This window comes from Lytechinus variegatus, chromosome 5 (assembly GCF_018143015.1).
Source record: "Lytechinus variegatus isolate NC3 chromosome 5, Lvar_3.0, whole genome shotgun sequence".
Lineage (NCBI taxonomy): Eukaryota > Metazoa > Echinodermata > Echinoidea > Temnopleuroida > Toxopneustidae > Lytechinus > Lytechinus variegatus.
In genome coordinates, this window is record NC_054744.1 from 6429230 (window position 1) to 6573408 (window position 144179).

A 144179-nucleotide genomic window follows, 5' to 3' on the forward strand; every position below is an offset into this window, starting at 1 on the left:
TTGTAACATATTACCATCATACATACATAATGCCAACTCCCTCGATAAAAAAATATCAAAGATTTGAAGGAATCAGTCTCGACTAGCACTTGTGCTACCTTCTGGTTCCTTCTTAACAACAACATTCAACCATATACGTATCTTTTTGTTCAATCATCAATATTGGAAACTGTGACTAGGATCTTAAATATTGTTAAACATTTGTTTTAGGTTTATAAATGCATGTCACATTTTATGTATTCAGATTTATCGTTTGTATTCTCATTTTATCCTTTATAATGTTAGCAATTACATCTGTATACTAGAATAGTTACGTTTGTGCTGTGATGTTAACACATTGTTATCGTTATTGATATTGTTGTTAAGTAAATAAATAAACCAAACTCAAATCAATAGGCCTTGTTAAAAACCCATATTAATGTCTAGATATATCCACTCTATCAGATGTGGGTTGGTCTGTATAAAGGAGCACATATTTGTTTGGTTTTTGTTTTGTTTGTCCCTTTTAAATTTTTTTTGTTCATTTAACACCTGTATGAAGCACCTTACAAATGTTATAATTATTAATATTATCATATAATAATAATAGCCAATTATTATACAGCGCTTTTCCCAGAATGGCTCAAAGCGCTTTGCAGCATATTATTACCCTGGTCATTGGATTCATTTCAATCCTGCACGAAAAGCGCACAATTTCCACTCCCTGGGGAGCATTCCTTGCATTCATCGCAGCCCGTTCATTATGGCACTGGCAAATTCAAACATACAATATCTTTCGCATCCTACCAGGTACCCATTTAGCACCTGGGTCGAGAGTGGCAAAGTGTGGATTAATGCCTTGCCAAAGAACGCTAGACCGCGGTGGGATTCGAACAAACCACTCCCTGTTTACAAGGTGAGAGTCAGAACCACTACACCACGGCTCTTCCATCATATGGAGACAATGTTATTCAGATGACAATGATAGTTTCCTGCAAGGGCAAAGGCTGGTTTGAGCATGGGTAGGTGCACATCTTGGGGAGGTGGAACTAAAGTGGTATAGGGGTGCACATCTTGGGGAGGTGAAACTGAAGTTTGGAAAATCAGCTGTTGAAAGCAGGAGAAGGGATGCAAATTTTGTTTTGCATGCCAATGTCAGACTCCTCTTCCTCGGCTGGAGGGTGCACATGCACCCAATGCACCCCCCTCCTGTCTGCACCCTTGTATTAGTGAATTCATTCACTGATTGAATGCCCGTCTTTTTGTAAGTCCATGATAGAAAAAAGAAGGAAATAAAGTAGCAAGACCCATTGGAAGAAGAAATAACTAAAAGTTGGTAGTGACAGAACTATGACACAAAAAAGAAATGCAAATTGTTATCCTTGACCCGTAAATAAGCATCTTGATGAAAATAAATTAGTACATGGGCCCATTTTGCTTTGAAATATATCTCAAATGCCACAAAATACCAAATTCATCAAACAAATCGTCAAGTGAGAATATTTCTCCTGAGAAATACCTTATCAGACAACTTTAAAGCTGACTTTGAATTTTGGTAAATCTGAAGATTATATATTTTTCAATGTTTGGATTCATTAACAGATTTAAAAATGAGGGCCTTTATATCCCGAAAGCATGCTGGCTTCAATTCTCTTTCGCAAAACCACCTCAGCCCCCCCCCCCCCACCCTTCTTTGGAATAACCCCCCCCCCCCAACTCTCTGAAAAAATCCTCTCCTGACCTCTTCAAAGTGCATCTATAACCATCCAAACTATAAACTTTAACTGGTTTAATCCTGCTAACAGTGCTCTGTATCCTCTGGAAGATAGGCTATTTCATTACTATTATTTCGTGAAAAAAAGAAAATATTACAGTGAAAGCACCTAACATCCTAAACTGCAATTTAGAATTTTCACAAGAAATCAACGGTTTGGAAGAAATAAAACAATTATGCTTTCATGATAATGGAATGTTTGATGAAGTTCAACCTGATTAACATTATTAAATCTTCACAAAAGATAAAGTCAGGATTTAATGGATAAATACCTACTTTTCACTCAGATATGTAAATCTCGACTAATAAACTTTAAGGCATCTGCCAACAAAGGTATTATGCTGCCTTGAACCAACCCGCCCTGGGGTAGCAGTCCATGGCACTGTTATAGCTACCTGTAGCCGCTTCCACAAAAAATCTCCATGTTTATTTAAATGAAACTCCCACCTCAAAAATGCCACTTAACATCCCATATAGATTGATTCAGTAAATTACAAGTGACTTGTTCTTTACATATTTTAAGCCAATAAGAGGCCCTCTAAACATAAAATTAAATAAGACAGAGGAAACGTTTAGAAGGCACTAATAACAATAATACTAATAATAATAAGACATTTATAATGCGCAAACATATCCACCCTATTAGGGGTGCTCAAGGCACTTACAATAAACTTAACTCACTACTGGTACAACGTACAATTTGGCCATTAGATAAGTTTTCAAACTGGCCTTGAAATGTTCTACTGATCTACAGTCTTCTAGTTTAGTTGGAAGATTGTTCCATAGACGGGGAGCTGCTGATGCTAATGCACGATCTCCCCATGACCGTCTGGTTTTTGGAATAGAGAGATCGAGAGAAAAGTCTTAGAAGCGCGAAGACCAGAGCGACCAGGTTTGCGAAAATCAAGAAGAGATGAGATGTATTATGGTGAAGAGAAATACTAATTACATCATTAGTATATTGGTGTAATTGAACAACATCATTTACAGCAATAAATATTTAATATATAGTAATATAGTCTAATTTTGTATCAAAGCAAGGCCATGACCAGTTTCTTCCTGAAACTGCATTATATGCTTGAATACACTCCATCAAACAGGAATCACAACACTTTAAATATTCACAATATAGATGAACAGTTAATTTTATAGTTTGTTCATGGGTGTGATCAGTCAAAATCTTCTTGTTCTTCTAATTTGCATAATGAGCAATTGACTTGTAAATCAACCACAAACCTGTGTTTCAGTGTTATCTACCTACAGCCTAAAAATTATCAGAATCTGTCTGAAATATTACTAGCTTTCATGCAGAAATCATATGACATTTATACTACTTTTAAACTATAGGCTCCGCAATGTGACATTCCTACCAATCTGAAGAATGAGGGGGGGGGGGGGCAATAGACAGGTGCAATACAACCCCTCCCCCCATTTTCTTTTGCGTGTATAGAAAATTTATTAATAAAACCTTGTAAATTAAGTAAAGTGATCATGCTTCTGGAAGGATTTGAATCCCATACCTCGCAGTTCTGTGTGAATATAAGAGCATATACTTTCTTTCCAATGCCGGACACCCCCCACCCCCAGAACTACAAATTTCATATACTGTGAAATTTAAGTACATTTTATATCAAGATGGATTGTCGACTGCATGCAGATAAAATCTATGCCCAATACAGTATATATAATGATTTCTGAGATGTTAGACGTTTAATATCGATACAAAGAAAAACTAATGTGATCATAATCAGTCCTATATGCATATGCTCAGACCAAGTTTAAAGTTGATCTGTCAAATGTTTCTTCAGAGAACAAACGCAAGAAAGTCGGACTAATGACCTCAAAACATAATGTCACTGGCAAAGGTCTACAATGGGCGGAGAAATAAAATACTAAAAGACTACATGAAAAAGCCAAAGTGAAACAAACAAAAATGCCCTTTTTACTAATGGAGCAATTAATAGTAACAAAAACATATATCATACATACAGTGTACATATCTAAGTAGACAAATGTATTTCAACTTTTCTCTATTCAGCATATTTTAGAGTTGTTCTTCATACTTCAGTAGTCCTAAATAAAAAGATATATTGTGACACTTCTGTAAATTTAAAGAACGACAGCATTATTTTTTTTTTACTAAACTTTAGTACTTTTCAATAGAGAAAATGAGAAAATTCAAGGTTCATAATGAACTAAACAGGAAAAAATATACAAATCCAGATAATACACTAAGGCATCTAATTTATTTTCATTGGATTGTTTTACATGTAAACTACTCGATAATTCCATGTGTATTTGGTAATTTGGGTACTGATAAAGATCATATCACAGTTTTTTACATTTCTACCATAATATCCAATGACTTCATGTTAAACATATACAGTGAATACTAAACCATGACATCAAATAAAGATTACAAAAAGAGATAACGTATGCATAGATAATGCAAAGTAACCTTTACAATAGTTTTTCAAAATAAAGTGAATAATAGTGACCTAATGACGAAAAGTCAATACTGAACATGCATTGTTACACATCAAATAAAATTCATATTCCATTATTCAATATATAATATTTATTCCTTGTGAAGACAAATTATATAAATCAGTTATTTTCATCATATAATCTTGTGACATAACCAAAGGAGAAGTTTAAGTACATTATATTATGCTTGTGTAGGAAATTACTTCCAGAAGAATTTAGGAACCTTTTAAGAATCAGAGTATTGTCTTTAGCACGGGAATCCCACATATGTTTTTTTTTTTCATTTCCAGCTAACACACTTCATCTTAGATAAAATAACACACTGCAAGAACGCCGGTGTTAATTTAACACCAGCCCGATATCCATATCGGAAAACCCCAGAGAAAGTGTTTTAACAACACCAGTTTAGAATAAACCCGATATTGTTTTGACACTAAAATGCCTGGTGTTACCAAACACCAAACTGGTGTTTCCTTACTTCGCTGGTGTTTAGTGATATAGATACCAGGCTGCTATTGAATTAACACCTGCATATTTGCAGTGTAGTAAATGCAGGAAAGCCACTATTAAAAAGCTTATAATGCCTTTATAGCAGAATTCTAGCTTTTAAGACGGGCACAGACTTTTGACAAAGTAACTCATTGTGCATGTATACACTCGTCAAACCATGTTTGATAGATACAATAAACATTGTGACCTAATCAATGACATCATACCTAAAATCATTGTCACATTGTACAGGTCTAATGTCCAAACATGGGCAGGGACAGTTCTGCTGAGCATGCTTCATGTGCAGGCATGAAATAAATTCAAAGTATATGCATGGGCCACATGATATGTGATCTTGCTGTAGTTTGGTCACTATTACCTATAAGGACCGAGGGATTTGTTTTATTTATTAGTGTGTCGTGTGATAAAATGTATGCACTCACAGTAAGCATTGCAAAGTTTAATGAAGTTGATTCATAACTGCAAACGGGGTCGCCTAAAAATACCGATGCATTCTGGGTAATCTATGTTCACGATGGCAGCATATTGGTTTGTGCATTTAAACTATGCCATTTGGTAGGCATGAGCCTTAAGCCCAGCGCACATATTTTCTAAGAAATCACAATCAGCATTAAATTTGAAAGTTCAAAGAAGTGAAATTATTTTATTTGAAGTTCAGCAAAATGTTAGGTATAATAAAATCATCATTTTTTATTTGCGGCAAGCCCTGTGGTCGGAGTGAAGTCCAAATCAGCTTTAAGTCGCAGGCGATGATGACGTCATTACGATTTGGAATTAAATTTTCTTTTATCCCTTCAGCGAGGCTTGAACTAGACTGAATTTCAATTTCATTATAGTCCTTCCACTATTTTGAACTCTGATCGCTAAGATTTTATTGGTTGGAATGTTCATATCAAATGTTATTACAATTTCTTCGAAATTCAGCTTGCAACAAATCGTATAGTGTGCGCTGGGCTTATCAACTATAAAAACATTGCACAATATCACAGTACTTTGTTTTGTGCTCAACTACAAGTAGGCCTAATAGGTATTTTGGAACATTGTATCCTGCTATACATGCCCCTCAATGACAAACTGCATGTATTTGACACCTTATGAAAATGTGCAATTTTGTCAATTGTTTTTTTTAGGGCTGTACCGTGGCTTCCCATAAAATATGAAATCATTCTTTGTGTGTTTTATTAAATGATGAAAATACCATATTGTGAAAGACTGATAATTGCGCAACACTGCATATGACATCTATAATGTGCACATGTAATGCTACACCATACTATTTTGTAGGGCTGTGCCCTGGCTTCCTCAAAAGTGTGAACATATTCTATATGTGTGTTATTAATGTTAACAGTGCTATTATTGTGCTCCTATTGTCACATATAAAGTAGGGTGACTTGTCAGTGTGCGCGTGCTATAAAAACATTTACACCTATACTTCAGGTGAACACAAGATGGCGCTGTGCAAAGAGGCCACAGTGTGGTGCATGGAATGCAGTTCTCAAGTGCACAAACCTGTCTGAATTCAAATGTGTATTTCAGGGTACAAGTCATAAATATTAGAATTCCTTATGAACCACATGGCATTGTGCATTCAACTATTGCTAATATTGCACCACGATATCAAACGTTGGCATTGGAGCCAACGGACAATAAAATGAGCAGAAACAATACTCCTGTCAGTAAAATCCTCTTTTTTAACAGTGTTTACCAAGTCTTTTTAGTCGAAGGACCTGCAGAAAGAAATGAGACATTCTGTAAAAAAAATTGGGAACGCTGTGAAAATATTTTGTGTTTTCTGGGCACCATGTGAATTTGAAAACAACTTGATCCATCTTGAAAGGCATGCTGGTTTAAAGTTCAACCATGCTACATGGTCAATACACATAAAAATAAATTCAAACAAATTCCCATGCAGGTAGATGTACATAAAACGAAAAAAAAAATGTTGATTTGAATACTGGACTCAATGAATCTTTGACTTATTTTCATTTAAAAAACTTTAAATGAAGAATGCAAGGTTGCTCCAAAATGTGAAAAGGAACATAAATTTCTTCTTCTGTAATCATGAGCATCCAGCCTGACAGATGTATGCCTGCTAGAGGAATCCACCATTATTATTTTTATAATTATGATAACACTATGGAATGTATCCAGCTCTTAACTGCCAGCTCAAACCATGTTGGGTGAAAACAGCGAATTATACAACATTGCTCAATTTAGATTTGAATGAAAAAAAAAGAAAATGTATTTCATTTCAAATCAGCAATTAACAGATTACATATGAGCAACATCAAGGTTTATTTTTATTTTTTTCGTCAAATCAAAAGGCCAAGTCCACTCAACATGATGTTGATTTGAATAAAAAGATGAAAATAAATTGAGCATAACACTGATAATTTCAACAAATTTGGATGTAAAAAAGAGTTGTGATATTGGAAATTCTGATCAATAATAATAATTGTACTTGCTTATATAGCGCTTAATACTTGCTTTGTCAGAAGTCTCTAAGCGCTCTACAGTATATGCAGCATAAATACCCTGGCTTTAGCAGTGCAGCTGTTACGCGCGCTGCGTTTCAACGAATAAATTCCTGCAAGGTACCCATTTATCTCACCTGGGTTGAGTGCAGCACATTGTGGATCAATTTCTTGCTGAAGGAAATTAAGCCATGGTTGGGATTCGAACCCACGACCCTCTATTTCAAAGTCCGGAGACTAATCCACTGGGCCACAACGCTCCACGATTAAACACACCAAAGAGTGTGAAATTGGACAGTATTTAAATACAGAATCTAATGAGGTCACACATACTCAACTTCTTTGTTATTATTATCATTATTTGGCGTCACCTGTGCCTGGGAGGCGATAAGCAAACTGAATCACAATGACCCGCAGGTCTCTCCTCCCGATATAACTGATTGGGGGAGTGCAGGTGGACCACTACACCTGGTTTCCCCCTGCTCTTATACTAATAGTGGAGCGGGTTCTTAATATGAGAAGGTGGTGTCTCTCCTCTACACCGGGCCGGGCCTCCATTTAACGTCCTATCCAAGGGACAGAGTTTTTTCCACTGTAATGCAGACTGCATCTATGAAACAGGGGAGAGACGTTTACACACAATGCAGGTTTCAGTCATCATCTGCCTGGTTGGACTCAAACCCACGACCTTTGCTTCGACAGGCAGACGCTCTACCTCCAACTTTCAGAAAAACTTGACTCAAACTATAAGGTGTCTGCCAACAAAGTTATCATGCTGCCTTGAACCAATCCACCCTAGGGTAGCAGTCCATGACACTGTTATAGCTACCTGTAGCCAACTTTGCTCTCTTTGTGCTTCTACTGCATGTTTATGAAAAACAAAAAAACGGTTTTACTCCTACGTGAACATGTGAAATTATTTGTAACTTATAATAAGTCAATCAAAAGCTTCTCTACTGTCAAATCTATTTTGTTTTACATACAGCAAAAAGGTGAGGAGTTACTTCACCAACTCTAAGTAAATATCTAAATTCTACGACTCTCCCATTTTGCTTTCGACAGTGATGAAGTTTTGAATACTGTGCTTGTTTGTGTTTTTTCTCAATTTACTCAAATCATTCAGCTTTAGAAAAAGCCTGATTCTGTACATGAGACATACATGTCTATACTATACATGTATATTTGACAACAATTCATCAAGCATTTGATATATACATCAAACATGGCATACAAAGAATTTCTTTACAGATGACAGCACTCTTGTATTAAAAAAAACAACAAAAAAACACAAAATTACTGGAAGACTTCAGCACTGGGGAGGCAAGACCTCATTTGTAAAATTATTGGAAAATCACTCTGTACCATGACGAGTATCCAGAGATAGTCACAGCTCTTTAGAATAAACAAAGGAGACACAATGCCACATCCATGGACGACTAAGCAACTGGATGCATTGATATGTCTGCCATGTTTTTTTTCTTTTTATTCATTCCCCTGAACATTTGAACTCAATGACATATGAGGTTTGATTTTCCACCAAACATTTGCCAAATACAAATGCATGGTATGAATAATATACCTGTACTATGAAATACATTTTCATCGATCTACCTCATACAAATATAAATTACTTCAATCATTTTTAAAAATCTGTTACATCTTAATATTTCAAGTCCTGACTTCATGGTCACCATAATTTTCTCCCTGATTCAAATCCGTATCATCAGCGTTCTTCTCACCATGCCCTTCATGTAAACTTCCCTGAGATTCTGCTTCAATACTACCATTTAACTTCCCATTAAGTATATCATGGTGTTCCACAAGGTTGTCTCCGTGGTCCTCTATTTTTCCACAGGATCTGGGATCGTGTATATCTGCACAGGCACTTGTTACCCTGCCTGGGGAATGCTGTTCTGCTTGGGGCAAATAGCCATTTGTCCCAGCAGGCTCCTCGTCACGGCTCCTTGTTGAATTAGTGATGAACTCGGACGAAAGTGGCCTGGACGGTTTTGACTGGACACTGGACTGGTCCTCCTTTACACAGGAATGTGTTATTTCTTCAACAAAGGTAAATGAAATGTAGAATACAATTAATCAATGAAACAGGTAGTTCATTCAATAAACATGCATGTCGCTTGAATAATCTGTTGAGGGGCAGAAAGAAGCGAGCTCCTGTATTATGGATTCAATACACTCTGGCTGTCAAAGGACTGCCTTCCACCCCCCCCCAAGTATTAAAAAGTGAAATGCCTCTAGTAGTCTTGCATGCATTACATGATTTGATATAGTAGCAATACTTACTTTAAAGACAAAGTGATCAATGATACTTGATTAATCTCATGTAAAAGTTTAATGAACTAGATCCATTTACTTTCAAAGTTATCAATAAAGATAACATTTCAAAAATTTAACCTTGGTTAAAATTTCGATATTGATACTACTACTTCTACTAACAATAATAACATTAACAGTCGTAACAAACCATTACAATTACAGTAGTAATAACTTTTAAAACACTTTGATAACCAAAGTCATGTGAGTATCTGGCTTACTTTTTCTTCTCTTTCCTATAGTGACAGGTATAAGAGTGGCAAGAACAATAATAGCAAATATGGCTGCCCCACCGGTGACGTAGGTCATGACCTCTTTGTAGTATGCCTTACAGCCTGGGCAACAGTGCCTGAAATGAGAGAAAATATGGAAAAAGGTTACAAGTAATCATTTCAGGGGCCATTGAAACTGGGGGGGGGGGGGGGCTTCAGCCACCAGCTTTTTTCTGAAACCATGTACAGAAACATAAAAATGACCATCTGATTGTGATATTTTGCATGGTCCCCCCCCCTCCACATTCAAAGCCGTAATCAAAGTAAGTTTAATACTACATGTAACAAAATGTAAAATATCCCTTTTTTCAGCAACAGCTCTTTAGCACAGGTGTAAAAAAGGGAGAGTAGGTAGAATATTTGCCCAAACCATGTTATATTCTAAATCTAATATTCTATACAGGACAAAGAAAAATTAACAGTGTGGTGAAAGTATCATGTCATCATCTTTTTTGTGTATGCATTTCAGCACTTTCATGGCCATGTATATCAATGGAGCAGTAAGAAGAACCTTTGCCTATTAATTTCAAATGCAGGCAAGACAAAAAATAATTCAGTCCTCCAAATTTGGAAAAAACAAAACAAAAAAACAGGGACTCTTGACCCATAGGCCTGTATTCTGAAATAGGGCTTAGAGGACAAGTCCACTCCAACAAAAACTTGATTTGAATAAAAAGAGAAAAAATCAACAAGCATAACAATGAAAATTTCATTAAAATCGGATGTAAAATAAGAAAGTTATAGCATTTTAAAGAGAAATTCCAGTAGTTGCAGTAAACACTGATTTCATGAGAAAGTCTGTAAAACAAGGCTTAATTGTCAATATATCATTGAGGATCTAGATCTGGTACAGTTACATTAACTGAACTTTGTGAAATCTTGAAATCTACGCTGAAAAATGTTCACACCGAAGATCCCCAACACAGATAAGCGCACGTGGGACAATGTATAATTATTGCTTAGGGCGTCGGGCCCGACGCCCTACCCGATTCCTGTGCTTATTTGCTGATTTCTCAGCAATTACACAATTTCTTCCAGAATTCTTTGGCACATGTGTTTTATTTATACAAACAGACACTTTGGTGGTCATTTCATTGGATTCTGTACGAACTCATTTTGATATCGTTACCAAAACTAGCATTTACCTTTAAAGTTTCGCTTATTTTCAACTAAATAGTTATATGAATGAGCCAGTTACATCCAAATGAGAGAGTTGATGACATCACTCACTCACTATTTCTTTTGTATTTTATTATATGAAATATGAAATATTTTTATTTTCTCGTCATTGTCATGTGAAATGAAGTTTCATTCCTCCCTGAACAGGTGGAATTCCATTATTTTTACATTTTGTGCTTCAGGCAAGGAGGTCCTAATCGTCAAATTCGTAAAAATTGAAATATTGTATAATTCAAACAATAAGAAACAAAAGAAATAGGGGGGTGAGTGACATCATCAACTCTCTCATTTTGATGTAACTGGCTCGTTCGTATAACTATTTTGTTGAAAATAAGCGAAACTTTGAAATGTCATAACTTTCTTATTTTACATCTGATTTTGATGAAATTTTCAGCATTGTGCTTGTCTGATTTTTCTCTATTGCTTCAAATCAAAATTTTTCTGAGGTGGACTTGACCTTTAACTTAGTCCATGGTCTAACTCTGTGCTAAAATTATGGGAAGCCAAACATGTTAACATTTGTTCACATGGTATGTTTCTTATGTTTACTGCACTCTTTCCGAAGAAAATGATCTTATTTTTCCTTCCCAGACAGTTAAGAATGTTTTCAGAGTCAAATGAGCTGATATTAATGAACCTTTACTGTTCGAGATTGGCTATCCGTAGGAAAACCACTACATTAGTCCAGAGTACATATGTAAACATTATAGTACATGCACATTTTTACTTTCAATGCCTGGCTTTCTTTCATGCAAACTTGGGATATCATCAGTTTTGACTATTGAACCTAGGGCCTTTTCAACCCTCTAAGAACTGATGTTAATGGTAATTAAGGATTGCCTGACCATGCAACTGAAATGTTTGCAAGAGAAAATGCAAGTAAAAATAGTTGTATCTCAGGGCATTTACATGCAATGCTTGCAAAGAAATACTCTCAATGAAGGAGGAAAAATTTTCAAATTTAAACTTTACATAAGAATTACAAAATGGGATTTTCTTTTCTTACTTTTGTCCTCATTGATAAAAAATTGATCTTCTGTCAAAATATAGAACATATGTTGACACCAAGCATGAACTGAATTAATAAAACCTGTATATTATCTCCCATGAATACAAATTAATACTAAAATACATAGAGTTAATATACCAAACCAAGGCCTTAAAGCTCATTTAGAGCTCATTTAGTTTTAGTACCAAATTTGAATCAGACATGTCAGATTTTACAAGTTGAATATGAAGAAACAGATGCACATCACATACATCTTCTGTATTCAAATGTATGTTAGATGTCATTTAATATTCCACTTGTGACTTTTCATTGAGAACTTCAGTGTATTTCAGAAATTATGCTAACCGAACTATCACATTTGACCTACATGTACATGTTTATTAAGATTGCTAGGGTACTAGTAATTGATGCCTGCACTGCAAAAACTCCGGTGTTGATTTAACACCAGCCCGGAATCTATACAAGTCCACACCAGAGAAGTATCGAAACAACACCAGTTTGGAATCAAACCGATGCTGTTTTAATACTAATTGGTGTTGTATAAACACCTTTCTGGCGTTAGACCAAAACGAAACTGGTGTTGTTTAACACTTCTCTGGTGTGGACATATATAGATTCCGGGCTGGTGTTAAATCAACACCAGAGTTTTTGCAGTGTGTATCCTCATACACATAGTGATTTAGAACTCACAATGTAGCTCACAGAAATGACATCTCATTCATTTTACACCTGAATGTGAATAATATGCAGGGGGATGTTTCACAATAGTGACTTGAACTTAAAGGACAAGTCCACCACAACAAAAGTTGATTCGAATAAAAAGAGAAAAATCCAAAAAGCATAACACTGAAAATTTCATCAAAATTGGATGTAAAATAAGAAAGTTATGACATTTTAAAATTTTGCTTAATTTCACAAAACGGTTATATTCACATCCTTGTCGGTATGCAGATGAGGAGACTGATGACATCACTCACTATTTCTATTGTGTTTTATTATGTGAAATATGATATATTCAAATTTTCTCCCTGTTGTCGTGTGAAACAACGATTAATTCCTCCCTGAACATGTGCAATTAGCATTTTTTATGCTATATGGTTCAATCAAATTGGTCCTTATTGTCAAATCTGTAAAAAATGAAATATTGTATGATTCAAACAATAAAAAAATAATTTTTTTAGTGAGTGATGGACATCATCGACTGACTCACCTAGTTTTGCATATCAATGTTTAGTGAAAAATAAGCGAAACTTTAAAATGTCATAAATTTCTTGTTTTACATCCGATTGACTCACCTAGTTTTGCATATCAATGTTTTGTGAAAAATAAGGGAAGCTTTAAAATGTCATAAATTTCTTGTTTTACATCCAACTTTGATGAAATTTTCAGCATAATGCTTGTTTGATTTTTCTCTATTTATTCAAATCAACATTTTACTGGGGTTGACTTGACCTTTAAAGCATCACCGCTATGGTCAAATATGCACTAGGCCTAATGCGTATTAATCAATCAAACTGAACTTTACATATCATGTGCAAGTCAGTATTTAAGCATGACTCTAAATCAGACTTATATCTTTGACATACACCCTCTGGTCTTTTTACCGTGGAGACTTCATTGAATGGGCCACTCCATTTTTTAATTTCCCTTTTTAAAGAAATTATTCATCATAATAGGAAAAACATCTTATTTCAATTTTGCCCTTTTCTAGCTATCCTCTAGCTAAACATCATAAACTGAGTTTATTTTGCAATCAAAATTGCAATCAGGATTATTTATATGTTTATCAAAAATTTCAATTCATGCCATAAGTACTAGACATGATCCTTGAGAAATAGGCCGGGAGCATTTAACCCATTGGCTCCTGGACTCTATAATTCCCATAGGCTTTTGTAAAGGAACTACCTGCTTCCAGTAAACAATGGGTTAATTCCCATAACACACATGCACACAAGCCCTGTCAATCCACGAGTGAGCTTATTACTACACAAAACACTGAGCTGATCAGATTTTGTATGATCAATTCAGTTTCCTGAAGACAGATCTATTGAAAGACATGGTGGAAAACAAATAGATTAGCATGAAACTGAATCCCGTACATCCCTTGCAGATTAGTAACCAAATGCAAAGAGAAGCCATACATTGTCTCTCATTCACTTTGCTGTTTTCACAAAAACCCAAAGAAGCTTGAAGAACTTTTTCTTGTATGTATGAGATTGACAATCAAAACGATGAAATAAATATTTTCAAAAAATAATAAAATGTATATTTCATTTAAAAATTACCAGATGTATACACTGGTGATGCGACATTTGCTCCTGCGACAATTGCTCGGGTCTTTAATATCTCAGGAGGCATAGGGTTAGAGTTAGGATTGTAATAGAGTTTTTGGTTCAGAGTAATGTAAAAAGAAGGATTAGGGTTATTTGTCGCAAGAGCAAATGTCATGCATGCATCTAGGAAGCACAGTCACTCTGCTTTTGAATCGAGGATTATCCCAATTAAAAAAAAAATAAAATTAAAACAGCATTATCATGGGAGCCATTATTACACTGCGCTGACTTTATTATATTATATTGTTATATTTTTTTTGAGAAACAAGAGTTTGTCACACCCCCCCCCCCCCCCCGTAGCGATAAACCTTATTTTTACCTTACAACTGGATAGACTGTTGACCTAGGGTAATCATGTAAGGTATATGGGAAGGGACAAAATGAATACGACAATCAATAGGAATGTAAACATAAACAAAAGGGAAAGTGAAAAAAAAATGGTCTGCAATGGGACATGTAACATTGAGAACATATATGTTATATGTAATACAATAGGAAAAGATCTTGTGCTAGGTCATATTCAAGATGGTCATCAGTCCTTGTCAGGAAAAGAAACTTGGAATTTGCAAAAAAGGAAGAATGCCAAGAATTTGGCTTGACCAATTACATTGGTCAAAGTGCATAAACTCAAAAGTTTTGCAGTTTCCTTTTTTTCCTACAATAGCCATAATAGCTGTGTAAATCCATTGCTTTCACAATCTTTACCCAATATTCAACATAGACAATTTGGAAAACTTTTTTATTGTGAAAGTCTTACAAGTAACACATTCTTTTTCTTCTAAATTTGCAAAAGCACATCGATATATACCAAAGGAATAATATTGAATGGAATTTTCCTATACAGAGCAGATTAGCGCAGAAGTTTGCAAGGTATGGCAGAAAGTTGCTAATTTTCAAAATACTGCTATGAAATATATAGTGCACAAAAACTGATTTCAAAAGCATGGATATAATAGCACCAAATCATAATCACTAATTACCAGATTGTTGATGTATAGAAGAAATTTTAAATGGATTTTAACAATTTTTTCATAGAATACAGGTATATGTAACATCCAATGTGATATTGGAAGCTGGTATGATACTCACACACACGGCTGCATAAGTTGTATGATTTCGACAGCGATCCCGTTTGACAACTTGTCTGTGAAGCTCATTGCACCGTACACAAATGCTCCACTTTCCTATTAAAGGTTAAAGCAGAACAGAAATACAGCAATATGGCAATGATGAATTCAATTCAATTCAAGGTTTATTAAAAGCATGAGTCGCAGCCAAATGGCTGAATTGTTCATGTATACAAAGCAAAAACAATCAAAAGACTCATCACATATCTCAAACACTAAAAAACAGCAACCCTTGCAAAAACTGACACGAGAAACATGTGTATAGGCAAGAACACCTAGGCAATGAAAACCCATATACATGTATATAAGATAATGAGGAAAGGGCAAATTAAAACAAGTGGAATGCCTCTGGCCGTCTCACCTGCATCACGCGGTTCAATATAGCAGCAGTGCTGACTTTGAATACTACTCTAACTCGCACAAGATGTTCAGTGATACATGGTTACTCTTATGTCCACTTTTTATGAACTAGACCAATAAACTTACAGAGATATGATGGTTATTCAACAAAAAACCCCAACATGGCCAAAGTTCATTGACCTTACATGACCTTTGACCTTGATCATGTGACCTGAAACTCAAACAGGATGTTCAGTGATACTTGATTACTCTTATGTACAAGTTTCATGAATAAGATCCATAAATTTTCAAAGTTATGATGGTAATTCAACAGATAACCCAATTCGGCCAAAGTTCTTTGACCTTTGACCTTGGTCATGTGACCTGAAACGTGCACAGGATGTTCAGTGATACTTGATTACTCTAATGTCCAAGTTTAATGAACTAGACCAATAAACTTTCAAAGTTATGATGGTAATTCAACAGATACTCCCGATTCGGCCAAAGTTCATTGACCCTAAATGACCTTTGACCTTAATCATGAGACCTGAAACTTGCACAAAATTTTCAGTGATGCTTGATTACTATTATGTCCAAGTTTCATGAATCAGATCCATAAACTTTCAAAGTTATGATGGGAATTCAACAGATATCCCCAATTCGGCCAAAGTTCATTGACCCTAAATGACCTTTGACCTTGGTCATGTGACGTGAAACTCATGCAGGATGTTCAGTGATACTTGATTGACCTTATGTCCAAGTTTCATGAACTAGGTCCATATACTTTCTAAGTTATGACGTCATATCAAAAACTTAACCTCAGGTTAAGATTTGATGTTGACGCCGCCGCCGCCGTCGGAAAAGCGGCGCCTATAGTCTCACTTTGCTTCGCAGGTGAGACAAAAAAACCAAAACGAAACACGTAAACCGTAAAAGATCGATAAAAATATATGGATACTAAAATAAAAGAGTTGATTTTCTCAATCATTAGAAACCTTGATATTGCAAGTAGGCTGGTATTGCTTTCAAATGAGCAATGGGTTAATTGATTGGGCATGTCTTTATTCAGGAGATCTATAAAATATGGTATGGGGTTATTGCGAAATCGATGAATATGAAAGTGTCAAGACAAAACCTGTTTGAAGTATGTTTTACATCAGGATGCAGCCAAACCTGTCTCTAGTGAACACCAAATTTACCTTCCTTTTAAAAGTACTAGAGTACAGAAGAGTGACATCATCAATTTTCACTTTTGCATTTCACCGTTTTTTATACCATATTTTGGTAGAGCATGATGAAAAAAAAACCCACAACCCAAATATGGTGAGAATCGGCCATGGGGCCCACAGATATGACCTCATGAATACACAATTAGCCCCACAGAAGTCAATGTATTATTGGCCTGGTTTGAAGAGTGAGGAACCAGACCATTGACTTCAACGGGGCTAATTATGTATTCATGAGGTCATACCTTTGGCCCCCATGGACAGATTCTCACCAACTTTTGGAAGGGGGGGGGGGTTCACCATGCTCTACCAGAATATGGTATCAAAAACGCTGAAATGCAAAAATAGAAAAAAAATATGACGTCATCACTTCGGTACAGTTCAGTACCTGTCCATATAAAGGCCACCTGTCTACAGTGGCTATTTCTGCTTCACATGAGTGGCCTTAATACACAGGTTTTAATTTACATGTATATAATTGTGAATCATAGACTCATTTTCAAAAGCCAACATTGTGCTGTGACAAATATTTGTTCTCCAAGGCTACAGTGTATACACCAAACAAATATTCATTTTTATATGAACAGACCAGTAAAAGATTTTATAATGAAAGCATAGTCCAAAGGCTGAAGACGGTAGTGTCACAATATTGTAAAAGAAGACATACCAGACTTTGATTCCCTACCCCCCCCCCAAAAAAAAATTGTTTTTGGTTCTGAATTACGTAAAGATTAGGTTTAGGATTTATTTAGTTTTGAAGGTTAGGTTTTATGCTTGGTTTTAACATGCAGATCTTTTAATGGAGCAAATGTAATTGAACCGAATCTGGGCCCTGTTGTACAAAGAGTTACGATTGTTCCGATCAATCGTAGCTCTATGGAAATCCATTAGTGTCATAATTTTGCACAATGTCCTTTTTATGCAAAGAGAAGCCAAGTGAATTTTCAAGAAAACAAATGAATGCATGAATATACATCACAGCTAGAAAATATTTTGAACAAACATGCATAATAGATGTTGACGTTGCTGGCCGTCCATAGTTGCGATTGATTAGATCAATCTAGTGCTGCAGCCAAACCGCCGAACCGAACGGAAGTTCGCCGAACTTGGCACTTCCGAACCGGACCGAACCGAACCAAACTCAAAGGCCTGGTTCGGAAGTTCGGTAAAAAAAAAGGTATGTTTGAATGCAATGCGTGAATGCGATGACTACATAGATTTAAGTATAAAATTAATAAAATATATATTGGTTAGTGATTGTGCACATAGAGAATTCCATTCAATATATTTTTAAAATCCACTATGATAGCTCCCATCTTGTCTTTGATTGAACTGTTATCAACTTAAGAATATTTTATTAACATAAATATATTTTTTCTTGATAAAATGAGGGGGCATTTTGAAGCTAAACTCGGTATAAAAATGTGGTGTAATTACGTATTGCCGTAATTGATCGTGATCGTAATCGGACCTAATAATTTTGTATTTAATAAAGAAAAAGAACCAGACATAAATTCATTCCTCGTAAATGACAAAGTATGACAGTTTCGGTCTCGTGTTTGATTAAATTTTTATCATTTTCATTTTTTTATAAACATGAATAGGCCTGGGAGTAAACATCGATTGATCGAATGGTTCGATTGGCATGCCGCCAATCACCAATCGATTAGCAAAATTTACACTAATCGAATGTTCGGCAGATCCCGATTATGACGTTGGGATAACTCTAATACCCAAGTAATAAAAATAAAATGACAAGAAAACAATGATGACAGCTGTTTTTTACAGGTTTAAAAATTATGTTACCGAGGCTATGTTTCAAAAATTATCAATGATTGTATCACATTCACAGTTACATACCAACATGATAGCACTCCGAAAATGTTAATCCCACCCGACCTTGCCCTCATACACAAAATAAGTCATTGTGTGCGTGCACAATAAACACATAACCAGCTCACTTGAGCTGATTGGACCTTCGGATAGCCAATGAAACTTTGGGAAACAAAGAAGCGGAAGGCATGTGGTTCCCTTATCAGGAAAGGTCATGACTTCAGAAATAAATTGACCCCTCCCCCATCTGTGTGTGTGTGTGCGTGTGAGGGAAAGAGAGAGGGAAGGATAGGGGGTGGGAGCCGGAGAATTTCTTTCATGTTTCAGAACAATGCAACCTTTTTTTATATCCCCCTCAACCAATGAAAACTACATTCCAACACGCGCCCGCCTTCACCAGTACTTTCTCGACTAGTCTCCAAAAATAGACCCAGTTATACATGTAGGTTCAAATGATAAAAAAATCGTTATTTTGAAAGGTATTTCAAATGAAATATTTTTTTTTAATACATGTGTAGCATCGTGGGCAGTGCCACAAGTGGAGGCGGGGACATGGTGTGGGCAAGGGATGAAAATTTTCAAGTGAAATGCTCCACCTGGGCTCAGTCTCAAAGAATATACTTCATGAATGAGTTGTTTACGTCTTTGGACTCGGCGGGGCTGATTCATTTATATGCAGGGGTGTGGCACTTGGAGGGATGAATGCATAATACCAGGGTACCAGTATTAATTTAGGAAAGATTTTCATTGGAACAATAAACTGAAAGATTTAATCTCATTTCATGAAGTTTCTTTTGATATAAAAAAATCATGGAGAAGGGGGAAAAGGGCCTCATTTATGCTAAACATGTGACTTTGATGGAGATTTCTTCATGGGGGGTCACCATAAAGTAGGTCAACTATTGTGACTTAAAAGACGTTATTCCCGACGAACAATCGAATCATTCAATTATTTTTTCAGGAAATAATCGAATGGTAATAATGACAATCGTCCCAGGCCTAAACATGAATATATTTTTTCCTTATAAAATGTGGGGACATTTTAAGCTTAACTGTAGTAGAATTACGTATTGCTGTAATCAGATGTACATTTAATTGAAAAGACATAAATTAATTCCTTGTGACTGACAAAGTAATGGTAAAGTGTATATATTCCACCTTCTGAAATTTCTATATTAATATAAAAGATAAATAAATAAGAGATGAAGGAATGAGGGTGAAAAAAAAGATAAAAATTCAAACCAAATCAACGCATGTTCCCTGATCGATGTTCCGGAAATGGTTGGTAAGGAAAGTTGAAACAGGAAGTCCAAACAACCTGCTCTCGGTCGCTATTATACAGGTGAAATTCGTATTCCAAACTTGAAACGTTTTTCCATTGTCAATATTTTCTTAAAAGTGGTTTATTCTGGCCAATTACTGAGAATGAAATGATAAATTATCAGTTCCGTCTTAGTTCTGACGATCAACGCCGAGTGATTTCACAACACCAAAATACGCAGTACAGTCCCATGTACTCATTTTCGTGTTAGAAATATGTTTGAAGTCACGTAGCGTCGATCTTTCTGGACCAAGAATGGACTGATATTTTATCTTTTTAAAGTAATTCATTGACCAGATTTTACCACTTTTCAGAAAATAGGGACTTTCTAAAACACTCATATTCTTTGGAATGTGAATTTTACCGGTATAATAACAGTTGAGTGGAGGTTGTTTGTCTACTATTTCGACATTCCCGATCAACACTTTCCAATTTGAGAAGCTGCGTTGGCAATGACATTGTAATCGATCATGATCATAGCTACATGAAATAATCATGAAAAAAATATTCTGATCTTTGTAATTCTGTTTCTGTCCTGATTCTCTCGTTATCAATATTTTTTTCTTTTGATTTTTTTTATTTTCATTTTAAAAATGAAAGTAGAAATGACTTATTATTTGTTAATTAAAACAAAAGAAAGTTCAATAATTATCTTAACTATTCTTTTTAGAAGCAAAATTTATTATTAATACATGACGGATCATGCAAGAGATTACATGTTTGTAGGTCGGCGATCTTTATTTTTTATATGTCAAATTTAATTTGGCATTTATTGCCGAACCCCGAACCGAACCAAAGTTCGGAAAAAAATTGCCAAACTGAACCGAACCCGAACATGCCGCCTGACTTGCAGCACTAGACTAGATCAATCGTAACTCTTTGTACAACAGGGTACTGATCACACGACTGATATGAAGGCAGATGATGGTTTCTTACTGTATTGCATCCAATCAGATCAGCTGTGAAGGCAAGGGACGTTACTAATACCGTCGATCCACCAGCACCAAGCAAGATGGCCGCCCCGTAAACCTGAAGACCGATATTAGGGATAGCCATCCAGACGCAAGCACCGATGTAAAGGACGGCTCCTATGAAATAGGTCAGCTGTGGACAATAAAAAATATTCAAGACATAAGAAATCATTTCGTCTCCAACTACACCACAAGGGTATGTACAACTGATGTGTGAACTAGAGCTTAGCTGATGTGAAAAAAATCACTTGCAGACCATGCAGGATTCGAACCCACGACTTCTGGATTACTAGACCAGTGTCATAACCTGCAGGGGGGTGGGGGGCAGTCAAATGTATTGCTGTACACACGCGTAGCCAAATTATTTCCAAACACCCCCTAAACAAATTTTCTCTGTGTGCAAAATAACCCCCTAAACAAGTTTTTTGCAGGCTTTATTTTACACATTTTGGCCACGAAACAAGTTCTCGGGAAAAAGCTTGGGAAAAAAAACACCTACCCTAAATATGTCTTTAAAAAAAAGCTTTGGAAAAAAAAAACATACCCTGAATACATCTGACCATGCGATTGACCATTGACCAGTCTTTCAAAACTACCCCTTTTTTTAAATCAGTGTTTTTGATACCCTTAACGAGTGCAAGTGCGGCCCTCGTCCAAAACTGAAAAAAAAAAAAAACACCCCAATAAACAGGTTTTTTGGTCACGCATGTGTACAGCAATATGTTTGACTGTGCAACTAGCTACAGAGGCATGTGTTGTTTTTTCCCCGGGAAATAAAAAGAGAACGTGATGAAATGTTTGCGCTGCACCCTGATTTTCTGAAATTATCCTGTCTAAGTTCTTTCAGTGATCTGGATGAGATTTTTTCATGAAAAATTATGTGGTTGTAGGTAAACTATATTGGAAAATATATGTAATCAAAAAGTGAGTTTGCGTAGGATTGATCGAGTTTAGATTGAAACCTCATTTTCCAACTTACATGTACTAGATTAAATTGGAATAAAAAATCTTGGTAAATGTGCGTTCGGATAATAGAGAGATCCCGATAAGGGGAGGCCGGATCAGAGAGGTCGGACTGTATGCATGTTATACACCGCAAGCATTGACTGGCGTATGCATGCTACTAGTAAATGGTTCCATTGTTCTCAGACAATGTGGGAACACTACCTCACTCCATTTTCTTTGTTTTCATTACATTTCTTTATACAAGTTTAAACATTGGAACATCGCCATTCAACCAAAGCAAATGGAATAGTTCCAAAGCAAGTGCATCTTTACTATGCATGGGAAGTATTATCTTGGGCATGTACATGTATGCTCAATCTCTTACCAATGCCAGTGAAGACAAAACATTAACACTACCTCACTACAGGCTCTTGATTTTCATGACATTATCATACCTGCGAATGAAAAATTGTATTCTGTGATTAAATATAAAAATGTATTTTCCCAAAAAAAGTGTATTTCATAATAAAATGCGTGGTGTACTTGCTCAGCGTGACGCTCAAGCTGCATGCAAGCTAAAATGAAACACGTGCAATATCTCACCCTGGCTTAAAAAAAATGATTGAAAAAAAAAACAAATACCTGAAATTACATTGATCTAATAACCATATTTGCAAAAATATGAAATAGAGGCATATAGATTTTTCTCAATAAATTACGATTTTGTTAAATGTTTTTTTTTTTACAAAAAACATATTTTTTAAAGAAAAAACGTACTGCCGTATTTTGGTTACAAAAACGTACTAAATACGCCTAAAACGTACTTGGCAGGTCTGCATTATTAACTCACTGGAACATGGCTCTGGTGCAACCGATTTTTTTATATCACCTGAGGTGTGTATATGGAACAGGAAGTAATTACTTTTTTTATTTTCAGGGGCTCCTTTTCAAGAATTACTCCCGAAATCTGCGAGAACGGATAAGCTTTAAAATTGCAAGAAATGGGGATTTTTTAGGGCTCCTTTATTCTTATTTTTGGGGGCGAAATCACTCTGAGCCCACGTTTTTATCTTTTCGCTGATATTCAATTTGTTTCCACGATCCATGTCCGACCAGTGAGGAAGATTTCTAATCCCCACCGAGTCAACTGATTTAGCACTCACCTTTTTTCCTGCTATCCTGTTAAACGGCTTGGCTACTAGCGTTGATAAAAACCCACTGATGTACACTACAAGTGGGGCTAAGGCTACCGTTTCCTGCAAAACAAAATAAAATCAATATAGAGATAATTAAATGAAATATTAATATCATGAAACAAGAAAAATATGAAATTACATGTAAATAATATTTGAAATACGGATATGAAGGAAATACCAAAAGAAAATTGAAATTGAAAATGACTCTAATTCAATCAAATTCCTTTCATTGTTATAAAAAAAAAACTTACTGGTGATACACATTTTCTGTTAAGACATATAAAAGTGCATCCCTGTATTAAATGAAAATAAACTATGTTGTTCAATGGTTTTAAATGGTAATGATGTTCATTTAAAGCTTTCTTAATGAGCCAGTAACTGCATGGTTTTCAAAATATAAATAAATGTTAATCAATCTTCTCCTTTAAAATTTCAATGAAGCCATAAAGGGCAATATAATGTGTTCAACATACCTACTTGTATGTACATGCAGTGTCTACAGGAATAATTTGCACGATATACACAATTGAAGGGGGAGTTAGATGTAACTGTGTATGGTCTTTCATTGACTGTGTGCTATAAATATTTAGTCTTAAAATATACGTTGTCAGATATCTACTGATACTACAGAGAATAAATTGACTTATAATTATATCTGTATAGAGAAACTAAAATATTTTGAGAGGGAAAGTAATTGTTTGCTACTTGGTAACATAATTATTGTGGTATAAATGTAATAAGTAATAGCATGTTATCATTCAAGTGGGTCTATATTGCTAGAATACTCTGGCATTATGGGTCAGGAAACTGGCCAGGTTTGAGTAGTTAAGGACTCGAGATGGCACTATTGGTTCGTATCTGCTTTAAAACTGTAAAAGGAGAAGATGAACTATGCTTGAAATTGATCATCATTAATATCATTATCACTAATATCATCAGGATTTTTCATCATTTCAATCCAATTGTAGCCCATGAAGATCTTACCTTATCTAAGCCGAGTGTATCCGTCACATACATTGGTATGTATATTTGGGCTATATTCACCATCAACCTCGTAAACATATAAAGAGCTGTCACCTGATAGGAAAAGATGAATAAAAAAGAAAGTGTTTAGTCCAAGAATGGAGAGTGATGTACTCAAGATGAAAATCTTGTGGATAAAACAAAGGTACGTAGGTACGTACACATACATATTCAAGATGAAAATTTTGTGGATAAAACACAATGTATGTAAGGATAATAGTTGCATGAACAACTATACAACTTCATCATATTGTTGATGGACTAGTCTTAAAGTTGTGGTAATGATCTAAAAATGGGTTAGAACAGAATCCAATAAAATGACCACCAAAGAGTTTGTTGTATGAATAAAAGTATGTGGCAAATGGTTCTGGAAGAAAACTTGTAATTTCTATGAAATGTGCACAATAAGCACAGAATTCCATAAAAAGTTCTAGTATTTTTCCAAGCAATATTAATAAACTTATGGTCATTTATTTTGAGGGCGCTTTGAAGATAATGTAGAAGGATTTCTTCGCTCCGACAAAATCTCTCCAAATCCACAACAACGGACCTTCTTCGAACTACTTCTCAGCATCATAAGGTAATATCATATCTGATTGACTGGATTTGCATCATTTATTGATTTTTGTTGCTTCTTAAGTGTCGACAATGTCGAATACAAGATCTAAATCTGCTGCGTACACCGGCAAACTCAGTGACACGCCCATTTCTAATATGTACGCTACGGAGGAAGCGGTATCGGAATTTAGAGACCAATTTGATAAATTCTCTTCAAAAGTTCTAGAAAAACTTGATAATGTAACGTCAACATTATTATCAGTTCGGGATGAAATGAAAAATATCAAATCTTCCGTTCATGAAGTTGAGGAATTATCGGCTAATTCGGCGGCGAGAATCGATACATTAGAACGCGAGACCCTCCCCGGAATGTCAAGAATGCAGAAAGAATCCAACCAAATGATGCGTGACTCATTAATTGCGATGGAGATCCATGACCGTAAACAAAATCTTCTGTTTTATGGAGTTCCCCAGAGCCCACGAGAAAATACTACTGACACCCTTCGGAAGGTTATGGTAGAGCTTGGCTTATCCGAAGACCAAGTTCGGAATATTCAATTTGTTAACACTCATCGTTTGCCGAGGAAATCTTCGACGTCGTCATCGGCGACCCCTTCCAACCCAGACCCCATTATCGCACGATTCGTGACGATTTTTGATCGCGATGCTGTTCTTAGTGCATACCACGATTCGCTGAAACGAACGAGATCCAAGTCAGCTATCACGATTCGCATAGACTTACCACAAAAACTTAAGCAAGTGCGGTACGAGCTGAAAAAGGCAGCATACGATTTGAGGAAGACTAAGGAAATGTCTACACGAATTCGTCTCATCGGCACGAAGCTTATTCTTGAATACAGACCAAAAGCACAGCGTCAAGCGTCCTGGTTGCTATATCAGGTGTAATCAGGATCGATGTTTCAATAAATCATGTATATATATATATATAGCGATCAAAATTGAAATCATTCAGTTGAAGTTTCTGTCTTCTTGTTTTATCGCTTCAGGAGGCCTTTTGGCTAAGATCATGTATCATGTGTAAATTCGTCAACCACGTGCATAATGTTTGTAAACAAGCGACCACTTTCCCACGGGTGATTATGTTAATCTCTATTTAGGAGTGGCAAGACCCCCTCGACCGCGTTACTGCTTAAGTGCATTCCACGATTCGCTTAAACCATAGAGATATTAGCTCCATGCTTAAACGATCAAGATTTAACACAGCTACTCTTACCTTCAGCATGTGCACCGAGCTAAACGATGTAAAGCAATAGATCTGTGTTTGTATTCCATATATTCAAGGGTGACCGTGGAAAAATGTATATAAGAATTTGTCTTAATTGCGCGGATCTATTCAGTGCTTTTACAATATAAACTACTATAAATGCACCAGAGCAGCAAGTGTCTTTGTTGGTACATCGAATGTAATCACGATAGTTGTATACAGCGACCTACTGGGAAATAACCACATGTTCCTATGAAATGTTTCTTCCCTGATCCTTTTCATCCCCCTCAAGCATGTGTCAATATTGATTACTTTCCCATGGGGATCATTCGTGCATCTATGTACATATCCTCTGGTTCCCGATTTTGTTTTTTTTAGGACCAGAATTAGCTTGGCTTTGTGATTATTATTGACTGTTCAATCGAGTTCACATATTTTATATTTGTATACTCCTTTTTTTTTAAACCTATGAATAAAACATAAATGAGCTGTAAAACGAAACGATTGCTAAATTTTTATTATGATTGATTCATCATGCCTAAGTAATTTTCACAAGTATGTGATGACTGCGGATTGATAGTTTCTTTTTTTTTCGTTTGTTCTATGTACAGATTTATTGGATTAATAGTGATTTTTAGATACTTAAAGGTCTGCTCTTTTTTCCGACTGATTCACAATATGGAGACTGTTAAAATATTACAATACTATATGAAAAATATTCTATCAAAACGAAAGAAATTAGTATTGTGTGACAAACATATTACATACGAATTCTTTTTATAGATTTATTCCCCTTTTAGGAATCTGAATTATATTTATCTTATGTATGCATTTACTTTTGCTGAATGTGGTTTTGGAGGGATACCTTCATGACAGTTGTAATAGAATCTGAACAAATTTTCTTATTCGATATTGATTTCTGCTTTTTAAACCTTAGTGTAAGTTTGTATAAGATTTGCATTTTTTTTACACACTCAATGCAGCTTTAGTTTTCATACATTGATATCATATCTCTGTATCGGTATACTGTGTGTTTTTTTTTTTTTTTTTTTTAATTCTCTACTCTGCTCCTCTGATGAGAAGTAATAGTAATCTTTGTCATAACTGTTGTAAAATACAATCAAATGGAGTCAATACATTCTGTGTTCCCTGCAGTTCAGAAATATTTCCTTTCAATCACTATCTAGATGATGATGAATTTATATTGTCTGTATTTACTTTTTTTCATTTAGAAAAAAATATTAATGAAGAAAAATATAACTCTTTATCTGTTAACCCTCTAAGTTTAAATGACATTGGGAATGACTTAAATTCATTACAATTCTCACTTGATGATGATGATGATGTAATAAATGATCCTTGTACGTATATGTTTTCTGATGATTTCGTCAAAAAATATAAATCTACTCCTCAAACCTTTTCAATACTGCATGTCAATTCAAGGAGCTTGGTTCGTAACTATGATGAATTACAACTTCTACTCAATTCACTAGATTACAGGTTTACAATTATTGGAATTTCTGAAACTTGGTTTCGTAGCAATATTCTAGTTCATATGTTTGACATCGATGGATACTCAATTGTCCATATAGATAGACTTAATAAACACGGAGGTGGAGTAGCTTTATATATTAGAGACGATATTGATTATAATTTATGTTCTGATATATCTTTTAGCCGTGATCATTGTGACACTCTCTTTATTGAAATTCAACAACCCCAAAAGAAAGCAATTATTATTGGATGTGTTTACAGAGTACCTAATACTGATATTGCCATGTTTGAAGAAACACTCTCAAGTATTTTTGTCAATATTAATCTACATAATAAAGAAATATATCTGTTAGGTGATTTTAACATCAATTTACTCAATTCTGATATCAATTACAAAACTAGTCATTTTTTAGATACTCTGTTTTCAAATGGTTTATTTCCATCTATTACTAAACCAACACGAGTAACTAGACATTCTGCAACTTTAATTGATAACATTTTTACCAATTGTATTCATATGCATAAAAACTGTGGTATAATATATTCCGATATCTCAGATCATTTCCCGATATTTTGTTTGAAAGATGAATTATCAATTTCTATTAATCCACCTTTTTGTACTAAATCACGCGTTTTTACAAATGAGAAAATTAACTTGTTTAAAGGTAAACTACACTTGATTGACTGGTCAGTCATTTACTGTCAAACAGATGTTAATATATCTTACGATCTTTTCATTCATAAACTTAGTAATTTATATTTTGAATGTTTTCCACTTGTAAAGAGGAAAGTCCGTAAAAAATACGACAAACCTTGGATCACTAACGGTATTAGCAAATCTATTAAGAAAAAACACAAACTTTACTGTCGTTATCTAAAGAAGGCTGATATCTCATATCGTGATAAATATGTTAGGTACAAGAATATTTTAACTGGTATCATTCGTCAACGTAAAAAATTATATTATGAAAACTTATTTAAAAACGTGAAAGGTAACATGAAAAAAACTTGGTCCGTAATAAACAAGCTCCTGGGTAAGAGAAAAAAGTCGATACCTTCTCATATGTACCACAATCAAACCAAAATATTGGGTAAAGCTTCTATTGCTGAAGCATTCAATAATTATTTTGTTGATATTGGTAAGACTACACAAGAAAAGATACCCATTTCCTCTTCTCATTTTCATGACTATTTATTCAATCGTGTACCGGTTTCACTATTGTTTAACCCAACTTCACATACCGAAATACTTAATGTTCTCTCTTGCATGAAATCATCTGCCTCACCAGGTTCAGACTGCATTGCAGCACATGTTATCAAGGCATGTATCCATTCTATTATTAACCCACTTTGCTTTATATTCAATGAATCAATGTCGCAAGGCACCGTTCCTGATAAACTTAAGACAGCTGTGATAGTACCTATTTATAAAAAGGGTGATAAGCATGACATCATTAATTATAGACCTATTGCCCTTTTATCTTTCTTTTCAAAAATGCTAGAAAAAATTATTTATACGCGGCTTTTTAAATTTCTCTCGTCCAATGACATATTAATATCACAACAATTTGGATTTAGAAAAGATTTTTCTACAGAACTTGGTGTATTAAATTTAATAAACATTATATCACAAGCAATCGATGATAGCAACTATTGTCTTAGTGTATTTATGGACCTCTCAAAGGCATTCGACACCATCGATCACCACATTTTGATAAGTAAATTAGAAAACTATGGTGTTAGAGGGGTTCCACTACAGTGGTTCACCAGTTATTTGATACGTAGAAGGCAACAAGTGGTGGTCGATGGCGTCAAATCTAATCTAAGTTATATATCTTGTGGAATTCCTCAGGGGTCTGTGTTAGGCCCCCTCCTCTTTCTTTTATATATTAATGATATAATTAATTGCTCCTCAGTTTTACGATTTTCATTATTTGCTGATGATACCACTGTTACACTTACTCACAAAAAAATTAATGATCTTATATCATCAGCAAATGATGAATTGGATAAACTACATAAATGGTTCGTTTGTAATAAACTACTCTTGAATTCTGAGAAGACCAAGTATATAATTTTTCGAGGAAGAGGCAGGACGGTTCCTCTGAATATTCCTAATCTTATTATTGGTGGTAATATAATCTCTAAAGTTGACAGTATCCAATTTTTAGGTGTCTTTTTAAATGAATATCTTTCTTGGAAACCCCATCTCAACTCAGTTTGTACTAAAATATCAAGATCTATAGGGGTTCTCTGCAGACTTAGACTTTTTATGCCTCAGACTATTTTGACTTCTTTATATAACAGTATTATTCTTCCACACTTAAACTACTGCAATATTGTCTGGGGTCACACATTCAAAACCCACTTAGATAAGTTATGCATTCTACAAAAGAAAGCAATCCGAATTATATCTAATGCTGCATTTAATAGTCATTCCAAACCGCTATTTACCCAATTAAACATTTTACCATTGAATGGATTAATATCATTGAATTCTCTTGTTTTCATGTATAAGTTCCACACTAAAATTTTACCTCCTACCTTGAGAGAAATTTTTGTTCCAAATTCATCAATTCATGCTTACAATACTCGTCAATGTAATCTCATTCGTCTCCCTCAAGTTCGAACTTCTGTTGTTTCTAATTCATTTAAAATGACTTTCCCTAAATTATGGAACAAACTTCCCAATGACATTAAAAACAGCTCCACTATTACCAGATTTAAAAAGTTGTGCAGGGCAATGTTAACCTCTTAACCTTCTGAAATAATTACCAATGTATTTTTTTTTTTTTTGCTGCATGAGTGTGTTATTACGATTGTTTTTTTTTTTTTTTTTTTTTTTTTTATTTATTTTTTTTTTTATTGATATATGTTATCCGGTGGCCCCTTCTATAAGCTTTGCTTCTCCGGGGTCACCTTACCATCATTGTAATTTCTGATTCATGGTTGTTGATTTGTTTGTATTGTTTTTGTATTTGATGGTTTAACAATAAATTGAAAATTGAAAAATTGAATTGAAACTGTTCCACAAATACCTTTTTGTGTTGATTATCATCATCAAAGATTTCAAGATTTCACAAAGATGAGTTGATTTCAATGAACCAGATCTAGATCTATGATAATATAGTGGCAATCAACCTTGACTTTAAAGGCCTTCCCATAAAATAGGAGTGCCTTGAGCACCTACGCGTACATATAACAAGGTGGATACGTACGCTATACAAATCCTATATTATTATTATCATTATTTTATGCATCTCACCTGATAAAACTGAGATTCTTTGAGCCAATCGCTCCATTTCATTGTGAGTTTTGGTTGATCGGGGGCCTGAACGCTCCCATAGGAGTGAGCGCCCTCATCGTCCTCCGTAGGACATCTCCTACCTCCCTTGGGCTCTTTGGTCCCAAGATGGAAGAAGAAGGAGAAGACTGTTCCCACACATACTACAATGACGACCAGGTACTGTTGATTTCAAGAAGAAGAAGAAAAGACAGTCAGTCCTGATAGTCCAGGATAGGCCCCATAGAAAATTGACCATACCTTGTTTTTTTATATATACACAGGGCTCGACACTAGCGGCGATCCGACGGTCCCGGACCGGTAAAAATCGCTGTCGGGCCGGTAGATTTTCAGAAATAGGAAGATTTACTGGTCATGTCGGAAAAATATCATTGTCGGGCCAGTAATTTTTCCAAAAATAGCAAGATTTTAAGGGTCCGACATGACCAGTAATAGAAACCATTGTTGGGCCAATAACTTTTCCAGAATGGTCAAATTCACTGCAAACCATTCCCCCGATAAATTCTGTCATTCACACACAGAATACACACAGAATGAATCGCACGTAATTGCTACTAGAGCAGATACAGTACAGTGTACAAATGTAGCTAGCCAGCTACACAACTCACGTGGTAAATTCTTTACTGGCAGCGCGAACGAAGCTTGGCTAAACTCTGGCAGAAAACTCTCACAGAACTGTCAAAATTCGTGGTTCATACTCATGAAAGGCTCTTATAATGTCCATATTTCCTAAAAATTGGAGTAACTCTGTCATTTGTAAGCAGTAAAAGGATAAATTTTCACTTCTGTTTGGTTCATACAGATCGGGTTTCGGGTGATATCGTCTGAATACAAGTTAGCCCCACATATGCATTTATGTGTGTTTTGATACACTTGGTTTCTGACTTTCTTTCGTAGCTATTTTAAGTGAGCCAAAAAGAAATTGATTATTTATGATGATAGTTTTAGCTTTCTTCCTCTGTTTTCTTCCTTTCTTTCTTTCCTTCTTTCTTTTCAATCTTTCTTTGTTTCTTCCCTAATTTTTTGGTTACTGTCTTTCTTTTTTATTTTCCTTTTTTTTTTTAATTTGTTCTTTCATTCTTTCTATCCTTTTAAAAAATATTTTTCTCTATTTTTTCCTTCCTTCCTTCCTTTCCTTCCTTCCTTCCTTTCTTTCTTTCCTTCCTTCCTTCCTTCTTTCCTTCTTCCTTTCTTTCTTTTTGATATTTTTCTTTCTGTAATTCGTGAGTCCATCCATCCTATATTCATCTATCCTTCTTTTTACCCTTTTCTTTCCTTCATTCTTCATTACTTTCTTTTTTTCTTTCTTCCTTCCACCAATCATTTATTTACCTTTTTTATTTCTTCTTTTCTTTGTCTCTCAGTCTTTCTTTTTTTCTTCCTTTCTTCTATTCTTTTACCTTTTCTTTTTTTATATTGCTTGCATCTTTCCTTCTTTCCCTTCCTTCCTTGATTTATTTCTTTCCTTCTATCTATCATTTTACCTTTCCTTTATTTCTTCCTTAATTCCTTCTTTCAATCCTTCCTTCCTCTTTCTTTCTTTTGTCCTTCTTTCCATCTCTCCTTTAACCCTTTCTTTTTTTATTGCTTCTTCTTTCTTTTCTTTGCTACTTTCTGGATTTGTTCTTTCTGTATTGCTTGTTTCATTTCTTTCCTTCATTTCTTTTTTCCTTTCTTTCTTTCTTATTTTTGTTCCTTATTCCTTCCTTCCTTTCCTTCTTTAGTTCTTTCTTTTTTCATTCCTTCACATCTATCCTTTCTTTACCTTTTCTTTTTTTACTTCCTTCCTTTTTTATTCTTTCTTTTCCTCCCTTCCTTCATTCCTTTCTCTTATTCTTTCTTTCTTTTCTCTTCCTTCCTTCCTTCCTTCCTTATCCTTCCTTTCTTTCTTTCTTTCTTTCTTTCCTTCTTCGTTTCTGTCTTGCTTTCTTTTTGTCCTTCATTCCTTCATTTCATTGCGGGGGGGGGGGGTAGACAAATGAACTTGCGCCTTTTTTTAAGTTTTCTTTATTTTGGGGGACCAGTAGATTTTAGGTTCGGACCAGTAAAAATTTGAAAAACTGGGTATCTACTGGTCCGACATGAATAGGTTGGACCAGTAGAAAAAATGGGTTAGTGTGGAGCCCTGTTATACAATATTTTTTCATGGTTTCTTGTCAATTCGAGGGTGCTGATTACAAATCTGGATAATGCCACTCGTGTAACCTTGAGCATTTTCCGCAAATTGGCAAAATCCAATATGGCCGCCAAAATATGCAAATTACCCATGAAACTTATAAAATTGTCCGCACATTGGTTGTGAAATGCATGAAATTATGTGGCAAGAGTGAAATACAATCTTAAAAAAATAATTTTTGACAAAATATTTATTTTCCTGACATTCAAAATGGCCGCCATAGGCCATTGTATAAACTATCATGTACAATATGAATAGGGAGAACTAATTTTCACAAAAATGAGCACTAAACTGCAAAAATCGCATTGTATGAACGAAGTAATACATGCAAATTATTATTACTAATGAGATATATTATTTATTATGTCAAATATGGGAACATTTCTGTATTTCGATATCTAAAATAGCCGTCACTGGCCCAAAGACTATTATGTACAATGGCAATGGCCGGGGCCCAAAAAATGACAAGATTGAGCATTAAAATGCATATTATTAAGATAAACGAGTGGAATACTGACTAAAAACAGAATTGTTAATATGCAATTTATGTGATAAATGCTGTATTTTGAAATTCAAAATGGCCACCATAGCCCCTATATTCATCATGTACAATGCGAATGGATAAACTAATTTTCACACGAGTAAGAAACATAAAATGCATGTAGTTGTGATCTATGAGTAAAATATTGTCTGACAACATTTTTATAGCAAGACATATCATTTCTTTTGTCATGCATGAGATAAAGACTGTATTATGAAATTCAAAATAGCCCCTCTAGGCCCTAACAGTATTATCTACAATGTGAATTGGGACATATAATTTTGTAAGAATTTGGATTTGCTTGACTATGGCATCCATATAATCCGTTATTTGAAAACATTTTTTTTTAATTATCACATTTCTTCTTCCATATAGGTGATAAATACTGTATTTTGACATTCAAAATAACCTCTACAAGCCCTAACCAAATTATGTAACATGCGAACAGGGAAACTACTTTTTACAAGAGTGAGAATCATAAAATGCATAACTGTGATGTACGAGTAAAGATATTGTCTTAAAAATTATTTCTAACTAAATACATCACATATGGGTCGTGGATATGGTGGAGGTAATAAATGCTGTACTGTGAAATTCAAAATGGCTGCCATAGGTCCTAAAAGTATTATGTACATCGTAATATGGCACATATAATTTTGACAGAATTTGGCTTTGCTTGACTCTAAATATTGCATATAATTGTAAATTGTGATGTAAAGGTGAATTATTGTCTAAAACCATGGTTTCTAACGAGATATATCAAAATGTTGTTTAATTAAGGTGATACATGTAAATGCTGCATTCTTAAATTGAAAATGGCCACCATAGCCACTTATCGTATAATATAAAATTTGGGTGGAGACAAATAATGTTTACAAAAAGGTCATATGACAGCCATTTTGAATGTTGAAATACAGTATTTATCACCTAAATTACATAAGATATGATATATTTTGTTATAAATCATGTTTTCAGAAAACATTCCACTCATACATCACCAATTGACCAAGCAAAGCCAAATTCTGTTGAAATAATTTGTTCCCATTCACATTGTGCATAATACTGTAAGGGCCTATAGCAGCCATTTTGACTTTCCAATTCCAATAACAGTATTTATCACCTATCTGGCAGAATAAATGATACATCGTAATAGAAATTATGCTTTCAGACAATATTTACTCATAGATCACTATTAAGTGGTGCTCATTTTTGGTGCTCATTTCTGTGAATATTGGTTTCCCTCTTTGCATTGTACATAATACGGTTAATGTCGATGGCGGCCATTTTGAAAGTCGAAATACAGTATTTAACACAAACTTAAAACCTGAATGATATATTTCGTTAGAAAATACGTTTTTACACAGTATCCAATTAATTTATCACATATATAATGCATTTTAGCGCTCACTCTTGTGATTTCTTTTCCTTCATTTCTCATTGTGCATAATACTTTTAGGGCCTTTGGCAGCCATTTTGAATATCAAAATACAACATTCACCACAAACGTGGCATATTGATAATATATTTCGTTAATAATTATGTTTATAGTCAGTATTCCACCTGATTAATCTTCATAATAAGCATTTTAGTGATCACTCTTGTGAATTTTTTGGCCCCCATTGCCATTGTACGCAATACTGTTTGGGCCAGTGGCGGCTATTTTGGATATCAAAATACAGCAATTTTCCCATATGACATTACAAATGATATATCCCATTAGTAATGATGATTTGCATATATTAATTCGTTCATACATCGCGACTTTTTGCAGTTTAGTGCTCATTTTTGTGAAAATTACTTTTCCCTATTCATATTGTACATAGTAAGGTATACAATGACCTATGGCGGCCATTTTGAATATCAGGAAAATAAATATTTTGTTAAAAATTATTTTTTCAGAGAGTATTTCACTCCTGCCACACAATTTCATGCATTTCACAGCCAATGAGCGGACAATTTTATGATTTTCATGGGTAATTTGCATATTTTGGCGGCCATATTGGATTTTGCCAATTTGCGGAAAATGCTCAAGGTTACACGAGTGGCATCATTCAGATTCGTAATCAGCACCCTCGAATTGACAAGAAACCATCAAAAAATATTGTATATATAAAAAAACAAGGTTATGCCTCTTCTATCCTGGACTATGATACAAATTTCTCAGGGAAGAACATACAAAAATATGCCCTAAATTATCCGCTTTGCGGATTTTTGGCGGAAATCGCGGAAAATGGGGGTTAGAAAGCGGAAAACACAGTTTTGAACAAAAGAGGTAAAAAAAACAAACAAACCCCCATAAACAGTGAATTTGGTGAGAAATCTTAGTTTTAAAGTATAAATAAATTGGTTCCAAAAGCATCCTAATTGATGAATGATTCGGAAATGTGAACCATATTCGAGTTTGGAGTAATATAATATTAATATAATAATAATATTCCGCATTTATATAGCGCTTAATACATCGGAACGACGTCACAAGTGCTTTACAATATGTTGGATTTACCAAAACCATAAGACACACATACATGTACATGTAGTCGCTTGGATAGGATGTTAAATGGAGGCCCCATGTAGAAGAGAGTTAAAGGCATATGCTAACGTTGTAGACATGTAGTTTAAAAAATATCAAAGGAGAGATGAAATATGTACATGAATGCCTTTCTGTCAACCTAAAAACTCTAAGACAACAAAAAAAATCGAAAGAAATCATTTTGATATACGTTATAATTGATGGTTTTGTGTAATTTCTATCGTGCCGATACTAATAGAACACATAAGTGTATGGATGAAATTAAGATGGTATTTCCGGTCACTTCATATTTCACTTTTTTGAAGCACTTAATAATGATTTTCGGACTTGATTTTTTTCTGGGCTTCATTTTTGTAACATATCACAGGTGACAAGTGGGACCTTGCAGCTCAGATTTTTTAAAAGTCAAATCAATGTTATGTTAGCAAATACCTTTAACACTTGCATGTTATGAACCCACAGCACTGTATAAGAGTAGGGGGGGGGGGAACCCTAGTGTAGTGGTCTACCTGCACTCCCCCAAATATATCGCAAAGAGAGACCTGTGGGTCATAGTGATTCAGTTCGCTTTTCGCCTCCCAGGCACAGGTGATGCCAAACAAATAATAATAATTAATGACAAATAGGCCTACAGTAATACAGGATATCATATTTCATGATATACATTTCAGTCAAAAGGTACTGAGCAAATCGTGAAATGCACATGAAGTATCTGAAAAGATATATGTTGCAGTGGATATTTTTACTGTAATATTATTCCTAACTTTTGCTAACAGATTGACAGCTTTAATACAATCATTGATTTGATTTCTCCATTACAACAATTTAATGTGGGAACCTATAAGATAATGTGAAATTTCAACCTTGGGAATTCCAATGAAAACATGATTTTTTTCCCCAATGTAAAACCTAAATTGAATGAGACAAAAATTGGCAATTGTGAAATGTAAAATATAGGCTGAAATTATACACCTGTATGATAAAACAATTTCAACAATAACAAACATATTCAAAATTTTCAAATTGATCATCATCATCAATCATACAACATTCAACTATTAAGCTCTGTTATTACATGTACAGTAAGTAAATCTACTGTATTAGGCAAGTCTATAGAAAATACAGATGCCCAATGTACTGTACATCGTGATAACACAGGTTACAGCCTTTTGTATAAAGATTTTTCCTTTGTTGTTTATGTAAACATATAAAACAAAAACCCACATGTGACCCTAACCAAGCAAAGAGTAAAGTCTGAAGTTCCAGTCATAAAATTGGTAGGAGACAATTTTTTTCCAAATTACCTGTAAAAACTAGATCATCTTGTGCTTTACATTTTAGCGTATAAGACCTTTTAATGAATATCAATTGTATGTGATTTTGATGTTCTTTTATGTGGATTTATCTTCCTTAACTAGATTACAGTTTAAAAATAGCTTATTAGATATCTTTTAATCAAACAAATACATTACCTTGAACTACAGGCCTATATTAACAATGAAAATTGAAAGAACTTGTATGGCGAAATACTTTTATGGACTCTCATAACATTTAATCGCATGCATGTGATCTGCTAATAGCTACTTAAAAGAAAATAAAGTATAGGACATTGTTGCGATATAATTGGTGTGAACAAATTTATGCTCCTTAAGTATTTATAGATTTGGTGCAGTTTTTACTTCACATTTTATTGTACAAGTAATGACACATGATACAAACCATAATGGTTATTGCTCTGATGTGCCATAAATATTAGTTATAGATTTCAAGTAAAAATAAAATTCCATAGGGGGGGCAAGGTGGGGTGAGCTCCTCTACGGCTGCATCTTGGAACCATGGGGCAGCCCAATCAATTCAGTGGATTCACTATACTGTGTATAGAATTACTATATTATTATTATTATTTTTAGTATTAATTACCATCTATTGAAGCACCTGGTAGGATGTGAAAGATATTGTATGTTTGAATTTGCCAGCGCCATAATGAGGCTGCGATGAATGCAAGGAATGCTCCCCAAGGAGTGGAAATTGTGCACTTTTTGTGCGGGATTGAAATTAATCCAATTACCGGGGTAATGGCTGTAACGCGCTTTGAGCCATTCTGGGAAAAGCGCTATATAAAAATTGGCTATTTTTATCTACTGGTTGGCAGCGGACAGGCCAATTTCTAACTTTTGGGTCGACATCACACTCAGGCTAGTCGCAGCAAGTGCATACTGTGATGGTGTAAAGATGCTTCAAAAGTGAAAATCATGTGATACATGTAAGCGGCGGAAGAATTCACCAAAAACAGTCTAAATTTTCCAAAGAAATGTGCAGCAAATTTCTCTCCCACCTCCTAGACCCTGGTAAACAGAAAAATTTTATGCAAACCGATCGAGCAGCGTCTTAAAGAGTCTTAATATGAAGAAACCCCCCCCAGCTGTTGATAATGAATTAAATACGATTAGATTGACGATCTAGGAAAATATCAAATCAAATATCTTACCCTGAACTGGGGAATATCATCTGGATCGAGAGAAGATTGTGTGTTGCTAACATCATCTTTGTCATTTAACTGCAGAAGCAGGTATGTGACGAGGTATACGAATATACTAGACATCACTGTAAAAGCGTATCTGTAAAAAAAAATGATATGATGTAATGGCGTCGTAAGAAGATGAACTTCTGATACTTGTTCCTTTGATCTGATTCTACTTTGCTTTATAATCTAAAACATGTTACCCACTCTACTGTAAGCGCTTTACGCCTCTTTACATTCAGAGATGCAAGAATTTCACTCGGTCTTGTTGATTTTACTGCACTATAAAACATATTGGTATCATCTGCTGAACTTTTCGCAAAACAAAAGCAAAAGGAAAACGTACATTACCGGTATTGGAAATGGTCTCCTATTAAGAATATATTTTTATTTGTCTCTATATTATTCATTCAAAACTACAATTGGTTGTCTTCACATTTTGTCTTTCAGGACCCAATTTCATAAAAAGTTGCTGATAGCATCTCTTGCTGGAATGTCAACCTTCATTGGTAAAGCCAATCAGGAGGCAGGATTTCTTCTGTTGTCATGGAAATTGACATTCCAGCAAGAGTTGCTACCATAGTAACTTTTTATGAAATGATGCCCTGGTCTGTTCGGTTTTATTTGTGATCATTACATCTAGTATCATTTGATTATTATAATGATAATAACAATAATAATAAATAATAATAATAATAATACTACTACTAACTAATAATAACGATAATAATAATAATAATTATAATAATAATAATAATAATAATAATAATAACAGTATATTTACCAAGGGTAGCCACTTCAGTTCTGAAAACTGTTCTCCCAGCGGGACCTGCTATTATTACTACCCGGCTAAGCTAGGCTACCTATTCAGGTGCACACAGCTTTTTGATGAATTACTTCTTGCCAGTACCCATTAACCTCACCTGGGTCGAGTGCAGCACACTTTGGATGAATTCCTTGCTGAAGGATATTATTATTGGCTGGGATTTGAACCCACGACCCTATGTTTCAAAGTCCGGAGACTAATCACTGGGCCGCGACGCTCTATTATTATTTTAATATCAAACAACCATCGAATAATGTACAGTTATTGTACATTCTCTGTGAAAAAATCTATGAAATTGATAAAATTGTCATAAGATATGACATAATAGAGATTAATTTCTGTAATTAGTTACCTGATAGCATTGAGCTCCACCCTCTCGCCGTCCTCTGCAGTGATCTCAGGGATTAGGGAGAGGTGAGAGATTTGGGTCGCAGCCCAACCAAACTGGAAGATGACAACGAATGGGGCGTAGTAGATGAACCTTGCCCAGTCCTCCGCATCCTCTCCGCCAAAGACAGGCTGGTATATAAAGGTGAAGCTACCGATCACGCAAAGAGTGCCTGTTGTTTAAAAATATATCCACTGATAAAATGAATGTGTTTGGAATTTGACACAAATACAGTACATTGTATTGCATAGCTTGCACATGTACGTTGTCTTTAATTTTCTTCAGCAGGCATTAGCTACATTGTTCTGATCTATACCCAGGTGGGGTAAATAGGAACCAGGGGGATGTTTCACAAAGATTTAAGTATGACTTAGGGTCGCACTTAAATTTCTAGTTGCGCAGTGCGCACAGTATAAAAGGCATAACAGCATTGGTCAGATCATTCCAAGAGGACGCGCACTACTGTGTATTGATCAATAAGATTGCGCGTTGCATATCATGTACGCGTCGACATTTAAGTGCAACCTAAGTCATACTTAAATCTTTGTGAAACACCCCCCAGGTGGGTGTTTCATAAATTTGTTCGTAAGTTAAGAGCGACTGGTGATCATTTCTTGTGGTAAATGGGATATTCTTTGGCGATGGTTTAGCGCGTATGAAAGGTTCACTGGTCGTTCTTAAAGTCGCTCTTATCTTACGAACAGCTGTATGAAACGGCCCCCAGGTTTGATTTATTCCTTGAATGCTTTAGCGCCAATGGCAGTTCAGCTGTACAACTATGGTATATACCATTCAGTGGAGTAGAGTAACTGCTCTGCAAAGATTAACCTATTACTAACAGCATTTTTTTGTGTATTTGCTGTACTAGGTCAACAAAACCCAATATTTTCAATATCATTTATAATTACATAACATATCAAAACATATTGACAAACAATAGGTATTAAGAAAAAAAGAGGTTTCTGGTGTTCTAATAACTTTGATTGTTTTAAGTGACTGAGAAGCTATTAGTTTATAGTTTGCAAGTGCACATAGTATCGTATTAGAGTGTATAAAATGTACAGTAAGTTTTCTAGTCATGTGTCAAAATGATCTTCTTCTCCTCCTCCTCTTTCTTCTCTTCCCTTTTCTCCTTCCCATCCTTTTTTTTTCTAATGTACTCACCTATCAAATGCCATGATTTCCTCCGTCCGTAGTTACAAATACCGGTCTTTGTATGATCAGACTCATAGCCAATCAGAGGTGTGCAAATACCATCGCTTATCTGACCTAGCAGCAGCAGAGCACCAGCCATTGAGTTCCTGTTCTCACAAAACAGAAAATACCATAATTTTATTTTAATGGTACTAGGAAGCCAAATACACAAACATCATTCTGTTCATGAAATCATGTTGCACCTACAAAAATGAAACTAAAATGCCAACTGTTTTGATATTTAATAGAAACTACATTACATAAAAGGCTCTCCAGGTTGGGAGTGGAGCTGTGGAGGGGTTCTCTGAAAATCTCATCACATACATGTGTGTATGTATATATGTGGGTGCATTTTAAAATTTATTAGGCATTTCAATGGCAAAAAGAAGCTGCTGTAAACTGCTTATCTAAAAAAGAGCCAATGGAGTAAATAAGAGTCAAAAGGGGCCTAAGCTTTCGATCCTAGCAGAATCTTCTTTGGAGGCAAAATGACAAACATATAAGGTGGAACAACCATAATATAGACCACATACATTCAACAGCAACACTGGAACAAGGAGACAAAAGGGGCATTAGTGAGAAGAGATGACCAATCAGGTTAATGAAGGGGATGAAAGAAAAGGAGTAGGCAGACACAAAGGGAAGTTGGTGTGAGTAAGGCCAAAGAAAGACCTCAAGCCAAGAGGGATTAAGATAATGAGGCAGGCAACATCAAACAGGATCTGGAACAAAACAGTGATAGAGGGTATGAGGAAGATATGAATAACAAGAGAATTAGTGAGAGGTGGGTCAAACAGGTAACAAAGAAAGGCATAATGAACTGGTGCAAAAAAGTGGGGGAAAGGGAAAGAGAAGGGAACAACTGATAATGTACAAAAGACCTTAGTATGTATGATAGAACATTAAACAAACTAAGAGAAGAAAGTAAGTGTAAAAATAAATCTGTAAGTATAAAAGTATATAAATGTATCCAAAATAAAAAAAATATATATATACAAATGGTGTAACTGATATTGTAATCCGCTGGGTGTGAGGGGGAAAAAAAACAGAAGACTATATAGTAAAAAACCCCCCCTGTATATATGGAAGGGAAGCAAATTGCCTAAAAGGGTAAAAGCAAATAAAGAAGCTGATGCTGTATGAGAGAGGGGAGGGGGGGCGTATTGACAAAAAAAAGGGAAAGAAAAAAAATAAATATAAAATAAATGTTATATCGCCTGAATAAGGGAAGAAAAATAGGAGCTGAGCTTGTATGAGATATGGGAGAGGCAGAAACTAAAATGTAAAATGTAAGTAGAGGCAGAAACTAAAATGTAACTAATCTAAAAGAGCTGAGGGGAAAAAAACATATGTGTATACAAATGGAAAGTGGATAAGAAGGATTAATCAGTCGTTCCCCTCTTGGATGTTCAGGCCATGAGGTTGTATGGTGCGAAGTCATCTCATCCAGAACTTCTCTCTGCTAGTACGGACTGAGTCAGGACGGGTACCTAAAGATTCGATGCCCTGTAGCATCATGTCAGTGATGGAGTTTTTGGGAAGGTTAAAATGGCGGCCAACTGGAGTGTCCAGCTTTGCTGTGTTGATGGTGGATCTGTGCCCGTAGAATAATTTCTTGAGTGTGGTCTTGGTTTCCCCTACGTATTGTACCCTACAAACTCTGCAAGTGATGAGATATACAATATTAGTGGTTGGTTGGTTCGGTGAGAAAGGCTGGTAGAGTTGCTGGTGAGAGTGTCGCACTTGTCACATATAATACACCTGTTGCTGGTGCATTTGAAGGTGCCATGCTGTATGGGAGAAGAATGGTTCGTAAGGGAGGGCAATTCAGCACGAACAATGAGGTCCTTGAGATTCGGTGGGCGTCGGGAGAATGGGAGTATCAGGAACGGCCTGTTGGAGACGATCAGAAGTGTGTAAAATGTGGTGGTTATCAAACAGGATTTTGCGGAGAGGGGGTAGATTGGGATGGAAGGTGGTCACAAGTGGTATTCTGTCGGTAGGCTTCTTGTCACTTTTAGGTTTGAGAACTTCAGATCTAGGGAGAGAACGAACTTTGTTGATTGCCAGTTGGACTGCCCTGGCCCCGTGGCCCCTGGCACAGAGGTATTTCTGCAAATTTCTGGTATGGAAGGAAAAATCAGAGTCCTCGGAGCAGATAAGGCGAAGTCTGAGGGCTTGACTGTAAGCGATGCCGGTTTTGCAGTGACAGGGGTGGCAGCTGGATGAGTGGAGGTACTGGTGGGTATCTGTGGGTTTAGTGTACAGGGTAGTGGTGATACCGTTAGGCTTTTTCTGGACTGTGACATCAAGGAAGTGGGTTTCCTGTGAGGAGAAATCAGAAGTAAATTTGATGGTCCTGTGGAAGGAATTGATGTGGTCAATGAATGTGTGGAGGCTATCTTCCTCCCTGGTCCAGATGAAGAAAATGTTGTCTATGTAACGCCACCAAGTCCATGGGCGACAGGGGGCGGAATCTAACATCTGCTGTTCCAGCTTGGTCATGAAGAGACAGGCGAATGAAGGAGCCATCCAGGTGCCCATTGCTGTGCCGAATATCTGTAGATAGTGCTGGTCCATGAAAGTGAAGTTATTTTTTGTTAGTACATGAGACATCAGAGATTTGATATTGGATATGGGGGGACTGGAATGGCCACTGGCAGCCAAGACTTCACATGATGCTTGGATACCTTCATCGTGGGGGATATTGGTGTACAGTGAAGAAACGTCCAAAGTGCCGATGATCGCAGTCTCGGGTATCTGGTCCTTGATGTCATTGAGTTTCCTGAGAAAGTCTGGGGTGTTGTGGATGTAAGAGGGTGCACGTGAGACAAGGGGTTTAATGTGATAATCAACAAAAAGGGAAATGTGCTCTCTTGGGAAACTATTTCCTGAGAGGATGGGTTGACCAGGGTTGCCAGGTTTATGGATCTTGGGGAGGAGACAGAAACGGGCAGGTTTAGCATTAGTAGGGGAGAGAAATTGTGGGCCTTCTCAGATAGATGCTTGTGTCCTTTCATGTCATTCAGTGTCGGTTGGATCTGTAGGGAGAAATTACAAGTGGGGTCAGAATCAAGGAGTGCATAGTGAGATCGATTGTTGAGATGTTTCATGGCTTCATCGATGTACTGCTGGCGGTGACGACGACGGCTGATCATTTGTCTGCAGGCTTGATGATGATGTCGGAACTGTTTTTGAGTACCGTAAGTAACGGTGTATTAACCGCACCCCCAACTTTGGACTAAAAAAAAAAAAAAAAAAAAAAATCTTCTCACATTTACATGCATATTTGAGGTACGGAGAAACAAAATCTCAGCTTTTAAGATTTCAAAGTATCCAAAGAGATTACCGGTATGCAGAAATATGCTGTTCTTGATCAATTCATCTACAAATGTTAGAAAGAAAGAACGGTCCCGCCAATATTGGCAACTTACACACTCGCTCACCTCACAGTCACAGTGTACACACACAGCACTGCCATTACATTGCAAACTACGATACAGTACAAGTCATGCCAGTACATCTTATCAAATTATGATCTGTGTCTTTCCCAGCGTAGGAGGAAGAAACATTCACATTTCTTGCATCCAATCTCACAATCACTTTCAGAAATTTGATTTCTTAGCATGAATTTTGGATACGGGATTATAGGAAGGTTCAAGAAACAAAGAAATTGACATTTTTTCCAGTTGTTTTTTACGGCTTCGTGCCGTCTCTCTCGTGCGTGGTTTACATGGTATCTTATGAAAAGCAAACAGGAAAGAAAAAAACAAGCTGGCGCGAAACGGGACTTTGAATAGCGCCAGCTTAAGTCGCACTATAACCACATTACAACGCAATCTCTAAGCTCACTCAACTCTCGCTCAGCGGTGACAAAATATTACCGAGTATGCTTGGCGTCTCTTTTAAATTAGTCAGGGAACTTCACTACTTTGAATCGAGAATAAAGTCAAAATTAGTGTCATGAAGGTGAGTGCGTTTGTTATGGACAACATTTAAGTAATATTGCAATAATCGCTTCCCATTACCCGCGGCTCATACCCCTCTAAACGACATTGCCTGGGCGGCTACGCCCGGCCACTCGATGTGTTGTGAACTGGCAGACATCGTACATGTACGGGAGGGGTTACGGCGGGCTGGCTCAGACCCGTCACCGTGTATAAACCGCACCCCCGACTTTTGCTTCTACCCCGCCGAGAAAAAGGTGCGGTTAATACACCGTTACTTACGGTAATGCGAGAGCGTGGCGTTCTTCTCGAGGAAGGTGTCATGTGCTCTAGTGTCGAGGGTATCTGTGGAGCAAACTTGGGATGAGACAGCTTGAATGTAAGTTTCAAGGGAACTCTATTCTTGGGCGGAGTCCATGTGCTCTTCCGGTAGAAGGCTCGGGATCAGAAGGGAGTTCATCTAAAAAGAACTCTTTGAGACGTATCCTGCGATAGAATGTAGAGAGGTCTTGGCTGAGAGCTATCTGTTCAACTTCTGGTGGCGTTGGGCAAAACTTGAGCCCTTTAGAGAGAAGAGAGGTTTCTGCTTGGGAGAGAGGGGAGGATGAGAGATTAACAACCAAAAGGGGGATGCATCATTGTTGTTGGTATGTTGTCTAAATCTGTTTGACCGTTGTCGCTTCTTTGTGAGGCTACCTATTTTCTTGTTCCTGCGTTCAGTGAGGAGAGACCTGTGTTTAGAGAGATCAGATTCAATTTCATCATTATACTGAAGCCACTGGGTGTGGGTACAACAAGAACGTAGTTTGTCTTCCAAGCTACTGATGTCAGCTGAAAAGGAATCAAGAGAAGCAATGCACTGTTCAGAGAGGATGTTAATTAGTCGAACTGAAGCTCCATGTAAGGTCTGGTTCCATCGTTTGAGAAGTTCAGGTGTGAGAGTACCGAGACCGGGAGTGCAATGAAGTTGGAGACCTGTGGCTATAATGCGATTGAGGGAATAAAATCTGTAATTGTCCTGGTGAAAAGAGGTCTTGAGGGCCTTCAACTTGATCTTCCTGAGCTGGTGAAATAAAGATAGACGGTTAGTCATGGTAGAAATGAAACCTAGAATAAAAAAAATGTGTAAAACAAAGAAAATGGATATTCATAACAAAAAATAGAAATATAAAGAAACAGAAAAGTAAAGTAAAATTGAACTGGACCTAAAACAGAATAAGAATACACAAAGTTAATTAAATCAAGCTGAAAAGTAAAATCGACACAGAACAGATTAGGACCCTGGGATAGAAAGGAAGTATTACAAAATATGGGAGGGAAGGTGAAATAAGAACAGACAAAGAGACCAGAAAAAACAAAGTTATACGAGTTAAACTGTGATAAGAAAGTAAATAATAAAACACTAAAATACAAAATATAAAGAAAAAGAAAAGTCGAGTAAATTGGAACTGGACCTAAAACAGAATGAAAATAAGAATACACAAAGTTAATTAAATCTACCTGAAAAGAAAAATCGACACGGAACAGATTAGGACCCTGGGATAGAAAGGAGGTAATTACAAAATGGGAGAGAAGGTAAAATTAGAACAGACAAAGATACCAGAAAAAAACAAAGTTATACAATTTAAACTGTGGAAGGAAAGTATAAAAGAAAACACTAAAATACAAAATATAAAGAAAAAGAAAAGTCGAGTAAATTGGAACTGGACCTAAAACAGAATGAAAATAAGAATACACAAAGTTAATTAAATCTACCTGAAAAGTAAAATCGACACAAAACAGATAAAAAAAGACCCTGGGATAGACAGGAGGTATTACAAAATGGGAGAGAAGGTAAAATTAGAACAGACAAAGATACATGTACCAGAAAAAGCAAAGTTATACAAGTTAAACTGTGGAAGGAAAGTATATAAGAAAACAAAATATAAAGAAAGAGAAAAGACAAGTAAATTAGAACTGGACCTAAAACAGAATGAAAATAATACACAAAGTTAAATCTACCTGAAAAGTAAAATCGACACAAAACAGATCAGAAAAGACCCTGGGATAGAAAGGAGGTATTGCAAAAGGAGAGAGAAGGTAAAATAAGAACAGACAAAGATACCAGAAAAAACAACGTTATACAAGTTAAACTGTGGAAGGAAAGTATATAAGAAAACACTAAAAAACAAAATATAGAAAAAGAGAAAAGTCAAGTAAATTAGAACTGGACCTAAAACAGAATAAGAATACACAAAGTTAATTAAATCAAGCTGAAAAGTAAAATTGACACAGAACAGATCAGAAAGGACCCTGGGATGGAAAAGAGGTATTACAGAATGGGAGAGAAGGTACGATTAAAACAGACAAAGATACCCGAGAATACAAAGTTATACAAGTTTAACTGTGGAAGGAAAGTAAAAAAGAAAACACTAAAATACAAATACAGAAAAATCAAACACAAGTGGATAAAACAAGACAAATTAGATAAGGAGGATCACATGGGAGTGATACAACAGCAGAAAGGAGATCAATGGCAAAAAGAAGCTGCTGTAAACTGCTTATCTAAAAAAAGAGCCAATGGAGTAAATAAGAGAGTCAAAAGGGGCCTAAGCTTTCGATCCTAGCAGAATCTCCTTCGGAGGCAAAATGACAAACATATAAGGTGGAACAACCATAATATAGACCACAGACATTCAACAGCAACACTGGAACAAGGAGACAAAAGGGGCATTAGTGAGAAGAGATGACCAATCAGGTTAATGAAGGGGATTAATTAGGCATTTCAACACAAAACATTTTTTTCTAATTACCCTTTGAATTAGAGAATTTCATTGTGACGGACATACCTAGACATTTTCTTTTAAAATTTACAGCATACAAAAATGAAAGATCCATATATATGTGTTCTATCCATCAAAGAAGATAGGAACACAAAATCATAATATTCTATTTCAATTTGTGCTCAAGTGTACATGTATATTTACTATCTCGACGCACCATGAGCAATGAAATGTGGACCTGTGTGGTTTATAAGGAGCCACTTTTAATGTCACTATCCATTGCATCATCGTGGAGCGTTGTGGCCCAGTGGATTAGTCTCCGGACTTTGAAACAGAGGGTCGTGGGTTCGAATCCCAGCCATGGCGTAATTTCCTTCAGCAAGAAATTTATCCACATTGTGCTGCACTCGACCCAGGTGAGGTGAATGGGTACCCGGTAGGATTTTTCCTTGAACGCTTTAGCGCCTATTAATACGGCGGCTCAGCTACAGCCGGGGTAGTAATATGATACCAAGTATCAAAGCGCAGTTGAGTATATGCACATAGTAACTGCGCTATATAAATGGACATATTAGTATTATTATCAGGTACAATTTTATTTCAACGAATCATCACTCACGAGAAACCGAGAACTTTGTGGAAGTACACGAGCAGGTAGCTGAACCACATGGAAGCGCAGAGGTCATTCAGGACGTGGCCGACACCGTAAGAAAGGCGCTGAATAAACGGTAACTTCCGAGGGGTGCGCACAGCCGCAATAAGAGGGGCATCTTCCTCCATCTTGACTAAGCTCTCTTTTCTGCTTCCCACTAGATTATTATGAAGTGGGGTTTAGCAATGCTCCCAAGAGATCTCTGTACTCTCCTTCTCATATCTTATGCTGCAGAAAAATAAAGAGATAAATTGATTTCAGTTTCTCTTTCAGTCAGATAATCCCACTATCTATGTTTCTTTTTTTACTTGTCATTAATTTTTGAAGTCCAAGAAGAAAGTTAAGAAAGTGCACAAGAAATAAAATCCATTACCTTTCAGATAATTTTGTTGTACATTGTAAGAGCATAAAAGTGTAATTCAAGTATCGGTACTTTCGAAATACAATTTAACAAAAAAAGAAACCTGGCTAAATTACAGACGATCAGTTTCATTTCCTTAAGATCTATGTCCCTTTGATGGTCTATAAATCATTTTAGATGGAATCAGATAACATCTCCATAATGTCAATTCTATTAATTACTTTATATTTTTTCTTTACTTTGTAAACCAGAATAGAAGATTGAAACTTTTCTTATAGTCACATTTCCTTCAACACACCTCCAAACATTATAAAAACAAACACTAGTGGATCCGGGGGGGGGGGGGGGGGCACAGCCAGCCCATGGCCCCCATCCCCCATTTTGAGAGGCTCAATTAAAATTTGTAATGTAGAAATGCCGTTAAAAAAGAAGTAAGCCCCCCCCTCATCGAAAATGAAGACTTTTTTTTTGCTTTTCAAACATTTGGGAAAATGTTGCCCCCCCCCCTTTGGAAAATATCCTAGATCCACCCCTGACAACAACATTTTCCATACAGTCTCCATCCTTAACCTTTCATGTTGAGTAAAGAGCTGGAGCTTAAAAAAAGATTCATAAAATGTTTAGAAAAATTCACTTTGATCAATCATTTATAAACCTGATAAGAGATACTGATGATAAAATGAGCTAAAATCTAATATAATGCTGAGGCCAGTGCATATTGAATCTATGTACGTAAAGTATACTGTACTTCAATGACATGCAGGTGAATAAGTTATCAAGATAAATGCAGGTGAATCAAAATTTTCAGGATAAATACAGTTTTTTTTTCAATTATTATTCATTATGGAAGCATAAGATTCTTGGAAGTAAATTCAAAACTTTACCAAGTATCCATTAAAACAATTTACCAAACGCCAACATGTGTGCCATCTACTGCTTCCTGGGAAGCAACTTAACCACCAGGCTATTCTGGTGGTTCAGTCGCTGCCCGGCAGGCAGTATATGGCAGGTTTGAATCCCACTGGTTCCAATTTTTTCTGACTTATACGATTTTATTACAGATCGAGCATGGCAACCTTAAAAAAATAAAGAGTAATGCCAAAAAAATTTGTTAACAAATTACAATTTCCTCCTATTAAAGCCTCTTTATATGAGTCTTTGTTCGTTTGTCAACAGATGGTCCACCAAAGTCTAAACAATGAAAAGACTGTGCACTTCGCCGACTCCACATAACGCTTTGCATCGATTTGCATGTAAAACAGTTTTAGAGCCTAGTCTTTCCCTTGTAAGTATGTTGTAGTGTCTTTGATAATGATACGAATATAAATCGCGCGCCCTCCTTAGTCGAATATTGCTGTTCCCGGATGGGCACAGCACCGAGATCAACAGCAAGGAAAATATTCTTCACTCAAATGTCAAGTCAAAAAAAGTCACCAAAGAGACTTCATATCATTCAGAAAGTGAAATAGAACAATTTGATTATATTTATAGATTTTGTCACTCAGTCAAAAAGTTTCTTATTTCATGCAAGCCAATGGACATGACTGAGCACTTTTAGCTAAATTACAGTAGTTGCAGTAAAACACTGATTTCGTGAGAAAGTCTGTAAAACCAAGGTTTAGTATTAGTATATCATCGTCGATCTAGATCTGGTACAGGACATAAACTAAACTTTGTGATATCATAAAATTCAAGCTGAAAAACAATCACACTGAAGATCGCCAACACAGACAGGCACATGTGGGACAGTGTTATGTACCTGTTACATCGAAATTGTACATTAAGGTTTACACTACTGCCCTACATCGACAGTTATGCATCATGACCTGGGCCTATCTTAATTTTTATTATGTTTTGTATTGACTTTGTAAATTTCTTTCTTTTATTGTGATTTCAATAAAGTGATATCAAATAAAAAATATTGCTGGAATAAAGACCCGACGGAAGTGCCCGAATCCACGCTTATTTTGCTTATTTCTCAGCAATGACACAATTTCTTCCAGAATCCTTTGGCACATATTTTTTATTCATATAAAATAAATGTAATAAATTACATACACTTATACGTTCTGCAAAAAGAAACTATGTTTATAACAAATTTGAAAAAATTAAAGATAATCTAAAGAAAACATGAAAGTTTTTAAATGAAATTCTAGGTAGAAACAAGCTGTCTATAATCAATGGAATTATACATCATGATGTAAAGATAGAAAGTCTGTTTGATGTGGCAAATGTATTCAATGAATTTTTTGTTACCATAGGGGAAAAGCTCACTCGGTCTTTACCAAATTCTAATTCAATATTCTCTGATTTCATGCCTAAAGTACTTGATAAATCTTTGTTTTTTAAACCGATTACTGAACATGAAGTTGCTAATATCATAAAGAATATCAGCCCTGGAAAGAGCCCTGGATACTATACTTTGTCAATTGATATTGTTAAACCTGCTGTGTATTTCATTACTCAACCATTGACTCACATATGCAATTATCTATTCAAATCGGTGTTTTACCTGATAAAATGAAGTTGGCAAAGTTTGTGCCTGTATATAAAAAAGGAGATAAGTTTGATTGTAATAATTATAGACCGATATCTGTTTTGTCATTGTTTTTGAAAATTCTTGAAAGACTAGTATATAATAGGTTGTACAATTATTTGATGTCCAATAATTTACTCAATCCCAATCAATATGGTTTTATGAAAGACTGTTCTACCGAGTTTCCATTAATTGAACTAACTGATATAATTTTGAATTATATCAATAAAAATCGTTATTTTTATGGACTTATCAAAAGCGTTTGATACATGTACTTTGTCACACTCTATCTTGCTGTCTAAGCTTTCTTTTTATGGAATTGGAGGCTTGCCTCATGCCTGGTTCTGTAGTTATTTATAAAAAAAATAGGAAACAATTTACCATGTACAATGGCCACTCATCAAATTCTAAAATCATTCATTCAGGTGTTCCCCAAGGAAGTATTTTAGGCCCCCTTTTATATTTTATTTACATAAATGATATAATCAACTGTTCAAACTTCTTTAAATTTGTACAATTTGCAGATGATACTTCATTGATTGCCTCTCATATCAACTTTCAAACTTTAATCCACATGATCAATATAGATCTTAATTTTGTTTATGACTGGCTTGTTTGTAATAAATTGTCACTGAATATTTTGAAAACAAAATTTGTGATTTTCAGAAATAAGCAAAATAAAAGATTAGACTACTCTAGTGTTAAACTTAAACTGTTTCTGAACAGGTCCGAAATAGAACAACGTTCTACTTTCACATACCTGGGCGTACAATTAGACGAGTTTCTTACATGGGATTCTTACATGGGATTCTTACATGGGATACTCTTATTAATGCAACAAGTATGACAATATCTAAAATTACTGGTATTATGAATAATGCTAAGCATATATTACCACTCAAACTTTTATTTACAATGTTTAATGCCATTATATTGCCTCCTGTTTTGTATTGTAATGTGGTATGGGCTTCTCTACATGCTTCTAAGTTATCAAGCATATCACCTACAAAAGAAAGCCCTTCGCATATGTGCAAATACCCATTACCTAGCTTCTTCCTTACCCTTATGTCGCCGTTTCTCATAATTGAATGTGTATGACTTGAACAAATTATCGGTTGCTTCGTTGATGCAAAAGATTTTTACCAAACGTCTCCCTCCCTATCTAACTGAAATGTTTTTTTAATGTGAATGTTCATTCTTATTCTACCCGACAGTCAACCAACTTTCACCTCTGGAAAACAGAAACCAATAATCTCTCAAAGTCAGTCCGTCATCTTGGCCCCATTATTTTGAATTCCTTGCCTCCTGAAATTGAACACACACAATTCAATTCACTTTTTAAAAAACAATTGAAAAAATTCTTCCTCTCCAACCTAAATGACCGTTAAACAATTTTCCACTCAGCCTTTTAGAGGGCCGTAGTATGAAGTTGCAACAGTATTCTTTTTCTTTATTCGTCTCAGACTGGTTGCTTGCATTTATCAAACGCAGCCTCATTTTCTCGTTTGTTTTTTGTTAAAGGGGAAGTTCACCCTGAAGGAAACTTTGTTGTAAAAATAGCCGGAAAATAGTAAAAAATATTGGTGAAGGTTCGAGGAAAATCCGTTCAAGAATAAGGAAGTTATTAGAGTTCAAAGTTTTGGATTTGTGACGTCATAAACGAGCAGCTGCCCCATGTGTTATGTAATATAAAATGTATGAATTCCAAATTTTGTATGGTTCCTGATGACTTAGGGTGTGTTTATGCTTCCATTGCGAGGACAGAATCAGCGATTTCAAACGTCGATTCAAAACGCCGATCGTAAACGTGGTTCTGGGAGTGCTGTTTATGCTTAACTTTTCAGAGCAAATCATGATCTCCAGTTGGCTTCCCATCGTAAAGCAAGGTCAAATTGGGCGCGCCTTTTTTCGAAAGTTTTTTTTCCCATTGTTGTTATTACGTAGAGATAACATGGAGCAATACCACTGTATTTGCCCGCGGATTTTCATCTCACCGGAAGCAGGTACCAAATGACGTAATTTAAACACGTTTACGATCGCGGTTGTGTTTATGCTTCCCCAGAAAGCCTGATTCTGGTCAAACGACGTTTACAAACGCACCTTTTTGTGAGTTTACGATCGGCGTTTTGAAACAGCGTTTATATGAAAGTAAGCATGGACGCAACCGTGTTTTGCACTAATCACTTTTGGAAACGCTGATTCTGGCCTGAAAAATGGAAGCATAAACCCGGCCTTAATTTTGTTTTCTATTCATGATCGGGTGTGAAATGATTTGTCTATTGATATACAAAAGGTACAGTGTAAACCATTTTCAATTTTCTGAGAAAATGACATTTCATTGATTTTTTACCATTCCCTATGTAGGAATGCTGCTCGCATACAGAGCTACCAAGTCTCACGCATTGTGCGTGAGACTCACGCATTCAGGGTCTGTCTCACGGCCTCATGCATGGCACCCATTTTTCTCACGCATCGGGACCCGACAGAAAAAAAGAGAGAAAAAGTAGCATTATCCGCTAGATTATACGACTGGCCGACCGCCTTCGCGTCTAGCCCGGCATGCGAGACGAATCGAGAGAGCAGTCAGCGCACAGCTATGAATCGCATGCGTGCATCGCACGGTTTTGTAGTATGGATCGATATCATGATGAAGCCCATATCTCATGCGCGTGAGTTGCGCGTGCCTTTTTGCAACGTACGAGTGTAAGTACTGGCCGCGCGCGCACAGAGACGCCGAGTCATGAAAATCTCACGCATAACTTTTTTTTTAACTTGGCATCTCTGCGCATATGACGTCACAAATCAAATAATTGAAATTATAATAACTTTTTAATTATTTGATGAATTTTTCTCAAACCTTCGGCAATATTTTTTATCATATTTTCTGCTATTTTTACAATTAACTTTTTGTCAGGGTGAACTTCCTCTGTAATGGTTCACTTTAAGTGAGCAGCTGACATGTCGTAAGAGTTTTGGTTTGAAAGAAAGTACTGACGATGTGCCCGCCGATCATCGCAATCAAACTTTAATGTTACTGTTGTGGCGACACATTCCGGTGCTCTGTTCTATTTGTAAATCGTTTTTATAATCATTCTTATGTTTTATCTCGGTTTCCCTTTTTTCAAGCCTTTGAGGCTTTTTGGGATACCTTTTTCTTTCATTTTTTTTCAAATTTCATCTTAATGTTTCATGATTATATTTGTGTATTTATGTTCAAAAGAATGTATGATATTCGTATGTTTTACTTGTATGAAAGAAATTGTAACATGACCGTTTGTACACTTCCAAACTCAGTCTCCTATGCTCTCCTGTACTCAATCAAACTCAGCTCTCCTTTAATTAAACTAAAATTATTAAAGTGAAGATAGGGTGAACACAAAATAAATTAGAAGTTGACAAGATGAAGTCCAGATCAGCACTGACTTTACTTTCCAATCTTATCTTCTGCCAATGTACCCACATTGGATAATCATAGAAATCAACCAATCAAATATAAGGAAAATGGTATGAACTATAAAATGAACTAACCCTATTTAAAAATAAGAACCAATCAGAGAATAGAGAAGGGTGATCATGAGTTAAACTGAATCCTAATGAGAATTAAACAATAAGACCATGTGGAGTGGAAAGCTAATGGAAAACCAGGAAGCATGACTGAGGGGAAACTGAATGAATGAAATGCAATGAACCTGTGTTGCTATTTGAGATGTATTGTGGAGATGGAATGAAAGATGAGATCATGACAATGTATGTGGATTGAGAGGATGGAAAGAAGGATGAGATGAGTAGGAATGGAAATAAACAAGTTGAATGTAAACAATAAAGTACGGAAAGCCAAATGTAAGAGTAAAGAGTAAAATAGATAGACCCAGCAAAATTTACTGTTACATAAGATTCCCTCTTCATTAAAAATGTCCTCATTTTTCAATATACACTCCAAAGTTTTTAAGTTTCGATTCATGTTTTCTTTCCGAACTTTTTTTTTTCTTGCCAGCATGAATTTTTTTTTTTTAACGGGCAAAAAAAATTAAGAGGATAAAAGAAAATAATAAAGGAACCTTAAATTTCAACTGTTCACAGTAATATCAATAAGTCATTACTTTTGCAACAATCAGCAGAACTGACATATTTCCAAACCCAATCTATGTAATATTGCTTTCTTTTATAGCGGTCGTCACTAAACAGACGATTTCAGAGAATGAAAAAAAAATGTATATTCTGACTTCGATATTTCTTTCGAAGAGAAATAAGAATTATTCAAATCAGTATTAACTATTACCAATGGCAATCTGACTGTTAGTTGCAAAAGCACAAATAGTATACATATTGTTGTCGCATGAGTATTTTCGAATAAACAATTAGCTTTCTTCTTTTTTTCAGACTTAATTTTTTCTTGCGATATATCCTTAAAAAGCTATGATTGTCCAAAAGGAAAGAAAAAAAATACAACAAACTGCCATAAGCGAAAATGGATCATGCATCAACAAAAAAAAAAAATTACCAACTTTGCAACCAATCTAAGTTTTGTTTCGTGAACATTTGGTCCTTGCTTTTTTTTTAAGATTCAAATTGTCTGAACAAAATCGATTTCCATTCCATTTTCCAAACATATTGTTTCGTGTTTGATGGAATAGAGATAAAATATTTTTTCTTTTTTTTTTTTTTGGTTTCATTATATTTCCAAAATCAAGTATCCATATTTGATATATAATGAAAACAATTATTTGCTTTTTTTTGTGTGCAAAATCAAGTTAATCAATAGTATGGCTAGTTGCAAAAATGATATTTTCAAGAATATTCACAATTCACATATATTATAAATTCTGTAAATGAATTCTTTTTATATCAAGATTTGAATTCTTATACGAAACAATCCAATCTTCAATATCATTGCATTTTTTTTTTTTGTATAGAGTGACTGAGAGTAAATTTTCATGAAATCTACATGACAATCAAAAGTATTGCCAAGAATCATTTATCCTTTGATTTAAAGATATTTTTAACCAATTGTTTTGCCACTTTCATATAGATGTTATCTCAGTCAGAGAAGGACATTAATGCATATATCATTCAAAGAAAACTGTTTTGCATTCAAAATTTGCCTAGATCTTTGTTTGTTTGTTTTTCGTTTAAAGAAATACAATCTTGAAATGCAGTATCAACACATTTTTAGAGGGTAAATACAATGCAGTCAAAATTGCATTACAATCATGGAATCCGATTGCTGCTTTTATATCTGATTCCATTTTCAATCTTTTACTTATTAAGGTGTTTTTTTTTTCAATCAAGGTCAAATGAGTAAAGTCCTATGAACACATCATTTAAAGCCGTAAGCCACTTTAACATTTCTTGCGCTTGTTTTGTTTTTGTTAAAACATTAAATGTTTTTAATTTTAAGTAATGAAGATTTTAAAAACCAAACTTCAAACAAGTAATGACTGCAAATGTATTTTCCTTATAGTGAATATCAAAAGGGGAACAAAAAAATACATCGGTAGGAAATTCTCTCATCCTTGAAAAAAAAAGGATGTGTTGCCGTAGAAAATTCTCTATCACATAATTCTTCTGTCGATGATGAATGTTCTATCAAAGTCTTATTCGAATATCGTAAAATTTGGCTGATCGATCTGGTTCAATGTTATTGTTCATAGTCTTTATATCTTGATGGTTTCTTAACAGAGCGACCAGATCTAGTTCTTATAGTGGGTACCATCAGGGGTTGGTCATAGCGGGGAGGTTGAGCCAAGGTTTGGTCATCTTCCGGGGGTTGAGCCAAGGTTTGGTCATCATCCGGGGGTTGAGCCAAGGGTTGGTCATCATCCAGGGGTTGAGCCAAGGGTTGGTCATCATCCGGGGGTTGAGCCAAGGATTGGTCATCAGAGGGTCGAGCCAAGGATTGGTCATTAGGTAGGCGATGTCCCTCAGAGCAAGTGGCTGGACTACGGGATGGATGTAGTCCATCTGAAGAGTTTTGGGGTAGATCGTCGGGATGGAGACGACCATTAGGGAGGTTTGCCTGGCCTCCACTCCAAGATGGTGGGAGGGAGCCAGACAAAGGTGTGAAGGAAGGGCGAGGGGTCATATTGTGAGTATGACCACTAGGCATGAAGTAAGGATAGGTCATATTGTGAGTATGACCATTAGGCATGAAGTAAGGATGATTGGTCATATTGTGAGTATGACCATCAGGGAGACTTTGACTGAAGTAAGGATGTCTGCCAGAAGGAGGATATTTGAAGGAGTTACCATCTGATGGGTCCGTGGAAGATCGATATGGTTTGATGCGATTCTTGTGTATCACCATCTCTTTCCTGTCATCATCTAGACCAAGGATTCGAACTGTGGGCCCCATTGAAGACGAAACAATTCTGTAGGGTCCTTTCCAGTTAGCCGCTAGCTTACTTCTACTCATAGCAGGATTGTTGAGCCAAACCAGATCTCCAGGAAGATATTGGATATTTCTTTCCTTCTTATTGTAATTAGCTTGCTGTTTGACTCTAGCTGCATTATTGCGTGAAGCAGCATACTGAAATGCTCGATGTAGGCGAGAACGCAGATCTTGAACATACTGATGATGGGTGATACCATTCGATCTTGTGTCTGGGGATGGTACGGAATGGGGGAGGCGAACTTCTCTGCCATACAGTAAGAAGAAAGGTGTATACCCAGTTGATGAATGTACAGTTGAATTGTAAGCTAATTCAACCTGTTTCAGATGTTGATCCCATTCACCTCCTCTTTCTGCCAAGTATTTAGCCAGCTGGTCTTTGACGATACGGTTGGTTCGTTCTACTATGCCAGCACCCTGGGGGTGGTAAGGAGATGAGCGGGTTTTCTTGATACCAAACTGTTTACAAAGTTGATGAACAAGAGAAGATTCGAACTGACGTCCCTGATCAGTATATAATACATCAGGTAAACCGTGTTCCCTGGCATAATCTTCAAACAAGTGTTTTGATACTGTGGTAGCTGTTTGATCCTTCATAGCATAAAGATTGATGAATTTTGAGAAGTGATCCACAACTACAAGGATGTAGGAAGAACCAGAGGAAGTGCGGGGTAACATCGCAATATCAGCATAAACCGTTTGGAATGGGTAGCTTGTCGTAACACTCTGTAGTGGTGCTTGATGAGAGGGAGTTGGGTTTCTAAACGACTCACATGCCATGCAAGTCTCACAGTGGTCTACTATATCTCGGTGCATGTAAGGCCAGTACATATCATTTTCGGCTCGAGACAGTGTTCTCTCTGTACTAAAGTGTCCAGAACTAGGATGACTATGGAGTAGTTTGAGAACTTCAGGCACCAAACTCTGTGGGATAACAGCTTGATAGAGGATAGTTGACTTTTTCAGGTCTCTCTTTGTGCGATAAAGGATGCCATCCTCTACCTTGAAACGATTCAATTGCCATAGGAAACGTCTCATTCTTGGTGAATAACGGCGTATTTCTCTAGGACCAAGTTTGACTGTTTCAATCACCATGTGTTTGACAACTTGTACATCTTTGTCTAACTGCTGGTGACGAAAGATTTTGAGTCGTAGGCCATTAAGGATCTTTGACGATGAAGGAGGAAGACGAGCATCATCGTCTGATTTTGAGGATGTCTCTGATGTAGGAAGACATTGTTTGCTATTCGACTCTGGATAGTCAGGTGATTCAGGCATCGACGGAGGAAGGTAAGGCCTATTTACTTCAGGCTTCTCTCTTGGTGCATCTGTTTGTGTACCTACTGAACAAGTAATCTTGCTAATGTTCATGGCACACACACGAGACTTCGAAGGAGGGAGGTGCGTACCAGTGTTTGATGGGGCCGTCGGTGAGGTAGTTGATGGCTGGCCCACAACATCAACTAACGGTCGTTTCCCTGCCTATCAGAGAAATGTACTCTCCTTGGAGAATGAGGACGAAAGGATGTATCCACATTACCATGACGTTCAGGTCGGCGATAGTCATCATAGTATCTATCACGACGGAGGGGGCTTCTTCCTCTGTCTCGTCTGTCACTAGGACTTGGTGAACGTCGCCAATTATCATTGAAGTTCCCACGAGGACTCGGTGATCGTCGGCGAAATTTATCAGCATAATTACGATGGAGGGGGCTTGCTGCTCTTTCTCGACTATGATACTCATAATCTGGGGAGTCATAGCCATGATGGACGGGGCTTGTCTCTCTTTCCCGTCGGAAATCAGGATACCGCCTTGGACTAGGACTGAATGCTCGATGTCGGTCCTCTTTGAAATGAGAACGAGGCGATTTGTCTCTACTTTGGGTACGAGATGTAGGGCGAAGTGTCAGTGAAGAAAATTTCTTCTCAAGATCTTCAAGACGATCTAAAACTTTCTGAAGAGAAGGGTGATCAGAAGTTTCCTCGGATGGAGAGACAGCTGCACTGGGGGTTTCGGTCTGTCTGCCGAAAATATGAGCTCTCTCAATTCTATTAGCCAATTCGACAGCCCCTTGGAAAGTATTTGCTCCCATTTCGTGGATTTTCACTTGTAAAACATTGCTCAGGCCAGCGACAAATCTTCGAAACTTCTCCCCTTCCTTGGCATTATCACCATAAGAAGGAAAAGCTTCCTCGACCAATGATGCAATGGCAGCTGCATACACAGGGATCTGCTCTCCCGGCTGCCTCACTCGAGCTGTAATACATGACTGGAATGTAGTAATAAAATCAGACCGACCAAAAATAGCGGATAGTCTCTCTTTTGCCTGTTTAAAGTCGGCCCGTTCACTTGGAGGAAGACTTTCCCATACAGAGAAAGCAGGACCTGTCAATTTGGAGGGAAGGACAAATTGAAGCTTGTCGGCCACTGATGAGTCAGCCGCTGCAACTACCTCCAATCTCCTAACCCATTGTCTAAAGTCCTTTCCATCTTCGCCAGAGAAAAACTCTGGCAATTCAATTCGAAACATGACTATGTCGACGAAGGATGAAATAGGCGAATAGGTTTGAGGTATTCGTATAATTATGAAGGAGGGAGATTTCCTTTTCTTCTCTAGTAAATACTTGTCTCAAGTAGAGAAAAATGAATTAAATATAGATCTTCATTGCTTGGATACAAAGCTAATGTCAAGATCTGAGCACCAATATGAAGGAGGAAGATATACCACCAGATTGTTTGGATGCAAAGAGATCTATATCAGTTAAACTACATCTGAAGGAGGGAGATTTACAACAAGAGTTAGAACTCTTATATCTAAACTCCAATAGCTGGCATGTCAGGACATATGAGAGGAAGACACCAGATGAAGTAGGGCGACCAACTCAGCCAACATCAAAACAAGGATGTAGCAAAAATATTACAAAATCTAGCCAGGAGTTACGATGTAAATGACTAGAAAAATGAGTGCTGCTGGGAAGCTGGACTATATACTGTTATCAAATGAAGGAGGGTGTAAAATACAAACAAAATGTAGGTAGACTCACCAATAATAATGTATCAAAATACATGAAGAAGGATGGAGCTCAAAAATACAACGAAGGAGGGAGAAAATGTCGATGCTGACAAAACAGGAATGGCATAGACTGGAAGTAATAATGTATGAAGTGAGGGCGTGGCTGGATCAGGTCCGGATAAGACAACGGAACACCGCTGGCACCAGTTGTAACATGACCGTTTGTACACTTCCAAACTCAGTCTCCTATGCTCTCCTGTACTCAATCAAACTCAGCTCTCCTTTAATTAAACTAAAATTATTAAAGTGAAGATAGGGTGAACACAAAATAAATTAGAAGTTGACAAGATGAAGTCCAGATCAGCACTGACTTTACTTTCCAATCTTATCTTCTGCCAATGTACCCACATTGGATAATCATAGAAATCAACCAATCAAATATAAGGAAAATGGTATGAACTATAAAATGAACTAACCCTATTTAAAAATAAGAACCAATCAGAGAATAGAGAAGGGTGATCATGAGTTAAACTGAATCCTAATGAGAATTAAACAATAAGACCATGTGGAGTGGAAAGCTAATGGAAAACCAGGAAGCATGACTGAGGGGAAACTGAATGAATGAAATGCAATGAACCTGTGTTGCTATTTGAGATGTATTGTGGAGATGGAATGAAAGATGAGATCATGACAATGTATGTGGATTGAGAGGATGGAAAGAAGGATGAGATGAGTAGGAATGGAAATAAACAAGTTGAATGTAAACAATAAAGTACGGAAAGCCAAATGTAAGAGTAAAGAGTAAAATAGATAGACCCAGCAAAATTTACTGTTACAAAATAAAAGAGAGTATTTCCACTCTCCCTCCATACAAAAATAATATGATGAATATCCCTTTCTTCTTGTTGACACAATACGGAGCGAGCTTGCGATTTCCCTAATTTTTTGTCTAATGAGCTAAAGAGGGCGCACGATTTATCTTCATATCAAAGACACTACAAGGGAAAGACTCGGCACAAGAACTTTTTTACAAGTAAATCGATGCAAAGCATTATGCGAATTCGGCGAAGTGTCCAATCTTTTTACTGTACATGTAAAGACTTTGGTGGAATGTTAATTGACAAACGAAACAGTACATGTAGCACTTGCGGGGCTTCATTCAAGATACGTAGTATTTTTTATATTTTTTGTTTAATTTGTCATCACTTTGAACATTTTCCAAAATAAAATGTATTATCATCAGCAAAAATAATTAATATAAAAAGTACGTTTTTTTAGTTATTGCATTTATTGGTGTCTCAATTTTATCAAACAATCATTGGAATTGCCCATACAATGAATCAAGAATTTAGTTTTTAAAAAATCGACAAGCGGAATAAGTGAATTAAGGTTGCAACTTGTATTAGTGCCAACAACGACCTTCCTTTTATTTCTGTGGAAGAGACATGCGAAGCCACTTTCCAGGCCGAGGTAAGCGATTTTGCTCTTTTGTATGTCCTTTTTATATTCACCAGAAAAAGCCCTGGTGAGCAGCGGAATTAGTTTCAGTTTAATAATATTGACATTGAAGCGATGTTAACCAACGAAGGCGACAACTCTAAACGCAAACAAGGTTCGGTGCAAGGTTCGTATAGTATACTAACCTCTCAATACATGTACGTGTGAGTGGGCCTGGCTATACCCCATCATACAGCACTCATCTCAGCAGCAAGCTCAAGCAGCTACACACAGATTACACCGCAACCGCTACGGCCGTGGAAAATCACGCTTGACCGGCCCGGCCCCGTGCCACGATCACGACGAAGAATTTGCTGCAGCCTGCAGGCAAGTGCAGCTGTTGTTCGTTTCAGCATGTTCAGTTTCACACACAGTTTCATTCAGACTTTTCACACAACAGAAATACATAGGATTCAATTATAGCTAGTCGATCTTCACCTACCTTGATTTGGGTCCGGTCAGTTCCTACCGAGTACTACAGGAAAACGATACACAGTCTCAGCCGGTGAGTAGCATAGCAGTGGTAAAAAGTTTGGCATTGGGCCTATACGAGAAATTCTTATGCCATTGATTATATATTACACTTAAAATTGGTCATGTGATTTACGCTCACATCAGGTCACGTGATGTGGGCTCAGTCATCACGACCACAGACTCGCGACAGGTTGTTCGTTCATTTGCACTTTCGTTATTCCCGTTACGTAATTTTGGTGTTAATATTGCTCTTTCATGTCCGATTTGGGGAGAGCATGACATTGTTTTTGGTCATGACTACGCATATATTTTCTCTGGTATCACGCGTGGATGAATGAATCGAAGCAATTTGTACGTTGCCAGCAGGCGCGGATCCAGGATTTTGTAGGGAGGGGGGCCCAAATTCGATTTGATTTTGGCGCCCCTGTGTACTTTTCGGAAAAATGGCGGCCCCTCCCTCCCCAGGCAATCATAAGTGCCTTAAATGCATGTTAAATTATCTTATTTCATAGGCACATGAATCAGGGGCGGATCCAGCTTTCGCCAATAAAGGGGCCCAAATTTTTTTTTTCAGCCATATTTTCCCCGATCGGCCGCTCGAAGATTTTTTTGGGGTTTGTTTCTTTGAAGGGGGTAGTCTTACAAGTCACATCTTAGCTTTATTCTTTAAATCAACATAAATGTATAATATCATAATCCTTATTTTATAGTGCCTGTGCGAAGCGCGAGCAATTTTTTTTAAATTGCATGAATTTTTTCCTAAAATTTGAACTTTTTGAAAAAAAGATGTGCCTGCAATAATTACTGCGAACGCGAAGCGCGAGTAGAAATTTGTGATAAACGTTTTGAACTGATCGGAAAGGTAGGCCTACCAGTCCTGTTAAAGACTGCATACAGTTAGCCACGAAAACGTGATATATTTCAACAATCAAATAATGCGAGCGCGAAACGCGAGCTGAAAATTTTTGACATTTCTACATAAAAAATTTTAATTATTTTTTTGTAATCATGAACAGGATAGCTATACAGTATTACTTAACAATTGATGCGAAAGCGAAGTCCGGGCGGAAAAATTCTAGATTTGCGATCTCGAATTCTAGAATGCGAGCGCAAAGCGCGAGCAGAAAATGTTTGTATACGTTTTGAACTGATCGAAAGGTGCCTTTTAAGGAATGCTTGCATTTAGCCCTGAAGACATTACATATTTCAACAATCAAATAATGTGAGCGCGAAGCGCGAGCTGAAAATTTTTGACATTTCTACATAAAGAATGGAAAACTTTAATACAATATACTTATTACAGAAAAAGCAATTCGAATCTGTACTGATTCCCAATATTTATCACACACAAATCCATTATCCCATAAACTAAAGACTCTAACAGTATTTGACATAATACACTTCAAAGTTTACTACTTATGTTTAAGTACGTAAATAACATGCTCCCACCTTCATTTCACAATTTTTATACTCTAAATACATCTATTCATTCATACCCTACCCGTTACACTTCAAATTTCCATTTAATCAACCCCAAACTGCTTATTGCGCAGAGATCCAGACACCATGGTCCAGATATGTGGAACTCTCTACCAGCAGAGTCTGTAAAACAATCTTCGTCTCTTCACTCATTTAAGGCTAACGTTAAATCTATGTTATTATCAGAATATTTGAAGTAAAATTTCTGTGTCGTATCCTTTTTATCGTGAATTTATTCCTCCTTCGATTTAGTCATCACCAATATCTTCATCATGACCACCATCATCTCCATGGCCTTCATTATCATCATCATCATAATCATCATCATCATCAACAACAACAACATCATCATATCACCGTCACCCTCAGCTTTAACATCTTCATCTTCACACTATGATATTGCATGAATTCATGTTTCGTATTTGAAAATATATGCCCATTCTGCTTTATAAATGTATTAATTCAATTAGTATAAGTTTGGGATTGTCATTTTTTCAAGCAATCTGCTTATGATGACAATCCTTCTCCTGCAAATTGTGAATATCATATAGTTAATAATTTTGTCTGGAATTATTTTTTTAGTACTCTTTATTTATGATTCATGCCAAAAATGCTAATATTATGTTTATTATGTTATGAAAAATGTATTATACGAATGTTATGGATGCAGAAGAAAACAATAAATCAAATCAAATCGATTGATGCGAGCGCGAAGTGCGAGCGGAAAAATTCTAGATTTGTTTCCTAAATCATGAAAAAGATGAATAAAATGGAATCTTCCTATATTAATAATGCGAGCGCAAAGTGCGAGCGTAAAAAAAAATCGTGATTTCGACCTTGAACGGGATACTCTATTCATGTTTAAATCATAAAAGGGATGAGAAAGGGGATCTTCCTACATTAATAATTCGAGCACAAAGGGCGAGCGGAATTTTTTTATATTGTGATCTAAAACTGGATAAGTGAATGAAAATGCGCGCGCGTGTTTCAGATTTAGACCTATAATCTAGGCATTCTACATAATCTTTTATCATGAAAATAAAAGCGAGCGCGAAGCGAGCTTAAAATATTTGATATTCCGATCTGATATTTCAAACACTTTATAGGAAACTTGTAAGGTGGATATAAATCGCACTTGATAAAGAGCTGATATATTTCATTATTACTTTAATTTTGAGACATAGGACCTTGCCATCCTTAGGACATGTTATCATATGAATATGATGACTATATATCTTCCTATTCATCTTGCTAAGCGCGAGATTAAAAAAGGGACAATTTAATTATTAAATTGATATCTTAGTATACATGCATAATGAGGGCGCGGAATCTGATGATATTATGGCCTGAACACTGTACATTCAAGCACCTTTTTATTATGAATAGGATGCATCATTAATTAGTTGATATATTTTTAACCATAAATGCGAGCGCAAATCGCGAGCCGAAATTTTTGATAAACTGTCATGAAAAGGGGATTTTAGGTAGTTTGTTATACAATCAATATTGAGACATACATAACCCGCCAATCAAAAATGCAAGCATAGCGGCGCTAGCTGATGCGTTTTTAAAATCAGACCTGAAAAGGGATATTTTGAAAACTTTATGGAATACACGAAAATAATAGGTACCTGATAAATCAAATTCGCGAACGCACAGCGCAATTGGAAAATGTTAATTGATCCGCCTATGCATGAAGAAGAGGCAAATGAATAATGGATTTATAATGTGTTCATGAATAAATGTAATATCACTTATAAAAATAATCAATGCGAGCGGGAAACTCGAGCGATTTGCATTTTAATCATTTGATGCTTTCAATTTCGTTTAATTTCTCATCAGAGTAGGCCCTGCTAGAATTATGTGAGCGGGAGCCAGGCGCGGATCCAGGATTTCTTAGGGGGCCCTAATTTCAAGTCAAGTAATAATCGTGCCGAAATATTGACTCCCATTGCCGAATGGGTAATGTCTAGTTCAGTTAATTCTAACAGAAACCTCTCTTGCATTGTAGGCATTCTTCGTTCCTGTGGGTACTCCCATTTTTTTCTACTTTTTGTTTCAGGGTTGAAAAATCTTAGGGGGATGACACCCCTGTATCGCCACGTATGAAAACTGGTTGTGCAATAACTAAATTGCATATTCTGCATGAAAGAAAATTAATATTTTATTTTGGGTAAGATATTCTTCAAAAGATATAAATTAACATGCTTTTTATTATATAGTTGAGGTAGACTCCGTAGTCAGCACTCAGCATTTACTAATTGGGAGTGCACTGCCTACTTAGATCTGTGTTTGGATTTATTATATAATCGTTTGTTATTCGCTTGAAATCCATTCAAAACAGTGAGTTGTCTTGTCAATCCTAATCAACAAACATTGGCTCTTCCGCTCTTGCAAAAATCATATAAAGTATCAAAAGGTTATGTATCTTATACTCCAAATAGATTTTCAAAAGAAACAGAATGCGTGTAAACGGTGTATATAAATAGAAAATAAGATACTAAAGATAAATATACTGTAAAAATATTCTTTATTATCAGTGTCTTTATAAATATGAAAACAATGCTCTTAAGTTCGCATCGTTTTGGACGATAAGTTCTAATCTCTCTCTTTCATACGATACTAGCGAAACATGAATTCCAAGGTCCCATGTATCTTGTATACATCAACTAGTTCAAGATGTAACAATAAATGTAAATGATAGCAATGCAGTTTAGGCCTGAGTAAATACACAACAAAAAAAGTAAGTCCCCCCTAAATCAAATTGCTGTAACTTTTGAACAGAATTATTTTGAGATATGATATTTCGTAGGTGGTTTTCTACACTCATTAAGCAACTCCTGGTGAAAAATGAGATTGATCGGTTGTGTCATGCATGAGTGATTAAAGATTGAATTGAAAATGACTATTTTTGAAAGTCACAAGAATCGATTTTCAGATTGTGCATATGCAAAGTTGGGCAAAAATTGTTTTTAGGTGAATTTCATGGTGTTATGCTGTTTTACTATCCATTTAGCCACTCCACACACAATTTTGATATTGTATGTTCATGGTTGAGTGAGCACAGTGTATTGCAGGGGCCGCGGGGGGGGGGTTGCTGGGGGCTTCAGCCCCTCACTTTTTTCCAAAAGCATGTACACAAATGTAAAAATGATCATACGATTGTGATTTTCTGGATGGTCAGCCCCCTTCCCACTTTCAAAACCGTTCCGCGGCCCCTGTATTGTGACGTATCATCATAGGGGTTTATGGTGGTATCCTCTAAAACTTGTTAGATCATGTTAAAATTTGGAAATGTTGATGTCTTCCCCGATTATAGGCCCCTCCCCCATTTCGAAATTCTGGATCCACCACTGACAGACTGATTTGTCCATAAATTAAACTGATCATGAGAAATTGTTAGGGAAGTATGCATTTATGCAGTATAAAGAGTATTCATACCTAAGTTTTCGAATGTGCTCGCTCAACCATGAAAATATTTAAAGTTCGGAACGTGTGTAGTGATAGAAATGATGGATGATAAGACAACAGCAATTAAAGTCACATTTGAAACCGAATTTGCCCCCTAATATTCACTTTATTACCCTTTAAAATGAGTCTTTGACATTGAAAATACAAATTTTCCCACTTTGATGCGTGCTCGCTCATCCATGAATATACAAATCGATTTCATTTTTGCACAGAAAGACTGCCCATAGGTTGATAAACATTACTGCCAAGTGACATTGCTAAAGACAGCCGTGAAAAAAGTTCCACCATATTGAATAAGGGCTTACTTATTCTTAAATATATGCACCTTTAATGTACACAAGTCTATGAGAGAGGAAGTCAAAATTTTAACAAATATGAAATGAGGGTTTGTGTCATGGACGGTTTTTGTTACTTCTGCCAACAAATATTTCATGAAACTTCGCACATGGCTTCAAGGTAACACTATCTAAAAGCCGCGCACACCAAAAGAATCATTCGATACGGCACAGAGTGGGGCTAAGGCCTAGAACTTTCTTCTCATTTGCATAATTTTCGAATATTGTGTGCTCACTGATGCATTAAACATCGGGATTTTCATAAGAATCAAATCAAATGAACTATGCAAGGAGGTTTGTGAAAGATATACAGAGTTACAAATTGCATTTTTCTAATAACGTAAAAACGAGCTGATCACATTCCACATGTTCATTCAAGCGTGAATGTGTAATTAAACGCCTTTGAATCATTGAAGCATGTTAATTGGTCATGAACATAACGAAAATGTTGAGAAAAGATAATTTTCAGTTACCAAAATGAAACAATACATGCCTATGATATTTATAAAATCGTATTTTTGTTTTCAATAAATATTCATTGAACCGTGAAACGATGGTTTTTGTTGAAGATGCTCTCCCCCAAAATAACTGTCATCATATTCTATCATTTTTATTGATAGGAATGTGTACAAAATTCAATTATAGTAATTTTGGACTTGTGTTTATTCAACCGTAAAATTTAGTCAGAAAAGTTGTATCATCTTTTAGAAAGTACCTTTTACAAGCCTTCTGACCATTTTTCATGATGAGAATGTGGAATTAGCTCCAATAAAATGGAATCAAAGTAATGATATTTGGCTTGTGACTTTTGAAAGTGACATTTAGCATTTTTGCCTTCTGACGGTGCTCACTAAAGCATGACGTAAAATACGTCCATAACATTTACTCAGAGGAAAGCTTATAAAATCACTTACACGCTCATGTAAAAATATATTAAAAACTCGCATTGGTTCGGAAATTATTGATGTTTGTTTAAGGGGGACTTACTTTTTTGTTGTGTATAGTTTCAGTGGAATTCGTTAAAAAATAATAAAACGTGATTTCCCACTGTAGGTTGGAAACGAAAAGGTGTCGTATCATGAACTGTATATAGCTCTCTTTTACGCATTACTACATGAAACAACAATATAGGAACAATAAAAACCATACAGTTATTTCAGTTATTTGAGTATTTGACGATTCGTCAAAAAATAAAACACGCATCCGAAACTTTCACCTTTACAATGAATGTTTCATGTATTCTTTTACATATTGCACACCAAGAAATAAAGGTTCAAAATTGAACCCCGACAGGTTGATGCAAAATCAGCACCCTATGGGTTAAAAATTTGAACCCCTGATTTGGGGTTCAAAAATTGAACCCTGCGGTTGGGGTTCATTTTTGCACCCTGCGGGTTCAAAACTGCACCCCTAAATTTCAAATTGAAACCCTAGGGGTGCAGTTTTGAACCCGCAGGGTGCAAAAATGAACCCCAACCGCAGGGTTCAATTTTTGAACCCCAAATCAGGGGTTCAATTTTTGAACCCATAGGGTGCTGATTTTGCATCAGCCTTTTGGGGTTCAATTCTAAACCTATATTTCTTAGTGTGTGCAAGTAAACTTCAAAATTTCTGTAAATAATATCTATCAATATATCCATCAGTGTTGTAGACAAGGCTCAAACCTCCAAGGCCAAGGCTTTAATACCCAAGACCAAGGCTTCAATCCCCAAGGCCAAGGCATGGAACCCCAAGGCCTAAAAACCTCAAGGCCAAGGCATTTAAAAACTTTCAATATATGGAACAATGAGCCAACAACAAGGCGGCAGTTCAAATATCAGTACGGCGCGGCGCCCCTACATGTAAGTCGATCATCAATTTGCCCCCCCCCCCCCCGTTCGAACATCAATTCGGCCCCCAGTTCGAACATCATTTTGGCATCCCTTCGAACTCAAGTTACCTTCCCTAGTTCGAATATCATTTCGCCCCTCCCCCCTAGCTCGAGTATCAATTTTGCGCCCCCCCCCTAGTTTGAACATCGATTCGGCGCCCCCTAGTTTGAGTATCAATTTGGCGCCCCCACTTCGAACATCATTTCGGCGCCCTCCTAGTTCGAATATCAGTTCGGCGCTCCTACATGTAGGTCGATCATCAATGTGCCCCCCCCCCGTTCGAACATTAATTCGGCGCCCAGTTCGAACATCATTTTGACATCCCTTCGAACTCAATTTACCTTCCCTAGTTCGAATATCATTTCGCCCCCCTAGCTCGACTATCAATTTTGCGCCCCCCCCCCCTAGTTTGAGTATCAATTTGGCGCCCCCACTTCGAACATCATTTCGGCGTCCCCCTAGTTCGAACATCAATTCGGTGCCCCCCTAGTTTAAGTATCAATTGGCGCCCCCCTAGCTCGAACATCGATTCGGCCCCCCTCCCCAGTTCGAGTATTATTTTTGCGCCCCCAGTTCGAACATTATTTTAACATCCCTTCGAACTTTATTTCGGCGCCCTCCTCGTTCGAATATCAATTCGGCGCCCCTACATGTAGGTCGATCATCACTTCGCCCCCCCCCCCCCGTTCGAACATCAATTTGGCCCCCAGTTCGAACATCATTTTGGCCGCATCCCTTCGAACATCATTTCGGCGCCCTCCTAGTTCGAATATCGATTCGGCGCCCCTACATGTAGGTCCAACATCAATTTGGCGCCCTTAGTTCGAATACCATTTCGCCACCCCCCTAGCTCGAGTATCAATTTGGCGCCCCCTACATCAACTTGGCACCACTACGTCGAACATCAATTCGGCCCCCTCCCTAGTTCGAGTATCAATTTGGCGTCCCCACTTCGAACATCATTTCGGCGCCCTCCTAGTTCGAATATCAATTCGGCGCCCCTAAATATAGGTCGATCATCACTTCGGCCCCCCCCCGTTCGAACATCAATTTGGCCCCCAGTTCGAACATCATTTTGGCATCCATTCGAACATCATTTTGACCCCCTTCTAGTTCGAATATCGATTCGGCGCCCCTACATGTAGGTCCAACATCAATTTGGCGCCCCTACGTCGAACATTAATTCGCCCCCCCCCCCCGTTCAAACATCAATTCTGCCCCCAGTTCGAACAGCATTTTGACATTTCTTCGAACATTATTTCAGCGCCCTTTTGGTTCGAACATCATTTTCTTTCCCCGTCTTCCTCTCCCCTTTTCTTCTCTTCTTTCCCCCTTTCTCTCTTTCTTTTTTCATCCCTCTTTTCTTCCCTCTTCCTCTTTCTTCATTTTTCTCCTTTTCCCCTCTTCCTCTTCCCCCCCTCCCTTTTCTTCTCTTCCTTCCCCTCTTCCTCTTTCTTTCCCCTCTTCTTTTTCCCTTTTTTCTTCTTTTATTTCCCCTCTCTTTTTTTTCTTTCCTCCCTCTTCCCCTTTCTCCTTTTCTTTCCCCTCTTCCTCTTTTTTCTTCCCCCTCTCCCCCTCCCTTTTCTTCTCTTTCTTTCCCCTTTTCTTCTCTTCCTTTCCCCTTTTCTTCTCTTCCTTTCCCCTTTTCTTCTCTTCCTTTCCCCCTTTTTTCCCCTTCTCTCTCTTTTTTCCTCTTTTTTCTTCCCTCTTCCTCTCTTTCCTTTTTTCTTATTTTCCTTTTCCCCTCTTCCTCTCTCTTTCCCCCTCTTCCTCTTTTTTCTTCTCCCTCCCCTCCCTTTTTCTTCTCTTTCTTCCCCCTCTTCCTCTTTTTTCTCTTTCTTTCCCCTCTTCTTCTCCTTTTTTTCTTTCCCTTCTTCTTTTCCCTCTCTTTTTTCTTCTCTTCTTTCCTCCCTCTCCCTTTCTTTTCTTCTCTTCCTCCTTTTCTTTCCTCTCTCTTTTTTTTCTCCTTTTCCTTTCCCTCTCTTTTTCCTTCTCTTTCTTTCCCCTTTTTCTCTCCTTCCCTTCCTTCCCCCTCTTTCCTTTTTCTTCCCCCTTTCCTCTCTCTTTTTTTCCCTCTTCCTCCTTCCCCTCTTCCTCTCTCTTTTCCCCTCTTCTTTTCCCCTCTCCTCTCTCTCCTTTCTTCTTTTCTTTCCCCCCTTTTCCTCTCTTTTTTTCTTCCCTTCGTCCTTTCTTCTTTTTCTTCTTTTCTTTCCCCTCTTCCCCTCTTTTTCTCTTTCTTTCCTTCTCTCTTTTTTTTAGCCGAAGGGGGGGGGGGCCGAGGCCCCCTCGGCCCCCCCATGGATCCGCGCCTGGTTGCCAGTATATTACTGAAAGTGAGAGATTTATTTTGATTAAATTATAGGGCGGCCGTATATCAAAATCATTTTTTCTCACTTTTTGTGCTTGCTATTGAAAATCCACATAGGCCTAAAGACAAAAAAATTAGGCAGCGATCAATAATATTCCAGCATCGATCATGATCATGATAATTCTTCATGTCTGTACAGCGATCTGCCAGAATTTGACACAGATGAGTTTGGATGCATGGGCCGTGGAAGCCATCAGCCCCCCCCCCCCACCCACACACTTTTTTTTCCAGGGGTGCATGAAAGTTGGCAAAGAAAAAAAAATCACTATTTTAATCAAAGAGATTGGATTCATTTCAGTTTGCTTGCAAAAGAGGTTAGGTCCACAATGATTTTTTTCAAATATATAGAAAAAAATGAAGACAGGTAGATTTCTTTTTTACCCATTTAATATATTTACATGATAGGGTAGTACATCATGTCAATTTACTTTCTCATAAGAATATTGTAACAAGTGAGAATGGACCATTATCTCGGAATGGTCCAAAGTGGACCTAACCCCTTTTGCAACTAAACTCTTCATATATACCTACGTATTCGTTGTCTTCAGAGAGATGAATTTGCAATTTTTCTGTTGGTTTGTTTTATTTTTGTCATACATAACAATATATATACATGTAAAGAGATACGAGGAATAACATATACATACATAATGAAATAAATTCTAAACATTGATTTAAAAAATAATGAGTGCAACATGTTAAGAAAGTTAAAAGATCAAACTTAAGATAAAAGGCGATTGGGTAACCCATATTCAGCTGCACCAATTATACAGTGCGTATCAAAAAAAGTTTACACTTAGAAAAAATCATGTAAAATTACCTATTTGTAATATCCTTAAGATTTTTTCACATTTTAACATTGGTACATAGCCATTTAAGCAAATGACGATATAACTGTCAAAAAATATTTCCGCTTGAGTGAGCACCACTTACTTTTGAAAATTTAGTGAAAAATGATTTGCGCAGAACTTTGAAATAGTTATGCGAATAAAAGTAGACCTTAATCATGAAGAACACGTAAAATTTAGCTATAGTACATTGATTTGAAGATATCTTTTTACCTTTTTCAACTTGTTTCCTTGCCCAAAACACTTCAAAGAGTGCATTGTGCCCCACCCCACTCCCCCAAGTACCGAGGCCTTCGTGACGATATTTGCTTTACACTGAGCTGTGATTTACATGACCGGCTTAAGCTTGATTTTCATTTTGTTAATCATTTTCAACCTTGGGAAAAGTGTGGAGAAACAAGTATTAAATGAAAATGAATTGTAAACCCGCTTTAAATGATAAAAACTTCGTGAAAAAATGCTGGAAATGTCTGATATAAACTTTTGTTCAGATTCAGGTATGTCCTCAGATCCAGCTGGCACAAAAGGGTAAAGGTTGTACTTACTAAGTGTAGAAATTTTAGTTTTGGTGGCAAAGTTGTTACAAAAAGCTTGAATGTATCCGTTTTATTTCAATTGACTAAAAGGGCAAGGGAAATGTATGAGAAATGTTTCGCAGGGTAAGTTCGCCCTTTCCCCTGACACAGCGTGAAAACAAGCATTTCTGCGCAAACAGATTTCTGAGAGCTTTACAAAAATGGACAGTGCTCACTCAAGTGTAACATTCTATCAAAACTTTTACTATCATTAGATAGCCCCCCAAGCCCAAGATTATATGTAAAAAGAAAATTACCCACATTTTGTATATTGTTTAATTCCCAGGGCTTTTTCAAAGTGTAAACTTTTTTTGATACGCACTGTATGTGCGGCTGGTCTTCTATGGGGACCAAATAAATAAGAGAGAGAGAGAGTCATTGGAAGAGGAACACGAGAACAGAAAAGAAAAGACAAAAGAAGGAAAGGAAGGAAGAAACAAAAGAAAAGGTAAAAAAAAGAAAGAAAGAAGGAAAGGAGAAAAAAAAATCAATATCAGTTTGCTTACTCCCACCCGACTACCCCCTCCCCCAGAAAAAAACAGAAATGTGACAACGCTGATCTAAAAGAATTTAAGGTCATACAATTACGAATATTATCTGGGATACTGTTTAACAACTTAGTCCCCCTGTAGAAAAATGTGCGTTTGCAATAATTAGCTCTGGGTTTGGGATGGCACAAATTATTTTTTCGAAAATGTTAAGGTCTTGAGGTGTAAAATATGTATTTTGTTAGATATTTTGGAGCCAAATCATGGAGGATCTTAAACATCATTGTTTGAATGTGAAAGTTTTGCCTAGACTTCAGGGTTTGCCATTCCATTATTTCATGAATTGAGTCAGTAGAAACATGTGACCGATTATTAATATTAAGGATAATTTTACCAGCTCTATTTTGCAACTTTTGTAGTTGATCTGTAAATTTGTCATAGGAAGATTGCCATATTACATCAGTATAATCCAAGTTGGGCAGTATAATACTCTGAGCAGTAGCGTACCTATAGGATTTTCCACAGGGGGTGGGGGCAAAACCGTCGGTCAAAAAAAATTGACAAGCAAAAAAAAAAAGGGGGGGGGACAAAAAAGGTCTTCAAGCTCGTCAGGGGGGGGGGATGAATACGTCTTTTGCATGGGTTTGGACTCTTCAGGGGGGGACAGACTGCCCCCTGCCCCCCCGTAGGTACTCTTCTGACTCTGAGAGATAATAATAATAATAATAATATTCCGCATTTATATAGCGCTTAACACATCAGAATGACGTCTCTAAGTGCTTTACAGACATATTAATACCCTGGTCATCGGATCCTTGCATGCCCGCATACAATATGTATGCACCTTCTCCACTCCCTGGGGGGCATTCCAACAAGAGTTTCAAGACTCAATTGCTAGGCATACTACATAGGCTTTCGCATCCTACCGGGTACCCATAAGGATTGACACCTTGCCAAAGGATCGACGCTAGGCCATGATGGGATTCGAACACACGACCCTCTGATTACAAGGCGAGAGTCAGAATCGCTACACCACGGCGCTTCCATGGCTAATTTTCAAATTATTCCTATTGATAAATTTACTTAATTTACGGAGGAACGAAATCATATAGGACCCACCTTTCACTTGGTTACCATATCAGTTCTGAATCAATATGCACACCCAAGTATTTCAGTGAAGAAACTTGTTTGATGGTATGACCATCAATGCTAGTCCATTGTGTTTTTTTTTAGCATATGTCTATTTCCAAAAAGCATGCACATTAATTTGTTTTGTCATAATTAATCTTAAGTCTATTCGTGTCAATCCATCTATCAAGAATTAACAACTCTCTATTTAACGTTGATTGAACTATGTGGGGATCTTTATGAGAAAAGTGAAAAAGTGGTACCTTCAGTAGTATTGACAAAAGATAATGAGAATATGTTGTTAATCTACTTTTATCGTCTCGTGGTATAATTGTCAACCTCTTTCAATATATCAAGATTTATATCACCCATGATAATATACATGGCAGTCTAGAGTTTCCGAATATTCCAAAAAGTTTTTTTTTAGAAATAGCTAATAGTACATCATGAGGTGATCTACGCTTTTCATTTTGCCAGAATTGCTACAAATAAATATGGAATCCTTTGATCAGGTTGATAGTTGTCAGAAATACCACTTCGATTGCGATACCATTCTGAAAATATACTATTGTTTTGACCTCTGTGCGAGGAATGAACGAAATTGGAATTCAAGGAATTAGATCAATTATTGCCGATTATAAACCGTTTGTTACCAATTCTTTGAATGCATATACAACTGAGGCCTGAACCATTACAGTAATGAAATACATAATTCATAATTTAGAAAGCATAATAATATCTTTTCACAGGCCTGTCGGTGACTGGGTTGGAAATGACTATAGTCAACAATAAAAAATTAGGTCGGGATAGAAAATACAATTAATTTGAAATATCAATTATTAATCCACAATTTCAAGGTAAAATTGGATGGAGTATTTTTCAAGGATCAGACCGGGATGAATTCACTTTTCAGGATTGGGGCTATATATTGGTAGTTCCATTTTGAAACTGACTTGGCATGACGATAGAGACTCGGTGGATTACTTATCCGACTTTTGGATTCATAAATATGTTTTTGAAGTCTTAACGATAAAAACCAAATCACATCAAGAAGAGGTAAAATAATTTTGGAGTCTTGTCTGAACATTGCTCTATAAATAGACACCACAATAAAATAATGGAAAACACATCACAGATCCATTTTGATAACTTCACAGACGGAGACAGAAACTCGGATGTAGATTGGACAGATTTTAAGACCAGTCCCGAGAGTATACCATATTACCATCGAGTTATTGTTGCATCCGTCTTAATTTTAGTGACATTGATCGGCCTCTTGGGTAACACCATCGTCATCATCACCGTCGTCGTCACCAAAAAGCTTCGTACGACCACCAACATACTGGTGGTCAATCTTGCATTTGCAGATTTGATGACGTGCATCTGCATCCCGTTCAACGTTGTGGCCCTTCTAAGCAAGACAAATGAATATCCATTGCCTGACTTCATCTGCGCCACCGTTTCTGGGGTCACCACTACCTGTATCTGCTGCAGTGCCTCAACTCTAGCTGCCATCGCCGTTGTCCGTTGGTACGTCATAACGAGATCCGTCCGTGGCCACCAAGGTATCCATACCGCTAAGAAAATCACCTCAGTTGTGGCGATTCTCTGGATCGGTTCCACGGCTTCAATGGTCATTCCCCCTTTCCTTGGCATAGGAGCCCTTGGCTATTCGGAATACTACTCCCTGTGTTTAACAACGGACACAAACCCGCTTGGGTTGTACTATGCTATCATCCAAGGACTTTCATTTGTCATTGTCTTGGCCGTAACCATGGTATTTTACTTTCTCCTCCTGTACCATATTCTCCAGCACAATAAGCACTTTCGGGACAGGTATGAAGCTGACAGAACCTCAGACGAAGCTAAAGGCCAGGATTCATCACCATCTTCCGTATCTCGTCCACCTATGATCAAGGCCATCAACAGAAGGGAGATCAAGATTACCAAGAATCTCTTCATCGTTGTCTGTATCTTTATCTTATGTTTCCTACCAATCGGGGTGAATCTGATCATTCCTGTTATTTACAGCTTTTACGGCATCATATTAGTTCTGGCAAACAGCGTCGTGAACCCAATCGTATATGGACTCAGGCATCCCAACTTTCAGGAAGTCTTCAAGAACGTCCTTAATTGCGGCAGGTGTTCCAAGGAGGAGTCATCAAGTCAAAAGTGAACGAATCGTAACTGAATGCTCTGTTTCACCACTGAAAATTCAACGTGACATTTTTTGTTCTTGTTGAGTGGAAAACTGGCAATACCAATATCTTTCAAGTATCACCAGAGTGTTGATATTTCATCAGTATCCTGATTCCAGATTCTTGAACCCTTTGTAGGTGCTATTCAGCTTGAGTAGTCACGCATCTCCTTGACTTGGGAAGCAATATTTAATGTTCAATATTTATTACTAGGTTGATGTACTTTGAGACAACATTCTTTCAAAATATAGATACATTACTTTTTTCTTTTGATATCTACTTTTTAATTAAATGGAGGAAAGTCATTGTTTTTGTGATGTATTTGTCTCTGTAAATATTACATTTATCTTTATATGAAAGTAATTCATGCCCTTTGTGTGGTAATATCAAACATTTGATTTGATGATTTTGATTTGTTGTTTCATTCTGATATTTTGCAAAATATGTAACCATTTTAGGCCTATATATACCAATCATTTTTAATATCCAGGCAAATAATGATCCTTGATTTCGCTATACAGTCTTCTAATTATGTATTATTAAATGAATCTGAAATTAGTTCGCTGAAAGAGGTGGGGTTTTGTAATGCTTCCTGTAAGTTGTGAATGACTTTATGAACAACTGATGAATGTGATCCTTTCTTGTGGTAAATGATATCGACCAAATTTTCATTGATGTTGATCTTAGAGCCTAAGAAAGGATCACCAGTCGTTCGTGAAGTCGCTTTTAACTTACAAACAGCTCTATGAAGCACCCACGTGATCGGCTGTAGAAAGTGACCAGCAAAACACTGTGGCTGAATATATTTATATCTAAATAAATAAGAGTAAAATTCCCAAAGCAAATGCAGAATTTCATCAAAATCGGATAACAAAAAACAAAATTATTGAATGTGAAAGCTTACCAATATTTTGTGAAATAAGTTATATGCACATCGTCATGAATATTCATTAGGTGGGCTGATGATGTTGCATCTTCACTTTCCTTTTTCTTATGTTATTACATGAAATCATGAATGTTTCATTTTTACATACAAGTGTAAATGATGTGTCTCTATTCTGATGAATCAAGTTGTGGCAGTAAATAACTACCGTAATGCACTTAATCAGTTGTCAATCCAATTGTTTTAGTTCTTGATAGAAATTTTTTTAATAAACCTTATTTCATATAATAAAATACAAAAGAACAAGTGGGGATATGACATCATCAGCCAACCTAATGAATATTCATAAAGACATGCCTAGAACTGTTTTACCGGAATAATGCATATTTCTAAAAATGTTTATCCGATTTTGATCAAATTTTCAGCATTTTGCGTTGTGAATTTTACTCTTTTTATTGAAATAAATATCTCCAGCCTGGGCCATCCCTTTAAACCTTATCGATTAGCATTTACCCCATTGAGATTGAAAATGAATCTATAAAACTATAAGATTAAATTCCACTCCATAGTTTGACTGGCCACCAACTACAGCTGATCTCAATTTATTTCAAAGCTCTGTCATTTTAGAGTGAAGTCTTATAAAAGCAAATCAAAGAGGTCATGGACAAGAAAGAGATCTTACAAGTTTTTGTCATGTATTTCTTCTGTACTCTTTATTCATGAAAAAGCTTGCACTTCATATGTAACAAGTAGAATAATAAACAAATACATCTGAATTCTGAATCATTAAACATTTACCAAAAAAATATATAGCATACAGGGCCAGCCATAATTCAAATATGATTACTTCTAGAATATCTCATCTGGGCCCCGTCTTACAAAGAGTTGCAGTTGATCCGATCAATCGCAACTATGGACGGCCAGCAATGTCAACATCTATTATACCCGTTTGTTCAAAATATTTTTGAACTATGATATATATTAATGCGTTCATTGTTTTCTTGAAAATTTACTGTGCTTCTCTTTGTTTACAAAGGGCATTGTGCAAATTTCCTGTAGAAAAAATTATGACACTGTTGGATTTCCATAGTTACGATTGATTGGATCAATCATAACTCTTTGTAAGACGGGCCCCTGGTGTGCCACATTTATAATTCAACATTTAAAACTATGGAAAACCAAAAAAGAAGACAAAACCTTCAAAACAAACATACACTGCAAATCATTACCAATGCATTTATACCCCCTGTGGTAATCCTTGCCAGCTTCATCAAATAAATGTACCTTGAATAATTTAAGCGTTTCCTATGGTTCAAATTAAATATTGTGTTTGCAAGTGACTTATTTTTTCTCAAATGACAAATCCCAACTCTAAACGGCACTGAATAAAGACATGCTTAAGATTTTATCATCCATGGGGTGTTTCACAAAGATTTGAGTACGACTTTAGAGTCAAACTTAAATGCCTAGCTGCGTGTGGTATGAAAGGCATGACAGCATTGGTCAGATCATGCCAAGAGGATGTATACCACATCGTATCCATCAATCAGATTGTGCGTAACATATCATGTACATGTCGGCATTTAAGTGCGACTCTAAGTCATACTTAAATCTTTGTGAATCACCCCAAGTAAGAATCGTGATTTTGTTTTCTGTTCATTCTTGTGCCTGCTCTTGAAAAGCATACAAATGAAATATTGAGCTTTCTTTATCCAACACCATTTTGAGATTGTACTACCAAAAAGCTTTAAAAAAAAGACACTTTACCAAACTTTATAGCAACTTTATTCTACTGTATTGAATGGTATTAAAAGAAGCATATTATCTGGATGACCTAATGTGCATTAAATAAATAAATAAAACAGGGCAATTATAGCCCCACTTGTCGATAAATATTCAATTCAGTGGCTAACAAACGATTGAGTTTGTATGATTGTCAAGTGAGAGTGCGAGACATACTAGTATTCTTTGTCTTTATGAGATTTCAGAGTGGATGGAAAAGGCCTTTTAGCTGTGATTCTTTACAATTCAATGTTACATTATTCCAAGAGGTGCTTGATCTAAACAAGTGGAATGCCTCTGGCCGTCTCACCTGCATCACGCGGTTCAATATAGCAGCAGTGCTGACTTTGAATACTACTCTAACTCGCACAAGATGTTCAGCGATACATGGTTACTCTTATGTCCACTTTTTATGAACTAGACCAATAAACTTAGAGATATGATGGTTATTCAACAAAAAACCCCAACATGGCCAAAGTTCATTGACCTTACATGACCTGTGACCTTGATCATGTGACCTGAAACTCGCACAGGATGTTCAGTGATACTTGATTACTCTTATGTACAAGTTTCATGAATCAGATCCATAAACTTTCAAAGTTATGATGGTAATTCAACAGATACACCCAGTTCGGCCAAAGTTCATTGACCTTTGACCTTGGTCATGTGACCTGAAATGCGCACAGGATGTTCAGAGATACTTGATTACTATAATGTCCAAGTTTACTGAACTAGACCAATAAACTTTCAAAGTTATGATGGTAATTCAACAGATACCCCCAATTCGGCCAAAGTTCATTGACCCTAAATGACCTTTGACCTTAATCATGAGACCTGAAACTTGCACAAAATGTTCAGTGATGTTTGATTACTATTATGTCCAAGTTTCATGAATCAGATCCATAAACTTTCAAAGTTATGATGGGAATTCAACAGATATCTGCAATTCGGCCAAAGTTCATTGACCCTAAATGACCTTTGACCTTGGTCATGTGACGTGAAACTCGTGCAGGATGTTCAGCGATACTTGATTAACCTTATGTCCAAGTTTCATGAACTAGGTCCATATATTTTCTAAGTTATGATGACATTTCAAAAACTTAACCTCAGGTTAAGATTTCGATGTTGATCCCTCCATCATGGTCTAAGTTCATTGACCCTAAATGACCTTTGACCTTGGTCATGTGACATGAAACTCTAATAGGATGTTCAGTAATACTTGATTAACCTTATGGCCAAGTTTTATTAACTAGGTCCATATACTTTTTAAGTTATGAGGTAATTTCAAAAACTTAACCTCAGGTTAAGATTTGATGTTGACGCCGCCGCCGCCGCCGGAAAAGCGGCGCCTATAGTCTCACTCTGCTTCGCAGGTGAGACAAAAAATTAAACTGTATCATTACGGGGTTTTTTAAACTGGAAAACACCATACATGTAGCTTTTTTCATGCTCACATACTCTAAGAATTAGGTACCATCTCCTTGCACTGGTCAGAATACCCCCATGAATTTTTTTCCCACTATAAATTATGGATATTTTTGCTTGATGATTCATCTTGTTATTATTTGAAAATGAGCATAGAATCATAAGCTCAGTTTTGGGGAAATGACATATTTCTTGGTGCAAGGATAGTTAAACAGCTCTCATCAACACTGTCTGAATTAGTGAAATAATTAGGAGTCTTCAGGACTGCATTTCTTCCTTTTCTATTATCATAACTACAAATTGCATGTTGCACTGACTTTAAATACCTTCCCTCATGCTTCTTATCTGTAACTTAATTAAGTAGGCTAAATTTGATGTAACAGAAATGAATCGGCCATATATTTCTTCTTGTAATTTGATGATACAGGCAAAATTGGTTGCGCTTTATAAAGAAATAAAACTTTCTTGATACCAGACAAAACCCACTGGCATTGAAAAAGTATAAACAGAGAGTATAAACAGATGAGGCTACTTTGAATCTCATAGTAAACCGCAACTGTAACACTATCATGCCGTTAGGCTAAATGACTGGCATGATATATATTGATATTAAAACAATTCAGACACAATACTTAAAGGGAATAATCCGTTCTGCTCACAATAGGTTCAACTCGTCCAGAACATCATACACTGCCAGGATAATGTCATTCCTACCATTTCAAAATGAAAACAAAACAAGTTAAAACATTAAAAATATTACAAAGTGTAATAATCCATGACTTCATGACGAACAAAATACAGAAAAGGAAAATGGTATATTGAAATCAACAAAACGTGTTCACAGAAAACATAATCCAATCAAGACAATATTATAAAGCATAGAGAGGAATGTTGGAAAATAAATTCTGATTGAAACTAAAACATACTTGTTTTCAATGGTACAAAATAAATCAATACTATCAAAGGGTCATAACAGACATGAATCTATGAAAAGTTAACAATATGTTATAATTCAATTTTTAAATTGATTAATTATTATCATGTGTGTTAACTCTCCAACCAAGCTTGAGAATATGATTAAACATAACAGATAATATCACTATATAGGGTTTGATTGCCAAATATGTAAATGATATAGGAATGAGAATTAAATTTCCTTATAAACAGAAATACAATGTTAATATGGTGGTAGTTGTTCTACACAACTGCCAAGAAAATTTGGAATGGCACTGGTGGTCTTTCACAACTACAAAGAAGAAATGGATGCTCTTTAGTCAACAAGCAAGGAAACTATGGGAGTCTTTTATTATGTTCACTGCTGTTGAGTAAAAAAAAAATCCAAATCCATATTTCATTATTCGAAATAGACATGAAATGAAATACTCAGAAAATTAGCTTTGCCTAATTGATCATGGGCCCGGCAGCCGTTGTGCAGCGCCAGATCGACGAGGCTCTATCCCTTTAATCATTGAACGCCAAGGAGGGTAACAGCGACTCCCATCTTAAAACGTCTTTTGGTCTGACGTGGCCAGGTTTTGAACCCCCGACCTCCCGGTTGTGAGACGGATGCTCTACCAACTGAGCCAACACACCGGTTAATCTGGGCCCTCTTGTACAAAGAGTTGCGATTGATCCAATCAATTGCAACTACGGACGGCCAGCAACGTCAACATCAATTATGCATGTTTGTTCAAAATATTTTATAGATGTGATGTATATTCATGCATTCATTGTTTTCTTGAAAATTCCCTGCGCTTCTCTTTGCATAAGAAGGACATTGTGCAAATTTTTCGTAGAAAAAAATTATGACACTGATGGATTTCCATATGATTGATCAGATCAATCGTAACTCTTTGTTCAACAGGGCCCTGGATCACAGGGAAAAGTTAATCTCGACGTCAGTTCAGAGAATGAAACAAATTAAAATGTAAACAAGTGGATATTTATAAATTAATATATAACTCTCCACATCAGAGATCTACTTGCACGTGACGTTGCAAAGACGCAAGTTCATGACCTTTTTTATGTTCTTCAATGAATGTTTCAGTTTGGGAAAACTTCATTAAAATGTTCAGTTTTGTTGTTTTTAAAACAACTTGACAGGCAGACATCTCCCTGTAAGGCTTAGGCTTTAGCTATCAATACATTCCCTTTCTGAACTTAAAGGAAAATGGGTATTTCAGATATATAGCAGAGTAGCAAAAACATTTTTACTATCATAGAAAATATTTGACATCCACAATATAGGTATCATTCAATAAATTTGGTTCATGTTTAATCATTTTAGTTATCTTTGAATCTGAATGATTATAAATGAAAGTATATATTCTTTTACTTCATATTTTAGTATTTACAGAATTGAAGTACATAATAGCCTATATAAATATAAATAATTGTGATTATAATTCTGATTTTGTTTTAGCTGACAAGTGACTGATGCCTTTGGCCATTTAAATACCATTTTTACAGATTTCCATTAGATCTCTATTTACAAGAATATATCTATTTGAGTCCCAGTCTCGAATCCAAAACCCCATATTTCAGAAGGGGTTAAGAAATGCTGGGCACTGAATTGTCAATTTTCACTAAAGTTTGATACATTTCTTATAAAAATATCTTACTGGATAGAAATATTCTAAGAACATATTACATGTGTTTATACGATTCATGTTATACCCTTTCTAGGAGATGATTTCTTATAACAGCAGCAGTATGTAAAGCATAAATGTATTACTTTGGATGTACATGTATCTGTTGCTTGAAAATGGACAGAAAATTATGTTTACAAGTATGTAAGTAACGCATCATATGTATTAATTCTAACACAGTTGAGCTCCAGTAACAATGCTAAATGGAGAATGTAAAAGTGAAAATGGAAAGTGACAATGAAAAGTGACATTTAATGTCCAGAATGAATTTACCTACAAAACAAGGATAGTACAAACTCGATTTTTAAATCCCTATTATTGAGCATCTTTCGAAAAGAATGCTTAGTATTTTTGTCCATTACAAGGATAAAAGTATTTGGTGTACATGAACATCTTACATACATACATACATTGCTGTACCTATTCACGAACAAACTTGTGAGGCAAACAGCTAAAATGACATTTTAAAGTAAAGAAAACAGAAAAAGTGTAAAAAGAAATTCTGAAATACTACCTGTTTTAATAGCAGGCCTATAATTGCACAAATCACATATAAAACACTTGAGACCTTTACATTATGATCCATGAATTTTTAAAAGAAAAAAAGATTAAATTTCAGATTTCTACAGTTTGATGTAGAAATAAGGAATTTAAGGGGTGCAAAAATTAGAATATGTAAAGTTAATATTCATGCAAGTCACACATAATAACATATAAATGCATTCATTCTTCATCATTATAAATTAGATTTCTTATCAAATATAATATACTGTATATAATAGCATACCCTCTTTTTGTCACATACATAATTTTCATAATCATAAATTCTCTACAAAATACAGATTTACACACAAAAGTTGACATAAATTGGTCTGAAAGACTTTCAGTGAAAAATGTCCCACCTTCTTCAAATCACAGATTAAGTTTGAGATATGAATTTCATACGAATGACCATTCTCCCGGAGGAAATAAATGGACCAAAAACAACATTATTATTGTTTGTTTAATGACTTATAATAGCATGCTATAAAGGAAAGGAGAGAAGAATCATTTATCTCTGGAAAATATGGTCCCTTCAACTGGCTTTTGCATCTTTTAAATGATCAAATTTAGCCTATGTCATAGAATCATTAAGCTAAACTACAATGTCACAAGTCAAACAGCTCCTATAGTTTCACATTTTGAAAGTTCCCCCTAAAGTTCTGACTTTCTTTCCACATATCATTGTTAATTGCACTTAATTATAATGCTCATGTCTTCGTGATTATTCTTCAATTTTTTTTAACAACTATTATAACAGAATCAGAAGTGAAAATTAAAGTATCCATTGGAAGGAATCGACATCCAAATCTACAGAAAGTTTGTGGTTTTGGTGAATTGGAATTACACCGAAGGGGTAGGGGGCCAGGGGGGGGGCATTTCACAAAGAATTAAGACCGATGTGGGTGCATCATCCCCTGATGAAATCAGTCCCTAATGAGATTATGCCTCAGTAAAGTAACACTAAATGTTGCTGTTTAAAGATAAATACCAGGTCTGGTAACAATCTCAAAATGAGTTCCAACCGAATCCAATAAAATGACCACCCAAGAGTTTGTATAAATTAAATAATAATATGTTTCAATTGGCTCCGAAAAAAATGTAATTGCTAAGAAATGAGCAAATAAGCACAGAATCCCATAAAATGTTGGGTATTTTTCCAAGCAATATTAATACACATTCCCGCATATGCCTTTTCTTGTTAGTTAACAGAATTATCAATTTCCGCTAAGATTTCATGATTTTACAAAGCTAAGTTGATTTCGGTGTCACCAGAGCTACCCTGTGATAATATGGTGGTAATTGACATTAATTTGAAAAGCGCTCTCATGAAATAATCGTTTGCTTCAATTACTTTCCTTCACCTTTAAGTACAACTAAAAGTCTTTGTGTGAATCAGTCTTATGTTGTATTTGTATAATTTCCCCCATCATTTTAAAGGACAAGTCCACCCCAACAAAAACTTGATTTGAATAAAAAGAGAAAAATTCAACAAGCATAACACTGAAAATTTCATCAAAATCGGATGTAAAATAAGAAAGTTATGACATTTTGAAGTTTCGCTTCATTTCACAAAACAGTTATATGCACATCTCGGTCGGTATGCAAATGAGAGAACTGATGACATCACTCACTCACTATTTCTTTTGTATTTTATTACATGAAATATGATATATTTTGATTTTCTCGTCATTGTCATGTGAAATGAAGTTTCATTCCACCCCACACGTAGAATTCCATTATTTTAACATTTTGCGCTTCAGGCAAGGAGGTCCTAATTGTCAAATTCGTAAAAATTGAAATATTGTATAATTCAAACAATAAAAAACAAAAGAAATAGTGAGTGAGTGACATCGTCGACTCACTCATTTGGATGTAACTGGCTCGTTCATATAACTATTTTGTTAAAAATAAGGGAAACTTTGAAATGTCATAACTTTCTTATTTTAATTCCAATTTTGATGAAAATTTCCGCATTGTGCTTGTCAGATTTTTCTCTATTTATTCAATAGAACATTTTTCTGAGGTGGACTTGACCTTTAAGTTGAGTATGACTTAAGTACTTGTGTGACATTCAATTTCTATGCCTTTATAACATGAAGTCTGTGTGACTTTCATGTAATGAAAGTTTCATTGATAGAATACACATTGTCAAAAGCAGACTTCATGTCCACTGAAGTGCCTTGATATGGATTTCATCCTTTATCTTCAAGTAGTTAAGAAAACTTCAATTTTGTGACCACTAAACATTTAATAATAAATACTATCGAAATGACTTCTTAGCTATGATTTCACTGATCTCCAATTTTGCATTGATTTTTGTTTATAGTGTCATAACGAGATAAAAAAGCAATTCACTGTTTTTGTCATGAACACCGGTTTTACTGTAGTTAAGTTTGCCTCAAATCTTGTCAAGTATATAAACATCAAATTATCTTTAATAGCAAATTGGATTCAACAAATTGGTCTATAACATTTTTATCTAGGAATGGAAGATATAAGTAAATTAAACTTTTCCTTCACAGAAATTCTCATTTCAAATCATCAGGTGTTAACTGCCAATTAGTGCAATATCATTTGGTCCTTTTCCAGTTGGTCCAATAAACAATAAACAGAGTCTTTAATACCTCTTTGCCAGCCAGGAGCACAATCAATTCTACAGGCTCATTTCATTCAGTTTACTGTTAAAGTAAAATTTGGTTTAGTCACACTTGGTCTAAAATCCACTTGGCCTAATGATCACTTTGTCTAGCCACTAGAAGTGACCACTCGGCTAAAAACCAACAATAACTCACCAGGAGAAAATTCTACGCACCGAGCCAAAATAAGCACTTAATTACTTCATTTCTTAGACCATTCTTATTGGCATTCAGAGAGTTTTATTCTAATGAGCACAGCATGCATTCTGCTCGACATGCTAGATAGTGGGTATCATCTATAAACGGAAAATTGGCAAAATGTTACGTGGATGAAACGTCAGACCGAATGGTGATTAGACGAACAGGTCGTTGGTCTATGAAAATGTGAATAAATCAGCAAGCATTTTACACCAAAGAGTGCAGATATGATTGTCATTTGTATTCTTCTATTTTACTCACTTATACCTAGTACAATGCATGCAGCACCGGTTTAAATCCATGGCATCACTCAATGTAAGTGTACATGTAGGTTTACATTTAACATAATCACATGGCTGAAGATAACGCGATGGTGGTGGTGGTGGTGAAGATGATGACGATGATGATGATAATGATGATGATAGTGATGATGATGATGACAAAGACGATGATGATGATGACAGTGATGGTGGGTTTTTTGTCAAACGGTTCCTTAAAGAATGTTTTGATCAATCAACATGAAATCGTATACCGTGAGGTATCCATTAATGGCACAACAATATTGCAAATTAATACTGTCCTCACAAGCCACTGGACAGCCAAGTGATGAAGCAAAATATAAAATAATGTGAAACAAATAAAACATAAGGGAAGAGAAACTTGAACACCCCCCCAAAAAAAAATAAAAACACATCCTTAGTATTTTCACTTTCTTTAAGCATCAAGTGTCGTATTCCGCATTTAAATGCGACTATACGATGACAATTACGATAAAGTTGTTGGCAACATTATGAGGTGAAATTAAACTCGTTTTATATCGTTTGGCATGAAGGGCTTCAGGAATGATGAAAGATGAACAAAATGAGCTGCTTTCTATGCACGCTGACAGATCGATTTCACTAACCACAGAGACGTCACAACTTTGGTGGTCTCGTGACAATAGAGATATGAAACGATCTTCATGCTAAAAAAAGTTGTAACCGAATGGAAGCCACGTGTGAAGAGATCTCTTTCATAGTCACCGGCTCTCTGTTACTAATTCTGAGTTAAAATAGCAGTTTGAGAATGCATGCTGGAGGTCGGCTTCAATGGCAACGTGGTCAATGATCTAACTCGTCACAAGCAAGTGAAATAACTATATCAAAGGACTTCGCGTGCATGGCGTTCCACTCACTGGCCAGTGTAGTAAGTTAAGGGTTGGTCTGCTGGATCCTATGGAGAGAGGGTAGAGGAATGGCAGCCTCCTTGTTGAAAGACCAACAACAGAGGGCGCCGGTCAGGTCTGGAATGAATTGCAGCTTTAGTAGGACCAGCAGCAGACCAATGACCAGTACTATAAATCCTCCTTCTGTCCCCTGTCGGGCGATGATTCGCTCTGATGTGGTGGATTCGAATTTTCAGATGACTTTGTGTTCAGGTGTAGTAATGACGACTGGACCTAAAAGATGAAAAAAAATAAGAAAATATTTTTTTCTTGCATGGATTGTGTCTGAATGTAAAAATCATGCTCATGTGTGTATTATGATTACTCCATGATATTCAAATAAGACGTACAAAAAAGATTAAAACCATAGGTTTGATTTGATTTGATTTATTAATTTCCACATTCCAATAACAAAAGTACCTACAAGTGTAATCATTTTATCTCAGCAATATATAACAATAAACAAATGACATAATGAATAACATATGCATACATACATTCTAACAGTCTAATTGAAATATTTATTGAAATGTTCATACCTGAAAAATTTCTTTTTTTTTAATTATTAAAACAAATAGAAAAAAAATATATACATATAAACGACATATTACATTTCAAAATGTGGGAGACCTCCATCTTAAGCTTACAGCTTGAAATCGATAAAGGCCTCGAAAGGAAAGGGGAAGGAAAACAAGACAAACAGTGCAAAAATTTCTGGACACTCCTTTCATGCCTTAAAATCATTCTTCCACCAGGATTTAATTTGGCTTGAAATGATTTACATGAAAACCAAAACTAAACCTAATCCATAATGATGATTTTAACAAAGTAACCGGAACATGTATTTATCACCCTATCAAATAATAATGCAGTCTTCATTTCATTGATTTCATCATAAAGAAACATATTTACCATGTTATTATTTGATAGAATATTGCAAGATTATTACCTGTAATAATGTCTTGAGATTGGCTGAAAGCGTGTCCTGTATATGGGATACTTTCTCTTGGTGTTTATGTTGCTCTGATAGAAATAGATTCCCAATATTATCCATGCTGTCGAAAGATAACATTAAAATAGGTCATGTACAATGCTGAAGAAACATATAAATTGCTTGTAAACATTTATAAGACCATCAATTGAACGGTTCGGAGATGATCACTCTAATGGTATTTACAAAAGCTGCAGTGTTTTATGAACCTGCATACAGCCATGCATAGCATATTGCGATAGCTTCATGATTCAGCCCCCCCCCCCTCCCCCTAGGAAAAACTGATGAAGGCAGAATTTCAAGTACATGTAGGCCACAACAAACTTCTAGACCCCAAATAACGATATTAGGACCTTTATTTCTTATTTTAGAGCAGAATCCTTACTTCATACACCTATATTATGCATCAATTAGTAAAATCAATGGAATCATATGATTTTTCAAAAGATAATTAGGCAATTTCATAGATTATACATGCCAATTTTTAGCACGATTATGCAGTCGATGAAGAAGATAATTTAAGTTGGGCCAGTGAGGCGCCTACCCTGCTTTATAAATTACCAAATTAGTGCGATTAGGGTTAATAAACTTGAAATTACACATCAACTTCTAGATTATGGCAGAGCCCCCATCCCACCCCCCCCCTCACTACCCCCTTCCCACTTTGGTATTAAGCATTAACCCCTCAACATTGGCATATGTTAATAATAAGCCCATCTTTTGCCCCAAAATACCCACGATTACTCCAACATCGGTGGAAGCTGTTATGTCTACATGACTTGTAAACCTAGAGCTTTGGGTCCTATCCTAGGGACTTACTTTTCAAGGTGGACGGACTCATGGGCTGATGTTTGAGATGGGGTGGCCATGTGTGGTTGAAGCCGCCAGATCCTGATGGAAAGTACTGCTGCTGAGAAGGTCAGGCACAAAAGTCTGAGGGGAAAAAAAAGGAAGCCAATTAAAAAACCCCATCATATTACGAAGTATGGGTGGAAAAGGGAAGCCAATTAAAAACCCCCATTATATTACGAAGTATGGGGGGAAAATGGAAGCCAATTAAAAACCCCCATTATATTACAAAATGTAGGGGGGGAAGGAAGCCAATTTAAAACAAGTGGAATGCCTCTGGCGGTCTCACCTGCATCACGCGATTCAATATAGCAACAGTGCTGATTTTGAAAACTACTATAACTCGCACAAGATATACAGTGATACTTGGTTACTCTTATTTAAACGTTTTATGAACTAGACCAATACACTTACAGAGATATGATGGTAATTCAACAAATACCCCCAACGTGGCCAAAGTTCATTGACCTTACATGACCTTTGACCTTGATCATGTGACCTAAAACTCACACAGGATGTTCAGTGATACTTGATTACTCTTATGTCCAAGTTTCACGAGTCAGATCCATAAACTTTCAAAGTTATGATGGTAATTCAACAGATACCCCCATTATGGACAAAATTCATTGACCTTTGACCTTGGTCATGTGACCTAAAATGCGCACAGGATGTTCAGTGATACTTGATTACTCTTATGTCCAAGTTTTATGAACTAGACCAACACACTTTCAAAGTTATGATGGTAATTCAACAAATACCCCAATTTGGCCAAAGTTCATTGACCCTAAATGACCTTTGACCTTGATCATGTGACCTGAAACTTGCACAGGGTGTTCAGTAATACTTGATTACTATTATGTCCAAGTTTCATGAATCAGATCCATAAACTTTCAAAGTTATGATGGTAATTCAACAGATACCCCCAATTCGGCCAAAGTTCATTGACCCTAAATGACCTTTGACCTTGGTCATGTGACGTGAAACTCATGCAGGATGTTCAGTGATACTTGATTAACCTTATGTATAAGTTTCATGAACTAGGTCCATATATTTTCTAAGTTATGATGACATTTCAAAAACTTAACCTTAGGTTAAGATTTTGATTCCCCCAACATGGTCTAAGTTCATTGACCCTAAATGACCTTTGACCTTGGTCATGTGACATGAAACTCAGGCAAGATGTTCAGTACTACTCGATTAACCTTATGGCTAAGTTTCATGAACTAGGTCCATATGCTGTCATTTAAAAAACTTAACCTCAGGTTAAGATTTGCAGGCGAGACAAAAACCCATTGTTTTACGAAGTATGGGGGAAAAGGGAAGCCAATTTAAAATAAACTGTTATATTACGAAGTAGGGGGGGGGAAAGGAAGCCAATTTTAAAAAACCCATTATATTACGAAGTATGGGGGATAAAAGGAAGCCAATTTTAAAAAAACATTATACATGTATTACAAAGTACAAGTATGAGGTGAACCTCGGTATTAACCTTAAAGGAGAATGAAAGCTTTGGAACACGATAGCCTGTGTGAAAACAGAAAAATTATAGAAATAGATCAACGAAAGTTTGAGAAAAATTGGACAAATAATGAGAAAGTTATGAGCATTTGAATATTGCGATCTCTAATTCTATGGAGATCCTCACATTGGCAATGCGACAAAGATGTGTGATGTCACTCTTGAACAACTCTCCCCATTACATTAGTATATATTTCAATTAAACTGCCTCTTTTATCACAGCCATCAGTCAAGCATATATTCTTTTTGTAGGAGGGAATGTAATACAGATTTTTAAAAAGAATAAATCATGGATAAAGAGTTTGTATCACCATAAGAAAAAGCAAAAAGAGACATTTTGGGGGTATTTTATAGTCCATTAAATGGAAAGTTGTTCACATGTGACATCACACATCATTGTCGCATTGCCAATGGGAGGATCTCCAAAGCAATAATGATTGCAATATTCAAATGCTCATAACTTTCTCATTATTTGTCCGATTTTTCTCAAACCTATATTCTTATTCTTTTATTTTTCTGTTTCGACACAAGCCTACTTGTTCCAAAGGTTTCATTTAAGTCTACTGGAAACAGGTGGTTCCTGTTCAAAGCCTATTAAAAGTAATTTGAAAATTCAGTAGTCAAACAGGTTAAGACGGTAATATCATGATAATATTTTGACAATTAACCTTGATTTAAAAGACTTTCTCAAGAAAGAATTGTTTGCGGCAACTACTGTCTTTTGCCTTTAAAGGACAACTTCTGAGATACTTACAAGATGCCAATAAGTAGTAAGAACGGTTGATATTGAGGTAGCTGCTTCAGGGAGTTCCCTAGCCTTTTAATTGATTTGAAGATGCTGACTGAACATAACACTGCCAATAGAAAATTGGAAAGAGAACTCATCGGTTAATAAACTTCATGGCAATGACTAAATCAGAACGTATACATTGTGGAGTGCCTGAGGTCGACCTCTATGCAGCTTGAGCTAAAGCCAGGGTAAAAACAATTGCAGTACAACACAATAGACTATTTCTAGATGGATGGTACTGTACAAACGCATATTTATATCTTGTTTATCATTATTATTACTGTTATCGGTATTAAAATCATCATTATTATCATTATTATCATCATTATCAATATTGTCATTATTATCATCATCATCATCATCCTATGCAGACTACTTCAAACCCACAATAAAAAATGCAAATTATATGAGAGGAAAAAACCACCCTTCATATTCAATTTATAGTCTTTGTTATGTTATCTTTTACATGATTATTGAATGGGGGGGGGGGGATAAAACCTAGTGGTCCACAAAGAAAAGAGCTGGCTTTTGGTTTAGATTTCATTATCCAATAATGTTGAGGTTTAGGGCTGGGGTTTACAGGTATAATGTTGGGTTTTTACTAGAGGCTTAAATGTGCTCAAGTCATTTTCCACTAGAGAAACTGCTGCTGGGAACAAATACCACAGAAAGGTAATGAAAATATAATTTTTCAAAAGACATTGGAACAGACTTCAGCAATAAGCAAGTGCACTGTTCAATGTCTCCAACATAAAAAAAAACCTTCAAAAGGATATCTTTTTCACTTTACCATCCTACCCTTGACAGATTTGTCAAGGATGATGATGATGATGGTAATGATGACGGTGATGATGATGGTAATGATGGTGATGATGATGGTAATGATGGTGATGATGATGGTGACGATGGTGATGATGATGGTGATGATGATGATGGTGATGATGGTGATGATGGTAATGATGGTGATGATGATGGTGATGATGATGATGATGGTGATGATGATGATGATGATGATGATGATGATGATGATGATGATGATGATGATGGTGATGATGATGATGATGGTGATGATGGCAATGATGGTGGTGATGATAGTGGTGATGATAATGATGATGATGATGATGATAATGATGATAATGATGATGTAGTTCTTGTATAGCACACATCACATTATCATATTATGTCCCTTGTGGAGCGTTGTGGCCCAGTGGATTAGTCTTCGGACTTTGAAACAGAGGGTCGTGGGTTTGAATCCCAGCCATGGCGTAATTTCCTTCAGCAAGAAATTTATCCACACTGTGCTGCACTCAACCCAGGTGAGATGAATGGGTACCCGGTAGGAAGAAATTCCTTGAATGCTTTGAGCGCCTAGACAGCCCAGCTAAAGCCGGGGTAATAATAATAGCAGGGCCCGCTGGGAGAACAGTTTTCGGAACTGAAGCGGCTTCCCTGGGTAAATATACCTATATTATTATTATTATGAGCTTCCAAAGGACTTGGATAAATTACCCTGGCTTTAACCCCGCAGCGTTTTACAGCACGAAAGCATTTCAAGGAATAAATTCCTGACATGCAACCATTTGCCTCACCTGGGTTGAGTGCAGCACAATGTGGATAAATCAAATACTGGAGGATATTACATAATGGCTGGGATTCGAACTCAAGACCCTCCGTTTCAAAGTCAAAAGACTAATCCACTGGGCCACAACGCTCCACAAGAAAGAAACCAATGGTGTGAATGGCCTGCCATAGTTTGGGAATGCAATAATGGGATTCTAATCAACATATGTCATTGGAAAACACTCCCTCATCATAACAACCTCTAATTCAATGTCTTCGCATCAATCTCAATGAGGGTATTTTGAAGACAGGGTTGGAGGATGTAAAATGCAGACGTAATTGGAATTAAATCAGTTGTTGAGTAAGTGGGAGTAGGAATGTACTTTTGTATGGAACATGAGTGAGTCTGGTTTACTTATCAGTGAAGATGGTGCGTTTGACATTTCTCACAAGAGGCATGTTTCACAGTGTGACTTAGAGTCCTGTTTAAAAACCAACACACACATATGATATTGAACAGTGACGTAATCAGACTTCAAATTTTATATGCAAAAATGCAAGGATGATCAGCTCAGCCCGCTCCCTCCATTATATTGTTGAATATTTTATCATTTTTTGCCACAATATCAAAGACAAAACTGCTAGAAATCCGTGGAGTAAAAATAACAATAATGGTTATATAGATATATTGACCTTGAAAATTAAAAATCAAATAGCATTGCTCTCATCAATTCAGCTAGATCCCATTCAACTATTGTAATAATGTCTTTTTGAAAATGCTTTTACAATTATTCTATATCTCCAACTCAGTACATTTTGATACTCATATTTACCCATTGAACATTACATGATTTCATAATAATACATATTTTCCATAGATCCAATCCTGGAATATCTGCAGCATTGGGCTCAATGGGTTGATTACAGTCAGATATAATTGCAACGGCTTCAGGTGCAAGAGTTTTTTTCAAAATGTGGTGATGTGATCAGTAAATGGATCTATTCAGTGAGTGGGTGTGTATGCTAATTTGATCAGGAGTTGAATTTCAATATTCCAGGTTCAACTAACTGTTAACATTTTAAACTGTTCAGCATCTGTCTGAGCTTAAATGAGTACTTGTATTCATATTATTGTATCATTAATGTGACATCATCTCACCAACATCAGTGGGGTGATGATGGAGTTGGGGTGGTGGTGGTGATGTGTGTGGGGGGAGTGGTAAGTCCCATCACACTAGGTGCTATCAAACCCACCAGTTTACGCAAAAATTCTCATGAGAAATTGGAAGGCCTGAAAATACCTCCTGATAATCTATTTAATGCATTTTCACCACTTTTAACCAGATAAAATGCTCCTTTCATTATGAATCAACAAGAAAACCGCATTCTATACAAAGGTTGCATATTCTCCTTGCTTTACATCTACATGTCAAGTTCTTGCCATTTGCTTTCAAACTGCAAAAATCTCTTTAATAAAGAACTTTTTTAAAAGTACTCCTAATTTTGAAATACAGATCTAAACTTTCAGGTATTTTCTTAAGGGGTTATTACAAGTTCTGATTTTCACACTGTGGTATTTCTGAACTGCTTAGAATTCTTGACAAGAAAAATGCTGTTTTTTTTCTGTGATCAGGTGCATATAATAGCACCTATCGGTACATCTGGTTTTGTTTGATCTGCGCAAGTTTAGATGATATCTATATGGATGCATATAACACTACAGGGTTAGAATAACAACTGAGATAATAGTGAGATAATGAATGATAATGCAGGAAGTTGACATACAATCTCATGCAACATTACTGTTCAACATTAAGTCAGAGTATGATTGATAAGAAAAGTAATCCGTATCATTTACTCGGAAAAAAATTATCTCTTTATCTCTAATATGATCTGTGGTGAACATTCAGTGTGCTATATTAGTACATCTACCAAGAGATGAAAAGCAACGAAACAACAACCTTAATCCTGTAGAATGAATGTACAATTACGCAGATTATAAAGATTACATCTGTGCTGGTTGCCATAGTAACTCAAGAGTCAAGGGTGTCTCGGGTTCTTCCAGACAAAGTATTTTCAGAGAGATATTCTAAGCAGCATATCCAAGTTTCTTTTGTCACATGTAAAGATCAAAATTGAAGCGGACCCCCCCCCCTGATATTACCAGTATAGTGTAAAGCTTGTGAGTGACTATAAGATGTACACTTGGTGGTATTTATCACATAATGAGGCTCTTATGACACCAAGCACTTTATGCATGGGTTCCAATCCCAGCCATGGTGTAATTTCCTTCGGCAAGAAATTTATCCATATTGTGCCGCACTCGACCCAGGTGAGGTGAATGTGTACCCGGTAGGATTTATTCCTTGAACGCTTTAGCGCCTATTAATATGGCGGCTCAGCTACAGCCGGGGTAATAATATGATACCAAGTATCAAAGCACAGTTGAGTATATGCACATAGTAACTGTGCTATATAAATGGACATATTATATTATTATCATGCATTTTTAACTTCACATAGGGTACATGTGAAGTTATATCTAGAATTATGGAAAACAATCCGCCTACTTGAATAATTAACACAGGCGCATGACTTGCTTACAATCGAAAACAAACAAATGAAAACAAATACAAATACCAGAGTGAGCAAATATTGTTGTTGCACATGCAATGTAAAAAAAAAATGTTTATTCAATCTTGCTTTTTTCTTCTTTCCAGCTCAGGAAGTCTTGGGGAAACTTCACCCAGTGTAAACAAACAAATACATGCACTGTGAAAAAACTGTTTATTTAATCTCGCTTTTTTTCTTCTTTCCATCTTTAGAAGATATGGGCAACTTCACCCAGAGTAATTGTCACCAGGGGAGTGTTTCATCAACATTTTCATCCAACAAGTTGTCAGATCTGACATCTTTCTCTGATGTTGATTGGCTGAGAGGTACTGTTACTATGGTAACTGTCGGATAAAATGGGACTTGTCGGATAAAACGTCTGACAGGTCCTTTCATGAAACGCCCCCCAGGTTAATAATTGATTCATGACCTGATGTGGAGCTTTTGGAAAATCGTACATTAATTTCCAGCGACTTGATTATGGCAAGCTAAAATCAATTTCCAATAGGTTTTGATCTGATCAGGTTATTTTTTAAACAAGCAAATTCAAATAATCCTTTGGAAAAAAGGTAATTCACACATTGCATATTTTTGCCAAAATTTCATTCATATGGACATAGAATTTTCATTGGAAAATACTAAATTAGAATTAAAATCTAAAAAATATATAGTTCTGGGTGAAATTGAGATACCCCATTTGGCACTTCATAATCACAGCATTCCCAATTTCATGCATAACTTTAATATACATTAACTTTAGTATACATAGAGCACTGCTCGGACTCACTTTGACTGAGCTGATGATGGTAACCTGTATGTGAGCGATGGCCGAGGTCGGGCGAGTCACCCATGGAATGTGATTGGTCGGAGGGCAGGTGTGGTTGCCGCGGGCTACCTTGGTGAGGGTGAGACCCGCCCCCATATGAATCTGACAAGAAATGGAAATGAAGTGAACGTGGGATGAGAATGGTGAAAGCTTGCAAGGTTTGACACTGCTAGTTCAAAGACACACTGCAGACAGATGAATGGTTTTGACAAGGATTTCTGACAATTCAACCCCCATCTCATCTCTCATTCTATTTTCATTCTTCTGCTGACTCCCGAGCTAGTCTTAATGAAGAATGGGAAAAGAGACATACACTGTCTAACTAACTACATCAGGGCCTGTATCACAAGCTCAGTATTTGATTATATAAAGGGGCGATTCCATGCTAGAAAAATCAGCCACGTTCACAACACTTTTCAACCTGCGTTTCAAACAAACAAGGTACTTCAATTTGTTTTTAGGTTAACTACTACTGGGCAGTCATGTGAAAAAAATGACAACCAACAAAAGTACGTTTTCCATTAAGGAACTAGGGGTGAAAATGTTGCGTTTCGTACAAGACGTTCTGTACAACACAACATTTTCACCTTTAATTCACCTGTCCTCAATTTTTTTTTTGTTATCAGTTTATCACATCACTTAATTCCCGCTTTAACTTTAACATTGACAAAAAAAAAATTATTGCTCAAGCATTCAGCAAAGCGACTAGAAATTGTTGTTAAAATGTCCCATACGGCACGGATGGAATCGCCCTAAAAGCTGATTTTTACGATCGATTGCAAGATCATTACATGTATGTGCAATAAAGCGTACAAAGCAACTGTATGATCGATCGCATAGCTTTGTGTCACAAGCCCCAGAAAATTAATTCCAGCAAAATTCATTGGCTTTTGATTACTAGAACCACAAGTCTGACTGCACATTGAAACTCACATGATAAACAAGTATGATTAATCACATATTTAATAATGACGATGACACGAATGAGCAAAAAGCGACATTAATTTCAGGCCTTGAACGAGGTTAATAACATGATGGCTTTCGCCTTGAGAGACAATCTTCATGGACATTAATTACTACCGCTGTGCATGGAACAATACGTGGATTATTACAACTTACGCATGGGATGAGAATATGAAATCAATAAACATTCAAAATAAAAAAATCTGCATCATGCATCACTTCACTCCAATTATAGTGATTTTGCAAAAAATGACCAGCCTTGGCTTCTGCTACAAAAACAACTCATGAAATAATTAATCATGCTTTACACAAACTTCCCAAGTGAGGGAAGTAATAAGCTGCCAGTTGTCTACAACAAAATATTATCAAAAAGATGCGAAAATTCTTGGGCGTGTTTTGTTGTATCTTATCTATGGCTTATGGAAAATAGCTTTATCAAATGCATCACTTCAATGTACTTTTTTTAATTAAGGTGTAGGTGGTGTTGAGAAAATATGTGCAATCATTATTATTATTTGTTTGGCCTCACCTGTGCATGGGAGGCGAAAAGCAAACTGAATCACTATGACCCGCAGGTCTCTCCTCCCGATATAACTGATTGGGGGGAATGCAGGTGGACCACAACACCGGGGTTTCCCCCTACTCTTATACGAATAGTGCAGTGGGTTCTAAATGTGCAAAGGTGGTGACTCTCCTCTACGAGGGGCCTCCATTTAACGTCCTATTCGAGGGACGGAGTGTTAATCAATTGCTAATATTGTGTAGCAAATTTTATGACTGAAAGATTAATATTGATTGTAGCAAATCAGATTCCACTCCTTGTTTCACGAAGCAGATCATTAATCAACAGTAAATTCACAATTACTTTCAAGACTTGTGATTGATTAAGGAACAGAAAATAAACTTGCAATTGATCGCAAGTTTCTTGCAACGCCCCCATTAGGCATATACAGTATGTATATAAAATCAATTTTCAGTAGTAAGACTCTTAAAGATAAATGCCAGTTGTGGTAACGATTTCAAAATGAGTTCGTACAGAATCCAATGAAATGACCACAAAGTGTCTGTTTGTATGAATAAAAAATGTGTGCCAAAGGATTCATGAAGAAATTGGGTAATTGCTGAGAAATTGGCAAGTAAGCAATAATAATACGCTGTCCCATGTGCGCTTATCTGTGTTGGTGATCTTCAGTGTGAACATTTTTCAGCATAGATTTCAAGATTTCACAAAGTTCAGTTTATGTAACTGTACCAGATCTAGATCCTCGATGATATAGTGAAAATTAAGCTTGGTTTTACACACTATCTCATGAAATCAATATTTACTGTAACTACTGTACAAGAGCCTGGTAAAACAGAACTTCAACAATTGATCAATATAATTTATTTCTATGATGAGTGAACATGATCAATACAATTAAACATAAATACCAACCCCACGATCGATCACTCACATTCATGTCAAGGGGGCTTGATCAAACAGAGCCTTATCACTCATCTTATTTTATATCATGAATAATGTCATTTGAGGTGATGCCGGGAAATGGAATGATTTAATACTATTCATAAAACGCTTCTCCAGAAATATCTCAAGTTATAATAACATGGAAAAAAACAGAAATCATACATTATACATCCTGCCTTCTTCTGAATACAACAAAAAGATTCAAAGGTCTTTGAGTAAACCCCGCTAGAAATTCCTTGAATGCTGATGGAATTTTTGGACTTTCGGTAATTGCATGTGAATAAAATATCTATTAAATGAATTATTCAAAAAGGTAATAATGGCTCGAAGTGGGGAAAATTTCTTTTTTGTAAATCAGAATTTCGTCGGCTAAGGGATATTGGATGGAAATCTTGATCATAAGCCTTTGAGGCAAGACACAAAACTTTGAGACTCCCGCTACCTAAATGATGCGAGATAAACCAGCAAAAGGCCCTCTTGGTTGCTAGGCAACGGCACTAAGAGGAGAGATGATGACAGGCAGGGAATATTTTAAAATTCATTTGATTGATGAGATGGTGAAAGGTTTCACATCAAAAGTTAAAATTGACCATAGGGCATCGGCAACATTAAAAGAAAAATGTTCCCTTCTGACAGATAATCAGATACATCACAGAAGCTCATTATTATTTTCTGTAGTTAATATGAAAATTATATTTTTAATGTTTTAAAGAAAACCTACAAGCTTTCATCCAGTTGGACCCCCTCGGCAACACGTCAGCAATCGAATTCCCATCACTAAAAAGCAACAATACCCACCACTTCATTTTCGATACATTGGAAAGTCACTTGTGCCTTCTATATTTAAAAATACAATATGATCTGAATAGATTCCTCTTTTTGAAATGTAGGATTACAAAGGTTGAGGCTTACCTGAAAAGCGGGAAGATTCCAATCTCTGGTACTCATGAACACTAACTGGAGGCAAGACACGACCGTTGGGACCGTCATGTTCCATATCAAGCTCATCTTCCTGAAAAATGCAAAAAATTAATTGGTGATAGAAGCATGAATAAGGAATTGAAGAAATAAGAAAAAAAAATCTGGGGGTGTTTCATGAAAACTTAAGTGAGACTTAAAGGCCCATATTCTGAACTGAGGTTTAAATTAAAACTATGGAGAGCCAATTGGGGCACTAATCCCTCACAGTACACATCCAATTTATTAACTAATTTTACACTGAAATTGTTTATAATTATTGGGGAATGATAACTTTTTTTTTTCTTCATTATGGAGGAATCAAAATATGGTAAAAAATAGATAAATAATATAAACAGATTTCTTTTTATTTTGGCTTCCCATAACCTTAGCAGAGAGTTAGACGGTGGTCATAGTTAACCTTGCCTTCAGAATATGGGCCAGAGGGTATTGCACGAAAATATTTGCAATCAATTGCAAATATTCTGATGCAATTTTACAATTGATAGATCAATTTTAACCGTAGCAAATCAGATTACACCCCTTGTTCAAGAAGCAGACGAGGAATCGATGGTAAATTCTTAATTACTTTCGAGACTTGTGATTCATTTAGGGATAGAAAATAGACTTGCAGTTGATCGCAAGTTTCTTGCAACTCCCCATCACAGTCGGACTGATAGTATAAAACGTATCACTGCTTTGGGCAAATCATGCTCAGAGGACGTGCACATCTGTGAAGTAATCAATGAGGTTAGGTGTTAGATACAGTATGCCCATTGTATGCAATTTTATTTGTTTGTTTTTGGGGGCTACTTTTCACAATTAACTACCTAAATCTGTGTCACAGGATGAGCTTTAACATAGATGCAAAATGGTACTACTGAAGCGTTTTTCCATGCGGTCAATCTTTGCGGTACGCTGCACAAATTGAAAACTACAGTTTGACAGGAATCCACAATTACAACAAATAATTTGCATTAATACTACCTCCCACAAATTGCAGCACACAAAGGCAAGTAAAAATATCAGTTACAGTGTACAAAAGGCAATATATTCATTTTGCTTGCTTAAATTATTGCCATAAACAATAATTTGGATCCCCAAGTCTCGCCTTCACCTTTGGTGGGCGAGACAAAAATATGGACTATATTAACAGCCGTTTTTTATTAAATGTAGCTTAAAACTTGGTTTGAAGAAAGGTCCCTGAGAATGATAGTCTAATAATAATAACTCTATGTTCATCAAAAGAGGTTAAGGCATGGTCACACCGCCCGAGCGTTGTTGGAGCGGTCGTGAAGGAGGGCCGAACTTCGCTCAAAAAATTGGGGAACAAATCGAAAAAAAACCAAAAAAAAACAATAGAAATCGAAAATGGTGAACGGTAGCGAGCGGTGATGATTTTTCTCTCTCCGCTCCACGACCTGCAACAACAATGCTCGGGGGTGTGACCATGCCTTTAAAGTGAACAGACCAGTTCATAGTTCCCTCATGGGCAAGTTTGTTCAAATGACATTTCCTTTCTTTTATCAGGATGGGCAAGTGTTAAACCATGGTTTTACGTGAGCATTTCTGATATATCGGGATGCAGAAATTGCATAGACCAGGTGACTAGAATAGCACATTAATGAACGAGCTATTAAAGGTATTTGTTCCATTTCTAGTTTGAAAGAATGGCATGCTGCTATTACAATGTACTTGGCCAAAACACCATTCGCTAATGGATGCATTGTTGTTTTTTCAATGCATCTAATGAAGAAGAGAATTCAAAAGATAATCAAAAAATCAATTTTTGTGTTTATGTCATTGAATGTCAAGCCCCTGTATGACCTTCTTCTGATCATGCACAGAACGGAACTACAAACTAGCTTATTGAGTAATTCTATTTCATCTGTAGGGGAAGGTGGGGTAAGTTGAGCATAGGGGCAAGTTGAGCCACCAGCCCCAGGCCAATAATGAATGAGTCAGACATTGTGGTGGTGTCATGTATTGATGACCCATAGCATAACCCCTAACCCCACCACATTGTTTTCAACTTTGAAACAAAAAGTAGTTTTTTAGAGGGAAAAATATGAATTTCAGCCAAAAAAGTAAAAAAGAGTGTGAAATAGATAAGTGCTTTATAAACACACACATCTTTAAATATAATAAAGACATGATAACAACATTATTAGTCCAGGTATGGATCTTCATTCTTGTCATAGTCTTTTATATGATGGATGCATAATAAATGTGTGGATACAAAATTATCGCACTAAGTTCGCACTGGGGTAAGTTGAGCCAAACAGCATGGGGCAAGTTGAGCCATGGTAATTCCAATGGTAATGTATCTTAAAAGACAAACAAACCGTAAAAATCGATTGAAATGCTGGCTGAAAGGAGCAAATTTAAATGACTGCTCTTTTCCTTTTAAAGGATGTTAGTATTTATAGAAAATTAGCAAGTGAAAAGACTTTAAACAAAAAATTGACATGCTGGTTCTCCCCTCATACATTTTGTACATAGTTTTTGTGGCTCAACTTACCCCAGAAGGTGGCTCAAACTTACCCCATATATGGGGCAAGTTGAGCCATTTGACGTCGTTTTTTTCAAAGGTCACGATGACTTTCAGTGTGGGGATAGAAAGTTATATATAGGTGGAAAATATTTCAGAAGAATTAAATTTCAAGGCAAGGTACTTATTTCGACAAGATTATTAATCATATCAATTCTAACATGCAAAAAGCAAAAACTGTCACAACTTACCCCGCCTTCCCCTAGGCATAATCTTAGAAGGTTGTACAGAATGTTGATGGTGTAACGCAAGCAAGGTTTTGAGCGTTACATGCACCTATCATCCTGATCAAATCACAAGGAGTTTTAAGAAAGATCTTGTGAATGTTCTTCATTTTTTTTTTATCAATACACCGTCAACACAAAATGATCTCACATTAATCACCAGTGAACATTAACAAAGTACACCTAAATCCATTGAGAATAGTTAGTAAAAAAGCTACAATGCCTTTATGTATAAATGCCTGTTTCGTATATATTTTTTCAATATGTTCTTTTAGATTTTGGTATATTGTAATGTATTTGCAAAAGAGCATTTCAGTTTATCGTGTGGTGATCGAACAAAAAGGAGCTCGTTGTCAGCTGTCGACCTCTTTGGTGGTGACACCAGAGACCAACACTGCAAAAACTGTGGTGTTAACCGGTGTACATAGAGGACCACACCAGTTATTTTACACCGGTGTTCAATTGGTGGTGTTAGTTTTACACCTATAGGTGTTATTACAACACCTTTGGTTGTTACATTTACACTCTTTGGTGTTAGGTTCAATCTTTAGGGTGTAATTTTAACACCTCAGGGTGTGGTCCTCTATTAACACCAATTGGTGTCAGTTTTAACACCACAGTTCTTACAGTGAACGCTCCAGCAGTTGATCTCACATGGTGTCATCAAAGTCGTCATTCAAAAATGAATCAGGAGAAAAAAAAGACTTACATCTTCACTTTCCCCTGGAATGTCTTCTTCATCGCTGTCCCCTTGGAGACTGGAACTTGGGCTCATTGACTAGGGAAAAACAAGAGAACAGATACAAAAATAAAATAAAAATGATAGTGGAGCGTTGTGGCGCAGTGGATTAGTCTTTGGACTTTGAAACAGAGGGTCGTGGGTTCGAATCCCAGCCATGGCGTAATTTCCTTCAGCAAGAAACTGATCCACAATGAGCTGCACTCAACCCAGGTGAGGTAAATGGGTACCGGTAGGAAGTAATTCCTTAAGAAGCTGTGTGCGCTATGAAAGCCTAGCTTAGCCTGGTAATATAGGAGCGCCTTGAGCACAAAACAAGGTGGATATGTGCGCAATATAAATATCCAATATTATTATTGCATTCATGGTACTTGGACCAAAATGTAAGCATGTTGCAAGCTGGAACTAGCTGATGGGTCAGTTAATGAGCGATTACAAGCTAGCAAACAGAACACGCCGCTCTCTACAAAACCGCTTGATTATTTCTCTGCCTGCTATTTCAAGGGTATCATAGTTCCTAGCCAGCAGCTAGCTACTTAATAGCCACTAGCTTTTAAAACACTCTCGGACATACACACTTGTATACTATTCACACAATTCTGACAAGTTTCTCGAGATGACTGGCTTCCCGTTTCATGAAGACATGTTATAATAACAAATGCGATTTCTACAAATATAACCAATCAAATGATTTCAGTAGTCACTGTTAAAATGAAAATAAATAAATAAATAAATGAATGAGTGAGTGAGTAAATGAGTGAGTTAGTGGGTGAGTGAATGAGTGAGTGAATGAGTGAGTGAATGAAGAGTGAATGAATGAGTGAGTGAAAGAATGAATGAGTGAGTGAATGAGTGAGTGAATGACCGAGTGAGTGAGAGAGTGAATGACCGAGTGAATGAATGAATGAAAAAATAAATAAAAAAAGGAGCTGAAAACTGTTAATAGTAAATAAGTTATTAAAATGAAATGAGAGTTTATGCATTCAGCCACTATCATAGTCTATGAATAATGCATAAACTCCAGGGCATACATGTAAAGTAAGAATTATAATATGCATGAGGTACCTTTTGGTACAATTTTAAAAAACATGCCCAAGGCATGGCCGAGGGCATTTGGATTGTTTCACAGGCAACAAGTGTGGGCAATTCTTCTGATGCCTTCAGAAGCTAAATGACGTGCAATATATATTTTATGTGGATCCTTGTTATTTGATATACCATTCTCATAAAAAAAAATGACCGGTCAATAGAACTAGCTATTGTACTACCAGTCATTAGCAAATTTTACTCTTAGTTGAAATAAATGACTGGCCATGATTTCAGGAAATAATTTGATTACATGTAGGATCAATATCATCATCTTATGAAAATAAAATATCCATATTTCATCATTTTAACATAATCTAAAATGTTTTGTGTATTTACCTCAGTCTCACCCTTGGCATTTTTCCAGACTCTGTACAGGAGTTGGTGCGTGGAATGTCTTGAAAGCAACGACCCAAAGATGTGCTGTGTGTGGAAGAAAATATGATGAAAGAGAGACGGACACCCATTAATAAGACAGTTTGTAGTACATGTAGATACAATTTGAACAGAGCCAAACCCACTGACATGGATGCCTGACATAGCAACACGAAATCCATTCATGCAATCAGGGGCTCAATTTCAGAAAACTTGTTACAATTTTGCAATAAGAGTTAAGTTAGTGAAATCTTGCAATTTGATTGGTTGTTATTGTTACAGAAAAGTAAACTTGCTTTAGAAATTGTGCATTTATTATTATAACAAGTCTTTTTGAAATGGGACCCTGGATTTTGAAAATCAATTTTCCAATTTTTTTTCATATGGCAAGAATCCCGGTCACATTGCATGATTTCCTGCAAAAATTACAGATGTTTCACTTCTGAAATATTACAAGTAAATTCACTTTCACACTTGCAAACTATCTTGATTTTTGTTTTAAATCTGGGTATCTTCTGTTATAGGGAGGGTGCGAAAGCATCTAATGAAATGCTATCTCCTAAGGAATTTAAAGTACCCACTTTAAAATGAAAGACTTGATCTGATTAAGATCGGATTGGTATAAATCTCACTTGTGAGAACAGGTTCAATGAGATTACTGGACGTAAAAGCTTCAATGCAGACCTTCTTAAGTGACCCTTCACCCCATTCAGACAGGATAATTTGCATGTATATACAGTATCATTTGTGAATATGTACATATCGTAACATAGCTTAGCAGTAGAGTTTCATTCGTCTCTCTGCTTAGTAAGTGAACATGTTATTAAAGGCAGCATCCAACATGTTGATTTGGAAGGAAAAGGAAAAAGGCCAGCACAACACTGAAATATCACCAAGATTGGAAATGTAGCATTGCTTGATTTTTCACAAGAGTGCAGAAATAAGCAGGCAGTATGCAAACAATGGATCTGATGATGTCATACAATTGCTATAAAGAAAATATCTATATCTTAATACAAAGAGTAGAATTCACTGAACAAATTGCCAAAAATTTCACCAAAATCAGATGGTAAATAATAAAGTTATTAAAGTTTAAACTTCAGCAATATTTTGTGAAAACAGTCGTCATGAATATTCATTAGGTGGGCTGATGATGTCACATTCCCACTTTCTGTTTTCTCATGTTATCACATAAAATCATAATATTTTCATTATTTCATACTTGTGTGAATATGTTTCCCTCAATATGAAATAAGTTCCAGCAATAAATATCTAATGCATTAATTCAGTTGTCAATCCAATTTTTCAAGTTCTTGGAGGAAAAATATTTGAATAAACCTTATTTCATAAAATAAAATACACAAAAAAAGTGGGGATGTGACATCATCAGCCCATCTAACATTTATGACGACTGTTTACACAAAATATTGCTAAACTTTAAAATTCAATAACTTTATTTGTTATCCGTATTTGATGAAAATTTTGACATTTCGCTCAGTTAATTCTACTCTATTTATCAAGTTATAAAAACTTTCAGCCTGGACCAGCCCTTTAAGTGTATTTTATTTACCAAGGAATTATTTCCTTCATCACTTGAGCCCCCCCCCCCCCCTTCAGCATGTGACATAACAAATTATTTAAACAAGGGATTTAAATAGAAGGGTTTTCCTACCTCAGGAATTTAGATATAAATTGAATGTCTTCATTTTCATGAGTGTGTGACATAATAAGCTGTCAGATTCTCATATTTCATGTACCTGTAACTTCTAAGCATTACATTATTTTCTTTATTCATTCAAATTCACTTGTTGCTAGATTCTGCTTTTAAGATGAGGACATTAAGTTGAATTTCTATGCCATAATTATTTATAATTTAAAACTAAATACAACCAATTGAAACAAGAACTCTATTCCATGAGCTCCTAAATTATAAAAGATATAAAACTATATTAAAAACTATTACACATGCAACAATGAAAACTAAAAGTGAATTTGTTTATGCATCTCAGTAATGTACACAAAACTTTAAATAATTTTTTTTTCAGGGCTTTCCATCAATACTATTTAGGATGATACTTATAAACTATCAAAATTGAATCATCTAGCTGTCCCTTTCCATAAACAGGTGTTCATTTTGCAATGAGAATAGTCATCACAAAATATTGTAATAATCACTGTCGATACAAAATCAAATAAATAGAATTTTCTGACATGCATTGGAGGAAAAATTACAGCAAAAATATTTCCTAATCAACATACATGTACCATAAATAAAAACCCTAAAAATAAAAAAGTAGCAAAAAACTCACATGGTATCTATAAACAAAAAAAGAATCCTCGTTATTCTTTGCATAGACATAATTCATGCTCCAGTTAACACTCAGAATTTAGCATAAACATTGCATATATAGCTTAAAGATCTATTCTGCTTCTCGTATCAAATACGTCATATTCCTTTGTGATTAATATAAATAGTAAATGGCATTCCATTTGTGAGTTGTGATTTTCAAGGTTTTTATCGTTTGACCATCAAAGTACTCTACCAAAAAGAATTTTGATCCAAGTCAAAAGCAGTGCATCATACGACTACAAATGTTGATATTCAACAAAATATGTACAGTATGTTTAAAAATACCCAAAGCATTACAGCCCCCTGTCTTTTCTAATGGCCTATAGAAATCACAACCTAAATACTTTACCAGACCACTTAGCTACATGTATTTATAGATATGATCATATGAATTTGTTTGAATGTTGCATCACAGCTAAAATTAATCAACGACAGTGTAGTTTAATGTCAAAGCCTCAAAAGTACTGAATAAAGTATCACTTCCATGTTCATGATTTACAACATAAATTTCAGGTTATATGGATGGCTACAATATCCATGAGAAAATCAGCATTATATAACATTAATAAAATGGATTAATGGGTAAATAATCAATTTCAATACATTACTGAATGACATTACCATATATATATCGCCTGCATCACGCGATTCAATACAGCAGCAGCGCCGACTTTGAAATCTACTTTAAAATAATTATTAACAAAAAACACCATTCATATAATGATACATGTACAATACTACGTTCATTGACAATAAGTGACATTTAACCATGGTCATGCGACCTAAGACTTGTCAGTGATACTTAAAATGTGCCTGTGGTGTGGGGCCTAAGACCTAACATGATAGATGGCCCTCTGCAAATGGGGGTGCTTTGGAACTGGAATTTAATTTGAAATCAGGGTGGGTGGCGGGTACACCCCCCCCCCCCCGGAAAATACATCTAGAAAGGATAAACAAACTAAACTCACAAAAATGCATTTAGCAATTGTTCTGCACAGGTCAAACCATCTATTGAATATCATAACAAACCAGAGTTCACATGCGGGACAAGCAAGCAGTAGACAGGAATTTTTTTTTTTCATTTATTTTTCATATAGGTGAGCAAAACCACTCCACCATTTCCTTTCAAAGATCACAGTCTGCTTCTAAGGAAGTTATAGAGGAATAGAGTCATCACAGAATACACAAATTCCTGGTTTTTGTTGAAAATAGTTGTGACCTTCACAGCTCGAAAAGTTAGTAGGTCGTTAGTAGGGTCAACTTCAGTGTGATCCATATTTTCCGTTTTGTTCTGCAGGTTTCTAGCCAGAGGCAAAATACCTGTTATTATAAATTGTTACAAACCTGATCAGTTCAAATCAGCGTTATTATGTTTATGAACTCTTACAGGGCTGATGTCACAAAACCACCCATATTGTAGATGAAGCATCCCTTGTTTCACGAACTGGGAGATTCGGCAATTATTATAATTTTTTATTTCAGGTGTGTTTTTGCATTTTGGATATCTTCAGAAACAAGTTTCAAACAATAAAACTGTTTTTAATGTTATTATGGCAATTGAAGAAAAAGGAAAATGCCTGAAAGTGTGATATTTTGAAATTATACCTCATGCAAAATGATATAAGTACATGTGTAAGATCATAGTTTTAAACATTCAGAAATGATTATAGTACATAACAGCCCTTTTTTCTATTTTTTCCATTTTGGTATCAAACCACTTCTAAAGCATGAAAAAGGCCAAGAGTATCCAAGATACAATTTCAAATAGAACTTTCTTATATATACATATGATCTTTTGAATAATTATTATTTTGTGCTCATATACATGAGGATCATTCAGTTCTAAGGAACAGGTTCAATTCTCCAGGTTAGGGCTTTTGTCTTTTCATTACGCAACGCCCGCTGAGCAATCGAGACCCTGGAAGACCTCTTTGTCTTTGATCTTAATCCGAACACACTTCAACCTTCACATGCAGACACTTATGTTAAAACTGAAGAGCTTGTACATCATTTAATCGGCTTCAGTTCAGTAAAGGGCTTGACCCCATTCTTATTTTATTATTTTGAATTGGTTTCCAGTAACCAGTATAAGGAACAGAAGAGAAGATCGCTTCGCTAGCGCTCGCATCACCATCTCCTTACAAAGAGTTGCGATTGATCTGATCAAACTTAACTATGGAAAGCCAGCAATGCCAATATCTAAAATGCACGTTTGTTTGAAACATTTTCTAGATTTGATGTTTATCACGTAAAATCATTGTTTTCTTAATAGTTTTGTGTGTTCGCCTTTGTTATACAAGTGACATTTTACAAATTTCATGTAGAAAAAAATATGACACTGATGGATTTCGATAAAGTTACAATTAATTGGATCAATTGTAACTCTTTATAAGACGGGACCCTGAAGTAGTTTCCAGAACCACTTTACTTTAAGTGGTCTTGTTTCTATGGAAATGCTGTCAATGGTGTCAAATGTTTTGCACAGAATTCAAGAAACTAGATGAGTACGGGTTCGTAAAGCCAATAAGGGAACGTGCTTGGTGGAGTGGCATGTTTCACGTGAATATTGAAACCGAAGCGTAGTCATTCTACACCAAGTGTGCACCGAGTAGCGCGTCCTACATGCTTCCCAAAGAACGATCACATCCTCACCTACGCTTAAACCATGTTCAAAGAGGCAAGGCAGTCCCGCAAACCACATCGCAAGGTGGCTTTCCAAACCAGTTTGGATAAGGCCCACTTCGGATTGCTTCCATGACTGCTTTGAGTGTTCCCATCCACTAAACTGGTTTAAAAAATTAGATGAGAACGGGGTCTGAGATGACATGACTGGAGGTGAATTCTCTATGGAAAAGGGATTTCATGAAGCATCTTGTAAGTGATTTTTCATTGACAAATTCACTCTGGGCCAATCCGATTCAAGAATATCAGTAGCTTATAACAAGTCAGTGTTTTATGAAATGCTCTTCTGTCTCTCCATATGATAAAAGCAGAATCAGACAATCATGAAACTGACATAAGAAAAAATAATTTGATGACTTTCGATGCATAAGAAATTGAAACTGCTTGCATAAACAAACAGCGCTTTTTAATAGTGCCATGTCATTGACAGTCATCTTTTGGATTATCTCTACACTTTTAATTTGTTGCATTAAAGTTGAATCAGCAAGATCAGCAGGATTTTCTAATTCAAACTCAACAACTTGATTTAAGGTTTGATGAACAACATCCATCTATCTGTGAAAAGATCACATTCACATTTGCACCCCCCCCCCTTTACATGTAACTGTCATATCTATTTCAAGCAACAACCCCAAATATCCAAATATAAGGTTGTAGCATATTTTTGGCACCCATGTGGTTCCAACCATTAACCTCATTTTTTTCATCCCTTTGCTATAAAAATAACACACGTCTTCCATAGACTCCAGCTCACATATATGCATGCTCAGTCTCAAATGGCTGAAGCCATACCCCAGACTCAAATTTTGACGTAATTCATGACTATGAATAAAGAAATAAATTTAATTTGAAAATCTAAGATTATAATCTAAAAAAAAATTATTATTTCAATTGAACGTTCCAAATCAAATGAATCCAGATTTAAACCCCTTTAGAACATTTCTTGCAACTGTTTTAATGCATAACCTGATTAAGTATTACATGGCATAACTGGGGAGCCAAGAATCCCTGTATGTTCTGCGGCTATGATGGAGCATGCAACTGTTGTTCATTTACCATGTGTGATCAGAAAAATAATCCAAATCTATTGAAGAACCCGAAATAAATGATTAAATTCTCTGAATAAATGGATTCTGATGTTCTAATCAGATGTGTGTTTCAGAAAGGTTTAAGAGGTTTAAGTATGACATAGAGTCATGATTAAATGCTGATGTGCACATATGTAATGTGTCATCTTATAGAATAATACACAGTATAGTGTGCGTCCTCTTTGCACGATTACACCAATGCGGTGATACCTTTTATACCGCACACAAATGTGAAACACCCCCCCCCCCCCGCTCATTTTGGCAATGGCAATGTAAAATGTCAACCCCAGGGGGGGGCATGTCTCATATAAGAGATGAGTCAAATAATCTACCTATACATGCAAATATCAATATGATATCATCTAATCATGTCAAAATTGATTCGTTGACATTGAAGTTCATGCATGTTATCAGACAGGAGATTATATGCTTCCAAGGCAAAATACAGTATGTTGTTGAACAGTAAGTTACCCCCTACTTGGGCAAGAACAACAACATCAAAAGCTCACAGATTCGGGATCATGTTTAAAGAAAATTACATCAATCGGGCTGGGGTATATACATACATAATCTCATTTGCAAAGAAATTGCATTCAGTCTCAGCCAGAAATTATATTCAAGCTCACATGACAGACTATATTCGGTTTCATGACATTTACTCCTGCGACTATTGCTCCGGTGGAAAATCTGCACGTTCAGCTAACCATGAAACCTACCCTCCAAAACTTAATGATCCCTTATCCTTATCTTTACCTTATTCTGAACCAAAAACTCTATTACAATCCCAACTCTAATACCCCTTTCATAAACCCATCCTCCAATTAGCTGCCTGAGAGTAATGCGGATAATTCAATAAAAATTGCGTTCACAAACTCCAAAAATAATCCGCACTATATTTACGAGCGCCCGTCCTGAAAAAAACGGATAATTGTCATGGCAACTTAACACGCCCCCTCCGATAGGGTTGCGTTGGAAAAGGGTGACCTTGTGACCATACCATGGCAATTATCCGCATTACTTTGTAAACGGTTCATAAAGTCAAAATCTGGTCCCGATGCCGCTATTATGCGGATAATTGCAGCATCAAAAAAATGCGGATAACTCTGGTCCTCCTCCGATTTTACGACCAAATTATGCTGCTATTAGCCGCATAATTGTGTTTATGAAAGGGGTATCACCCCCCCTGAGAAATTAAGGCAGGAGCAAATGTTGTGTCACTACTTTTTCAGGGTCTCACTGCATTATTACCTTCCTACTGATAGTAACTTTGCATGAATGAGTGGAGAAGAAATTCAGTGAGAACTTCAAAGAATATGGAGAAACCAAAGTTTATAGTTCGGGGTTCACTCAATCACGATATGTGCACACAGGGTCATTTGGAGAAAGTTCCAAGCAGTCCAGTAAAAGTGGTGTCAAAGAAACTCTTTAGTATCTTATATGCACATCCTGGTCGGTATGCAAATGGGCAGACTGATGACGTCACCCACTCACTATTTCTTTTGTATTTTATCATATGAAATATTCTAATTTTTTCCTCCTTGTCAAGGAAAACAAAGTTTTATTTCTCTCTGAACATGTGGAATTACTATTATTTTAACAGTTTTATGGTTAAGTAAAGTTGGTCCTTATTGTCAAATTTCTAAAAATTGAAATATTGTATAATTCAAACAATAAAAAACAAAAGAAATAGTAAGTGATGGACATCAGCAACTCTCTCATTTGCATATCGCTGAGTTGTGCATTTAACTGTTTTGTGAAAAATAAGCGAAAATTTAAAATGTCATAACTTTCTTATTTTATATCCGATTTCGATGAAATTTGCAGCGTTATGTTTGTTTGATTTTTCTCTATCGATTCAAGTCAACAACTTTCTGGGGTGGACTTGACCTTTAAAATCAATTTGAACTTTACTAGATTGTCCATCTATAATTATGATCCATGCATGGTCAGCTTTTCTAGTTTATACCTTCTTATTATACTGCCGTGGTCAGAGGCATTGAAACAGAGGGTTGTGGGTTCAAATCCCAGCCATGGCGTAATTTCCTTCAGCAAGAAATTCATCCACATTGTGCTGCACTCAACCCAGGTGAGGTGAATGGGTACATGGCAGGAATTTATTCCTTGAAATGCCTCCACGCTGTAAAAAGGCTGCGGGGCTGAGGCCAGGGTAATAATATCCAAGTCATTTGGAAGCATATAGGGACGTTATGACATAATGTGATATGCGCTTTACAAGAACTGCGTTATTATCATTATTATTATCATGCTAATATATTTTGCTATATAATATGTGAAGCATGAAAATAAATTCAATTCAATTCAAAAAAATAAATATGTAGTCTCTTTCCCAACCTTTCCTTATACTTATTTTGTTCTTTCTCCACCCCCTCTCATTTTTCTCTCTACACTTAAATCATACATTATTTCATATTCTCTCCTCCTCTCTTCATCCCGTCTTTAGCCCTTGTGTCTCTTCCCTCCCACACCATATATTTCCTTCCTAAAAACAACTCTCACAGCTCACAACAGAAAAATTAATTTTCTCCCTGCTTCGTCACGATTGACATATGTAAGGATTTGAGCACTGACCTTTTCGGAGGGTGTATGGAGTCCTATTGCGTTGGGAACGACAAAAGCCGTTTTCTCTTTGGTTATCTTTGTAATCGTCTCCACCTTGATTGCAATCTGAAAAACAATATGAGTAGATGTCCATGAAATAGAACATGCATGCATGAGTAATATTGTGGAGAATTGGAATTGCAAACTAGAGAATATCTGGAAAATATGAGTTCAAAATAATATTTGGTATAGCACTAGGAGGAGGATATAACCAAGGAGGTATAGAGGTGATATCTCATTGATATAGCAAAATCTGCAAAAAGCTATATCAAACGTAAAATAATCAAATATCATTGTTGGTAAAGATTTAAATCTTTTGAATCCTCATTTGCATTGGATACATGGATATATCTATAAAAAATAAATTCAATGAATGCAATAAATAAGTCAGAGATTCATAAATCAATTTCATAATGTATTTATTATCCTTGATTTGCATTTAGGAATGAAAACAAGGAGTGCTCAGACAGGTTTTTGAAACAGAATGGTTACAATTTAAGTGTAAAGTATTGACCTATTGATTTTAAAGATTACTGGAAAAAGTATGCATTAACAAAGAAGTACTGCAATAAATCTTACAGTAGCGAAAGTAAGACTGGTGCCCATGGCTAGCCTTGGTGCACACCAAGGATTGTGCATCAATGTACATGTACATGTACAGAATAAGGTCAGATAAATCTAACTGATGCATTTATTATTCATAGGTAGACATAAGTTGTTTTTCTTTTTATGACAAAATACTATTTTGATTTTGTTTATCTGTTCATGCTCCTTGAATTGTATATTTGTTTTGTATTATTTTGTATTTCTTGTTTTGAACAAAATATTGGCGAATACCAGTGACGTTCTAATAAATTCAATTCAATTCATCTACTTACCTGTTTTTCATAGGTGAAGATATTTGAATGGAAACAGATCCAATTCTCTGATACAAACATTCTTCCTTGGAGGAGTATATCTCTAACTAAGGCACATGAATATGCTGTGGAATATGAAAGGAAAAAAAGGCTATTAAAGATAAAGTTCCAAATTACATAAAATATTAGCGACAAGTAGAATTCTATCCTACTTGACTAGTAAAAAATTTTTTTACAATGTTGTTTACTATATGAACCTTACAGAAGTTGTTTCAAGGGGTACTCTGGGCTGAAAATAATACAAATCTAAATAAAGTTGATCTTTATCTGTTCAAATCATATCATTTTCAGCCTGGAGTACCCTTTAAAGGGGTACTAGATGCTGAAAGTTGCAAACATTGCAAATTAGTTCATCTTATTCCTAACAATGCAGACAATAGCAAGAAATATAATGGTAAAAAGAATGTCAATGAATATAAAAGAAAAACCTCCACAGGGTAAGAGGGGGGAAAAATGTACGTCTCTTGCGTGATTGTGGACCAGGGACATTACAAAAACATTACTTCCATACTAGAATTGTTTAATGCACCATCGTAACTCCATTGTTATGAATACCTAATTGCCTTTTCAAAATAGAAATGCAGTTTACAATCCAGTGAATAATTCAGTTTTTTGTTGCTTAAATATAATTTTTTGTACTGCTGTGAAAAGTACACAACTGAACCCTGAAAGACAAATATTTGCGTACATTTCTTATAATAATGATATGAATAAATAATAATACTGCAAATTGTATTTAGTGTCTTATCCATTCTATTATAATGGCTTTATTATTTATATGGGGTCTTGTGGGTGGATGTTAAACACATCTGGAATATTTTTCTGATTTTCTTGGCATTACTACCATTAATTCTTTGAGGTGCCCCACAGAGTGGATAAATATGAAATGATTTTCTGATTTCTTGCTTTAATGTACATCTAAAAATGTTATGGGGCAATTCCATAAAATGAGCAACCTTTTGTTATGTCCGACCCCACTTTTCTCAAGTCTTACTTCACTTCATAAACTGTAATGGTCATGGTCCTTTGGAAGCACTACAGACTGTCAAAATAATCAGAGCCAGAAAATTTCATGAAGGTCCTACACATACGGGGTAAGACGTACATATTTTTATAGAATTGCCCTATAATATTTCTACAAATGCCATAATATACTGCTACAACACGCCTTAATATACTTTTACAACACAACCTAGAACTGGACACTATTGGTCTTGCATGTCTCTGCGATAAAAACCATGTGCGTGCCAAGTTATTTGTAAGCATTGAGCAAAAACTGAGGAAGTAGTTTGATCTGCAAGATTACAACTGACTGACCAAGCAGCCAGCCAACTGCCAATACACAAATTTAAATATAATATTCATTGATTTTGTGGGAGATACCATATATTTCTTGAAGTAGTACCATATTGCAGAGTCTTGACAATACAAGGGCAATATGGGTCTACTGAGGGAATTGAAATGAGGTATCATCTCCCCTAAATATTATTGTTATCACCTATAGGCCTACAGCTGTGTGATATGTAATTCAAGCTTTTTTGTAGCAATTTATATATGTTGCCTGTTGGTACTTCTGATATCAGGTTATTTGCAAACTTGATGAGGTAATCCTGGCAAAGTAACTATGACGTAAAGTGTATACAGCACAGGTGCACATGCAATTCCCGCGTACACAAGTGATGCGTTTTGGTGGTTTGACGAAGAAACGGGAAGACGGATATTATGGACTGATAATTTACTATATAAGTGCAATATAAAACTGATGAAATCACGAGGGTGGAGGGGTGTATGAATATTATGGTCCCTAGTCATGCAGCTGAACCCTGGCTGGGTCATTGCGATGTATTTTGTGTTGAGTTAATCAATCAGACGAACTAACTACGCACTTATATCTTGTCTTCAAATGCCTTATTCAGGTAATTCCTATATTCCTAACCCCACCAGAAAATTACCGCATCTAAAGTTTTCAAGTTACGCCATGTTTTAGATTTCTAATTGTGAACTGCATGGAGTGATAAAATATTACTTTCAATAAGGCTGCACGGGCCTAATCACTAGTGGCAGGCCATAGATATTCATTCGAGCCAACCCATTGCTATTTTTTTTATTTTGATATGGCTGATTGACAAAGTGTATGCATATGATTGTCCATCTAACACTGATTCTATTTTTGGTAATTACTGAACTTCCTTTTCCCAAATTGGGAAGAAATATCACCAATTTTGGACTATATTTTGACTGGCAGAAGGATTAGGGCTATTTTGCTGTTTGAGGTGATGAATCTGCTCCCCCCGACGATGTCTTCAAACACGCCAATTTATTTTTAAAATGAGCCGGTCGAGGGACCCTTTTCTGGTCAGATATGGATTGCCAGATATATATCCTATCCACTGGTAGTAAACATTTGACCCCCGAATTTCATCCTTATTTTTTATGAATTTTTTAAAGTGCCAATTTAACAGATGAGTCTATGGGGAATGAATTAGGCCTGTGATACCATAAAGTTTTTTTTTTCTAGACTCGCCGAACGTTGTAGTGTTGTTGTCTACATTCAACACTCGGTATGAAGGAGTGCATGCTGTGGTGGGGTTCACTAACCTTTCAGCACAACCGTAGTAAACAAATTTTTAAACAGTCTAACCGTATTTTTATTATGTAAGAATATCGTCAATAATGTAGTTTGAAATCCCCCTTTTGCTCCCCAGCTGTTACAGAGGGGGTGAAATACAATTTTTTTTGTCAACCAAAGAGAGGAACAAAAGAGTTACAGGGGTCCTTTTCACCTCCCAGGGAATGATGATGCTATTTAACCAAAAAAATATAACATCATTAATAACCAATTTTATGTGTTGCTTTTGTTCACATAGGGCCAAATACCATAGAAGGGGGTGTCCCCTTCTTCCTTGACAGTGGAAAGTATCAATAAAAATATACATATCATAGTGTCGTTTGAGTTAATGTAGGATGACAATGAAATTGGGTCTCGATGAATAGAGAAAACAGTTTTGATGGTATTCACAATGGTGATACACCACAAACAATGAAAGGAACATGCACAGTAAAAAAAAAGCTTTTAAAACTTTCAAACAATGCTGTTTGCTACATGACACTGACAGTAGACGTTTAAGTTGAAACGACCATGCTTGATTTATTGAGTATCAAAACTCAGACTTTGATGTTTACGATTTAAAGTTGGAAGTAAATTTTACTGTATTTTGATTGGAAGCTACTCTTTATAACATTAAATTGCCAATTCGTTTACTGCCAACTCGTCCACTCACCAAACGTCTACCTTCATTTAGACTAATGCCATTTCGTCCGAAATTTCGTCTAACAACCTTCAGGCAAGGGGGTCCTAATCACCAAATTCGTGAAAATTGAAATATTGTATAATTCAAACACTAAAAAACAAAAGAAATAGTGAGTGACATCATGGACTCTCTCATTTGGATGTAACTGGCTCGTTCATATAACTATTTTGTTAAAAATAAGCGAAACTTTGAAATGTCATCACTTTCTTATTTTACATCAGATTTTGATGAAATGTTCAACATTGTGCTTGTCTGATTTTTCTCTATTGATTCAAATCAACATTTTTCTGAGGTGGACTTGACCTTTAAAAACTTACTGTTGATGACGGACTCTGAATCTGGTACGCAGGGGAACAACTTGTGGAATTGCTTGTTGCGACTGTCATGTCCCATCTGAAAGGAGAAGATAAATTCATTTGAAAAATATTCAGCCTCCGTGTGCACATAATCCTAATTCACTTTTTTCCACCAGCAACCTGTACAAGCATTATTCATTTTCTAAAGAAAAAAATAACACGTTGTTTAAGCCTGTCACTCTATTAAACAACAAATTGTTTAAACTTTTATATAATTGTTAAAATTTTTTAAACAACCCTTTTTTAAAAGTTGAAACAGCTGTTCAAAAAGTTTGTATGGTTACATGTTTAAAAAGTTTAAACAGCCTTTTTACAGTGTATAGGCCCTCAATGTGGCTGAGTCTGATGTTTGAGCTAGGAGCTTGCAAGTTTTCTAAACCCCTGTCCCCATGAGAAAAAAATTAAGTAACACATCATTTAATCAAGAACCCAGTTCCAAATCACATGACAAACATAAACGAATTAATAAAATTTGTTAAATGTATGTACACACTGTTTATCATATATGAAGATTTTTCCACCACCAACATGCGCACTCAGTTTCCAGCTCTTGGGATAAAAAATGAGCTACCATTCAAAGTTTGAGCTGGTAGGGGGCAAGTTTGTAATAGGTCCATGGTAAAACCTAAGCATATGCATTAATCATTTCAAATAAAGTACCTTGTCAAAGTCTCTTTTAACATGGCATCCTCAGTGCCATAAAGGCTCTATGCGTCTTTTCTTATGAAGGGTGAAAATTGATACTTTTGATACAAATGTGGCTCTGACTTTTCACAAGGTACCTAACATTACATCGCTCTTCACGCTGATTGGCTGAATTAATATTGTCCCATTTCAACGACCAATCACACAGAGGTATAACATAAAAAAAAGATGCAGTAATTGTTTTTCTGACAATAGCTTTGTTCGATCGATAGATCATAGGGCTATATATAATGGATAGATAATATCAATGGGGAAAACAAAAGGTAACATCTAGTTTTCATTTCTTTATTTCTTTTTTTTACTAGGCAGAGGGAGGTCTATGAGTGAATTTTTTTTTAGAGTTCATGAGTACACTACCATTTTTTTTAGGGGGGGGGGGCAGGGCACTTTTAATTTTCTGATATGCCCCTGCATAATAAGCTTTTCCTACACCATCTACACCATCTGTTATGGTTTGAATTTAATCTGATTTTTTTTTGCTGCATTTTTTTAAGGAAAGGGTTACGGGGCCCGATTATTAATTTCCTGAATGCTCCCCGGTATGCCAATTACATGTATATACCTTTATTTTTTCATTTTTATATTATAATTTTATTCATATTTTTTTCGAGGGGGGGGCAGTGCTCTTTATTCACCATTATCTGTCAAGATTAAACGAAACTATACCACTTGAACATATTCATAGACATGTATATCACGTAAAATGACACGTAAAATAATTTTCAATGGCTCGAGGTTCTAGTTTGAATTTGAATTGTGTATGCCAGTCAATCTCTCACCAGCATGACTACACCCTTGCAAAACTGAAGGTCAATTAAAAAGCAAACACAAAAACCAAATAGGGAAAAACAAACACACTTTGATAACGACACCATCACGGAAAGGTTTGTTCAAACTTTTGGAATGCTGCCTGGACCGCAAATAGCCTGTCCCAGCTCACGTTATTCAACACTAAACTTATAACGGCCTAAGTAACACTCAAGAAGAATGTAGGCCTAGATTCTGGTGATGTGGGTTTCCACAATTGATTATTTGACTAGATTGAAGAATTATCAACATTTTTGCTAATCCATTCATCAAAATTAGCACAGCTATGATTTCTTTATTGGATAATGAATTTGAGTGCTAATGATCATCTATCGACGATATTGTTTGGCAAAGATTTAGTAACTATTAATGCTATATTGGATTACTGTTTTAATATTCAACTTTGAATTAGACCGTTAGATAAAAGAATATACTGCAAAAAGCAAAAATATCAATCTTTCCCTGAAGTCTGAACTACCTTAACACTGTACAAACTATGGTGCTAAGAGCGTCATACACAAACCAGTCAATGGCCTAAGAAGAGTCGACTGGTGACACAACAATTGCTCAAGGCTCTACTTCTATTTCACCTAATTCTATATAGTCACAAACACCTTTGTACGATAGGTATTGTGACCATAGCATAAGATATCTATAACACTTCCCTGATATGGGGTTAGGCTTTGCAATAGGGTTCTATGTTAGGGTTACAGGATTAGGGTAGGGTATAGTGTCAAATCCATGGTTGAAGTTAGTAATCAATTAGTAGGTTTGAATTTTGCATTTTTCTTGCAAAAAAATTATAGAAATGACATATATTCATACATTCACTGTTTTCTTGACAATTCAGTATGCTTCTCTTTGTTTCCAGAAGGCATTGAGCAAATCTCCAAAAGAAAATAGTATGACATTGATGGATTTCCATATACTCGAGATTGGTCGGATCAATCGTAACTCTTTGTAAGATGGGGCCCTGAATGTATGAATACACATCATTTCTAGAAAATATTTTGAACATGTATTTTAGGCCGTGTTAATGCTTCCACTTTTCAGGCCAGAATTAGTGTTTCCAAACGTGAATAGTCCAAAACACGGTTGCGTCCATGCTTACTTTCATTTAAACGCTGTTTCAAAACGCCGATCGTAAATTCACAAAAAGGTGCGTTTGTAAACGTCGTTTGACCAGAATCAGGCTTTCTGGGGAAGCATAAACAGAACCACGATCGTAAACGTGTTTAAATGACGTCATTTGGTACATGCTTCCGGTGAAATGAAAATCCGCGGGCAAATACAGTCGTATTGCTCCCTGTTATCTCTACGTAATAACAACAATCAGGAAAAAAAACTTTCGAAAAAAGGCGCGCCTAATTTGACCTCGCTTTACGATGCGAAGCCAGCTGGAGATCATGATTTGCTCTGAAAAGTGAAGCATAAACAGCACTCCCAGAACCACGTTTACGATCGGCATTTTGAATCGTCGTTTGAAATCGCTGATTCTGTCCTCGCAATGGAAGCATAAACACACCCTTAGATGCTGATGTGGCTGGCCTACCATAGTTGCGATTGATCAGATTAATCCCAACTCTGTGTAAGATGGGCCCCTGATCATGGTTAATAGCATATTTTGGGGGCAACATTTCTCTGTGGCAACACTAGTTCATTACATCAGTCATATCCAATACTTCTTCTTCTATTTTTGCAAGCAGGTGTTAACCCCCCCCTCTTCCCCTTCTGCTCTATTTATCCCTTTACAAACAATACATAAAATCAATATTTTCTAACCACAACCACATAAATGATATTATTCTTGTGTAGCATAATTCACCAACAAACGGTTTTCCTCGGTTTGAAACCACAGTACAATTACTGCCATATTTTTATCAGCATGTATGTTTGAACCACAAACCGAAATGATCATAGACTGAACATTTGCAATCAGTGATATTTTTACCATGTTTACTGGATGTGACAATAGGCAGTAGCATGAATGTTGACATTGCAAACCAGGGACCAGTTTAGACCCGGATGGGGCACTTCCATTGACGAGTGGATACCATGCGTGACCATGGGGTCTCGAAAAGCACCATAAACACGTATCTTCCATATTCTGAAAATGCACCCCTCAACAAGTATTGGCGTGTGTAACCCTACCCTTAACAAGTATTGAAAACAAAACGATAGTTTTGGCAAGTATTCCCTGAAATGAACCCCTAAACAAGTACAGCGATATTTCATTGTTATGTCACGGGTCCGTTGGTTTTACCTTTACACATCATTTGGTTTAGTACCGCCTCATCTTCCACAGCTCGTGCAAATCGGACTCTAAACACGCAGTGTTGGGGCAAAATGGTCATCCTTTATAAAACATTTTAATTTTGTTTCATCATCCCCGCAAATCTGACCCAAACACCTACCCTTTTTCATTATTTTTGTGTTTTGACACCTTTATCACGTTACGTACGTAACATGTCCTATCTTGAAAAAGACATCCTTTTTACGTATTTTTTTGGTCGCGCATGGTGTCCACTCCTCAATGTAAGTGCCCCCCCCCCCCCGGAAATAATAGACCAAACAAAATTTGTAGAAAAAATTGTTCTGTGTTTTGTAATTGGGTTTTTTTAATCATGATTCACGTTGCTGTTTAAATTGGAAAATCAACACTGTACACACCCGAATGGACTACTGAGTGATATCATTTTTAAAGGATGAAATTTTTACTAGTGCTTGAAGTAAATTTGTATCTTGACAGCACTTCCTGATGACAAAGATGAATGGTATCACAGCTACTAATAGACTCAGGAAAGCGGATGTAGGAAAGAGATTGATCCAATGAGAAGACTACTTTTTAAGACGTAATTGGACAGATATTGTACAAACAAATCGTCATCTTCCCATTGTATCAACGGAATTGGAAATACATGGATAATGAACGAAACCACAAATATCTCAATGAAATATTCACCTGAAACCATGACCAGATCAAAATACATCTATACCACATGATATCGTGACATCATGCAACATTAACAAAACAAAAAAAGAAAACTGTATGATTTGCACTGTCATAAAACCAAATATTTGCATTATGCATTCAACCAAATAAATGATCTTTTCAGTTGATATTTTTTCTACAAACAAAACTTGGCCATGGTTAACCGGATGCTGTTCAATTGGGAATTTCCACACAGCAAAAACTGTGGTGTTAACCGGTGTACATAGAGGACCACACCAGTTATTTTACACTGGTGTTAAATTGGTGGTGTTAGTTTTACACCTGGTGGTGTTATAACAACACCTATGGTTGTTACATTTACACTCTTTGGTGTTATGTTCAATCTTTAGGGTGTTATTTTAACACCTTAGGGTGTGGTCCTCTATTAACACCAATTGGTGTCAGTTTTAACACCAGTTTTTACAGTGCACACTTTAGTGTAGGAGGGGGGGGGGACAAAAAAAGAAGATCTCTCACCTCCAATTTTGAGACCGCTTCATTGAAAGCCTTGGATACGGAATTACCAAAAGACTTGGATCTGAAATTTGAGGGAAAAAAACACAAATATAATAAATGGTTAAATGACTTATTTTTCTTACATGCTGTTTACAAGTAGGCCTGAATTATAGAATGGTGATATGGATTCTTATTGGTTGATATACATACATCACATGACGGGCCATTTATCTTCAGCTATTAAACGGGTAAATTAGCCAATGACAGGTACATTGAATAGTTCTATTGCAAGGAGGATGGTTTACAAAATAACAAGAATCCAAATCCCTATCTTTATAAAACATCTTATAATACACATCATTTTGCTTGAGCATTAGATAACGGGGATGCTCCGGGCTGAAGATATTTGTATCTCAATGAAAAAGTAAAATTCACAGAGAAAAATGCTGATAATTTGATCAAAATTGGATAACAAATAAAGTTAATGAATTCTTAAGATTTGCATTCTTTCAGTGAAACAGTTCTAGGTATGTCTTCATGAATATTCATCAGGTGTGGTGATGATGTCATATTCCCCACTTGTTCTTTTGTATTTTATTACATGAAATTAGGTTTATTCAAAAATTTTCTCCCAAGAACTAAAACCATTGAATTGACAACTGATTAAGAGCATTACTTATTTCTTGCTGCAACATATTTCCTCATAATGGAGACACATCATTTACACATTTATGAAACAAAAAATGAAACTATGATTTCATGTAAAAACACAAGAAAAAGGAAAGTGGAATGTGACATCAGCCCACCTAATGAATATTCATGAAGACATGCCTAGAACTGTTTTGACCGGTATAATGCAAATTTTAGAATTCAATAACTTTGTTATTTGTTGTCCAATTTTGATGAAATTTGCAGCATTTTGCTGTGAATTCTCCTCTATTATTCAGATATAAATATCTTCAGCCTGGAGTATCCCTTTAATTACCCACACTTGTATTAAACCTTTCAGAATTCAAAAGTTCAAAAGGTACCTCATTCATTCATTAATGCCCTCCATGAAAGTAATCATAGACTTAAAGGGGAACTTCACCCTGATGAAAAGTTTGTTGTAAATATACCAGAAAAAAATATTGGTTAAGGTTCATGGAAAATCCAATAAAGTTATTCAAATTTTTCAAAGTTTTCGATTTTAGATGTCATAAGAGCAGCTGCCCTTATGTTTTCAATAAAAAATGCATAAATTTCACATTTTTGATGTCATATCCCACTTGATCTTTTATAATTCGAATTTTGTCCACCAAGAATTAAAAATATTAGATTGACAACTGATTTAATGCATTAGATATTCGTTGCTGCAACTAATTTTAATCTTAGAGAAACATATTACGTACACAATATAAAAATATTAAATAATCAGGATTTCATGCAATAACAGCATATAGGAAAGTGGGACATGACATCATCGGCCCAACTTATGAATATCATTTTAACAAAATATTGCTACAAATTAAAATGAATAACCTTTTTTATTTGTTATCGGATTTTGATGATTTTTTCAGCATTTTGCTCAGTGAATTTAACTCTATTTATTATGATACAATTATTTCAGCCCGGAGTGCCCCTTTAATTTTCCCTCAAGTAAAAGTGTGTTATCTTATATCAAAATAAAAATATAAAAAAAATATTTAAAAAAAATACACAGACGCAAACTTCCCAGTTGTGAAGGGATGTTTAAATCTTAAATAGTTCAAAGCCTCAAAAGAAATAAAGCTTTAAGTTTTTCCTGAAGTAAAAGGATGTTTTATTTTAAATTGTAGCCAAAGAAAATACCCTACACATTGAACAATCATCATTTGCCAGTGCATAACATTATTTAAACAAACTGCTCTAGGACATTGACATATATACATGTACATTACTTCACCTCCATGAATGAACTAAATGTTTTACGTGTCTACGCCGACGTCTTGAGAGATGTACACAATATTTCATTGTCCACATGCGGTTCCAAATCAAGCAACCGATCACTTAAAGAAGCCATCTTGAACCATCCTCATAAATCACTCTCTCAAAAAAATCAATAAACATCTAAACAAAATTGTATCTCCAATGGCATACAGGAAGGTTCTCGCTAGAATGACAATTGGCAAAGTATTTTCCCAGAATGCAATGATTCTTCATCCAAGCCTTCGAAAACAAAATCAGAGGGTGGAAAAAAATGGGGGCATTTTGAATCCAAAGTTGTGCAACACAGATCAAGTCCTGCCCAAGTTTGTGGGATTTGCGTCCTCAATTCATTGATTCAATAATAGCTTTTTTGTCAAAGACGTTGTGCTTCTCTCTCAGATTCCGGCGGATTACTTGGTGCAGAAAGGTGATGCTGTCGCACTTGAGGAATGGTAGCATCAGCTGCAAATCAAAGTACCAGTCCCTTTGTGAAGAACTTGACCCCACTGCCAACTAGAGCCAGGTGGTCCCGGTACAAACCTATATGGGAATTACAGTATCCAGCAGTCAAGGGGTTCAGATGGCAAGGAGATAAACTAAACAGTATTATCAGGATCGCCAAGATTGTTCCATCAATCTTAATACAAGTTATCAATGAATCATATGATAAATCCACCTGTATGAAAGACACAGACATATGAGTGTAGGCTCTAGCTCCAAACATGCAATATATCTACTTCTAACACAACTCCTGACATTGTGAGCACCGGAACCATCATTCAAAGAGTTTCCTTGAAGAAAGCTACCAGGATTATCCTACACAATATGAAATAGGTGACTCTTTACAAATGTAGTCAGTTTATCAAGGTGTTGCTGGCCTCCTAGGAATAAAAAGCACATTCCTTTGATATAAACTAGTTCATAAATCTGTCTCGCATAATTGGATTTCTGTAGTCAGAATATCAACTACATCAGTGCATTGCATGACTTGAGGTACATGTAAAATGTTGGACAAGCAACATAAAAAGCTGTTTTCATGTTGAGTGAAATACAATTATGCGTAACAGACAGCCAAGTGAGCCAACAAGTGCATGCATTCAATTTAATCACAATAATGACCTATTATGGTAGAACTAGAACCAATGGAGATGCAGCCAGTTTTCTAATTATTTCCTATCCCCTATACGTTTTCCATGAGCTCACAAACACAATGTAAGACTGGCCTTTTACTGTCTGGATCATGGTCATGTACACACATGGACAATTAATCCATTCAGTACCCTCCATCACTTGGCTATAAATAACGATGATTGAATGCACATTTCCCTGCCTTCTTTACACGATCAAATATCACTGCGTACGCACCTGGTGTAAATGGGCGGGGACTGCTGCTAGGGGACTGCCCAGAGTGGTGTGGCGTGTAGACAGAGCAAATAGGATTCATTTACACTGGGAAGGAGTCTGGCTTACGCAAATATCCATAGCGAGAGAGTTGACAAACAGAAGGATATAACTCTCTTTTGAGCAATTATAAGATAATAATTTGTAATGACTTCAGATTCTGAAACCATGCATAGAGCCCAACTAAATGCAACGTCCTACATGTATTACCAACACTAATATTTTGTTTGATACACCTCTAAAGTTGGTTCAAATATAAACCCACCAACTGTTAAAAGTAAAACAAAGTTGCATGCCAAATGAATTTGGATTTTTTTTAACCCAACAGTTGGTCAGTTCTTATTTTAACCAATTTGGGGTTGATTAAAATAAATTGTGATAGTGAATAAAGTGAAACAACACTTCATCACACCTCAACAGATGTGCTTGATAGAGAAGTTGAAATCCTGCCCCCCCCCCATAAAAAATATTTTGCGACCAAGTAAAATAAAGAGAAAAGGAAAGAAAAAAGGGTGAAATATATTACATGCACATGTATTATCTTAACATTTATTATGTCAAAATCTATCATATAATTTGATTTCTGTCATAAAAAAATGTCAATTTTTTTATTCACTCACTTCACTCACATGCAACTTTCTATGAATTTTGCCCGATACGCCATATTTGGCAACCCCCAAAAAAATTTGTTTGCTTGTTACGCTACTGATATCAAACATCATTTCTCGCTAATCACTGCTTCTGGGATGGAGGCCTTATGTTGTATTGATGGTGTCAATTGTCAACACTGGAAATGTAACTTCTATTATGGAAACCATACCCAAACAGGTTTGAATGTTGGTAGACATTAGTGAGCTTGTTGGTTTGGCTAGGGGATGTGTTTGAATAAAGGATATCTCTCAGGTCAACACAAGAATCCCTCTCATCCCCAAGATACCAGTCTGATTGGATTACTAACACTCATTTTCAATGGAAAGATGGTCATCAAGATCAAGATGGTCTTGGTGAATCTTAGCAGAGCACTCTAAAAAATATATTGGGTAAAAATGCTCCATGAGGGTATTTATTTGTCCAATGAACATTGGGCATTTCTTTTGGGCATTCTTATTTATATCCAGTGTGATGAAAATTTTTGCCCATTCTAAAGTAATTGCTCCTAATTTTTTAACCTTATTGGACAATAATGCTTCCCGCATTGGGTCAAATACTGCCCGAAATTGGTTGGACACATAATCACCCACGTGCTGGTTACAATTTTATCCAATGTTTTTTTACTTCTTTCCTGCAAGCATCTTTTCATCACAAATCTTAACATTTCATCACAGACAAACGACAGGGAATCTGAAAAAAACACCCACTGTGAAAGGTGCTTGATTGTAGGTTATATTGCCTCAAATGGGAATGTGATCCTTTATAGCATTTTACAAAAGTACAATTTGCAATTTAATTTACTAGGCATGTCATAAAATAATCATCTTGCATCATTTATTATTTTCCCGATTCAAGTCACGCTAATTGCTATACAATCACCAATTACCAGCATCAATCAGGAAATTTTATCTTTCATTTTAGCTTGTACACAATTATACATAATAGCCTGTGCAAAGCCGGTGAGGGAATTCCAGTCTAGAAGCCATCCTTTATAAAACAGGTATTTGTTCAGATAACTCATCCTATTAAACTGGCATAAGAAGAAAACTGCAGAGCAGACTTGCAAACAAATCCCATTTTTTCTTCAGTGTAAAGAATGAAAAGCAAAAATAGAAAAAACAGCAAATTCCGACACTAAACAAGATTAACTCCAAGGTATAAACTCGGTCTACTCAGTTGCTATGACGGTTGCAGCTCATGCATGCATATAGTGCACACAAAGAAAATAAAATGATACTGCCACATATTTGACATTGGACCTGACCAATTGTGTGATAATTTTGACAGTGAGTAGATCTACTGTGAATTAAAAATGTATAAAACATTTTTTTATCACAGTAGGCCTACAGAATTTTCTGGAGAAAAGTGGCATCATTAATGCTGATTCTGTTATCCTTGTATAAAGTATCTACAGACGACTAACCTGGACTCTTGTCTTCCGCTTGCGTCCTCTGCAATAATTACAGGATCTACAAAGGTATGCTCGAGCATGTGCTTCATCACAGCTTAATCACTTCTTTCCCCATCGTACAAACAGTCGATTACAGAATTCATACAAAAGCCAACGCATTTCGCCAACGTCAACAAACGCAGGACATCTTGCATAAGAGTCCGCTGCAGTGATACCGATTCCCAGGTGATATCATATACCATACCCCATACAAACTGTGCTGTAGCTTAATCTTTTTGGCATTAAGTCATTTTTATGGACAGTCCGCATTGTTTGCTTAACTGTCAAGAGCGTACTCAGGCTGACTACACACGAATAAAACATGTTCAAATCCACAACTCCATGACAAAGCACTTTTTCTGACAATGAAGCCCAGCCGGTTCATAATTCGGTTGAGTGGTAAAATCTCCAGGATTCCCCACATAAAGTAGCGTTATTGATAGGCAATTATGCATTTATGGCTGTACAACATGTTCCTATTGAGAAGGAATACTATTAGTGGTTAACTGTTGAGGTCCGGTGTACATAAGAAAGGATGAATGCAACCTGGTGGTACCAATTCCCCGCTCTCATTCACTTTCATTGTTGCATAACCCCCATACACCCTGGGAGAAAATAGTCTGTGGATTCCAGACCTCATTCCACACTTAAATGCAGAAAACACATCATTTTTTCTAATTACATGAAAAGCCATCATTATGCTTCAGACTAGATGTAATATGTTTTTATATGGAATCACACGCTTCTTCTAGCACACTGATCCTCTCTATAATCATTATAACAATCTACTCTAAAAAGAAAAGTGTCTGCAAAATAAGACTAACAGTAAATAAAGTTGCACAGGTAGATGTCACTGGATACCAAATCAATAAATTTACATAACAAAGAAAACTGTCATCTATAGTTATGGTGTAGAAAGCAGTGTTCGTTTTGCATGCAAGATAATTACACGGCTGCTAATTAAACAATTACCAGCTAATAAAATCAAAGCAAAGGTGAAAGATTCTTATATAAATAAATATCTTCAGCATTCCTAGTTTTTTAAATAATCTAGTACAAGCTCAGTTTTAGCAAACATTTGGGTAAAATAATGAGTTTAGGCCTATATCAGAAAATCAATATGCCCCCCCCCCCAAAAAAAAAAAACACAATACAATGAATTCATAAAGAAAGAAAAATGTCATTGGATTAGCTTATTTTGAAAAAAAAAATAATTTTCTTGTTTTACCATATATAGCTAAAAATATGAACCCTTATACTCAAGTGAGAATACTTAATAGGATACATTCTCCATGATTTTTGTAAAGAGAAATGATTTCCCTACCAGCTCATGCAATGAAATACAATTCTAATAGATCCTTGAACTTCATCAAAAGTTTGACACACTTTTATTGCAAAGTCTATGATTACCATATAGAATAAATATAAAGTGTTGTTTCATCTTTCTATTAATAACAACAGTCGGTTGAAAATTAAACAAGAACTGATAAACAAATGGCAATATCCAGCTTTAATAAAATGATACTTCTGGTTTATCTCCTTTCTGAACAATATTAGGAAAAGGTTTGACACAAAAACATGGACATTGATATTTGTCTTGCGATTCACATAGCCATAAACACTACACTTCATGCTTTGTTTGCCGAAGATTGTAAAGTACAATAAGTTAATTAATAACCAGAATACTGGATTAGGAAAGGGTAAATGAACTTCATTAATCATCTTCATTGACTGATGGAAGCTCATCGTTCGTTCCATTTTAAATAATTAAGGTTCTTAAATACATTTTGAAAATTAAACACAGATATAATTATTGAATCCTGTCTTCATTTTGTATAATATAGAATTTGAATTAGATTGAATAAGCCTATTCACAATTGTAAACTGCGCACAAGTAGAAAAAGGTCATTTGAGATGAACCATGAAGGTGGCTTTCAAATTCACTGACATATAGGCATATGTGATTTGATGATTATTCATGTATTCCTTTCAAAATATTCATTTTTATCACATCCAAGCTGAAGAGTAATAAATAGAGCCTTCATAATCGCTGGTATTTAACAGTAGCCTAAACAATAGTCAAATGTGCCAAAGGCAGACAATAAAACAGATTTCTACACTTTATCCCTGATGTACTATTCTAGTCACCTGGTCTATACAATGCCTTTTGTTCTTAGAATCTGAATACTCTACCGGTAAAGCTTACGCAACATCTACATTTGAAAATGATAGTGCTCATGTTAATGAATGTTTTTTTTTCTATTGAACTATATGTTTTTATATAATATGTATATGTATGTAAGAACATCCCTCGCTGCCTTGCGGGGTATGGAATTTCTTTTTTCTTCATGGCAACTCCAGTACGGCAGCAGGGGAGTCCTTAAAAATTCTGTAATACTTTGAAATGTCATCATTCTATGGTTCTGTTTGTTGTTTGAAATGCCAAATAAATAATAGCTTTAGTAAGTATCCCCAACATTACGGATATCAAAATTCCAATGCTTTGGTAGATTACATGAATGTGTATGCCCTAAAACACAATGTGATGGATATGATATTAAAATAAATTGTTTTTATAGTATAGATACATTTTTGCAAATTTACATGAAAATTTTTATTTCGATCGGGTGCACAATCGAAATAAAATATATGCATGGTGTTTTCATATGATATCAAACCTATTCCAAAGCAAGGACTGGGCTGGAAATTTCAGGATCTAATCTTTGTCTGTGGCTTCTTAATATCAAATCCCTAAATTTGTGAGATGAAATTTTTGTTCAAAGATGCCTTTTAAAGAGAAATAAAACTACTGCTGACAGAGTGCTCTCATTATGTTTAATTTGAATATCTAAATGTTCACAGAGAATTGGCGGTTGAAAAAAGATCAGACGGCTGCTGCAAGTTTTTCAGATTAGAACATGAGATGATACGCGAATATAATTCACTCTATTGACCCTTTACCAAGCAAAAGACAGGCTTCAATATACCTGTTATTAAACCATACAAATCTTCACAATATATTCAATTAATTTGCCTTGCAGCTAAATACAATGCAATAATGAAATAGGTATCTTTTAACACATGTATTTCCGTTAGGTGCTTCATATTTTTTCCTTCTTTTGTAGATGTACAAAATGGATTGTCTTCTTGTAACTAGATCTCCTGCTATCAATATCCATTTTCTATTAAAATAATGAAAATACTAGTTTGTATAAGTACTATTTGAGTATCCTCTGTTAAATGAGCAAACTAAGATATTGTGCAAGTTGGTGTCGTGTACATCCAGTTTACTTATTAAAAAATTGCTTTCCTTGGTTTGGAATTTAAAATGTATCTCTTAGTTCTTTTCCATATTAGGTGATACTGTGTGATATCATTTCAAATGCTATATAATGATAGTTGGACTTGGTACCAACACCAAAACATTGACACAACACAAATACCATCACTAATCAGAAATTTTGAGGGGGTGAGACATGGAATATGGGGCAACATTTCTCAACAAAAAATAATATGCAAGCGCGTAAGAAGATATTTTGACCAAATTAATACAAATATCTTAAACTTTATGATAACTCTGACATACAGTAATATCAAGAATTAGCATATTTCATCCTGTTTCTTTTCCTTTTCTATATTTTCTTGCTCATGAAAATACTCTTTATACATCAATTAATCAATATTTGATTCCTTCATTCATTGATAAATGAATGAATAAAAGAAAAAAAAGAGAGAATGAAATAATGAAAGAAGAAAAAAAAAGAAAAAATGACTTTATTTACCTAACTATTAATTTATTTATTCATCTCATCTTGTGTCTTATGGCTCCTAATCAACTAATATAAAAGCCAGTCTAACCATGACACAATATGACAAAATAATGGCAATATTCACAAAAGATTGACACCAACAATGATTGTAACACCAATTTCACTAGTTGGCAAACACTTTCCCTCGAGGAAAGTGACCTCTGGTATACAATTTCAGACATGGTGCTTTGATAAATAGGATTTTTTTTTTCCAAGGCACTTTTCAGAGTGTTGATCATGTTGATCAGTTCTGACTGTGGAATATGAATATACTTACAATTTTCTAATCTTGTTGTTATTCCGGCCACCCGAAGAACGTCTTCTTCCTGGAGCATCTAAATTTGTCTCTATGAAAGTGGATTCAATCTCATCCTCATTTTCAGCCATCACAACTCTCTCTCCATCTCTCTCTTCTTCCATTTTTCTTCACATAAAGCCCTCGAGCTAAACACTTCTTTCTATGTGATGTTAATCAGCAAATTTTTGAAGTTGTGGTCAGTCTTCACTAGCGAAGGATGAAAATCATCATCATCAATCAGCAAATTAAGCCGTTAAACGTTTGTCTGAGTTTATATGACAAGAATGCAAGGCATTCCATATCCATAACACCTGCTACTAGCAAAAAAGAACCGCAGCGACTAATTAATGTTTCCCAAATTTGATATAGCAAATAATGAGCTTTTGTTTGTCAAGGTTCATATACAATTCCATTCAAAACTGAAAGTTGACAGTTTTCTCTTTACAATGAGATGTGCCTCGATTCGGCCTCTGTGCGTTCAATGTTCTAGATGGAAGGAAGGTTTTCACCTACATGTACCACAGCTTAAAAATCAACACCTGACAAACTGCACATTTGCAAGTACTACATTACACAAATTTTCAGGATAGCTTATATCTATATTCCACATCTGATGTGTCTCATGAACATCCACAGACACGACACAGTGTTTGTGCTGCATCAATACTTTCCTCCTACAAACATCAAATTCCAGGAATTTCGCCAAAGGTATGATGGGAGAACTGTGAACACGATCATCAATGCAGAAATACAATCAACCAGATTTCTACTATGGGTCTTCTGGTACCGGGTATTGAAACAGGAGTTACAGGATTCAGAAGTCAACGGTTCACAGAGAAGGGTTCATCAAGGAATGCAGTTAGGACCAAAGATATTCAGGAATCCTCTCACTTAGCAAGCACTTGCACTGTTGATTTCTCTAAATAGCATGTGCATTCATCATTTCTCTAGGAAACAGCCAGAGACTCAATCTGAAAGATATGTTAGTTCTTTGCAGCGATGTCTTCATGAGTTCCTGAATCCGCTAAACTGAGCATAGCTGGTGCTTGTGCATTCTGCATTTCTCCAAGATGAAAGCTGAGACTGCCGACTCAAAGATTGGTTCCTCGCAGTGATGCCTTCGTGACAACTGCCGAGGGTGGCAATGTCAGGACAGCCAGGCCAGAATTACTTAATGGATCACTTATTGGGGACAGAAGTAAAAACTGATAAACGTTTGATACCAGATAAGCACTCCTGTTCTAATGTGCGCTAACACCTTCAACTGGACAAAGGTCACTCTACGAGAGGAGGAATAATTCATTAATCCAACAACCGGAATAGCATAACTCTATAAACGCCATTAGGTGAAAATATCACATATTGCCATTAGATATTAACAATGAGCGGTGGCAAGGTGGCATTGCAACTATTGTCAGACATCACATTGGGGTCTCTTTTTATTCAGCGATGGTCGGATCAAATAAAAGAATACGTATCATGACTAAATGAGTCCTGTAGAATCTTCTGCATCAATCCAAATCAAAATCACTTCTATTTATAAGCATGATGTATATAAGCAGGATATATGTTAGCATCTTTCTTTGGTGATGGTACAACCTTTTCCGGAGTTAGCATCTGAAAGTGGACCATGATAATAAAGAAGCTGTTGTGTTTAATATCATTCACCAGAGAAAATAAAAGCCCTTTCAAAACTTATTAAAGCCTGTGTATAGCTTTGGTAAAGGGTCAATAATGTGATTGATAATCGAATATCATCTAATATGACAGTCTTACTGAAGCGTAGAGACCGTTAGATATTTTTCCAACTGCACTTCTCTGAGAAAATTTCAAATATTCAAATCTTGGATATATAGCGCCCTCTCTCGGCGATGCTTGTTTTAAATTAAAAAAAAATGGGCATTCAAGCACTTATCTTATAAATTTAGTGATTAGATATCCAAAAGTTATAGACAAAGAACATATCTTGAAAGTTTCAGCCCATTCCAGGATTTGGAATAGGATTTAATTGAAAGACAAAAACACACAGATATTTTAATTTGATCGGGTGACCCGATCAAGTTAAATTTCCATGTAAAATCGCAAAATTTATCCTGTAAAACACATTTTCATTTCATATCCTCCACATCATAACTGTTATAGGGCATATCCATTCATATTAGCTAGCAATGAATTGGAATAGTGATAGGTGTATTTTGGTGGATTTACCAAAACTATACACAAGCTTTAAGTTAGCACATGTTGCTCCTGTTTTAATCTCTTAGGATAACAGAAAGATGAAAACAACTTAAAAGTTATGGGAGTGGCTGCTGTTGGCAAAAGTGATAGAATGGTCACTTACGACAAGGCTACCTGAAAGTGCTTATGAAGCTTTCATTTAAGAACAAAGTCAATGACAAGTTGAAACTATCAAATTAACCCTGTCATAAATTTATGCACATTTTCTTGGGGCATGTACGTGAACAATGGGTTCGTAACTCATGGACACATTATTCAGAAAACTTTAATAATGGACTGAATTTAGTCACCGAAACAGAAGCTTTTTGCACAGCTTTTAGTAGCAGGAATCCTACTCAAACTCTTTTCATTACGAAAATTTCCCGTTTGATTCTCGACCTCACTTCGGACTGCAAACTGCGGTTTCATACCCCGATTTGTGTTTGGAATATCTCAAACAACTTTTCCAACCCCGATAAACCCATCTTGGCCAGGTAATCCCCTTGTCTCGATTTCACCACCACGGGCCAGCTAAATGAGCGTTGAGCCAAGGACGAAATGATAAACAACAGCTGTGCTATTACGTAAGACTTGTCTGCCTGTAGAAGGATCTTCGGAATGAAATTATTGTATTCGATATTAATCACGTTTTCAAAGGCATATTACATTCAGACATCCAATACTAGTCCATTTTCAATTTCGAACGAAGAAAATCGACCTTGAAATAAGGAAAGTAAGCGAATAAAAATTACGGTATGCTTAGCATGCAAGGACCGCGATGCATGCATAGTTTCTGTCCGTCCAGCAAGAAAATGGGTTCACTCGCGCAATGATACAGTCTTAACGTTCGAAAAATAGAAGTAATGGCATACCAACATACAAAGTATAATAATCATGCTGCTGATATGCACAAAAATATGAAATCATTATTTTTTTTTACCCCAAAGTCTTATTCATAATTTAAATACAAACTATGCCTGTAACTATTTTTTTAATCGCAAACGTATTATCTATGTATAGGCCTACACCTCAACTTTGAGAAAAGGACATTTATAGGCCTCACTACAGATATGATTGGCAAATGCACGTTCTTTAGAGGTGTAGAAAGGGGGTGGATGAAGAAAAATAAGTCTAGAAAGAAAAAAATTAGACAGCCAGACAGAGAGAAAGAAGGAAAGAAAGAAAGGAAGGAAAGAAAGAAAGAAAGAAAGAAAGAAAGAAAGAAAGAAAGAAAGAAAGAAAGAAAGAAAGAAAGAAAGAAAGAAAGAAAGAAAGAAAGAAAGAAAGAAAGAAAGAAAGAAAGAAAGAAAGAAAGAAAGAAAGAAAGAAAGAAAGAAAGAAAGAAAGAAAGAAAGAAAGAAAGAAAGAAAGAAAGAAAGAAAGAAAGAAAGAAAGAAAGAAAGAAAGAAAGAAAGAAAGAAAGAAAGAAAGAAAGAAAGAAAGAAAGAAAGAAAGAAAGAAAGAAAGAAAGAAAGAAAGAAAGAAAGAAAGAAAGAAAGAAAGAAAGAAGAAAGAAAGAAAGAAAGAAAGAAGGAAGAGAAGGAAGAGAAGGAAGGAAGGAGAGAGAGAGAGAGAAAGAAAGAAAGAAAGAAGGAAGGAAGGAAGGAAGGAAGGAAGGAAAGAAAGAAAGAAAGAAAGGAAGAAAAACTTTCTATCAACGCGTGTATACATGGAACTCCATGCGCTCGCCGGAACACATTGCAATCCATCGTGTGTGGCCCCCTGCTGTGACCGTAGATGCTGGGGTGAATTATCTTCGGACCGAGGTCAAGAAACAGGTGTTTCTATACTTAAATTTCATGCTTGAGGGCAATAGGATTTGTATTACTGGGAGAAGAGATTTGATGATAAGGAAAAATGGGGTATACAGCTCTCAAACGCGAGATTTTCGTCATGTACAGACCCCAACCCACACTCCATTCTCTATTGCTGTTTGTATCTCGACTATTGTACAAGATCAATTTCAAAAACTTTTATTCCAGTGCAAATTTAAGTAAAACTTTGTCTTTTGACTAATACTACATTAAATTTGTCTTGCATCGTCCAAGCATCCAACCAAATGGTTCCTTGTCATTTGCTTCCCGTGACAGTTGACTGTAAATTCCACACACCAACGGAATGACCAACTTCAACTCTAGAATTTAACACTATACCCTGTTTGAAACCAAAACCCAGTACAACCCTATACCTCCGGAACCCTATATACAGAATAAAGCCAAGAGCAATTGTCGCCGGTGGAAAAGTCGAATAGCTACCAAAACAGCCAACCGGAAAAATCCACAAACTTTTTTATATTGTATCAGAGGTAAAAATAAACCTCTTCTACAAATATGGAGGCCGTTCTCATTACGCTTTCTAAAACTAGTTTACTAGAAGCCGATTCAGGAAAACATGGAAGGTCGCTTTGCTAGCGTTCCCACTTGATCACACGAAAGTGGTTTTTAAAATCACTTCACGTAAAGCGCTCTTGTTGCTATAGAAATGCTCTCAGTGGGGTGACACGTTTCGCGCGAAAATTCGAAACCGCAGCATAGGCATTCTACACCTGTCGTGTGGAATCGCGCGCTCAAAATGTGCGAAGATCGCTTCCCGAAGAACGGTTGTGTCCTCACTTACAGTAAAACCAGTCTAACGAGGCAAAGCGATCTTGAAAACTACATCGCGAGGTGGTTTTCCAAACTGGTTTAGAAGATCGCTTCCAAGACCGCCTCGACCGTTCTCACTACACGTTAAACTAGTTTCCAGTAAACCAGTAAACTAGTTTTAGGAACGTAGTGAGAACAGCCTCTATGAGACTGATAGTGGTTTAATAGGCACCTCAACCACATAATAAAAGGAAAAATGATGCATCCCAGTTCCGTTGTCACCAAAACCAAAGTGTGGTGACCTTTCATGGACACATCATTTGCCCATACAATTAACAGACCAACATCTCATCAACTTTTGTTTATTAAATATGAAATTTCTTTTCACATACTGGGGGAGGGGGAGGGCATTCCGTAAAGCTGTTCTTAAGTTAAGAGTGACTTTAAGAACGACTGGTGATCCTTCATTAGTGACTATTCAGCACGGAAAAAGGGTTCACCAGTCGTTCTTAAAGCTGCTCTCAACTTAAATGAACAGCTTTGTATAAAACACCCACCAGTATCACATTTTTTTTCTTTTCAGATATTACATCAGGGATAAGAATAGGCCTATTTCAAATGCACCTCGACCACGGAATGAATGATGATGATGATGTATTCCACTTCCGCTCTCATCAATATCAAAGTGTGATCTCATTATTATGCCATGATCTGATTATAGTGCTAATATCACCTTCAAACAGCCAATGGTGTCTCATGAATGCAGATACATCAGGAAATATCCAGAATATAAACTTCCCTACTGGCACAGACTGTGCATTTCGATACTTTCACAAATTTTTATCAAAGAAGCATCGAGACAAGACTAACACTGTAAAAAAAAATGGCTTCGTAAAAAAAGGCTGCAATTGAATGTCCTTTAAAGATAAATGCCAGTTGAGGTAATGATCTCAAAATGACTTTGTACAGAATCCAATGAAATGACCACCAAAGTGTATGTATAAATAAAAAAACATGTGCCAAATGATTCTGGAAGAAGTTGTGTAAATTGCTGAGAAATTAGCAAATAAGCACGGGATTTGGGTCAAGCGTCGGGCCGACATTCAAAGCAGCAATAATCCCGGGGGGGGGGGGGCACTCGACCAAAAAAGTGGTGGGGGTGTGCCGCGGGCGAGACAAAAAACGGGGGCCTTGGAGCGGGCTTCTTGCAAAACGGAGGGTCCTCGGAACGGGCTTCGGAACGACAAATGTTTGTGAAAACGGGGGTCCTTGGAACGGATCGCCAGCGTGTGAGTGCGTATGCATCCCTATGGAACGGTCATGCGTGCATGATGCAGCTAGCGCGGCCTCCGCCGGGGGAGCTCTGCGGCCACTTTTCACCAAAATTGCAGCTCATTCAATGTGATCGGAGCGGCGTAACGAAAAATATGCGAAGCTTCGGAGTGGATTTCTCTCTTCTTTTTTCTCGATAAGAAGAAAATGCTATGCCTTGGAGCGGCTTTCTTTGTTCTTTTTCTCAACAAGGCAAAAATGCTATGCCTTGGAACGGAAATTTGAGTGTGAAAATGGGGGTCCCCTCCGCGGCACATACCCACTATGCATTATATACTGAGTGCCCCCCCCCCCCCCCCGGGGCAATAATACACTGTCCTGCGTGCGCTTATCTGCATTGGTGATCTTCAGTGTGGACATTTTTCAGCGGAGATTTCAAGATTTCACAAAGTTCAGTTTATGTAACTGTCCCAGATCTAAATCCTCGATGATATACTGACAATTGAGCCTGGTTTACAGACTTTGTCATGAAATCAGTGTTTACTGCAACTACTGGCATTTATCTTTAAAGATAAATGCCAGTTGTGGTAATGATCTCAAAATGAGTTTGTACAGAATCCAATGAAATGACCACCAAGTGTCTGTATAAATAAAAAAACATGTGCCAAATGATTCTGGAAAAAGTTGTGTAATTGCTGAGAAATTAGCAAATAAGCACGGGATTCGGGTCAAGCGTCGGGCTGACATTCAAAGCAGTAATAATACACTTTCCCACGTGCGCTTATCTGTGTTGGGGATCTTCAGTGTGGACATTTTTCAGCGGAGATTTCAAGATTTCACAAAGTTCAGTTTATGTAACTGTCCCAGATCTAGATCCTCGATGATATACTGACAATTAAGCCTGGTTTTACAGACTTTCTCAGTGAAATCCGAGTTGACTGCAACTACTTTCATTTTATCTTTAAAGGACAAGCAGAGATGACCATCATGTCTTCATACTAATAGTCTACTAGTTCAGACACTTTGCAGGAGGAGATTCAGAACCAGTATGATATCAAAGCCTATAGACTATAACACACATCACAATATTCCAATATTATAAAGCATAGCATGAATGTTGTTCATTTCCTTGGATATCATTTTTTTTCATAATTTCAATTAAACTATGAATGGATCCTGCAAAAGGTTGCGATAAAGTGATCATTAAACCTTAGATACATTGAATAAAAAAAGATGCACTCGAAGAGGAACAAGGTGTGATATATACTTTTACCACTATGTTTTCTATTAACACATTGCCTGCTAGAACCGAGTGATCCATGTACAAAGCCTATGGGAATCACAGGATTCAGTTGTCAACAGGTTAACACAGAAATAAAATTTGGTTTTAAAGGATGTTGATGTTGAAATAATTTAACTTATTTGTTTAAAAAGAATTCAGTGTTATTTTGTTTTGCAGAAACGCAAAAAAAAAGGTGGAGAGGCCATTTGATTGCACGTTTTTATGAAAAAAAAAAATCTCCCCCAGAAAGACAAAATGTTTTCAGTGAAAAGCGAGAATGATATTCAGAGTTTATATAACAACAGATTGTAATGTAACGTAACTATAAAAAATAGAAACTGCATTGTTTTCAATAATGCAGAATTGCGTATGACTTGAAAAGAATGGTATTGAATGGTTTTGTGTGAATACAGCTGTAGGAAGATGAAGCATATTTTGAGATATCATCCTCATGAATGCGTGTTTAAGTGTGAATAAGGTCAATGTCATTACAAAGTCATTAATGGATGACATCATAATGGGTGGAGGTAAATATAAATTGCACGTCAGAGTCAAGCATCTTCCCTCTTAAGCTTCAGAAAAGCAAATAACTGCCGTCATTATACAAACACAGGAACTTAAAATACTTTGGATGAGAATCAATATTCATAATGAACTTATAAAGCCCTTTAGCATTTTGATAGAATAATTAAGGATAAAAATAGTGGCACACTAGTTACTACACAGCACTGCTGAACATACCTATAAATAGGATACTTGTAATAACATCATTAAGTAACGGGGGAGGGGGGGGAATGGTTGAGTCACCAGAATATATGGACAGTGTTATACCCTTTTTACACAGGATTTTCTTAACCCCGGACTATCGCTAACCCCGTACTATCCTTAACCCCGTACTATTTTTTTTCCTTTTCACACATGCCAAATTGTTATTGCTAACCCCGGATAAGGAATGCTTGCTTTTTACACACGAAAATCGCTAATCCCGGACTAGTGATTTTTGTCGATCATTCGTAGTACAAGTACTTCACTCGTACACTTTTTACACACGCTAAAATTTCCTTAACCCCGTACTATAGGTGGGGAATGGTTGAGTCACCAGAATATATGGACAGTGTTATACCCTTTTTACACAGGATTTTCTTAACCCCGGACTATCGCTAACCCCGTACTATCCTTAACCCCGTACTATTTTTTTCCTTTTCACACATGCCAAATTGTTATTGCTAACCCCGGATAAGGAATGCTTGCTTTTTACACACGAAACTCGCTAACCCCGGACTAGTGATTTTTGTCGATCATTCGTAGTACAAGTACTTCACTCGTACACTTTTTACACACTATAGGTGGGGCTAAATTGCTATTTAGCCCCACCTATAGTACGGGGTTAAGCTTAGCCCACTTTCGTTTTACACTAGCGATCTTAACCCCGTACTATCGCTCTTAGCACCGCAATTGCTGGGATAACCCTGCTTTTTTGCAGGGCCAAATAATCCCGTACTATAGGTGGGGTTAGCCCACTTTGCAAAAATGCTGTGTAAAAAGAAAGTGGGCTAAGCTTAACCCCGTACTATAGGTGGGGCTAAATGGCAATTTAGCCCCACCTATAGTACGGGGTTAAGGAAATTTTAGCCTGTGTAAAAAGGGTATTAGTGTTAGGGGGGGTCAGTAAATATAAAAGCCCTAGTGTAGTTGGTATGCCACAGAGTAAATCAAATCCCAAATAAAGAAAACCATTTCAATATGCATTGTTTTTTTATCAAGAATTCAATGCTTATTTTGCTAATTTCTCAGCCATTGTGCATTTCCTTGTTTATTTATTCGTTCAGCTTATAATTTTCATTTACTCGTAATTGTGTGATTACTTTTACCAGATTCTGTTTATAAACTTATTTTCAGATCATTACCACAGTTGGAATTCAAATTCATTATAACAATAATAATAGTCAGTTCTTGTATAGCGCTTAAAGGGCAATCCAACCCAAATAAAAACTTATTTTTATAAGGAAAAGAAAAATCAGACAAGTTGATAGGTGAAAGTTTGAACAATATTGGACAAACAACAAGAAAGTTATGAATTTTTAAAAGTTGTAAATATTGGTAATCACTATACCCATGGAGACTTCAAATTGGCCGCATATGGGATGTCATAGTGATGTAAGGCAAGGACTGCTCTTCCATATACTCCAATACATTATTATTGCTAAAATGTCATTTTCCCCAAAAGTTTTATTGCAAATTATATTTTTCTTTCATGAGGACATACTACAATATACTACCTGGGTTATATTTAGATTACTGCCCCAGGGGAATGGGTACTAAGGAGAAAACCACAAATCCCTGATAATAAAGTACATGGCCTATGGGAAAGTTGTCCTTGCCCCTTGTCATAATTTACTTACACAGTTGCCAATTTGAAATCTACATAGTATCAGTGATCTCAATTTTAAAGCAGCTACAACTTTCTCATTGTTTGTCCGATTTCTTTCAAACTTTTACCATTCTGTTTAATTTATTTTTCTCCTTCCCAACATAATATTTTATGGCCAAGGCTGGATTCCCCTTTAACACATTATGAACAATGTCTCTAAATGCGCTTGCAAAAGAAATAGTGAGTGAGTGACATCATCGACTCTCATTTGGATGTAACTGGCTCGTTCATATAACTATTTTGTTGAAA

General features: G+C 36.1%; 4 protein-coding genes across 8 annotated transcripts; 1 reads left to right on the forward strand and 3 right to left on the reverse strand.

Annotated features, from left to right (window-relative positions):
• Window positions 1-2474: 2474 nt before the first annotated feature.
• LOC121415154 (major facilitator superfamily domain-containing protein 12-like) lies at window positions 2475-62940 on the reverse strand. Of its 2 annotated transcripts, XM_041608288.1 has the most exons (13): window positions 62686-62940; window positions 48415-48675; window positions 41057-41193; window positions 39857-40064; window positions 38646-38775; window positions 30872-31072; window positions 24291-24383; window positions 23274-23366; window positions 21131-21298; window positions 15438-15532; window positions 14668-14691; window positions 9777-9904; window positions 2475-9281 (listed from the first exon to the last, which is right to left on the reverse strand). In XM_041608288.1, exons 2-13 carry the CDS (start codon window positions 48573-48575, stop codon window positions 8893-8895), a joined length of 1827 nt encoding a protein of 608 aa, XP_041464222.1. In that variant the 5' UTR covers window positions 48576-48675; window positions 62686-62940; the 3' UTR covers window positions 2475-8892. The 2 variants fall into 2 exon arrangements, with proteins under 2 accessions (XP_041464222.1, XP_041464223.1); XM_041608289.1 differs by lacking the exon at window positions 14668-14691 and having other exon boundaries at window positions 62686-62939.
• On the reverse strand, window positions 56983-59103 carry LOC121414838. Its single transcript, XM_041607894.1, has one exon. It carries the CDS (start codon window positions 59101-59103, stop codon window positions 56983-56985), a length of 2121 nt encoding a protein of 706 aa, XP_041463828.1.
• Window positions 62941-76397: 13457 nt separating the features above from the next.
• Window positions 76398-77456, forward strand: LOC121414840 (rhodopsin, GQ-coupled-like). Its single transcript, XM_041607896.1, has one exon. The coding sequence runs from the start codon at window positions 76398-76400 to the stop codon at window positions 77454-77456; it is 1059 nt and encodes a 352-aa protein (XP_041463830.1).
• Window positions 77457-87505: 10049 nt separating this feature from the next.
• Window positions 87506-135168, reverse strand: LOC121415155 (uncharacterized membrane protein C20F10.07-like). Of its 4 annotated transcripts, none has more exons than XM_041608290.1 (13): window positions 134123-135164; window positions 124609-124669; window positions 119589-119664; window positions 115922-116025; window positions 115014-115109; window positions 106269-106352; window positions 104814-104882; window positions 101285-101384; window positions 97906-98046; window positions 92910-93009; window positions 90608-90721; window positions 89747-89852; window positions 87506-89031 (listed from the first exon to the last, which is right to left on the reverse strand). In XM_041608290.1, exons 1-13 carry the CDS (start codon window positions 134263-134265, stop codon window positions 88927-88929), a joined length of 1299 nt encoding a protein of 432 aa, XP_041464224.1. In that variant the 5' UTR covers window positions 134266-135164; the 3' UTR covers window positions 87506-88926. The 4 variants fall into 4 exon arrangements, with proteins under 4 accessions (XP_041464224.1, XP_041464226.1, XP_041464225.1 ...); XM_041608292.1 differs by lacking the exon at window positions 134123-135164 and adding an exon at window positions 130010-130596; XM_041608291.1 differs by lacking the exon at window positions 134123-135164 and adding an exon at window positions 126512-127623.
• Between the last annotated feature and the right edge of the window lie 9011 nt (window positions 135169-144179).

Excerpts from the sequence above, each read along its gene's own strand:
- LOC121415154 (XM_041608288.1), bottom strand. The coding sequence starts at position 48,575 with ATGGAGGAAGATGCCCCTCTTATTGCGGCTGTGCGCACCCCTCGGAAG. Across the intron at positions 31,073-38,645 it reads ATGATATTCCCCAGTTCAGG|TACCTGGTCGTCATTGTAGT; the intron begins GTAAGATATTTG and ends TGAAATCAACAG. Across the intron at positions 15,533-21,130 it reads ATCTGATTGGATGCAATACA|GAAAGTGGAGCATTTGTGTA; the intron begins GTAAGAAACCAT and ends AACCTTTAATAG.
- LOC121414838 (XM_041607894.1), bottom strand. The coding sequence starts at position 59,103 with ATGAACATTAGCAAGATTACTTGTTCAGTAGGTACACAAACAGATGCA.
- LOC121414840 (XM_041607896.1), top strand. The coding sequence starts at position 76,398 with ATGGAAAACACATCACAGATCCATTTTGATAACTTCACAGACGGAGAC.
- LOC121415155 (XM_041608290.1), bottom strand. The coding sequence starts at position 134,265 with ATGGAAGAAGAGAGAGATGGAGAGAGAGTTGTGATGGCTGAAAATGAG. Across the intron at positions 116,026-119,588 it reads TTCAGAGTCCGTCATCAACA|CATATTCATGTGCCTTAGTT; the intron begins GTAAGTTTTTAA and ends CATATTCCACAG. Across the intron at positions 104,883-106,268 it reads ATGCCAAGGGTGAGACTGAG|TCAATGAGCCCAAGTTCCAG; the intron begins GTAAATACACAA and ends GTTTTTCCCTAG.